The sequence below is a fragment of the Ciconia boyciana genome, chromosome 1 (assembly GCF_034638445.1).
Source record: "Ciconia boyciana chromosome 1, ASM3463844v1, whole genome shotgun sequence".
Classification (NCBI taxonomy): domain Eukaryota; kingdom Metazoa; phylum Chordata; class Aves; order Ciconiiformes; family Ciconiidae; genus Ciconia; species Ciconia boyciana.
The window spans coordinates 190,586,612-190,697,760 of NC_132934.1; the positions used below are offsets into that span (position 1 = coordinate 190,586,612).

The 111,149-nt window shown below is 41.9% G+C and overlaps 4 protein-coding genes across 5 annotated transcripts; 2 read left to right on the top strand and 2 right to left on the bottom strand.

Moving 5' to 3' along the window:
* Positions 1–1,855: 1,855 nt before the first annotated feature.
* Positions 1,856–2,440, top strand: CCDC70 (coiled-coil domain containing 70). The gene is given in 1 exon segment (XM_072854547.1): positions 1,856–2,440. A coding segment is annotated over 1 exon segment (585 nt).
* A 22,727-nt stretch (positions 2,441–25,167) lies between these two features.
* ATP7B (ATPase copper transporting beta) lies at positions 25,168–74,188 on the bottom strand. Of its 2 annotated transcripts, XM_072850277.1 has the most exons (22): positions 73,812–74,188; positions 72,380–72,610; positions 49,004–50,231; positions 47,151–47,387; positions 45,828–45,991; positions 44,759–44,920; positions 43,212–43,288; positions 42,670–42,844; positions 41,859–42,092; positions 41,578–41,669; positions 41,312–41,439; positions 40,031–40,185; positions 39,689–39,823; positions 38,753–38,947; positions 37,043–37,225; positions 35,270–35,471; positions 33,794–33,940; positions 32,313–32,455; positions 29,911–30,114; positions 29,683–29,800; positions 28,801–28,903; positions 25,168–27,347 (listed from the first exon to the last, which is right to left on the bottom strand). In XM_072850277.1, exons 2-22 carry the CDS (start codon positions 72,440–72,442, stop codon positions 27,083–27,085), a joined length of 4,410 nt encoding a protein of 1,469 aa, XP_072706378.1. In that variant the 5' UTR covers positions 72,443–72,610; positions 73,812–74,188; the 3' UTR covers positions 25,168–27,082. The 2 variants fall into 2 exon arrangements, with proteins under 2 accessions (XP_072706378.1, XP_072706379.1); XM_072850278.1 differs by lacking the exons at positions 72,380–72,610; positions 73,812–74,188 and adding an exon at positions 55,125–55,235.
* Positions 74,189–74,400: 212 nt separating this feature from the next.
* On the top strand, positions 74,401–79,961 carry ALG11 (ALG11 alpha-1,2-mannosyltransferase). Its single transcript, XM_072850279.1, has 4 exons — positions 74,401–74,500; positions 75,564–75,797; positions 76,493–77,424; positions 79,567–79,961. The coding sequence occupies exons 1-4, from the start codon at positions 74,463–74,465 to the stop codon at positions 79,836–79,838; spliced, it is 1,476 nt and encodes a 491-aa protein (XP_072706380.1). The 5' UTR covers positions 74,401–74,462; the 3' UTR covers positions 79,839–79,961.
* A 1,454-nt stretch (positions 79,962–81,415) lies between these two features.
* Positions 81,416–109,713, bottom strand: NEK5 (NIMA related kinase 5). The gene is made up of 22 exons (XM_072854560.1): positions 109,597–109,713; positions 107,701–107,797; positions 106,553–106,650; positions 104,490–104,573; positions 104,312–104,382; positions 101,899–101,985; positions 100,726–100,780; positions 98,999–99,199; positions 98,831–98,903; positions 97,093–97,229; positions 92,289–92,488; positions 90,889–90,955; positions 90,428–90,547; positions 89,131–89,214; positions 88,924–89,028; positions 87,146–87,226; positions 86,240–86,308; positions 85,312–85,456; positions 84,985–85,116; positions 83,801–83,938; positions 82,084–82,198; positions 81,416–81,668 (listed from the first exon to the last, which is right to left on the bottom strand). Exons 1-22 carry the CDS (start codon positions 109,711–109,713, stop codon positions 81,416–81,418), a joined length of 2,529 nt encoding a protein of 842 aa, XP_072710661.1.
* Between the last annotated feature and the right edge of the window lie 1,436 nt (positions 109,714–111,149).

Consider the following 111,149-nt stretch of genomic DNA (forward strand, 5'->3'; position numbering starts at 1 on the left):
TATTTGAGGTTGTTAATGGGCTGGGCAGCCGTTGCTGGAGCTTACAGGGATGGCTGGAACTGAACTGCCGTTGCCCTAATTGCTTCTAACTGCAATTCCAGGGAGCAGAAACTCAGCATGTCCTATTTACTGACATTTCTGCTGTGAATGAAGAGGAACTGCCAACCTGGGAGCCCCACAGAAAGTGCAGGGAGAGCAGAGCCCATGCCAGGAACCTCTTTGGTGGAGGAGAAATGGCTGCTGCTTCAGCAGCTGCTCTGAAACACAAGTAATAGCATGCTCCTGGCAATTAGTTTTTGGCACATTTACTCATGTAATTTTTCTGGCCTTCTAGGCACGTGGTGTGGCACCACTAACCCCCGCAGATGAGACAGCCCAGCTGGGAGTGCGCACCACTTGTTGTTGGGATCCTTCTCACACTTGAGCAGGGACAAGCAGCGGCCCAGGAGCTCCATGAGAGTGAAGCTGTAGATGTCTGCCTTCCTCCTTTCACCCCGCTCCGACCTCCCACCTCCCAGGGAAGCCCCAGCTGTGGGAGGAAGGTTCAGGAGTCAGGAAGCAGCATGAGGAGGAAACAGCAGAACCAAAATTCTCCTGTATTCACCCAAAGTCCCCCAGCAGGTTCCCCCCGCACCTTGCCATCCGTGAGAGCTCATCCCAGTTGCTGTGAAGGAGCTATCCACCTTCTGGCCTGTTCAGTGATTGCGGAGTGGCGAGAGGCAGGAGTTGGCCAGATGTCACTAGAAGACTCCTTGGCCATACCCAAAGCACTGGGGAAGAGGACAGGGCCCTGCCAGCACCCGGCTCAGCTTTTGGAGGAGGGAGGAAGCCTGGGACGAGGAGGGTCTATGCCTCCAGCACAGCAAAGGTGTGATGGCGGTGTCACACCACGGTGGGCACAGGGGCTTGAGGGGCGGCGTGTTTGCCAGGGTGCGTGGGAGGCCTTGCGGCTTGGGCTGTCTGTCCATCCTGTCACCGTGCCCTGGAGCCGTCACGCAGGCACAGGGCGCTCTCCGCCTTCTGGTTCCTCAGGCAGAGCAGATGCCTGTTGCCATTAGTTGCATTGCATCCGCAAAGACTCCTGGGGCCTTTCCTGACGACAGCAAGGGATAGGCAGGCTCATAATATATTAATAATCAAGAGTTTTTTATTTATAAGGCAGCCTGCTCCCTGCTATGGAGCTGCAGGCACTGTGCAATAAGTCATGATAAATCTAATGAAACAGTATAAATAAGAAACCAGCTTTAATCCTAGCTGTAGAATTACTAGGTAGATTAGTGAACGGAAAAATTAGATTTTTGTTTTCTCTTCATTGTTCAAGTTTCGTGCGATTCTGGAAGCTGTAAATTTTTGGGGGGAGCCTGTGAAGGGGCAGGAGGCATAGCCAAGGGTCAGAGAGATGAGAGTGCCTCGAGCACCAAGGGAAAGGGCAGAGGTGTCTGTCCTTCAGACCGGGACCCGCTGATCGGGCCGGGGGAGCAGTACAGTGCCAAAGGCTGCTCCTGGCGCAGCCCCTCACCCCTCTCCAAAGCAGCAGCACCCGGAGTCATGGTGGGAAATGGCGTAGAGAAATCCCAGCCTTTGCCCTGCACGGCACACGCTGACTTTCAGGTGCCACTGCAGTTCGTGCTGGCTGAGTCCTGGGCAGGGATTTCTTTTTCGCTTGTGGTAAACATCTTCACTTGTGGTATAACATCGTTTCAAGCCAGCTATGACATAGGTTTGGGTGATGTCATCACTGACAGCCATCACTCCCCTCTCTGTTGGGCCACAGGGCGAGGGGCAGGGGGCTGGGCTGGGTCTCTGCCCAATCCATCGGTGACGAGCAGTGAACCGGAGCTGCCGATGCCAGCGGATGTCCTGCTCTCCCTACTGCACCTCCCGTCAGCAGAAGCTCAGCAAGAAGCTGCAGACTGAGAAAGCCTTTCGGGAGGAGATTCAGAGTTTTCAGGAGACAATGAAGAGCTTTCAGGAGAACATCAAGGCCTTTTGGGAAAAAATCAGAGATTTCAAGATGTCCATCCAAGCCTTATGGGAAGAGGAAAAGCCCATTTGGGAGGAGGAAGCTGCCTTTCGGTAGGAAGAAAACGCTATTCCAGAGGAAGCAGAAGCCTTCTGGAGGGTGTATCATAACTTCTGGAAGGAATATAATGCTTTCTGGAAGAAGGATAATGATTTCTGGAAAGAAGATCAGCTCCTCTGGGAGAAAGGCAGGGTCTTTCTGGATGAGGACAGAGTCCTATGGGCAGAAGAAGCAGCCTTGCAGGCAGATGAAACAGCTCTCCTGGAAGAGGAGAGAGCTCTGTGGGAAGATGAGGAGGCCCTCCAGGAAGATGAAAAAAACCTCAAGGAGTATGAAATGTTGATCTGGGAGGAGGCCTTTGGTCCTGAGAGAGAGTATATCTCCAGGGATGCCACTGTTCACAGGGGAAAAGCGTAAATTATTCTGCTAGGCTCAGAAACATGTGGAAAGCCACATATACATATACTGATGTGCATACTTGATTTAAGCAGTGCTGCGCTTCAACCAGTTCTCTGAAATAACATCTCTAGTTCTTGGAGTAAATCAGTGCAGGGTTTTTTAATGTGATTTGCTTTAAAGCCATTGCGCTTATGTTTTCAGGACATTATTTATTCTTTTGAGGTCTCGTAGCCTGAGGAATGGGGTAAACCTCTGGTTTCCTGGCCTGTCACCAGGAGGCATGTGGGTAGCTAAAGCCACAAGAAGGTGAGGGCTTAATGGCTAAGATCATCTTCTGGAGCCCAGAACAGCTCACCTAACTCAGTGCAGTTTATATCCACTGAGTCAGTGCCAAAATAAGGCACTGATAAATGATAACCTTCGTATCCCCCGTATTTAAGAGTCACAGTTAACACTGCTGAGTCTTAATGAGACAACTCGTGCTGTTCCACCAGGTTTGGGCTTTGACTTCCCATTTAACTTCCTGCTGCTCTCAGGAGCGTGATGGGAACATTTACCCGCCCGGGTGAGCCCCCCGCATCCGCTGTCTGGCTGAGAGCAGCTTTGTCATCAGCCTTGCTGACACGGGCAGAGGACGGGGAGAGAAGCTGGAGGGATTACAGTAGTCAGCAGCATGTGGGAAAAGATGCAAGCTGGAGAGAAAGTTGGCAGCACGTCCCTCAGCAAGGGGGAAATAAATTTAGCAGTGTGAGTATATATGTGGGTGTGTAAGAGCAGGAGGGGGTGCACACAGGGACTGGGATTGTTATTCACCTGCTGAGCTCCTATTGCCAGTGCCCGTACAGGAGCCTCTAACAGAAAATCCTCGATAACTGCAGTGCAACATGTGGTCAATATTTAGCAATATTTCATGTGACGTGAGTACACAGCCAGTGCCTTCTGCTGAGCTGTGGCACAGGAACTGCAGTTTTTCTTTCCTTTTGAGGAACTGAACTCAGATGCTTCACGTTTTCGAAGGCTGAAAGGCTGGTCTAGAGGGAAATCTGCATTTGGCCCTCTGTACATCCGGGACCGTGGGGAACAAGAGCAACAGTGAAAAGTACTCATCTGAGTCAAACCAGGCATTGAATTTTTCTCTGGTATGGTAGCATTAGTAACTCATTCTCCTTCAATACAGGATTTTAACACTGAAAAGGCTCAAGAACACAATGTAAGAAGCCTTTACAATTGCTGTTGAAGAATCTGATGACTTCTGCAACTGTCAGGCATACTTAGGCTGTCACTCAAGCCTGTCACTCAAGTTCAGTCCTTTGTGATCTGCTGTAGGATAAGGCTGCCTGTCCTGTTTAATTTCGCTCAAGACAAATTATGCACTATGTCTTTCCTGAAAAATCCATGAATATTTATTGCTCAATGAATAACCAGTCCATAAAAGAAAGCCAGCTGATTCAGCCTAGGTAGGAATGTTTTGCACCCTTTGTTATTATCATTCTGTTATTACCATGTAAGCCAGACATGAAAATGACCTATTAGACCATTCAGTGCAACTTCCTGCAAATTCAGGACTCTTACGCATTAGAGCTTTATCATTAGATGCTATAGAGAGAAAGAACCTTTCAGAAAATAACAGTATGCAAAAAGCACTTGTCACTTAATATACTTTAATGTCAAAAAGCCAAGAATTTATCTGTTATTCAAATCCACATGTCAAATTAACATCCATTTAAACTAAAATTAGGTATGCTTTCTCTTGCAAAGAACTTGAAGCACATGAAATGCTCTTAGGAGAGCTCCTAGTCACTTCTTCTTTCACAGGAGAGCAGAACGGTGTTTCTCTGGCTGTCAGTATAATACAAGTTGTGAAATTTAAGGCATTACACAATGCAGCACAGAGGAGCCAGAAGTTTAGCTGGAGAAAAGCATGTACCAATATGGTTTTAGACTGCTGGTAGCTCCCCCGAAAATACTCTATCCACCTGGTAGCTTCAGAGTGGCCTTGGCTTGGGTGGCATTGCTGGAGAGGGACCAGACGCAAAAGGCTTACTGGGGCTGGGTATTTGAAGTGGGAAGTTAGAGGGCACCTGCTCTGCGTCCAGCAGCTCTGGGCTGAGGATGAATTTCAGTCACAAAGCCAGTCTCTGCTAACTCTCCGGAGTGGTAAAGTAACAAGGGAACAAATAAAATAACTACTATAAGGAAAAGCTCAGTTACATTTATCACCTCTGCAACATGCACACAGAGGCTTTTGAGACATGAAATTCAGAGTGAAAAAATACATAAATACACCTGTCGTGGAAGAGCAAGTCTGCTGATCTGGCGTAGGTTGGCTGTAGTGGCCAGGAAAGAATTGGACGTGTCTGAAGAACTGAAGATGCGAAGCATGAACTCACCTAAAGTAGAGTGGAAGGACCTAAAGAAGCTGCCAAGCCCACCTGTGCCTCAAAAGCAGCCATACCTGTAATGGTCTGTGCAAACACTTCTCTCAGCTGCTTTGCATGTTTAATTCCCAGCACTAGTGTTGCACAACCATCACTTTCTCTCTAGGGCTTTACTTATATTAATTTTTTCATGATGTCTGAGGTGAATTTCCCTAGTTACAGTTTTTGACTTCTTATCTGTAGTCCTATCCACAGTGGACACGGGGAACAGCCCTTCCATTTGCCTTGTATTTATCTGTCTGAAGCCCAGTGTGGTCTTCTCTAGCCAACTCTCCCTGGACTAACCCACCCCATCTCCTGGCCTCCTTCACTGATCAAGTGCTTTAGGTATCTGGAAGGCTTCTGTCCTCCCTTCTGGCCCTCCCTCCAAAAGACTGAAAAATTGAGATAATTTGCAGCATCCAGATACAATCCCTGACGATGCCGAAAGTCCAGGTTGCAGTGCTTGTTTTGCAGAAGAGATTCAGCCAGGAGTGATGCAGCCGAGCCCTTCAGACACCGAACATCGGTGCCGAGCTGCACTGGTGCTGATGGGTCCTTCTGCAGAGCGATGCCACCACAACGAGCCCTGTCCTGTGCCCCGGGGTGTCTCAGCCCCGTTACTTACACTCAGACTTACTCAGTGGCACAGAGTCAGGCAGAATGGGCGCTGATGTAAATTTAGACCATAATCAAACTTCCTGTGGTTGCTGTTCAAATAAAGAGGCATTAAAGATAAAAGCAGAACAATTAGTGTAATTTCAGAGTAAACACAGGGATAAACCCCAAATACAAAGAAACATCGTGAACCCAAACAAGCATATGTTGGCAGTGCAATTAATTTAAAGTCAATGAGCTGTGTGCACTCAGGAAAGTTTTGACGGCTTAGCAAGTCCTGCACAGAGCGATCTGACAATGGGATGCAGAAATTTGATGGACTGGCTGGGCTGCACGCCCAGAGCTCACCTGCTTTCTGGTGCAGGCGATGCACTTCTTGCTCTCCTTCCCTGGACAAAATACAGAAATACTATGGAAAATATTACAGAAAATATATGTCGGGGCAGAAAGGTCTTACTTTATCCACACTAAAAGGCAGCCCTGGCCTCAGTCAAAAGCCAGTGAAGATGCTGATAAATCTGATATTCGTATTTCTAGGTGATACTCAAGAGTCTTTTCTTTCAAAGTTTCTGCTCAAGCGATTTACAGCAGGTTATTTTCTGCTCAAAGCCACAACAAAGGTGGAAATTATGGACTGCAGCTTTGTACCTCTGAAAACATAGAACATCCCAAAGCCCAAAGTGTCTTACAAAGGGATGACGACAACTCCCGCATAGAGCAATAAAGAGATCGAGTCATTAGTGCCAAATCAGCATAAATATTTGAACAGGAGAAAGAAATAGCTCCTGAGCTCACCTGCACATTTTTAAAATGCAGCATTGTCATCAGAAATCATTCCTGACGCAGCTGTGGAGCTAACTCGTGGGAGAGGCAGAACATGGAAAATGGTAAAGAGTCATTTAAGTCAACTGGCATGTCTACAAGTGGCATAAACTGGAATGGTAAGAGTGACAGAAGAAAATTAAATTTATTCAGTATATGTGTGTGTATATATGTGTGTGTGTATATATAGCTATAATTTCCAACTGTGCGTGTCAGTCGTTGCATAGGAGGAATGTAAAAAAGCTGGAAGGCAGGCCTGTGACTCATGGGAAACTGGAGGTATGGAGAGCATCCAGCCACAAATATAAATCCTGCTGCCGTTCTGCCAGGAAGTCTGGCTGAATTGTTGAAAAGTCACTGCAGAGGATGCCTTGGAAATTGAAGGAGGAGATAGAATACTGTGGCTGAAAATATCAGATGGGGAAAAAAATAATCACACTTTCACCCTTCAGAATTTAACATCTAATGTGGGTTAAAGAAGAGAGGAACCACAAAGAAACTGTATTTTAAAAACAAGTATATGATTCTGAAAATCTCTCTGTTTCTCTTTTTGTCTCTCTGTCTCTCCCCTCTTGTCTTCTTTTTTTTACTCTTCTTTTATACATTGATTGAACTAGGAGCATGATCTGCAGAGAGGGAGGGAATTCCAGATTCTTGGCATTTGGGGATTTTTGGGAAGGTTTTGGTCCTGACCCAGCAAACTGCTCCATCTATGCAGTCCCTCAGAGTACTTGAAATGTTCCAAAGTCCCATCTAAATCCGTATTTAGAATTAAAACTGGGATTCTGCTATCGCTGGATCACAGGCAGTATAAGAAGTGGGCAAGGGGAGCACTCACAAGCGGTGATGGATTAGAGCATAAGCATACCTGCTTTGATAAGGTGGGCTTTTATCAAAATAAAAGACAATTCAGATTTGTACCTGGGATCTTCAGAAACCATGGTGGCAGCCCTGGAGTTGTGAAGATAAACACAGCTTGTATCTTGGAGCTTCAGGTTTGCAATACATGACACAGAACCACCAAGCAAGCAACAAGCTTCCCTTGGCTGCAAATTGTCCTCTTCTTCTTTGTGATTTTTGTGCATGTGCCGGTGCGTTTGTGTACATGTGGACACATACCGAGACAGAAAAAGTCTCCAGGAACCAGTCAGTGTGTGCAGTGCAAGCAAAACAGCATGCCCCTGCCCTCGTCATCCCCCTGCACTGCCTCTGCTATTGGAAGTGTTGCTTCAGTTACTAACAGCAGGAGCTGTGCAGCTACTGACTTACCAAATCTCAGCGTTAAGGCTGTGGAAGCAGGTGACCTCAGCGCGGGGCCGTGACAACATACCTTTCATGCCATCGCCTTCATTAGCATCCTGTGCCTCGCCATGCTGCTCAAGAACAGTATGTAAAAATTAAGGATCGTATTTCTTTGGTCCAAAGGGAAACACAACTGTCCACCCTCCACATTTTTAACGTGAGTTATAGCATCATGATTTTGTTATCCCGCAGCACAGCTTTCTGAGCGTTTTGGCGTGGGAGCCTTTCAAGCAGAATTACTGTTATTATTATTATTATTCTTCATGTGAATGACACATTTCCAGACCTCTGCTTAGCTAGCCTGAGAACACTGAAATAGAAATTGGGTTGAAAAGCTGTTATTTGGCTGCTCACCCTGCCAGTAAATTTCCAATTCATGTACGGGTTTTCTTCCCTGTTCTTCAAGATCGCCCTGCACATTTGTGGCTTGACTGCTGTACTGCAGGCGGGAGGAAAGAAGTGTGAACCAAAGTAAAGTCTCGCTGGGAGCACAGTGGGTGCCTCTTTTGTGAACATTCTCTCTCTCTGCTGACTCACAAAAAAAGCAGCTTTCCCTGCAGACTCCATTGCAATTTCAAGCTGCAGCCCAAACACATGAAGTTCCACTGAAGAGAAAGCTATACATCCCCTGGTTGCTTCATACCTGTCATATATGCACCTAATTTTTAGTGACCTACATTGGCTTTACATAGTACCAAGATACACAGTATTTTCTTCTTCTCTGTTGCACTCAGATTTGCATCTATGCAATTAGCAGCAATGTTTAATTTAAAAAGCCAGCCCAAGCAGCAGCCTGATGGAAAGTCATTAATACTGTGAAATAATTGAGAGATGAAGAAACCATTCTGTGACCTGACCTTTCACGCTGATCGGCTGAGGAGCGGCACTTCCCCGAGAGCAGATGCAATCAAGGGCTGATAGAGGTGGAACTGATTAACGGGGCGGATATTGCTTGAAGCACCCATCCTTCCCAAGGATGGGGAGAGGGAATTTGTGTAAGCTGATCTTCTTTCTAATTAAGGCATAAATAACAAAGCCTGCAAGGATCCCTCCGCAGGGAACCATCAGCCCTGCTCCAGCCTGCTGAAAAGCGGCAGCAGCAGCATACTTTGCACTTACATGGTACTTATATGGTATACTTATATGGTATACTTATATGGTATATGGTACTTCCCATTCAGAGGTCTCAGAGCGTGCCACGCTGTTAGTGCATTTACCCCGCAGCGCTCTCGAGAGCTGTGCAGAGGACGTTATTGCCATTTTAAAGAAGAGGACACAAAGAGGACACAAAGAGGACACAAAGAGGGACACAAAGAGGACACAAAGAGGTTAAGGCTGAAAAAGGATTTTGTGGCAAATCCAGGAAATATAACTCCCTCCTTCCAGATCTCCACCCCATCCGTGACACCAGCCTGCCAGTGGGACTTAAAACACCCATATCTTTCAAAAAGCGTGGTGACAACTGGGCATCCTAATCCATATCACTGTCTCATGGGGCTCCTGGCATACATATCTCTGTGATAGTTAAAAAACTGGTGCTTTTTACTTTTGACCCACCCTGTTAGCAGACATTTATCAATAGGGAGCTTATGGTATATCACAGGTGAATATGTTCCACCTCCTTAGTCCCATCTTTAGACCATTAATTACAGCATATCCTTATTTTCCATTTAAACAGGCCAGTTTCTAGCCACTGATTCAAGCTATAGCTTTTTCACGAGACTGAATCAATTTTTCAACACCTGGAGTTTTCTCTTGCCAGTCCAAGGGTGACAGCTGACTGCAGCCCACATCGGAGTCACAGTCCATGGCTTTCCCTGCGGAGTCCTCTGGAGAGCCCTGCTTTCCAGGGTACGGCTTTCTTGATCCTGAGTGAGTGAAGACTCTCTCTTCCTGCAGCCCCAGCTCTGGAGAGGACCATGGGGTTTTGTGTGCATCCTTGTCTGAGTGGGTTTGGGGCTGGCGGGGAGCAGCTCCTAGTGCTTTGCCTCAGGTCTGCACACCTAACTGGCCCCACAGAACATATAAGGAATTTACTACCCACCTTTTGAGTTCTTTTCCAGGTGATCTTAATTGTCATTTCAAGACCTCAGCCCTTGCATTGAATCTGCCCCCAACTATGTACTGCCTGGAAATGTCCTACATTTGCCTATGCTGAGTACAATCAACTCAGGATCACAAGTCTCTATGCCACCACCAGCTTCCAATCCCGTGATTAATGAAGCTTTATTGCCCCGTGTGAAGCCCAGTGGTGAGTGCAATACGTGTCACCGTGCATGGGAAGTCAGCACCTCTGGCAGGCACAGGTCCACGGCCCTTGTGCACTCATTGGGGACAGTGGAAGGCCCCATCCATAGGCAGCACCACGTTGCCACTGGCACAGGTCCCATGTGGGCAGACGCAAGCTGAGCCAGCCTTATCCAGGAGTCAGGGCATGGCCATGGCTCCATATAAACAGATGGGATGGACCGATCCCAGACTTTTATGCCAGAAATGGGTCTTTATGATCACCTTCTATTTTTAGCATCCAACTCAAGAATCTCACAGAACAGCGTTTATAGTCTACTCCAAACAGAAGATACCTTGTAGAAGGGCAAACAGATTTGGCTGTGGGACTGCAGGCGAGGGGGTACCTACAACACCTCTGCATGCATATTCCCGTAGGCTGCTCTCTTTGCATTGCCTCTCTAAAAAACATTTGTGATTCAGCTCCCATCACCAGCACTTTCTACTAGTGAACATCTGACATCCTCCAGCGGTTTTATCCTACAGCTCTTCTGTGTGGTCAGGACATATACTATGGTATGTATACACATGTCAGTGTAACAGTCTGGAAATGCAGGCACAGGGGCTTGCTACCAACGCGCTTGGCCTGGGTGCATCCTAATGCCATACTGGAAGCCCAGGGCACACCAGTGTCCTTGTCCAGTGCCCTGGTTTACAATGGGAAGGAAACAGAGGCAGACGTGAGAGATACAGATGGGTCTGGATGTCAGGGGTAGGATTGCAATCATACTATAAACCTAAGGTCTGGATTAAGGTCCAGAGCTTTAAAGGTTGATATTCAGGCACCAAATGTGATTAATGTCACTGTGCATGAAAGTACTGCACACCTTCAAAGGTCTGAGCTGGGGTGGCCTGTCTGACAGCAGAAAGATGGCTCTCAGAGGGCTGACCCTGGTTTTTTGGGGGCATTTCACAGCGCACAGACCACAGCCGCCTTCTCCACTCCTTGGCTGCAGCCATGGTGGAGACCCCAGAAACAGCAGTAAGAACAAGACGGTGCTGTACAAAACTCCTAAATACAACACGGTGATTTCCAGGCTCCCTTTTGACCAAGCAATAAGATAACCCTGACTTCAGATGTTTACGGACCATTTACCCATACACTTAACACCTCTGCAGCTTGTTCCCACGTTATGTGCTCACAGTCTAACTGCCAGCAACGGAGGCCAACATCTCTTGTGACAACTGTAACAAGAGGAATGCTATTTTTAACCCAATTACTGTTGATAGCATACTACAGACATTATGGGAAACCTGTGGGCTAGATTTCCTAAAGAACAGCTCAGTCATCAGACAGAGAGCCGTGCTCCCGGTGGCATGTGATGCCACCCTCACCCCTCTGAGACCCACCTTGGCAGTGGGAGCCACCAACTTCACCCTCCAGCACCCGCGGCTGCACTTTGTCTCCTGTCTCTGCCCCATCTCCTCCCTTTGCTGGAGCAGCCCAGCCCAGCTCAACCCCAACCCTTCCTCCTCCACACGGGATTTCTTGATGCATGGCCTTCTGCCTGGAGGCAAGCGGCAGGTTATCATATAACCTATAGCTAGACACTTTGAGAAATAGAGAAAAAGCCCAGAAAAAAAGAGACAGACGTGCTGGCTGGAAAGAGAGGGTATGGCCAGGAAAATCCAAATGGGTGGCAGCTACGGCCAGCACAACCCTCCTCATGATGCGCCTATTTCCCACTGAACAGCAAACAGTGACAAATATATGTAATGCTTCATTGCTAAAATGATTTGTATTATAGGTAGAGATGCTGGACTCCTCAATTTAAGGCTGGCATGTGAAATTATCAGTTTGCAGCCTCAAACACAGAGACAATAAATGGTGCGGCACACATTGTCAGTACTGCATATTTTTAGACTGCTGTAGGCGTTTGCAGTCGTTTCGAAGTGCCTTGATGACTTTTCACACGTTTTTGCAGCAGGAATGAAAATTGCTTCCTGAGCTGGGATATAATGAATGGTGTGCAAAAAAAAAAATGACCAACTGACTGCATTTTGCCCTCAGGTCAGGGCGGATTTTGGGTGGACAAGAGCAATTCTGAGGCTGCGCAGCCATTCCTTCTGCTTTCTCTCTGAAGGGCTTTGCGATGTTGGCCAGAAACATTTTTCATGACTCTGCCCATTTTACCATGCTCTCAAGCAGGGACGTGCTCCTTAGGGGTTGCAGGAAGATTTTGCTCACAGATGTTTAGGCAGGGGCTGGTTTTCTCCCTTGCGCTGCCTGAAGGCAGACTGTCCTTGGGACAATGCCAATTAAACCCAGATGCTTTAATTTCATTATAAAAGAACACTTGTGAAAATTTGATTTTAGTGGGTAGCAGGTTCACAGTTCCTACAAGATCAGTGCCAAGTGGTTCAGGAAATAATGTTGTTTTTCCGCAGGACTCTGGCAGGGCCGAGCCAAGCCCTGCAGGGAGCTGGGACTGAGGGGCAGCGGGAGAGCTGCAGGGCAGCACTCGGCTCCTGGCAACTCACCCATTGCAAGGATGCTCGCATCCAACAGCTTTCTTGGGGCTGGGGACAGGTTTATAAGATGATATTCAGACTATGGTTTATGTCTGATCAAATCCGGGTTTGTCAGGAGAGAGAGGCAGTGAGAGCAAGGGATGACTCCATTATATATGGGGCATTTGCCATTGTGGAGAAGCTCTTCAGCAGCTTCCACCAAAAATCTTAATTTCCAAACTAAACAGTAAGTGCCTCAATGTAATGATTACATGTTGATGGGTTTTAATATCTATAAATGTATGTGCATGTATGTGCATTCATGTGTGCAAATGTGTATGTGCAGACAGGTGTCTCTGGGTGTATAATCACACCCACAATAAGACTCAGACCTGCCTGACGCCACATACACTTTAAAAAGTGCTTTTTGCTCAAAGATTTACTCTAAGGGCTCTAAAAGCTGGATGAAATTTCTAACACCTCCTCCTGCAGTGCTTGGATACTTTTCGTGGCCTGAATTTGGGCTTCTTTGACAAGGGGATTCATGAGATACAGAGGGGAAAAAACCAAACAGTTTTTTAATAGAGTCAACCGATGCTTAAAACAATCGTGCATGCCTGGGTGTGCATCAAAATCACAGGAGCCAACCTTGCTCTCCAGATGGTCCACATTTGGTTTTGGCGAGTGCATAGTGAGCCCTGGACTTTAGGAAAGTGGTGCTGGAAGAGAGGACAGGAAGATTTCAGTCTTTAAAATGGCCTGTACAGAGCAGCTGGCACCACCGAGATGGAAACACAGATGTGCACAGGGTTACAAGCACTGCCTTTTCACTGCATTATAACTCAATGGGTCCAAAAGTCATGGTGGGATCATTAAACTCAAAATTACACCCCACAGCCCGTCGGTCCATCTCATCTTTGGCTGTCCTGGGAGAGAGGGCTGCCAGCAGTATGGTTCTGCTCACTTCTGTCAAGGAGGTTTTACTGATATGAGGGAAATGTGCCCCGTGATGTTTGGAAAGGGCTTGGACTATTGAAAATAATACGTTATCCATGTTGGACCAGTTCCAGGATACGTTGCTGGTTTTGCATTTGAGAGCCATAATAATCATTCACATGCATTTATAATCAGTTTGCTGTGATTTAGTAACAGGGAACATCAAAGGCAGAGTCATGTAATTACACTCCAGGAACAATGGGTCTGTGTGAGCTTAATGTCAAGGTGTTCTGCGCATGAGGTGCTGGCGGTATTTTTGGATGTCTTCCCCTTTTTTTGGAACAGATCCCTGGAAGAGAGGGTGAGGGCAGTGGGCAGTGAACACCAGGGGCAATCAGGACAGGGACAGGGGTTGGGGTGGAAGGTGGGGCTGGGAAGGGGTGGGAAAGTCCCAGCCAGGGTGAGTGGGGGGTCACGGGTGGGCAGAGCAGGAGTGCTCAGACCAGCCAGCTCCACCTGTGCAACTCCTTGCCCGCTCTGCGCTGCTGGGGAAGGGTATCGGTCCTTCCTCCCTCTCCCCTGCCCTGCCCTGGGAGTCTGGACTGAAGTGCAACTGGTGGGCTGTAATACATAGAGCAATTCAAACATCAACACGGTGATCAAAGGGCGCCAAAGAAGCAAAACAAATGTTGGGAATTAACTGGAAAGAAACAGAGTAGAGCAGGAAATGTAAGTATGCCACTGTAGAAGTCAAGGGTGTGTCACCTTTCTAACAGTGTGTGTGGGTCTGGTATCTCCATCGCCCGAAGCGGAAAGGATGCAGTGATGGGAACCCGGGAAATGGGAAATGTGGGATGGGTCCTGTACAGCTCAGCCTGGAAAAGCGGTGAGTGGAGACAGAAATAAAAAAGGTCTGTAAAGTCCTGAGGGGCACAGACAAAGCTACTCCACTACTACAAAATTCAGGAGGCATCGAAAGAAACTAGCTGTGTTGGCATGAACAGTATTCCGTTTTAAATGCTCAACATTTCCTGGTTTCCAGAAATTTAGGTTTAATCGCTAGCCTTTTCCGAGTCTTCAGAGGTTTGAAGTATGTGACCTGAAACATAGCATACCAGAGGCAACCTTAAGTCCCCTTTAACCAAGTTCTGCTGCAGAATTTTGCACTGAATGCCAGCCAACCGGCCATTTCCAAGGGACTAGAAGTCTTTAGCGCCTGAGGTCCTGCATGATTTTTAGGTCACTGTAGTGTGAAAATCCTCCCACACCGAAGGATAAAGTCTGTAACCATGAGGGACGTCAAACACCCCAACCAGCTCCACCGTACGTCCACAAAAAGAAAAGCTAGCACAAAGCAGCTGAGGAAGGGAGCATCCACGCAACGTTACGCTGCTGCTGTGCAGCACCATGTCCCTGCTCCCGAGGGCTCTAACCTTGCCACGTTGCTGCCGGGGCTGGCATGGGACACAGCCGTGCAAGGACAGCGAGCGCAAGAACCACAAGAAACTCGCAGCAGCAGCAGCCTGCGGGTGGCTGTCCTGGGGGCTTCCTGGGCAGCCCGCCTATGCAGCACTCCCAGTTTCTCACCACACCGCTGCTAGACAAGTTTTTATTAGAGCTTGGTAGGAGTTTAGGTAAACCCATTTATTATTTTTATTACTGCCTCAGCAAAAGCATTCCCACTCTCAGCAGTATCAGGAAAGTTTTATGGGTTCATATGGAAAAGACAGACCCTGGCATCAGTAAATTCTCATCATTTGTATTATTATATGTCCTAAACAACCTCTTTGGTGTCAGTGTTTCTTGTATGAGATGTCATTAGTAATTCTGTCTCCCTCAATCATCAATTAATGTTCATAATGAAAATCTACCCGGCCAGTTTATCTCACTAAGCAACTCTGCTGTGTTTGTCATCATGGCATCTGAATGTCCAGTACTGCAATGGCAATCAAAGGGAGAGATCATCCAGGGTACGATTTTTCTCTCATTCCCCAGAGCCAGCCAGAAGAAAACAGCAGTGAGAGGCAAAATAACCCTCTTGCTCCTTTTAAACACCAGCCACAGCCTCGAAGGAGCTGGAGAAACAGACCTCTCTTATTAAACTGTAAATTGCTGGTGCCATATCTAAAGGATTATGTTAGACTGTTTACATTTTACTACATTAGATCAGCATTGTCCTTTTCTTTTTTTTTTTTTACTCAGTTTGACAAAAGAGATCCTGACTGCTTTTATCAGTTAAACTCTTCAGGGCGTGAGAAGCACACCCAACCAGTCGTGCCTACCTGTCTTTCTACGTTAAGGAAGAGCTGCAGAGGTGGGATCCCTTCCCTACCCCAAAACACTTGCAAGGAGCGGGGCTGGAAGCTGGTTATGTACCCTAACTAATACTGGCAGCTTTTGCGGTTGTTAAAGAGCTCGTAGATGTTTTGCCTGAAGTGGGGGGAGAAGGCGAGTACTTACAAGTACTTATTGTGTGGGAAGGTCCAGATGGCAAAATACTACATCAGCAATAAAGCCGCACCAGGAGTCCACTGGCAACATAGCTGCCTGTGTGAACCGGCACAGGCAGGATGCAGGAACAACCACAAAACCATGGATGAAATGCAAAGAGTAAATTTATTTTTGTTACCTCACCAACTGGGGATCCCTGAAGCAGCACCTGGGCAGAGGCACACAGGCAGGAACGCAGGCACCACTGACCTCGGTCCATGCTAGAGCATCACCAAACCTGCTGTTTTCACCTGTATTTCAGGGATTCACGAAGGCATAATTTACCACTGTGCTTTGATCTTTCCCAAAGCAGAGCAGGAACCTCAAGCATGTTCGATAGGGTGCCTCTGAGTCTATCACAGGCCTATGCTATCCAAACACAGATCTTCTACTTGTCCAACACACAAGACTAAACAATTCATATGATTTATGTGTTTTCAACACCCCAGCTGCAAGTCGCTTGAGCGTGTTTACAATCGTCCTCACCAATCTTTTGTTATTTTCCTACACTGACCCATAATGCAGTTAAAATATAGTGGAACTGGGATCTTACTATGTCTTACGGGTTTTCTCAAATATGTGAGAATAGTAACTATGGGCACAGATAGAGAAACATTCTAGCAGAGTTTAGACATGCCTTGAAACACTGTTTTTTTCTCATTAGTATTTTCATTCTTAAAAAGGACTTTTAAAGGATTTCAGGAATACTTAGTGTTTTCAATGCATGCACCGTCTGCCTGGGGAGGATGCCCCGAAGGCCTCCAGCAGGCATCCTCCACGTCTGGCCGTGCCATCTGGAGATGATGCCGTCCCAGAGTTGTGCCAGTGGGAAAGACCAGGGGAGCAGATAATTCAAAAAGGGAATAGCTGTGTAAACACTTTGTAAAGCGAACTGTGCGATCACCTGTAAAAGCATTTCTTCACTATGCTGGTGAGTGTTAAAGAAAACCTGCAGCGCTCATCATGGCAGTGTCACCTCATGCTCCTCTGCACTGTGGTGAGGAAACCCCAAGCCCTTCTGCGCTGCAGCTGGGCTCTGAAACACGGATGCAAACAGGTGATGTGGCAGAGCGCAGGCTGAACTGTGCTGTTTCAAGGCAAACCAGTGGACTCAGGCAAATATCAAATTAAGTAATGCCTGGGAGTTCAAATTACGACTAAGGGGCTGCACGCTCCTCCTGGTGGGAGAAGCACGGCTAAGCTCCAGGATCACCAAGCCTCAGGAAGTGGGTGTCTCCGCTAGAAGTGGGAGGCCTCCAAGTGTGCTGGAAAGAGCAGAAATGACCGAGTCCATGTCACTGAATTGCCTCTGCAAAGCGTCAGTCTGGATTATTGGGCAGAGTGTACTCTCAGCAAGTTTGCTGATGACACCAAACCAGGAGGAGTGACTGATAGACCAAAGGGTCATGCTGCCATCCAGAGGGACCACAACAGGCTGGAGAAATGGGCTGACAGGAAGCTCGTGAAGTTCAACAAGGAGAAATGCAAAGTCCTGCACCTGGGGAAGAACAGCCCCAGGCACCAGTACATGCTGGGGGCTGTCCAGCTGGAAAGCAGCTTGGCAGAAAAGGACCTGGGGGTCCTGGTGGACAACAAGTTGACCATTAGCCAGCAGTGGGCCCTTGCTGCAAAGAAGGTGAATTCTATCCTGGGCTGCATTAGACAAAGTATTGCCAGCAGGTCGAGGGAGGTGATCCTTCCCCTCTGCTCAGCACTGGTGAGGCCACACCTGGAGGGCTGTGTCCAATTCTGAGCTCCCCAGTACAAGAGAGACATGGACATACTGGAGAGAGTCCAACAAAGGGCCACAAAGATGGTTAAGGGGCTGGAGCACTTCTCATATGAGGAAAGGCTGAAAGAGATCGGACTGTTTAGCCTAGAGAAGGCTCAGTGGGATCTTATCAATGTATACAGATACCTGAAGGGAGGGTGCAAAGAGAATGAAGCCAGGCTCTTTCCAGTGGTGCCCAGTGACAGGACCAGAGGCAATGGGCACAAATGGAAACACAGGAGGTTCCCTCTGAACATCAGGAAACACTTTTTCACTGTGGGGGTGACAGAGCACTGGCACAGGTTGCCCAGAGAGGTTGTACAGTCTCCACCCTTGGAGATACTCAAAAGCCATCTGGACACAGTCCTGGGCAGCTGGCTGCAAGTGGCTCTACTTGAGCAGGGAGTTGGACCAGATGAGCTCCAGAGGTCCCCTCCCACCTCAACCATTCTGCAATTCTGTGAATCTAATTGCTCCCACCAGCGTGTGCTCTTAACACATTACTCTTTCGCATTAAAACTTTCTTAGCAGTGAAGTGACATGGAGAAAAACTGGTAGATGTTGGTTGACGTTCGTGACCTCTTTCCAGTTCTCAGCTTCTACAGGCAGGGACAAGCAGCACATTCCCGTACGGCGACAGGAATGGCTCTGGAAAATGCGTGTTCCCAACACAGTGCCATGTGATCCTTGGCACAGGACCAGCGATGATGGGAACAGCCCATCTGACGTGGACAGAGAGACAGGTCGTCCACATGGGCTTTTGTGGCTGAAACACATTCCCCAGCTCCCCAGGGCCATGGGAAATGCTGCTTCCTGGCTCTTCCTGTAGTCAAGCCAATCTTTTTGAGTAGGAAAGACATCTCCCAGCTCCCTGGTCATTGCTTTTGTGGTAAATACAGTTGGGGCTGAATAACACTAACAAGGATAGCTTTTCTGCAATTAATTATTTTCAAAAGGAACTGGGATCCAGCCAAACGCTAATGAAGTCAGAGGGAAACGGGACCTGGGCCATGCATGAAGCAATGAAAAAGCTTTACCAGCAGTTTAAGAGCTGTATCGTTTTCTTCACAAAACCAGATGGATACATCTTTCTGCAGCCCTTTGCAGTCACTTTTCACACTTGAGTTCTCCATTCCTTCTGCAAACGGTATCACTTAAATCCTGCACTAGTATTTTAAAAGAGAAACTAATATAAAATGAAAGACTGGTGTACAGTGGAAAAGCCTGAGCCAGAACTTGAAAATAGTAATAGAGTGAATGACAAATACCTTGTTTAGTCTGAAATAACTTGCTTAGTGTGGAAAATAGGATGGGGAGAAAGGCAAAATGGAAAGAAACCCATGCAAGAGGGACTGCCTAATATTTTTTAAGCACCAGATAGAAAAAGAGATGTAGGGACTCATGGGCTTGCAGGACTGTTAATTGTGCTGTCGTGACTGGTCTTGGGTTAAATAAATGAGAGGGTCTGGCGTTTTTGACCCTGTGCCCACCTCCAAGAGCAGCAATGAGCCAAGGCCATGAGAACCGCTCGCTCACACGGAGCTACTGGGGAACAGACGGCGGGGTAAGCAGTGCATGAAATCCCCGTGCTGACATGCTGCTGGTGGTTGGGATCACTGGCAGTTGGTACCTTCGAAATGAGACCATGCAGCTTGTTGCCTCTTTTTTCCCAAAGGTTTTCAGTCCTATTTTGGATTAACAGCCAAAGAGTATGTCTCATCCAGCACATGGGTATTTACTATCTGGCAGGCCAGATTCTTGGGCTTTTGCTGTATAGAAATATGCCCACCTTGTCTTTATGATCCAGATGATTTTATGTACCTTCTGTTAGGCATGAATAACATCTTCCCTTAAACTTTCACGTTCATATGCAAATAAACAACACAGAGGTCTTGCCAGTGTCTCCTCCATATTTCAAGAAAGCTCAGCCATCCTCCTCTTTCCCAAATCATCCAGCCTCTATTAGAAACACCTTTTATTTTTAAATCAGTTGTGTGGAATCACTGCGTTTCAGAGTGCAGGAGAGGGTGAGGCAAACAAGCTTGCTGTGGACAAACAGAGGAGAGCTGTAAAGATCAGGAAAAGGAAATGTTTAATCACCTCAATAAAAAGCATGCTTACAATCACTACTAAGTTATTGACAACTAAAACTAGTTGTCTTCACGCCCCTTGACAGTGGGCTGCTATTAGCCAGAATGATGTAATTAAAATTACTCAAACCAGCCAGTTTGAAAGTCCTTCCCATTCCCCTACTCCACATCCCCAGCTATCTCTCTGTCTGAGATTTCCATGTCTGAAATATGTTAAAAGATACCTTGCAAATGTGCACAGGGTTTGGTACAGTAAGCATGTGTGGGATTTACTGCACATACCATATCAAGTTGACCTTGCAGATGGGCCATGGACATTTGCCAAGGACACAGTGGTGTCTGGCAGCCGGCTGAGAATTACTTTGGATATCCAGAGGTTCTGGGCAAATGCTCAAAGTCTTCCAATGCCATCCCAAGTTTCTAGGCAGAAAAAGAAACCACCGCATGTAAAAAAGACCCAGGTATATGTCAGCCCCAATTATATGTCTGGGGATAATATACCCGAGTCCCGCTCTTCTAAACAAGGTACACTAATGACAGCACTTCCTCTGAATGTTCTTCTTCTGCTTACTTCTTTATTAATTAAAATGCATGTTTAGGAATGGCAGTAGGTGTAATGAGAATGACTGCACCTATAGCAGTATTAACACTCTCCCCATTTAATTTACTATGCTGTACACACGCACATCTGGTGCTGTGAATGGCCACGGCGTTTTTGCAATGCATACACTGGCTTCAGCAAAAAAGCACTTTTAAGACACAAGCACCAAAAAAACAGAGACAGAAATGGCAAACCACGGCAAATGATATTTTCCTGTAGGAGAGCCAAGGTTTTTCTTGTCTTTTCACAGCAACCAAGTATTTTTGCAGCCCCTGCAGGCATCCAGGAAATTGTCCATGGGCTTTGCCCAGGCAGAGGCACCTCTGGAGGCACAGCAGGACACGCGTGGCAGTGCCGATGCTCTCTGTGCATGGAGCATGCAGCTGGCCCAGGCTGCTCTGCACACCCCGTGCATCCCGGTCAATGGGGAGGTAACACGGGTCGCTCTGGGGATGTGCCGCATCTGAGCCATTTAAAATCCAGCACTCCTCTGCAGAGAAGCCTGTTACATTTCCACACCAGGGACAAAGACAAAGCTTATTATGTCTGTCACTGGGAGCACGTGATGAAGCAATCTCCCTGCCTGGCAGGAAAGCCGGCACCCACCCGCGCACGAAAGCACCTACACCCAACCTTCACTGCCAACTCAGAAGTCCTCTGCCCTCCCCAGCCGAGACCCTTAGCTGTGTCTCCTGCTTCAGCCCCATAAACTGGCCCACTAACACGCAGGGAATGTAAGAGCCAGCTCTAAAAACTGAAAACGAGGGCACACAAGAGGACCACCGCCAACTCTCTGGTGCCTGGTGCCCCCGGCACAGCGGGGAGGCCCCCCAGCCTTTCCCGGCAGCGGGCTTGGCACTAGCTCCTGCTCACACCCCTGCAGCAGGGCTGCGCTGGGTCCCCCAAGGGGCCTGATTAAATCCATGTGTGTGTTGTGCATCTGGCCCATGCCTCCGGCACAGTGCGCTGCCCGCCGGAGAAGGATAAAGCTGTAGACCTACAGGACAGCTGGGAAGTACCAGGTTTGCTGCGCAGCCCATCCATGCCTGGCCAGAGGGAACCGTGCCCTCCTCCTGCCACCCATGGCTGGGGGACAGGGTGCCACCTCCAGCCCTTGCCCTAACGCATCACCCTTGTGCATGGGTAGGAGAAAGGTAGAGAGCTCAGGGGACACCGACACTCAGACATGTGTTCCCAAACAACAGAAATGTCTAAAAAAATAATAGGAGTGGAGAGATAAATGCCACTTTTAAAGCGATTTGCTTTAAGCAAAACTGCCACAAACCATCCCCTAACAAAGTAGGGTGATCCCATTGAACTTGCGTATCCTCAACAGCATCTTTGACATTGCCATGCAACTGCTCCTCTTCCTCTTCAGCAGCCGGTTTCACCTGGGAGCTCCTCACGCTCCTGGGGCCTGAAGGCAAGCAGGGTTACAGAGGTTTAAATAATAATACAGAGCTACAGTGCTTCATGACAGCGGCATTACTGCTTTTCACAGCAGTGACGTGCCATCTGCCAACCACACAGACGTGTCCTGCACCGTGTCCATCTTAAAATCAGGTGACAGAGGAAGAAAACCAGTTTGGTGAACTTCTTTCAAACCCAGTCTATTTATTTACTTTAAAGAAAGTCATTTGAATTTTGGGTAGTTTCCTAAGTGTGTGGAGGCCTCAAATATTCAGATTTATGTCTAAATTTTTTTTTTATATCTATCATGAGACACATGCAGCTGTAGTTCAGAGAGCATTGAACACGTGCCTTATCTTCATTGACTTCAAAAGGATTTACACTTGTGCTTTGGTGCTCTCCTGAACAGAAACACATTCCTGGAGCCTTATGGTGGGGCTACACGGTGACTTCCCCCACAGTAAGAGTCTGCTTAAAAGCCAACCAACCAGTCAGTCTCGTACCTTCAGCTGTCTGGGGAGTTTACACTCACGTCGCAAAGCGCAGGTTTCTTCTGAGGGCGCAGGCACCATGCTTTGCCTTCCTGAAGCACTGCTTTTCTTCTTGAATCTCAACTTGTCAAAGGAAAAAAAAAAAGCTAAAAATAATTTCAGCAGACAGCATATGTGGAGCTTGGGAATTACTTAAGTGTCAAGTCATACAAACAAGATAGCAATTCAGAGCTCAATGCAGATAAACACTTGCCTGAAATCTGTCCCGGGCTATATAATGTCAAGTCAGCCCAAAATTTTAGGCACACTATATTATTTGACTTAAACTGCCCCCTTTGCATTTTTTTCCCTCGCTGCTAACCAGCACTGAATGTATTGGATTTTCAGATGCTTTAGAGATTAAGGGGATTTTCTGGCTTCGGCTGGACCTGCAGTGACATCTCGTGGTCCCCCATCCCGAATCTCACACCGGTGCCCCTGGACCACAGCACTGGCCAGCACTGGCCAGCACTGACCAGCACAAATCTCCAGGGGACTTACTTCCACCGGGGGCAGCTGAACGCCCAAGTGGGGAAACAAGCATACACCTCCTCCTGCGACATCCCTTCCCCTGCAGCACCAGGGGAAACTTCAGAAATCATCCTTTTATGCATGAAGATAAAAAAATCGTGAAAATCAGATCATTGCACAGAGAGGCTGTGGGTGGGCCGTGCTTGCCTGCAAAGCCTGGGTGCTTTTAACTTGAGACAGGGAAAGGAATTAATCTGCCTCCTCCCGCGTTTGTGCCTTTCTGAGACTCCAGTGTGAGCAGGATGCTTTGCCCTTCACCACTTCTTCTTTTGTTGTGACTCTCAAACGATTTCCCACTGAAAACCAACACGCTTGCTGTTGGCATCTTAGTAGAGGAAATTAAATCCGACATTTCGGTGTTATCTGATTTCCTATCCCTGTACACTATTGTATAATTTCACCACCTACTCATTTGTTTTCTTCACATACAAGTGCATTTAGAGAAAATACAATCCTTGGAAAAATATTTAGTCAGAGAAGGGTTGTAATCAGCTTGGATAGAAATCAGACAGTTAATTTGCTTGAAAAAGGAGGAAGGGAGGAGGAAATGAAATGGAATAATTTCTTTTCTGTGAACTTAGGGCACAAAAAAATTTTATGGCAAAACTATAGCATGAGAAGGAAAATAGTTGAAAAACTTCACGGGAAAAACTGTTCCTGAGCTATTGCACTAAAAATAACATGAAAGCCAAAGTAAAAGATCTGATTCATTAGACATCTTCTGTGTTCATAAAAGAAAAAAAAAAGTTACAGGAAAAGGCTCATGAACTTTTCCCAGGGCAAAATAACTAGACGTCCCATGTAAATCATCAGATATATCAACATTTAGGGTCAGATTGGCAGTAACTGACTCATGCCGGGAGAACGTGCAGAATGCAGACACCTAAGACCAAAACTGGGATTTGAAAAGCTCCTCCACACTGTGTAATCCATCAAAATACCCAGTCCTGGGAAAGAGGAGAAGTGTGGTGTACTGGCAAGCAGCCAGGGCACCGAGCTTAGGGACTACCCCAAGAGACCGTCCTCTCGGGCACCTTCCTCCAGCCCTTTTACTGGACCTGGCTCATAGCACAGAGGAGCACCAGTCACAGGCCAGCACCTCGCTCTGCTGGGGGCTCTGCAGGCAGATGGTCCCGGTGAAGGCAAGGAAAGCACGTAAGTACGTTATGCAGAAATGCAGATGCTGTCCTCCATCTCGTACGCCCCTCCAGTGAGTCACCTCAGGTTTAACAAGAGCACATGATTACAAGTGTCAGGACTAGCACTTACATTTCTTTTTCTTGACTATGTGTATCTATTCTAACTTCTTTATAGGCATTTATGCAAGTTTCACAGCAGTTTACAGTCTAAGACATTATGCAAATATAGTTAGGAAACCTTAACATATTTTCCAGTTCATTTCAAGTTATTAAATAAAGTCAAAGCCGATCTTTCTTCCAGTCCTTTGGCACCTCTTGAGAGCAGGATAGTGTGATCAGTCCTCTACTTCAATAATTTTCCAGTTCGTATTACATTCACAGAAATAAGAGAAAGGCCAGCTGGAGAGAAGGTCAGGAGATTGTCCAGGGCAGTCGCCTGCCCCAAGGCAGGATTCACCTCTGGTTAACACATTTTCATCAGATATGTGCCTGATTGCCATGCACATCCAAAGAGCCCCCCTTGGCGATCTCTTCCAGTGCTCCATAATCTTTCCTGTTATACAGTTCCTCCCTAGTGACTAATCTAAATCTTCTTTGATTCAATAAGCCTATTATTTCTTGTTCTAGCCACCATGAACATAAAAGACACTGAAAAGATGAAGAGAATAAATTGTTCTCTTTGTGTTTGGAGACTTGTATTTCCTTTGAGTATTCTGTAGGCAAACCTACTCAAACTCCTTCGATCTTCTTATATTTCTCATTCTCATGTACTTATGTTCTCATGTTTTCTAGATTTCTGTTAAACCTCATTGCTCTTCTCTGAACTGTCACATTTTTTCCTTATATGTTATAAGGATGACATATAAAACTAGACCTGATATTTCAACTGATGCCTCTCCAGAGCTGAACAGAAAGAGGTATTTTATGGCATACAGATGATACAGTCTTTATACATCTCAATGATTCTGTTCATTTTGCAGCATCACTATGTTGTTAGAATGGGTCACAAAATGAATGCCAGCCAACTACCTGACCTTTTTCTGCCAAGCTGACCTTTAATTCCCCTTTTCTGTTTGCAAAGTTTGTCAGTTCTGTCCAATTTCTCAAGATGATTTTGAATCCTAATTCCACCCTTCAATATGTTTGCAACCTCACCTGCCTCAACATACAATACAAAACTGTCTCTTTTTTCCCTGTTATATATCCTGCCTGAAATAGATCACAAAGCAGTCACAAAATCTCTCTTGTGCATATGTATCCTGCAATCTAACAATCACTGCTTATGCTCTTTATTTTTGCTGTACCCCTCCAAAAAAAGAAAAACAAAGACACAGTTATTTGTTTGTTTGTTTGTTTGCTTGTTTTAAAAAACACAATATTTTTACTGTAAGCACTGGTAAGAAAACATAAAACAGTAGACCATCTTCCCCACAGGGACATGTATAGGAACCTACGGCATGTTTAAAAAGTGTGTGTGCTGTGAAAGTAATCTCTACACATGTAAAGAGATTTTTACAGTTTTAAAACTGATTTGTAATTATATTTAAGACAGTGCTGTCGATGTTTGATAAGGAAAGCTGAAATATAATATTAAGAGGAAGAGAGAATAGGAAGACCTGCTCAATGCTTTAAGCACAGTTCTTTTCCTCTCTGACTTGTTTTTCATTTTTACATTAGGAGGAGCAGGGTTTGAACCTGTATTGGAAACAATTCTGTATTTAAGTCAGTGAAGTTCAGTGGTTATTTCACATTGCTTAGCACAGTAATTCCTGGTCTTTCACTTTTTAGATTTGACTATAAAACTCCAGTCTGCTTGCTTCAGAGTCCCACAGCTGAGCAACGCAGCACCCCAGGACCGGATTCAGTGCACCAAAGCCATTGATTCCTACTGTCCTGACTGAAAAGTGTTAAGGGATGAATTTGACATTCACAGTGATAAAGTTACTGCAAGCTTTGGTAAAGACGTTAAAAGTGAAAAAAAGGGTTGTTCAGCACCTTGATTTCTCATGAAACTAGAGCAAAGAGGGAAATTAAAACCTATTCAAAACATGAACACAAATTTACATTAAAATTCAAGCCATTACAAATCTTAGTTCAAGTCCTTCTGTCATCAGAAAAGGTTATTTATATGATAGCAAATAGAAGCCCCACATTTTAAGGCCATTTTTCCACCTTTACCATTTAAACTTTTGGCTCCATTTTAAGCAAGCTGGGGTTAACTTATGCAATAAACTCACTTCTTTCAGCCATGCTGGAGTCACAGCAGTGCTAGTTCTGCTCTCAGTCACACCATGTAAATACCACCTTCACTCACACTGGCATAAATTCTTCACTCTGTCAGAGGGACGAGACAGACAACTACCCAGTTGTCAGGAGCTTCACGGGGTCCTGCAAGGTATCCACAGGAAAATGATATGCTAACTTGGACCAGGAATTGCTCTGCCTTTGAGGACTTCAATAGGAATGGAAAAGTTCCTGGTGACTTAAAGGAGTTTGTCCCAAACAGGAATATCTGTAAACATAACAATAACTCATAGAAGATATCTTGTGCAAAGAAAAGGGAAAAAAGAGCTCATACGGAGCAAAAGAGAAAATCTAGGAGAGCAGTGTGAATGACAGAACAAGTTTAGCAATGGAAATGTGCATCAAAAGGATGCAATACCTGAAAGCAAGTGAAAATCTTTGAGAGACCTTTCAGAGAGTTCTAGTCAGTGAAACACCAAAGCATTTTTGGTCCAAGGAGACACATATGAATCCTAAATACAAAGTGCTCTCACAGTGACATGACTAGTTAGGATTCTGTGTAAAAATACAACTTCCAACCACAGAGCTCCTTATGCCATGGCTATTTTCACTTGGACACAGAAATTAATATTTGGCAGCTCTGAACATATTTTTGCTTCATGTGCTCTTCAAAGAATAAAGTTAGAAAGAGCTAAAAGTATGAAATTTGGTGCCCAGCAAACAGTCTAGAAGAGAGAAGCTCTTTTAGACTCTGAAAATTACAATTCTACATTATTTCACTAATTGCTGTGTGCAAAGGAGCCAGTTCATTAGAGAGCCACAGATTCTTTCCATGACTAGAAGTAACTGGTGACCTGAAAAAAATCCACCATCCATACAGCCCAACATTGAGCTGAGTTGCAATCATTTTGTGAGCTGAAGGAATGACTTCGCTACAACCTTGAAGCTCTTGATGACATAAATTGGTCACTCCTGTCACTGATGAGGAGGAACATTTCCTCCTGTACTAAGAATACAGTGCTTCAGATATACTGTTCTTCATCTCCTCCATTCATAAGCAATGACCACTTGTCCCCTTCCTCCTCAACAAAAGCATTACGTCTCGGCAGCTTGTCTGAAGTCAAGGAAGAGAGAGACACTTGGCTAATCTGATCCCAAGGAGCCGGTCTGGATGAATCCCTCCTCCTATCATCCATTCCAATATGAACACTGATTTGGGAAGGAGTAAGTGGCTTCATGCGGCCTTGAGCTTGTGCTTCATAACTTTCAGTGTCTGGCTTCTTATAACTAAGAAGAGAAAGAGAAAAGATGTTTAGTACCAAGAGGTCAATGTGTAGAAGAGTCTTCAGCATTAGAACAAATCAGAAACTTCTGACAACCTAAATGCTACCTGCACTTCAGACAGAATGTTAACAGCTAAGAGTACTGGTCACATGGCATTAAGACATTTCAATAGTAAAAGAGAGGGACTCTCAAAGTGAGGTTCTTTAAGAAAAATTAGGAGTTTGCTGGATTATGAAAGGGTTCGTAGTAGACAATTGCAGGGGAATGGATTTGATAACCCAAAAATCACTTTCTGATTCAATGTATTCTAGGTTAAAAAAAGCCCAGCAATGGCAAGTATGCATGGTCTTCTTCACATATATGTATTGTCACGTTCTTTGGAATCTGAAGTCCTGTTCAGCTGATGTGAAGCTTCAAGAAATATTATTGTCCTACAATGTATACTGTAATACAGCTTTCATAAGTCTGAAGCCAAATATGTTTTGGGGGGGTTGTCAATATCTAACCACAACAGTGTGCGATACTTAATGTAATCAGCACAAGATCAAAAAAATTGGAGAATAAAGGAATCCCTTTATAGAAATTTTTCATCCTGTAGTGGTAGGGCTGATTCTGCAAACAAGCATGAGCACGTTTGTAGTTTTTATTCTAGATTGTGGTCTCATTGAGCATTTGCAGCATCAGAATAATGATGCAGCAACAGATTCCCTATATTAGTTTACACTATACTGCACTATACTATACTATACTATACACTACAGAAAACTCCAGCTACAGTAGAAATATTTGAAGGTTTGGACTAATTTCAGACACTGTAAAAAGTCTTATTTTTGAAAGATATTTGCTCACAATGCTGTTAAAAGCAGGTGCACTGTAACTGCACCCAAAAAGGGCACCCCAAAAATGTAGCATTAAAAAATCAATAAAATTTGAAAAATCTTGTTATAGTTCAGAAATTGGTTCACTTCCAAAAAAATAGAGCAACATACTTTATCTGTAGCAAGGTGCAAAAGAATAAATACCCTGCTTCTCTGTTTCTCTCTGGCTAAATTAAATAGACAAAAAAATAAAAACAAGTACAAATATTTTAAAAAACATCTACTGCTACATTATGGAGAACTGTCTTTTGACTGATTTGTTCACTTGATATTCACAGCAAAACCAGTTCTGATCATTACCTCACTTGGTATTGAATTAGATCTCCAACACAGGTGCCTAGGTGGCATCCAGTCACACTTTTAGCTGCTAGTTAAAGAATGCTCAGTACAGTCTTAGTCCAGGTGTGTTCATAATAGTGATATCTGTCTCTTTTGGAGCCAACGATTAGACAGAACAACCCCAAGCTAAAGGATTGTCAGGTACTTTTAGGTATACAAAGCCCAAAGTAACGTCTCACTTAAGTCCCAGCAGCAGTGCTGCCTGCGGTTCCCCAACTGATTAGTGTAAGACAACTTACCATTTCAGCTGCAGGGAAGACAGCACAACAGACACAGAAGAAGCTGCCATTGCAGCTGATCCCATCCAAGGCTGAAGCACGAGGCCAACAGGCATGAACACACCTAGCAAAACCACATATGGACATCAGCCAGAGACGCCTGTCAGAATACAGACATTTCTGTTCCTGCATATCATAGAACAGATCAGCAGTTCTACAACATGACTTGCTGAGACCTCCATAAACACAACTAGATTGATATATATTTACTCACTTATTTTTAAATATGTCCCTTCCATTGCAAGGGATGACCTTTGCACCAATTCAGCTACAAGACTGCAGCCACGAGGTAAGACTATTTGTCCCTTCCAGCTATTCTGCACATATGAAACAAAGCAAAAGCAACAGAAAGACAAGGCAATAGTCCAGGCAAAGGAGGGAGAAGTTACTCATAAAGAAAAAGAGGAATGCTTGAAGTAAGTTTTAAGGAGGAATTTGGAGCATGAGAAGATATCTGACAGAAGCAGAGAGAATGCAAGTAGTAGGAGAGAAAATGCGTGATTCAGGGTGAATAAAAGAAGGAGCACCCAGAAGTAAGATGGTATCTCTGATTAGAGCTGGGTTTCAATACACAGAAACTAATCTCAAAGTACTGCTATGTGAAATAAGAGCATGGTTTTAATTTCATCATATAAGAATTTATTCCTAAGAGTTTAAAATTTGGGGAACAAAGATTTTTTTCTACAACATGAAAAAAAAATATATTTATTTTGTCCTCCTTCTGCCAAGTTTTAAATACTCTAGGAACCTCTCTGGTTCCTTGAGCAGGAAATCCTGAGAAAGGCACCACAGAGCTCAACTGTGTTGCTCTCTTCAACAAGCTGAGCTCTGGCAGTCACATACCTGCTGCTATGGGTATTCCAAGCAGATTATAAATTAAGGCAAGAATCAGATTTATTCGTATTCTTCGAACTGTTCTCTTTGATAAGTGAATACTGGCAACTACATCCAGCAAGTCGTTCTGCAAGACAGAAAAGCACTGAAAGTTTTCCACATGCAGTCTTCAGAATACCAAACCAAAAAGAGGAATGTCAGTGATAAAAGAAGACAGGTCAAAACTGTAGTGCTCACTCGGATGAGAACAACATCTGCTGCTTCAATGGCAACATCGGTGCCCGTTCCAATTGCAATTCCGATGTCGGCCCTGGCTAGCGCAGGGGAATCATTGACTCCATCACCAACCATCGCAACCTTCCTCCTCCCATTTTGGAGCTCCTGGACCTTTGCAACCTTGTGAGAAGGAAGAACCTCAGCAAAGACTTTTTTGATCCCAACCTGCATAGAAAGAAAGAAACATTCCCAGTTGGTGATATGCTTCATGCTAAAAGCAAGAGCCATTTGCTGTTCTGGGTGAAGGGGAAACAAAGGAAGATCAACCAAACTGATTCTGGTGGAGGCAACACTTGCGAGCTACACAGAAAGCTGAAGAGCAACATGCCTTTGGCATAAGAAAGGGACTGATTACAGCCCCCTCCATCTTTACTGCAGAGATGCTGGCAAACCATGCTCTGCCCTCAGTGTCATGCCCTGCAGGGCTTCTGAAGTTCTACTGCCCTGGCAATAAAGGTTTGATGGTTAAAAGAGCCCGTTTTCAGCTAATCACACTGCTTGATGCACCAATAAAGGTTTCAGTGAAATGCAACACAGGAACCATGTATAATCAGGCATTTACAGTAGGGGAAACACAGAAACGCCAAGTATGTGCAAGTCTCAGGGAAACTATGAAAATAAAGCAGATGGCTGGCTAAACGCTTGTACCCATCCACATCTCAACTAATATGGAGTTGCTACCAACGGCGTTAGTACTGTAGTTGAAAAACAGGTGGGTGTACTAAAGAGGGCTGGGATAATGCCCATGGTTTGGCTGCCTCACCAGGCAGAGATCAGCTTTTCACTACACAAGGTAGAAGCTCTCTTTTAACCTTTCAAAAAGTAACATTTTAAAAAGTTTTTAGGACTGGCTTACCATTTTCCCATTGGAAAGGAAGTAAGTGCCAAAAATTCAATGAAAATGTAGGTTGGCACAGACTAGGCTCGTTTGAAAACTTCACTTGAGTGCCTGGAACCATAAATCAAAGCTTGTTTCTGAAAGACTTCTTCTCTTAACAAACAAAGGTGGTGTGGGTGTCCTGGTTTCGGCTGGGATAGAGTTAATTTTCTTCCTAGTAGCTGGTATAGTGCTGTGTTTTGGATTTTAGTATGAGAATAATATTGATAACACGCTGATGTTTTGGTTGTTGCTAAGTGGTGCTTACACTGGTCAAGGACTTTTCAGCTCTGCCCATGCTCTGCCAGGTGCACAAGAAACTGGGAGGGGGCACAGCCAGGATAGTTGACCCAAACTGGCCAAAGGGCTGTTCCATACCATATGATGTCATGCTCAGTATATAAACTGGGGGAGTTGGCCAGGGAGTAGCCATCGCTGCTCGGGGACTGGCTGGGTGTCAGTCGGCGGGTGGTGAGTGGTGGTATCACGTTTTTTTTTTTCCCCTGGGTTTTGTTTCTCTCTCACTCTCTTGTTGTTTTCCTTCTCATTACAATTTGTTATTATTATTATTCTTTTGTTCCAATTATTAAACTGTTCTTATCTCAACCCACAAGTTTTCTTACTTTTGCTGTTCCGATTCTCTCCCCCATCCCACCGGGGGGGAGGGTGAGTGAGTGGCTGTGCGGTACTTAATTGCTGACTGGGGTTAAACCACAACAGTGGGAAAGTGCTTTACCACAATTGAACACAAAAGCGAAAGCGTGAATCAAAATAGGAGAAAGGTTAAAGCATCACACTGAGAAACAAAACAGACCTCACAACATATGAGAACATGCACACCACAGTGCTGGCTGAGTTAGCTGTGTGGTGGGATACCTTAGGAAAGCAAGGTGGCACACGGTAGATTATAAGTAGACCGATGCAAAGGGAAAGAGAGAAATGAAGATGGAGAGGGTGGAAATGTAGCAAGCTAGAGTGAGAATTTGGCTTTGCCTTTGGAGCAACATTTATAGTTTGAGATCAAGGAAGTCTCATATAAACCCAACCTCTTTTAGACTGCTATGCTTCTTAATAATAATTCTTATTGTTATTACTATGTTACCCTTAAAGATAATGACAAATCCCCACTTCCCTTTTTGGGAACAGGACTGGACCTTAAAGGAACTTTCCTTCGTCACTAACCAAACACAACTGCCCTTCAGTGAAGGGAAGCAGGAGGCTTCAGTTCAGCAACGGACTAATTACTGCAAGAAACTCTGTACCTCTGGAGAAGCACTGACTGCTTGTCTTCAGTGGGATCTTAATGCAGCCACTGGCCTTTACTATGCCATTGTACCTGACCCAATTTTCAGTCCAATTCAAGAAAAGTTAGTCTTCATTTAACGTATCCACGGAAACTCTGAGTTCCTGCTCCAAATTCACTGGGGTAAGCAGCGTTTTAGAACCCCATCATGTATTTTTTTTTGAAACACAAAGAAGCAGATACCTGAGTAGCAATGGCTTTTGCAGTTTTTCTGTTGTCCCCCGTTATCAGCACCACATCTATTCCCATGTTTTTCAGCGTGTGCACAGCAAGGGCTGCCTCCTGCTTGACAGTGTCTGCTATTGCAATCATTCCACACAACACGCCTGCACAAAGAAACGTCCTTTGTTAGAGAGAGCTGTGGGAGGCAAAGTGGCAGCAAGAGAACAGGACTTCCCCTCCATCACACCATGGTGGCTTGTGAAATAATACATTCTGGGCAATATTGACACTCATAAGCCTGAACAACTGTCAACAGTTTTCTAAGTTATGGTCCCTTTCTTACACATACACACACACACACACTTTTCTCATTTATCTGTTTCATATTGAACAACAAACACCTTTGATATTTAGGGACAAGGAGGAAGGGAAGAAGAGGAGGGTGGCTTTTAAATATGCCTGACTTTTAGGTTTTATGGTATGGACAAATACAATAGTGGGCCAGAGAAAGTTCTGGTATTTGTGCCCAGGTCAGATATAGAAGCCACTCCTCCAGGAGGAAGCATACAGAGTATCTGTTTTTATGTCCCCTAATCTTTCCGGGTTGGATCTCTATTATAATTAACAACTTTCATACAGAAGTGTTGCACCTGCCTTCCAACACATTGACTCAAAGTTGCATCCACATTTCCTTCACGTGACTTTCAAAAATCTCACATTGGTTTATCATTGCGTGTTACCTTTCAAAAGCAAGGACTTAAGTAGGTTTTGCACCCCTGTATCTCTATTTGCTATCACTAGCAGTGATAGCAACATCAGCCGTACATCAGAGCCCTTATTTTGATGTTAAGAGCACTCGATTTTGCTGGACTGCCGCTGGAGCCCAGGCTGAGGCATGCAAATGCCTCTCAAAATTGTTCTGGAGGAGCACCAAGAATATTTATTCAGTAATTGAATCAGAGGCCCCATTTCAAGATCACAGATGCACTGGCAATCTATCACCGTTATAGCATTTCCCATATTAAGGTATTGTCTGGGATCTCTTTCTGCGTAGTACAGAACAGGACCCCTCTGGCAAAACTCATTTAGTCTAATCTATTATATTTGAATGATCTAACGAATCATCATGTTTATTCATGAAATGTTTTGAAATCAGAGATGCAATAGGTTGGCATGTGATCCTTAAGTGATGTAAAGTCAGGATGGGACATGGCACTGCACTGGCACTGCTTTTTTGAACAACAGTCCTCAACAACAGGAGGTTCAGAAATTAATACTTAAATTAAAAACTACCCAACAAAATCTTATAAACACTGTTCTGAGGTGAAAGCTTCTTTTGAGAACACCTTGATACTGTGCAGTTCACAAGCAGTTCTGCACTAAAACATTACTAGTTTCTTGACACTAAGCCACTGATCACAATTGCTCCAGAGTTTGTTTTTATCCATTCCATGGTATGATCAATTGATATTTATTAAGCCACTCCAAAGAACAGCAGTTACCATCTATAGCCACTAGTATGGCAGTCTGTCCTTTTGTTTCATGGTCTGTCATTGCATCATTTATGTCATTTGCAATATGCAAGCCATTGCGTCGCATCCACTCACGATTTCCAATCAACACCGAGTATGTATGAGAAGCTGATGGACCTTTATGCACAGACAAAAAGAAAAATGAGCAACTCAAAAATAGTGAACGCAAGCCAGAGATGTTTGAGGATGACAATGTCAGGCTGCATTAGCTATAGAAAGATAATCTGAAAAGGTTTTCCTAATTTTTTTTTTGTATGTTCCGGACTGGCAATAGTCACACCCAAGACACAAACAGAATTAGTCTTGTTGAAGTGCTGCTGTCATGGCCAAACACAAATGCATAGGCACTACCTGAAGACAGCCTCATAAAACTTTTCTCCTTCCAGACTCAGTCTGTGCCTGTTTATACACAGGACTGTGTCATGAGCTTAATGAAAGTATTTGCCTGTATTTGCCTTTGCCAGTTGGCATTGTTTTTCTGGATAAGTGCAGTATGCACATTTCATAAATGCCATACTGCTTTATTCTCACAACTAATGACTTCTTTCAAATATAAAGGCTATTTCTGGTAAGAAAAAAGTAGTTTTGTTCTCACAAACAATGAAACAGTATGTAGAGCACCTCATTATGAGTTCAATCCAACTTCACAAGAGCCATATGAAGCAGGTGAGAAAATACTACATTAACATCATTCACAAATGTCACAGTTCTGATGATTAAAGTTCTTATTCTATTTAAATCTTCTAATAGCTTTCTCAAAAAGGTCAAGAGAGCCACAGTCTTCTGAAGAGAACTGATGAGCTTCTTAAGGAAGGCTTTAAATACTTTTTATTTCTCTCCTACACTACAAAAGAGCAAAGTGGCTTCCACAGAGCCTGAAACAAAACCAAATGTATTGGCCTAATCAAGAACATCAGGCACTGAAACTCGATTTGCAGATATAACACACTTTATTGTGCATCTGCTGAATAGATTTTTTTTTAAAAGTAAGTGCCTTGAGAGATATATGAACAGAAAACAAAAGGTCCACGTTAATATGGAACTAAAGGGTAGGATAGTAGCAGTAAGATAACGTATGTTAAAGGTAACTGCTCTAAATGGGAAGATAATGCTAATTGGCAAACTTTGCTCTCTGCTGGACCAAAAAGGGACATTGCTGGGTATGCCTTATTGCCTGTGTATTCTATGGACTTTTCAAGTACCCATCGCTGTAGCATCTAAATTCTTATTTAGGTTTCTGAATTGCAGAGAGATCAAGAGTAGGGGAAAGAGACAGCTTCAAGTTTTGTTAAGGCATATTTTTGTCCCTCGTGTTCTTTGGCTCCTTCTGCCATAAATCCACCTTTCTGTTGTTCCTAGCCCGATAGGATTATTTTACAGTGGTCAGCACTGATGATTCATTAGCCCTCCCATTGCCACTGGTGGTCACTTTGGGGGCAGACATACCATGTGATTCGGAGAGGGTGATCAGCATGTTATCATCTCCCAGAGGAGCGCTGCTGTCCCTGTTCCTGTTAGTGTCCAGATTATCAAGACCCTCCTCGTCCGTGCCCAGGATGGCCTCAATACCTCTGACTTTGCAGCTGATGCCACAGCCCGGGACTGCCTGGAAGTCGGTGCAGTATCCTAGGCTCTGAGTGCCAAGCTCCTGCGGACGTAACCAGAGTTCATCATCAGTCTGTGCTGCCCACGTGGGGTACAAATATTAGATAACTCCTGCCGAAAAGAGGCCTCATTCCCCCTCTTGACAATGACTGACTGGCAGAAAAGCGGCATGGAGTATCCGTAGCGCAGAACTAAAAATAAGGATGTTCTGGACATGCTGTGGTTTAGACTCCTAGAAAGGGGCAGCCATATAGATCACATCCAGGTCTCAGCCCTAGCAGCAGCAAACCATAAAGGACAGCTTTTCCTGGTAGTTCAAGGACGAAGCAGTTACATTGGTGGTTCATGACCTCAGCCAAGACTAGGAACTAAAGAGAAATACTATAACAATAAGCCATACAGCTTCTGAAAAGATGCAACTTCTAATTAACCTCACAGACAACTGGCTGTGGGGGATCAGGCCTTTTATATATACGTAAAAGTACAGTGAAAAACTGTATCTAATTCCTGGAGCGATCTGGCTGGATGACAAGGAAACTGGGTCTTTCCATTGAATTAGAGAGAGAAGCCAGTGAGTACCTTCAAGATGAGAAAAGGGATTACCAGGACCCTATGAGTTACTAAAAGAATGGAGAAAATATGCATTTATAAACAAGTTATTCTGGGTTGTCGCTGGAAGTGGAATTACATGTACCTTTCAGTGACCTTCTTACAACACAGGGATGATAAGGCAGGTGGTAAGAATATTAGCAAACAGTATAGCTTTGCAATTTATATAAGCCATGATCCAGTAATAACTGGTGCATGGGATAACTACAGAAGTGTCAGGGAACTAAGACAAATTTGAAAACAGAAAATGTAAAACATGAGAGAGGCAACTAAATCATTACCCATAATCTCTTTTTCCTTCTAAGTTTATATGTTAACTTCCAAATTTTACCACTGAAAGATCTATCACTAATAAGTTTCATATATTCTTGCCAATTAATTTTTCCATAAATCAATTAATGACTTGTCTTAGCAGAAAGAAATTATTTATTTAAACCAGGCTTCCTATTCTGGTTACTATTTGTGCTTTCATTCTTCCTGAAACATTTGAGGAACACATGCAATATATAAATGACCTTTGAGGATTTGCAAAATTTGCAAAGACTTGAGTAATCTATTAATTCATTTGTGAAATTCACAAATATCACAATTTAATATTCAGGTTTTAAAGCTTTTTGCCTAATATATTCAGATAAGCAAGTGACTAATAGAAGTGACTACAGTCAGGTAACATATGAAATGTCACCACACACATTTGCTTTACAATGCTATTTTAAGCGTAAGTATTCCTCCTGCACATATTCGACAATCCTTATTTTCCCACTAGTTCAGGAAAAACTTTGTAAGATCTTGCTTGAGAACTCCACAGCATTACCAGAAAAGCAAAGCTTTGAATATGCCTTCTGGTATTGTCCAGATTAAGATGCACAATCATGAAATCTGCCAGTTTTCCAGCCTGTTACTTTTCAGGCAGGCCTGTCCCTCTGGGACTTGCTCATTTTATACAACATTGCTGCATTTGCACAGATCCCTTCAGGCCTTAGATGAAAGAGGAAGGCTAAGTACCTCTTTGCAATATTTAGTGACTGCCACTCCTAAAGGATGTTCGCTGCTGGCTTCTGCAGTGCCAACCACCGCCAGTACCTTCTTCAGAGAGAGCACAGCCGTGTCTCCCAGCAAAAGCACCCTCATGACTTTAGGAACTCCACAGGTGATGGTCCCAGTTTTATCAAACATCACAGTCTTGATCTGCAAGAAATAAGCCAGAGTTACTGCCTAAGCCCTGCGAGTACAGGGAGGGTCATATGCTTTAGGCATATAAATACAGGCAAGACCTTAATAATAAATTCACTATATCCACACCAGATAGAATAAACCTACAAAAGTAGGGATTCCTGTATGTACCTTGAACTATCTGTACAGTAGGTCTCCTTATGATTTCTTATTCGTTCCCCATACAGTGATTTCACTGAAGCTACAACATCATCCTGCATCTATATCAGGATCTCAGACAACAGTCATTGCAGGACTTGTACTGTGCTTTGTGTGTGTGTGTATGTATTCACATGCAGGATTCATGTAATGGCACCTTAATCACTTTTACCACAAGCTATATGATGCAAGGAGGGCTTTTACGAATGCTGTTCTAAACAATTAACAATAGCACTGAGGAAAGAGGACTCAGGAAGTTATCTGGTGATAAAAGCAGGTGGGAAGAGCGCAAGAAGTTGCAACAAGCTCCAGAAACAACCTAATCAAACCCAGCCTCATGCTATTCACCAAATTCAGCAATCACTTGTTAGCCAGCCCAATGGGTCTTGAGGAATCAGGAATGAACCAAAAAACACAGCCACACATACAGTGAAACCCAAAGCTAAAGTCAATTCTAATCCTGAAAATAAACACAGCACAGAGAAACACATGAACCAAAAAATCCAACAAAGTAGGCACTATTTCCATTCCCAGCTATTCCAACCCACCCACCCTGCAGAATCCAAGAGGCCACCAAGCCCTGACCCTAGCTCACTTAGATTCAAAACGTAAAAAGTCCTGACACTAATTAGCAGTCATTTTGGGGGTTTTTGCAGAGCCTTGGAAAAGCTTCTGGTCTATGCTTTACAATGTCCAGTAAGAACAAGACTTATCAGTCTGATTAACTTATTCTTACCATCCTTTTCACTTAAAATGTTCTGCCTATGTCTAATCCAGTCTACCATAGCATGGTTTAAACTCATATGCTTTTCACTGGCTGTGGACATGTCAATCCTCCTCCTCCTTCAATCTCCTCCTCTTTTCATCAGTTTTCTGTCTTTGAAGTGCTTTTTCTGCCTCCCTTCCATCTTTTTTCTATACACTAAAAGAACTTCAAATTATTCTGCTTTTCTCTTACATCCTAGATTTTAAACTACTGATCATGAACAATATGCATTTCACAACAGCCCTCTGAGGAAAGAAGGAAAACAATGGATTATTGGGCTCTTTTGCAGAAGAGGTAAAGAGAGTGCAAAAGTCAGAAACCTCTGAGGTCATGCAGAAGATTAGCAGCCTCACTGGCATAAGATTGCAGGAACTGTTGGCGCTCAACACTTTGCTGTGACTACTTTGAAGAAAGAAGGTCAGATCTGTCTTCTTTACCTTAATGAGCAGCAAGCAATAGAAAAAGAAACCCAAACAACATTCTGCAGTCTTTCTCTGGACCAGCAGGATTTCCTGGGAAATTATATTTCATGTAGCAACAGCTGGGTAAGCTACAAAAGTACAGAATGAACTATTAACCTTGTGTGCCATTTCCAGAGGTTTTCCACCTTTGATGAGAATACCATTCTGCGCAGCAACTCCTGTGCCCACCATCACAGCTGTGGGGGTAGCCAAGCCTAAAGAACAGGGGCATGCAATGCTCAGCACAGTGATTGAGGTTTGAAATGCAAACCTCAGTATTAGTTCAGCTTTTGAAACGTGTTTGTTCTGATTCTGCAAGAAGAGGGAAGAGAGGGGGGAAAAAAAAAGAGATGTATGATTGCTGATAGAAGATAACATAGATGTACAATCAATCACAGCCATTTCAAAAAACACATTTACCTGGAAACCTCCAGTATAGGAAAGCAATCTATTATTGTTACTATAATGGTAGAGAAAGGTCAATGTTATGAATTGTTTATGGCAGTATTTTCTGGCTTTTTTTCTGCTCAAGCACACACATGCTTGACTTTGCTCTCAGGCTCCTGGATGACAATATAGCTTGCTGGCATTTCCTTTATAGCTTAGCAAAGGAGAACCCCATTTCCAGGTACACAGATGCCCACAGTTGCTGAGTGTAGCAAATAGACATACTAAAGATAACAGAAGCTCATCTTCTTTCTAAAGCCAAACCCAGTATCTGCCATCAGGAACAAGGATGTCCAAAAAAATTTCAGGCAGTATAGGAATGACTCAGATCCTTGCAATGCAGCTGTAGATCATGTTTAGTCCAGAAAGACTGACAATAATTTCAGTTTGTAGGAACCCCATGCAGAACTAAGGGGTAAATGCAAAGGTATATTTATACCTGCAGATAGATTTTAATTAGTGTAAATATCTGCTCTGTGTAGAAAACACCACATTGTACAAAAGTATTTGCCAGGTTGCAACATCAAACCTTGCACACAGAAGGTACGTTAATTACACTGGAAGATAGCCTAATACCAAAATCCAGCTCTTAGTGAAATTACTTACAGGAAAATATTTTTGAATAACATCAAAATTTATAAAACCAATTGTGATCCATACTATCAATGTCACTGTTGAAATGATGATGATAAATGGAACAAAATATCCACTAAACTTATCTGCCAGTTGCTGGATGGGTGCCTATAAAAAAGAAAAACATGTATTTGTATGTTCATGATCAAAACACATAAGTATGTAGAGTTCATGAAAATATCTAATATTCTTCATCTGATTCTTTTTTGACGTCTGGAAAACACAGTTTGTTGAAAAAGTAAATATATAAAAATATAGAAATTTTTTTATATAATCAAAATCTGTAAATAAGGTTTTCCTTTCTATTATTTTTACCTTTGACATTTGAGCTTCTTCCACCAATTTCACGATTTGTGCCAGAGTGGTATCATTACCAACATGAGTTGCATTAACAAGAACTGAGCCATGTGCGTTTATAGAACCAGCAATCACTGTGCTCCCAGGCTTTTTAGTGACTGGCATAGCTTCCCCTAGAAAGAAAAGGTAAGAATAAATGAGGCAATACCCCTACTAATAGTGAACATAGTTCATTAGCACACAGCTCATTGTATGCTGGCAAAATTAGCATGCTAAGCAATAATGACATCATGTATTGTGTATCTCTGTCTAGTGAAGACATGTATAAGTGCTGTCATACTTCCATAAACCTTTTTCTAGGTTTAGTTTCAAAGAAAATGCAGTTTCCTTGGTCCTAACCCTCCAGTATCCCATCCCTCAAAGGGCCAGGAGCAAATTGATTGTAAAAGGAACTGATAAGAATTTCTCCGATTAATACTTTGCATAGCCATGGGAGTTTGAGCAATCTGTCTTTATTTCCACCACCCTCAGCTTTCAAAGACTAGAAAAGCTGTCTCTGTGGCAAAGCTCCTGTTCTCACGCTGCCTCTCCAAGAATACTACCTCTACAAAATCTTTATTTTCTCTGTTTTTAAGGTTAGTGATAATGACTGGTTCTCTTAAACTAGGGGTGTCCCTGTTCCCCAAGCAAAGTAAATACATAACTAAAACAAGTAAGCCAATGCCAATGTAAAGTATTTATATCCTTTACCTTACTTGTAACAATTGCATGATGCAGTAAATCCTTATTATATTTACAAAATGAAATAAAAATTTCAGAAGCTGTGAAAAAGTCCCATGACCCTTAATGAGCATCAAGTCGTGAGGCTTTCTTTCCCTCTTCTTGCTCACTGGGAGACCCCTGTCAGAAGCCCTGTTCAGTGCCCATGCATACACAACCCAACATCTCAGCAGTATTTCCCTATCGCCCTTTAGAAGTTATTTCTGAGAAGGTACCATCTCTACAAATACATTCCAGGGGAAACTCCCACCAGATCTCTGGAATAATGACAATAATGTTTAGAGTCTATGCATCCCATCAGTACGTTAGTAAAAGTGACCAAACTGAGCGGAAATTCTTCAGCTTTTTAGGGTGTGTGCAGACGCAGGATTTGGATTCGAGCTCACAAAGGCCAGGCACAGCGTCCATTAAGGTAGGAGGTTATTCAGACAGCAGCTTTTGGGTTGGGTCTGCTCTCTTTTCTTGTAAGAAAGTGCTCTGGAAGATTTCACTTCTTTGTGTAAGTGTAAGGGAAGTTACCAGTAATGAGAGACTCATCTGCCATAGAACTGCCTTCAATGACCTTTCCATCCACCGGGAACTTTCCACCAGGAACAACCTTTACAATATCACCCCTTTGAACCAGTTCAACAGCTACCTGCTCCTCCCTGCAAAACACACAAGTAGAACAGACAGATTACTTACATCATCAGCTTCAAAAGAATAATAATGCTTTCACATTAACTGCATCAAGCCTAGTCTGTGCACCCAGGCAGGCTGAAGGGGTTTTGGTTCATAATATCTACCTGACGATAGAGTGGTCAGGTCCAAGAGTCACCACAGTGGCTTCTGTGGCTTGAAGAGATATAAGTTTAGCAAGAGCTTCTGAGGTCTTACTCTAAGAAACAGAGATAAATGTTTAAGACATATTGAGATATATAAATGCTCATGTCTACTTAACACCATGAACTCTAAATGACCTTGTATAATACAGGCTACATCAGAAACATCTGACTCAAAATCCCTCTGAATAGTTTTATTCTACTCTCATCATAAATACACAATAATTAGTGTGAAGATGAGTTACCTTTGCTATGTGTTCCAGCCATCTCCCAAGGGCAATGAACACGAACAGCATCGGAGGAGTGTCAAAGAAAGTGACAGGGCTTTTCTCTGCCTTTTCAATTATCGCTACCATTAGGATCACACACGAATACACATAAGCAATCGTCGTGGCCAATACAATGAGCACATCCATATTGGCTGTCTTGTGCTTCAGTGATTTGTAAGCTTGTACGTAAAAATACCATCCACCAAGAAACTGTTGGTGTAAGCATGAACAGACTCGTATTAAGATCACAGCAGTGAAAGCAGAGAGTATAGAATACTGCCTACAGCAGAATTATAAACTCGTAGTAGATAAGGGAAGGCGTTGCTGTCACATGCAAATTTTATAATGATATAACTTCAGTAGAGTGGTCTGCTAGGAAGCTGACTCCATTGTCATGCTCTCACTTGCCCTTCTTTGTTCTCAAAACAACTCTGCCAGCTAAATATAATCCTTTTCCTCAGCAATACAAAGTAAATAAGGCACAGAAGTTGAAGGGATTTACCTATAGCTACCCAATTAGTTTGCAGCTGATCACATATTTCTTCATTTTAACATTACCTTCCCCACTTGGAAAACTATCTGACGCAACTTTGGCAGGAGTAAATGCTGTGAGCAATTACAGAATGGATAACTTGCAGAAAAGTGCCACTTCATTCTGCCTAGGTGGTACGGACAAGAGGGCAGGGCTAATCCCCTAAACCTTTCCAGTCTCCTGTCTTTATCACATCAGATTGCATAAATGGGAGATTAATAGAAAGCAAACCCCTAGGAGGTACTGTGGACATACCTGAACAAAAGTGCACAGGACAAAGAAGAGAAGATTTAAAACAGATAATCCAGGAATGAGATTCTGTTCCAGCACCATAGACCCATGGTGCTCGCCGTCGGGTATTAGCATATAAATCATTAGGATTAAGACAGGGATACCAAACAGTAGGCTGCACAAGAAAGACTTCCTCCACCTGAAAAGTAGAAGCTGTAAATCCCTGGTTGTCGTACACACCACAGTACCCAGGCCAAACAGTGTGCTCACAGTGTAGATCTTGGGGTATTAGTACTGTATTAAGACACAGCTTCAGGATATTTGGGAAAGATCTAACATTTTGGGACAGTTTCAGTGTCTCCTACATGTTTAACTGTATAGACTTCTATCAGTTAAAAACTGAAAATAATGAAAGTAATAAAAGTACTTGAACCAAATGGCAAATTGTAAAAGTAAATATGCTTTACACAAGGATAAGCTACATTAACTGGGAAGAGCGGGGGGAGGTGAGTTACAAGAGATTATCTATACATGTTCATTACTGAGACGGAAAGAGAAATACTTACTGCTGTATTTCCTTTTTATGATCTAGGTTATGTGCATTTGGAACTCTTCTAGCCACAGAAGCATGAAAGCCAATTTCCTTTTTATTGAAAGGGGAGGAAAGATTACTTAGTTTTGATTAAACTAACCATATTACTTATAACATATTTAAATGACACTACTTTTAGAAGAAATGTCAGAAAAGGACACTGTTCCATATTTAATAAATGCCGACTTCTTATTTATTTTTAGATCCTTCCAACGTGAGAGGATATTTCAGACAGTACTCAAAGTATGGACTGCAAAGGATTTCTGCTACCTATATATGGACACAGTGTATAGATGCAGTGTCCCAGGTTTCTTAGGCACAGGAAGCTCCCACTGACAGCTGGAGTTCTGCTGCCCTCCTCCTCAAGGGAAATTTATGCCCTTTCATCTCCACTGGAATAAGTACGAGAGATGGGAAATACCACAAAGGAAGGTAAAAATGTACAAGCCACTGGGCTAGTCAACCTTGCAAGCATCTCCTTAACACTGAGTTACTTGAGTGGATACACCTGAAGTTGAAAATCAAAGTGGCTAGAGTCAGTTTAAACCTGTGAAACAACCAACTGCAGGGCCAAGCATCCCAGAAACAAATATATGCAAAAAGCCAGTTTTGCCTGACACTTCAGTGAGTTACTGCAGTAGAACCACCCCACCGACAAAAAAACACAAAAAACCCAAACCACACTTGCAAGCACAATACATTTAAACTTCCTATCTGCATCATGAGATGCTCCTGTGGCAAGATGCACTTTACAGAACTACTCTGCCAGCCTGAAGAGTCTACTAGGTCTACTAGTCAACATGTTCATCACTGTTGCCGCATCAATTCTGCGGTCTAGGAGCTTTTTTCTGAGTAAATACTCTAGAACATGAAAAGCAAACTTTCTCTGCTGTCCTCCTGACTACTCACTGTGTGTGCCTCATACAGTAAGTTCTCTTCCCTTCTGGTGGGGCAGAGAAGCAAAAATTTTGTCCGCACCTGGGCCACGATAACAGCAGATTTTATGATTTGTGTGGTTAGTGGTAAGCCAGGATTTTTTTCCTTTAGTGGCTGTATCACAAGCTCTTTTGGTTTAAAAAGTTATTCTCTGAACTGATGCGGGAATAAATGCCAATGTATACAGAGATGTGTAATACTTGTGGTATGAGTTGTTGCAAAACTTTTACAGCCTCTTTCACTGGCAAGAGAAAGTAGTATTTTTTTCTGAAGTATCAACACTGAAATGACTGGAAATCAGAGACACATGATTCTACACACAGAACTACGAATATATGATGCTTTTTCCAGATATAGATAAAAAAGGCTTATTTTTGTAGTTCTTAGGGTGTGTTTTTAGACTAACAACCTGGGAGACTATGCACTACTGTGGAGCACAGCAGCTTCACCACAAGAGCATAAAAACATACGGCAATTACCATGTCATCTGCAAAAGTCAGTGAAACCTCTCAAATATCAGCTGCTTTATTTCCTCTTTAACTTCACGTTATAATTGTTCATACATAAAAAATTTCTAAAGCCTACCTCAATTATTTTTATAATATCTCGAGGTCCAGTAATTTCAGGATCAAACTGGATGTGAGCTTTGCAAGTAGCAAGTGCAACTGAGGCGTAGAATATGCCATTTGTTCTCATGAGTTTGGATTCAATATTGTGAACACAAGAAGCACAAGTCATCCCTGTAATCTAAATAAAAGACAAATTTAGGTACCATTAGCAGTCCCCCACATTTACCCAATATTTGTGGATGAATTTGAGACAAGGCATCCCCATGTCACAAAGGCACTAATAACTATTCAAGCTCTGCTGGTACTGACCCAAGGCCTCAGCATGAAGATTTTATAGAGCTGTCTTAAACGAAACAAAACTGAGAACATAACTCTCCACTTTTATTATAAAATTCTGCAACGAGCAGTTATAGTCACAGCTATATATTTGTATAGTAGCACTTGTACATTGTGTTAACTATAATAGTATAGCTAATATATTTCTATCAGCAGCTATAGTAACCTTGTCAAAGTCAAACTCTGCATATGTAACTTATTCGTTACTAAACCTCGCTTACTTAAATTTTCCTGTGGCTTCAGTAAGGCATGTTCCCACTTTCTGATCTATTAGCACAACTGCAGACTGTTGTTATCTGTCTTCTAGTAGGTATATGTCAGAGAATAAAAGTAGACTTTTGAAGAACCTGTCCTTCATATAAACAATTTACTAATTTTACCCAAAGTTCTCAGATCTCTGTTGATAAAGCCCCAGGCATTATCAACACGTATTTGGTGATATATTCGCCGTTGCTCAGTCTGTACTGTTGACTGAAGTGCCTTCACAGAAAAGTTCTGTTTCATTTCTCCTTGCTAAGAAAAGTCTATTCTGTGCATACAACTATCACTTTTTATTTCAGCACCTTTGGACAGGTTCTTCTAAGACAAATTGATTTTGTTTTTTCTGCAATTAAGAAAAAACAGTGTCACCAGCCAGAACTGACCTGCTGAAGCCACAACTCCTTAAACAAAAGCATTTGCAAGAAAATGATTCTTCCAGACCTGACTTTTCCAAAACCAACATATAATTTAAAATACACATGACTTACAAGAAGCTCCACATTTCCTTCTATTTCTGCATGATCTTCTATGACGGTAGCTTCAAAACCCAAATTCTGGATCAGCTGTGCTATTTCAAGAGGCTGTATGAATTCTGGCTTGTATTTTATCTCTGCTTTACCTGCCATCAGTGCTACCAACACTGAAACAATTCCTGTAGTGGCAATAATAAAAAATATTAGATAATGTAGCTCCTTTGAGGGAAAGAAAAATAAAATATTACAAGTGATCGTCAATGAGAGCTGTAACAACTTAGAGATGTTATAAGCCTAATGATTTCTCTCTGCCTCCTTCTAGTGTTGTTCTCTAGTCACAACAGCAAAGTTTTTATTGAGATCCAGCCACACTGCAGCTCCCTTTAGCAACGAGAGGAACCTCAAAAATTACACAGGGAAGGAGGTAAGTTTTGCTATGATCTAATGAGACAAAAAGGATGTTCAGAAGCAATCTTTGCAATCATTGATGCAAGCTCTACCCTGGACTCTCTAAGTTTGGAAAGCCCTAAACAAACCCCACAGCACAATGCTAGGCCTTTTTCTTTGCTTTTTCCCTTTGGTGTTTTTTTCTTCTTCTTTTTTTAAATAAATAAAACCACAGAAATCTACATTTAGAATTGAAAAGCAAAACATAAAAATCACAGGCAAAAAATTGTTCTGAAGTGCTAATGGTTTCTTGCATTTTAAAATCAAGGCAGTGAGACCATCACTGGGAGACTGGGGGCGCAGGAATCAATAAGCAAAACCCTCCAAAGGCATGCCTATACAAATTAAAGCAGACAATGCTGTGGTTCACCTGTTCATATTTTTATATGGCCAGAGGAAAGGCAGCTCCAGTCTGCAGACTTCTAACTTAATAAGCTTTGCTGTACCTAAGGTAATATAATTACCCAGGCACTGGAGCCACACATTTGTTTGTACCTGCTTGTGCAAATGTGCCCTGAAAGGTAAGTTTCACATCACAAACGTGTCAGAGCTCTCAACATCTCTGGAAGAGAAAGAGATGGATTGCTCTGTAAAGCAATAAGGCCCTGAAAACTAAATGAGAACCATTTCTCTGTTCTTGTTTTGAGCCTTATTTGAAATTTTGATCACATTACAACAACTTACTGTTACAATACAAGTATGTCCATCGGGTTTGTCCACCAGTGCAGTAGGACAGTTAAACAGTGATGTAGTTACATTAGCACTAAGAAAGAGCATTAAGTCTATTTAACCTCAACATGTTGTACCACAGCCTCTTCATTAACTGCATAGAATACCTTCTCCAACCCATAGTCCCTTATAGACTCATTATAGGAATCTTAAATTTATTACCGTCTTCTTTCTGCAAATTTCTTTCAATGGTAGACACACACGATGCACAGGTCATGCCTGTGATTTGTAAAAAACACTTTTCAGCTGTCACTCCGCTGGGCTGGTTTGGTCCATCAAGGTGAGGACTGTCTGGAAAAGCATCCGAAGCACAGCCTTGGTGAGGAGGCTCTGGAACTTGAGGCTGCACGGCAGCATTGCTGGTGTCAGGTCGGTGCCCACGTTCTCCAGCGGTGGTATCTTGAATAAATGCACAATAAACTGAACAAACACTATCTACAGTGCGGTCAGATAATGTAAAACTACAAGCAGGTCACATTTATCAATCTCTTGATAAAAGTCTCTTAGTTGTTTGAAAGGTGACATAGTAATCTTGCTCTCTTCATGGAAATAATATAGATATGCGTGTAACAATATACACTCACCATTACCACTTGTGTGACCATTTAACTCTACAGAACTGGTTTTCCACTTTCAGATGGCAAATGATTCCCTCCAATTTCAGTGCCTAGACCTGACAGCTACCTCCACTCAATAAAGATATATTGGTATCTAGAGGGTCCTTATCCAGCAGAGAATGCAGTCCAGCCTCACATCCATTCTGTCCTTGTCATCTATGCAGGAATCAGAGTACTTCACCTCAAACAAGGAAAAGGACAAGTTTCTCAACAGGTTTCTCCTTATGGCACAATACTTACACTGCGAGTACTGCAAAACGACTGCTGGAAGGATTTGCAGCACCCGGAAGACCTCCGCACATACAGGCCTGTTGCAATCATTTTTGTTCTTTACCAGATACTGAACAGACACCCAACAGCTCCAGCTGCGTTCACAAACTGCCTCCCTTGGGCAGAGGTCTGTGTAAAGGAGCAAGAGTTGCTTCTGAACATGTTAAAACACAGGGGCTCCCCTCCTTTTCCACAGATGGATCAGGAAGTCTCCCACCAACAAATTATAAACCAAACAAATCATAATTAAACACCACATACAGGCTCCTCCTCATCTGTAGCAGTTTCTCAGATTCCGAGGGATTAGACCCATGAGAAAAGCTAATAGGATGTGGTTTATTGATCAAACTAATTAATCCCAGGTAAACTACATCAGTATCTCAAAGCAAATCTGTTGAGTTGAAGCAGATAAATATTGCCGCATTTGAAATTCACTAGTGACAAGATTGTGCACCATAGCAACTTCTTAAACATTGAGCTCATGTACAAAATGTACAAACTGTGCTGCAGCTGACATGTAAAAGCACCTGCTCCCACCAAAGAGTAACTGCATCTTGCCACTTACCTCGCAAGCAGGGTAAGTAGGGCCTGCTTAGTAGCTTTACTAGCCCTACTTTACTAAGCCTTGCTTTAGTAAAGTAGGGCTAGTAAAAATACTAAAGAAATAAAGGTCAAAGGATTAGGACACTAAAAAGAGATTTTAGCTAGGTAAAAAGTGGTTTTAAATGAAAGATTTCATTTAGTTTGTGGGTTTTAGTATTTTGGAACATAAACGAAAGCATTTGGTTTGATAGGTCTACTTACAGCAGCCTGTAGACATAGGAGGAAAACTACTTCAGTGGGTAAGGGGATCAGCTATTTGAAAGACCTTGTACCAACTTCCAAACCTTTTGGCTTCATAATGTAACTCAACTCTTCCACTCACTAGTGCCATTATTAAGGGCTGAAATAAAGTGCTTCACAGCTGAACTCTCTCTCCCTTGCTAAGCGACGTCAGAGCAGGCCAGTCCCTTAGAAAAGACAATGCCAACGTGATGTTCTAAGAGTTTCTCTCCAGAAGAGACTCTCAATGCAGGTGTCGCATGGCCCAGCTTGGCACACTACCCATGGAAGAAAAAACACTGTTACCTGTCAGCACAGAAGCATCAAACCCCATGTCTTCTATGGCAGCTCTTAACTCTTCTCCATTAGTGACAGCTGGATCATAATGTATGGTCCCAGTTCTGTCAGCTAGAGAAACTGCTATACATTGCACTCCTTGCCTCTGTGATACGGTCCCTTCTATGGACTGTACACAGGAATTGCAGGTCATGCCATCAATCCTAATAACAGCTGTGCGTGTCGTGTCTTGCAGCGGCTCTCTGAAGAGATCACATAGCAAAGCAGGTGAAGGAGATGCTCCCTTATTAACTTCCGAACCATTAGGGAGACATACTTTAAAGTTTCCAGGTGGAAGGGATTCAATAGCTTGCTGCAAAGCTGACAGGGTAATTAAATTTGGGCTATACTGTACCACAGCACGTTTATGCTCCAAAGACACTTTAATACTTTGTATGCCAGGAAGATCTGATATATTTCCTTCAATGTTTCTGACACAGGATTTGCAGTGCATGCCTTCTATCCGTACAGCCACTGTAGCTGTGCCACTCATCTTGGCGACCGGTGGATCCATCCCATCACTCTTGAGACTTGCTGGTGTCTCCTTGGGGTTTGCATTCTGCATGTGCCTGAGATCGAGGACACCAAGCTTCAAAGGGGCTGCTTTACTTTTAATGGTGCATTCATATCCCAGGTTACTGATATGGCTCTTAAGGTCATCAGGCTGAATGATGTAGGGATAGTAGGCAATAATTGCTTCCTGGTTACCAAGTGACACCTTGATTTTCGCCACACCATGCAGTTTCCTAATCTTTCCTTCAATGTTGGTGACACAGGACTGGCATGTCATGCCTTCTACCTGAAGCTTAACTACTGCTTCTCTCAAGCACGACAAATTTATGGTCGCTGTCGTCAACCTCTCTTCTGTTACGTTGGCGTCAAAGCCCATATCCTGAATTTCCTGGCAAATCTGTTCAGGACTTATATCCGACTGCAGATACTTTATTACAGCATTGTTCTTCTCAAGGGAGACTTTAATACTCACAATGCCCTTCACCTTGGAAATTCGGCCTTCTATTGACTGCACACAAGATTGGCAAGTCATTCCCACAACATTGACTGCCAAAGTGTGTTCTTGGGAAGATGGAGAGGGCGCAGTTTCAAAGCTCTCCTCGTAACCCATGTTGTCAAAAGCAAAATTGTGTTTCATTGTAGGCTCCAGCTCACAGTCAGGAGGAGAATCAGTGTTGGACAAAGCCTAAAGAGCAAGAGGAAAAGTAAAAATAAAATGCATGTATCTTTAGCACTGTAAAAGCAGCAATATTCTGCATGTGTTCTCAAGCACATATGAGAAGTGCTCTCAAGTCAGTCTATACCACCAAAACACTTCACAATGTTAACTTACACTCTCAATATATTACCATTTAGCTATGCCTACAATGATGAATCAGGCCTCTGACACTTCTCTTGAGCAGCAATTTAAAAAATATTCACTAGGGATATAAAAGCAAAATTGTCTCAATATTTCCAATCCGATCATTTAAAACTTGAGCTCTCTGCAGCCACGGGGCACTTTCACCATGCAGCCAGAGCCCTGCTCTTCAGAGCACACTGTCACCTGCACAAAGGGTCACAGCACAGTGTGCTGAATGTCTCTCCACAAATGTCAGAAGCCAGTTCAGTTTATCCAACCTGCTATTGCTCAGTAGGAGTTCAAACCAAACCAAACCAATCAAACAAAATCAAATAACAGAAAACAAAATCAAGAATTTCCCGAGAGCCTGAAACCAGCTGGTGGAGAGAGGACCAGTTGCATGACATCTGAAGATCTGTATGTGTGCACACAAGGGCCTGGGCTGTCTGCATATATACAGATCTTTAAGTTAAAATCTATATCTTACAAAGATTTGAAAAGACACAGACCTATACGCTGTTACTTCCACTATGATTTAGTTTCATCTACCTCTTTGTGAGGCACCTAAGAAAGATGATATATTGAGCTGCAAGAACTCACTGGTTCAATCCAACACTGATTTTTAGGATGTAATGGCCAGTATTGAAGTAGATCAGCCAGAATTGGACTGTCCGTCAGCCAGATCAAGGGCTCCATAGTACTAGGACTCTACAGTTTAGTGCACTCAACTCAACTGAAAATTAAATCTTAAAAAAAAAAAGTGATAACGGCAATGCTTCTCGCAGAACAGGTAATCGGAGCACAGACTCTGTCATCAAAGGAAATTGCTGGCGCCAAGTGATTGCTGGCACCAATTGCTGGCGCCAAAAGGAAGATTGAGAAGTGAGGGACAAGTCCCATATTGTCAGGTTTCATGGAAAGAACATCAAAATTCATGTCTGTGACTTAAGGCAGCTTTAACTACTAAATATCTAGATGCAAGCTACTGTGACAAATCTATTCACTCATGTGTAAAGCTGCTGGCTCTCCACCATTCAGTAAAGCACCTAACGCTGGGCATTACTGCAGGGAGGGGGTCACTGGAGCAGGCCCAGTACCACAAATCTTGTTCCTACCACTGAGAAGAAAACTCCCTCCTTGGTACCGCAGCGTGGATGAGAAGCATTTAGGCCGCTTATTAACACTAGACTGCATCCAGTTCATTTGACGCAGTATTCAAAATTCATTAACTTGATTTTGTTTCACGCTTAGACAGCTTGGGAATAATGAGGTCTGGGGTCATGACCAAAATGGGAAAAATTTAACACGAGAAATGTGCTTTCAGCTTTCTCCATACTGTATTTATTAGAACAGGAGGAGGAATGAGCAACTTCAACTCTTCAGCATTACGGTGCAGCTCCTCACTATCCCGACTGTCAGCTCTCCCCCCATGCCCACTCCCTCTCCGCTTGGCCTCAAGGCTATGCTCCGGGGATGCTGGGGAAGAAGAGTCATGGGAATATTTTAGCCTCGACATCCCCTTTTACCTCTCCCTCCTACAGGCCTGGCAGCACCCGGGGCACGTACGCCTCTCCTTACACTTTCCTTCCCAGAAGTTACTGAAATCCCCAATGTACGGGGAAACACACAGCCAGACCTTTCTTTCAAAACAAAAGATAAACAGTTAATTGGACCTCCCTGTAGAGGTTGTTCCACGTTTAAGTGCACACAAAGACGACTGCATGTTTATTTCCTCCTGTTTGTGCTCTCCCACACTTTAAAATAATAATATGGCCTCGTATATGGAAAAGAAGCCAGTCTGCAAATGAAAACAGTCTCTCACCCACCGCATTTCAAATGCTGCTGAAACTCAGATTTGCATTTATTCTAATGCCTACCTCAAGAAACATTATTTGAATATTGTCCCTTATCTCCTCTTCACATCCCCTGTCCCCAGCCCCCCAAGGACACTTTGATTGCAGCGGCCTTTCTTATCACAAACACCCGATAAAGCGAGAATCCGTGTGTGAGTTACAGGAGCTCACCCTGTACGTTTACTTTGGCTCGTACGACAAAGGCATTTGCCTTCTGCATCCTTTGGTGAAACAGAGCATGAGAGACGGGCTCTGCTCTCCTTCACCGTGTTTCTGGCAGCCGCTTGTAGAAGAAAACCAGGAACCATCACAGGCTTTATGTCCTCCACTGCGTTCCCTCCACCCCCACGCTCACCAACCATCTCATTTTTCCTAGGTACCCAGTGATATAAAAGCAATTCAAATTAAATGTATAAAAAGATTAAAGGGTATTTCTCGTCCTCCAGTCTTTTGAAAAACATAAAAGCAAGGACTGATTCTACTATTTCAATGCATTGTAAGCCATAGAAATATCAAAACTTGGCCATCACTTTATAGTTTGGATAAAAAGCTATCCCAATGTTCAGAAGAATTGGCAAAAATATTTTGTTTGTTATTTGACAAAACTAGATGTTTATGCTCTGTAGAAGAAAAATCCTTGCACACAAATTTTTAAATGACAAGGATAAAATTAGAGAGGGGATGTGGTTATAAAAGAAAAAAAAGGTTTATTTCCCTAAAAAAAAAACCAAAACAACCACACATACACAAATGCCAAATCATTGAAGAATCTCTCCCCAAAAAACAGAAATGTGCACAGGTTCAAACACAGTATTTACAAAGCCTTTAGTATTGTTTAACAGCTACAAAAAAACCCAAAGGGCACAAATACATCTATGTGTGTACTTGCGAGAAGGGGTGTTTCTACACTAGATCAGAGGAAAACAGCAGGTTCACGTAAGGACACAAACATGAGGCATGCAGAAATGCATGTAGAAATGCCCGTAGGTTTCCTCAGGCACACACTAGGTCTCAGAAGAGGGTTTCCTGATATCAGCTAACACCCATACATAAAATGGCATCTATGAGGCTGTATAGTAATGCAGAGACACCATCTGCAAGAGGATCAGAGAAGCAGCCACCTCCAAAAATGGCAAAAAAGGTGCCTGGGATTCCCAGGTGTTGCCCCTCCTGCTTGCTTCTGCCTAGAGAGAAATCCCAATGAAATAATGAAAATGCATCTGACTCCACATCCATACAGGAGTGTGAAAGAACCGGCTGCAGTTACTATTTTTTCTCTCACACCAAAGGAGACCTGCTTACTTTTAAGGGCAGGTGTACACCAAGTCTGTTTGCTCCACCAGTCTCACACATATTTTACAATGACTATGTAAAAAATATGTTAAGAATGAAAACATGAAATTATGACAGTTCTTTCCCTCCCTTGTTCTGCACGTAAAAGTTGCAACTCAAAATGCACAGCAGAGCGAGGCTCTACTCTGAAAGCTAAGAATCCCTACAGAAAGCAGTATTATGAAGCTCATTTAAACAATATAGAAAAAAAAATAGAAGAAAATTAAGAAGAGACCCATTGACACAGAAGCAGCAGTAGCTGGGAAGCTTTAAAGCAAGCACCAGAGCTAGATGGAAAACAATCCCATCTACAGGAGACAGCTCTGAACCGGACCCAAGACAAGTAGCAACTGAAACGGTTGATGTGCATGAGCATGGGATCTGAAGCCCAGCTCCCAGTACAAGGATTTCAGAGCAAACTCACTGGCATGAAGAACAACCCTTGCTGCCCCAGACAGGAGCTGGAGCACTCATGCCTGCCCTAGGGCAAAGCAGGGCTTGGGGACAGCAGGAAGAAATGGAGGCTCCTGCTCCCCATCCTGACTGCCTCCAGCCAGCAGGAAGGAGATCATCTGACAGGAATATGCCCTGGGGCTGGACTAACCTTTTGGGAAAGCATGGAGGTGGAGCAGGGCAGGGAGACACTGCTGGATTGGGAGCACCAAGTCTTGAGCCCTGGCTTGGCACGCAGCTCTTGGCGCTACAGCATCCAGAGCTCAGCAGCTGGTACAGGGGTAAAGGCGGTCATTGTCCATGGCCTGTGTGACTGGTGGGGTAAAACCACTCCATCAAGGGCTGCCCTCAGAGACCTGGCATCAGGCTGCCCCACTGTCCCCCAAAATGGGTTATTTCTTTTGGATACTCCCATTCAGATGTGCAAAGGCCAAGGGTTTAACACAGCAGCGAGGGGATACAGAATAAATGTAAGAAAATCAACTGAACTGGGAAAAAACAACCCCAAGAATAAGAAACCACAGCACGGGGTGAGACCCTCCCATACAGCACATGGTGACCGGTGTCCTGACAATGGATGCAACCCCATGGCTGTAAATTCAACAAGGTTTGTGCCCTCCTCAGCTTTGCACACCGGCCGCTAGCCACCCCTGGCTGGGTCCCCGTCCTCCCTCCACCTCTGTGCTCCATGGTCACCTCGTGGGGTGGCTTGTCACCGCAAAAGCCATCCCTCACCCCCCCACCTCCCCTTCCCAAGAGGTGCAGCCACCATCAAAACGCCAGTGTAAAGCTCTTGGCCTCTGCAGCATGAGGCTGAGGCCGTGCCAGGCGCACCCCGCAGCTCCCTGAGCATCACCCACACCGAGATCCCACACAGCCGCTGCTCCTCTCTGGTGCTCCAGCAAGGCTCTCCCCCCAGCGCTGACACTGCCCTCCCACCCTGCCCTCCTTCACCTGGCCTGCAGGGATGCTAATTTTCACATCCTGAAGTTCAAGCGATGGACTCCTCACCGAGATGCCAGGCAGTCAGCCGGCCCGGCAAGGAAACGGGGCTGGGCCCATTCAGCACCTTCCCCTCTGCCTCTCCCCATCTGCTCACCCACGAATGCCGGATCTCACTGAACCTCTCGCCCAGTATCTTCAGAGGTTTTGGGCTGCTCTTCTCCCTGTACCTCCACAGGCTGAAACTAGCTGTCACCCTCTTGCCTTTGAGCACACAACTGCCAAAGAATTATCTTATCTGTGTTGCTGTTTTACCTTTCCTGCTTCGTTCTTTCACAACCCGCTGATTCATGGCTTTGGATTCAGGCAGGCGGTAACACAACTGAAAAGCCACATACCATTAATTAAATGCTTCAGATGCTTTCCCAGTTCCTTATAGGCAGCCAGTGAACAACAAAATGAGGGCAGAGCAGCCTCAGGAACATCAAAGGTTCCAAGTCTTCAATTTCATGCCTATAACAGCAGCACTTCTGAGTGGGCAGAAATTCAACGCTCATCCTCCTTAACAAATTTCAGTGCAACTTGTCCATCCATCTTGTTAGCACATGTTGTTTAAATGTATTAGATCTTAACTGGTTGTTCTTCCTTCCCTCTTCCCCCAAGCTTAGCAAAGATTAGCAAATGTCAGTAGCTACTCTTTTCAGTAACTACTTGTAACACAACGTGTTATTTTCCAAACAGTTCCTGAATCTTAAACGAGGGAAAACACATCCTTTCCACCTGTAAATCAAGATTCAATGAAAATATTGCTTTAAAGCAACCTTTATGGTGCTTTTGTTTTCAAAATACTGAGTTAGTTGCCTTAATGCTTCTGCCAAGGGCCTGCTGTTCCCCATCTGGCAACAAGTTTCTCCAACAGTACAGACGATGGGGAAAGATTTAGGCAGTTGCAGCTAGTGTAACTGAAATGATACCACCGCAGTTAACAAATCTTAGAGACCTTAACAGGTACTTTTAAATTAAAGGGAGCTATGTAAACCACACTTGGTTTACTGGGAAAGGGGAAAGCCTTATGGTAAAGGGATTGTTTCTAATTTAGAATTTAAAGCAAAACACTTTGTGATATTCTTCACAGCTCCAGTACAAGCAATGTGTATATCCCAGTGAACTGAATACAGAAAAGAGATCCTTTGGTAGAACAAAGTCATTTATGTCATGATTGTTTTCTAGCAAACATTTATAATATAAGAAGTAACTTGAGGCAGAAAAAGCCTTCAGGTATATTTGGTCTGTCCTGACTGTTATTTCATTGCAGTCTGACACTAATTATTTAAGCCATTCTAAGCATACACAGTTTCAAAGGCCACAAAATTGGTTATGAGAGTTTCTTTTCCTTAAATATTCACGATATCCAAACTATATTACTGTAATTTACATACCTTTTAAACAGCAAAAACTGTTTTTAAAATAATAAACCTCATCATGTTTTTATCAGCATTGATCTTTCTAAGCCTCTTCTCCACAACAGTTAATCTCCAAAAATACCATATATACAACACTGAATAAAAAAAAATAAGTAATGTTGCCACAGATGTATTATCAAGAACTTTCACTAGCATCCACTTAGTAGTTATAAATAAAATACTTACCTACAATTAGGACCTTTTAATGTTTCTGCATTTTCTATTTTTCCAGAGAATAACCTGGTATGAGTTGCTGTCAAACTACTCAAGCAATTGCAGTTTAAAAGGAGAAATACTAATATGTTTCCTTACTAAGAATCCCCACTCTATATTATTAGAGGTGGAGCTGAAAAAATGCTCATTAGTTACTACAGCATAACTCATCATTAACAACCGCTTTCAAAGATTACTTTCAGAGGATCTCCAGAGGACTTTGCATTTGTGTACTGCTTGTTATGGGGCAGGCATACATAGGGGACTGAGACAATTTAGATAAAGAAGGTTTAACCTCCTTTAATATACAACCCGCATCCAACCCGCTGCTTTGTTTTAAATTCTCCAGTTCAGAAATACCTCTTCCCTCCCAACCCACACACCAGCTCACTGACCTGTCTTTCAACTGTATTGACTTCTGGTATTCCCATGGAGTAACTCTGCAAAAGTTTCTCTTCTTTCTGCAAGTTACTGCTTGCTTTTACTGGAGATCCTGTGTTGGACTTTTCACCAAAAATCAGTAGTTCAGGCACATCATGTGCTGCCTGCCGCTTACGAATAGACACGAGGGTTATGTTGTTGTTGTTTAAAGTAGCTAAGCAGGACAGTTCCCTTTTCATTTTATTGTCCAATTTTCTCTCCATTATCTTTCCAGGCTTTAAATATTGCAACGCCAAGGGAAACCTTTACGAGAGCAGTTATTTGGTGTCTTATCGGACACACTTCTTTCAGCTACCTTTACAATGGCTTGAAGAGTTCCGCCTGTCTAATCAACATGCTCATTAGGCATTCATCACGAAATCCTAGATGTAACCTGTGATCCTTGTGTACACTTGCTCACTGCACTCAGCTACCTGCTCTTCTTGCCAGTTTAAATGCTTCCCACCAACTGGCATCCCTTGTGCTTACCGAACTGTGTTCAGCACTGCTAATCTTTGCACACGGCGTTGCAGCAGGCTCAGCCAAGGCTGCCTTTCACAAGCTAGTCAAACATGACCTGTGTGCAGCAAGCCAGTGCATAATTAACTCAGCCAAGCCAGGCATTAGCTCCTTGTGGCCATGTGCGTAATCACAGCTCCTACAAAGGGCAATGCTATTCCATTTCTTTCTTCTATGAAATTACTTCTATCGCTTCTTTCTTCTATGAAATTACAGGGATTTCTTGGGTAAAATGTGGTCCTTTCTAACACTGAAAACGTGCCTGTGATTGTATCATTAGATAAGGTTCCTAGACCAAAGGTCTTTCACTCATTTAAGGCACGAGAACATTCATTCTTTGTTTCAAGAAGGGGAAAAAAAGAGTGAGTACAATATTTATACTTTTTAAAATGTGGCTCTTCACCATCAGCAAGCTTTACTAAAAAACAAACAAACAAAATTAAACCAGCAATTAGTGCCAGAAAGTAAAGAAAAAAAAAGAAGATATTCCCCTTGGCAAACTCAGTTCCCCTTAAATCCCCTGGCAACTACAGGGACATCTAATTTAGACAGCCATACACATGATAGGTACCATCACTAGAAGTGCCTTGAGCCAAGTCTGGATACATTTCTCTGGGATTGCCTGCAGCAAATTCACAGCACTGTGCTAACTTGGTGAGTGGGATCTCAAGTTCCCTAAGCCCACAGTAGTGCAGTCCACTTCTGAAGACACCCCTGAACAGGGACACCTAAAGAATGGCCATGTAGGGAATTTATATAATATAGTTGATGCGTCGTCAGTTCACATCCTCCCTGGCTATGCACTGTCCTCACTGCACAGGCAAGCCTTAAAATAATTGTTTTAAGTTTAATCAGAATCTCTTGCACTTGTTGGAAAAAGTCACCAAATGTACTCCTATGCAGAGGTTAGCACACTGGGTCAAAATCTCAGCACATCTATGTCACGTCATGAAAACCTGAGGGAATGGATGACACTCCACCTGTCTGGCAGGACAAATTCAGATTCTTTTTACTTCCAAAAGCAGAGGTACATCCCTCTCACCCTTGCCACAAAGGCAGTGGTCCAGAAAGCCACCATGCAGGACATTAGCATCCTGGCTTGTCTTCCTGTCATAACTTCCCCACAAAGATGAATCCTTCACTCTGCTCGTACCATCCAGTTCTTGACTCCAGAGTTAAGAACCATCTTTGGAAAAATAAGGTCTTCTGCCAATGAAGCGAAACTCAAAATACTGTTGTAGCACTATTTTGTATCATTGTCTTAGTATACAAGATCGGTGATAATACTAAACTTTTAAAAAGGGTTATTTTGAAAACATTTTGAGAAATGGCCCTTCTAAAGAGTATTACTACAAAGACTAAAGCATCTGTGTTTGTTCTGTATTTATCAATGAAACCATTTTAAAACACACCTGAATTCAGATGGAACACTTTTCTGAAAAAGAAAACTGTGAAGGTGAAAACTGAAAAGGTGAAATCCTTTCAGGAATTAACTGATTTTAACTGGTTTTGAAACAATCAATTGAAAATCACACAATTTGACTTATGGGAAAACTTTTCATTACAATGTCTTTAAAAGCTAACGCTACATCTACATACTAAAGATACATACATATTTAAAATCTGGTTTTTGTCCTTCTAAAACAAAACAATTCTCTAATCTCAAATGAAAGATATTCAGAAATTCAGCTCTGCGTCCTAATTCCAAATAATGGAAATTTCAAATTCTAGAATGTCTTAGGGAACAGAAATTCCAGTTTCTGGCCAGCTCTAAAGTATGTACTTGGTCCACTCATCTCAGACAGTATCTTTGCTATTAAAAATATCCCAAACCCTACCTAGCATGTTTCTACAAGTAACTAATATTGATGAAATTATTATATGGTGAAACACACTGTAAAAACAAGGGGGTTTTTTTCTTCTTCTTCATGTCAGGTTCACCAGCAAAGCCCAACTTAGGCTGACAGAATAAAGACATGTTTAGTAAGTACCTTCTCTCTGATTCCCCTCACTTGTCCTTTTTTTTTCCCAACTTCTGAGCAACTCTAAGGTAAAAATCTGTTTCTAAAAGCAGCAGAGACAAGTTCTTACTTAGTGCCCCATAGTCCTTTGCCTTTGGCAGAGTCCTGAACACTGATTTGGAAGTAGAGAAGAAACACATGAGGTTGTGCTTTGAACACCTTCAGTTTCCAATATATTTACCCACATTAAAAAGAATTATTTGGCTGGGAAAAAAGTTTGCTATAGTTCTTCAGATGAAAGGGGCATAAGATATATTTCAACCAGCCTAGCTGATTTAAAATATGTAGTTTAGCTGCAGACTGAAGCAGAACTGTATGGCAATGGCAAATGAAACCTGTGCAGCTGACTGAGTTACGAGCAGCTCTTGGAGAAGAGGTAGCATTCACAAAGCAGAAACTGCTGAGCATCTTGTAAAATCAAACAATTTCTATTTACCTTAATACACCAGACTGAAAGCTCAGAGGTCCTGCCCTATCCCAACCGCTCTACAAGTCTCTTATGGTTCAGGAAGGGATCCAATGTTGGCACCTCAAGGGTGGCAATGTCTGCCAGAGAAGCAAGGCAGCTGCTTGGAGTTAACCGCTGCGATTGCCTGCTGCTGAACTCTGACAGACTCCTACTTTTTTAGCATTTTAGTGAAGGTTGAAATAAGAAAGGCAATGTTGCCCGTCTCATCTGATAACAGTAACATGTCATGGTTCAAGGCTAGATTTTGCACAGCTTAGGAGTTTCACCAGGAAGAGTCACTCAGGTTTGGTAGCGTGAGGTTTAGATGGCAAACAGAAAATATGCCCACTGCCTTTGCAGCTCTCTGCTAGTGTCGGACAGAGGTGTTTGCATTTTCATGTCAGAAAACGCAGAACATCCCAAGAAAATGAAATCCTTTTGACTTAAAGCCTCAAGAGCTGATAAAACATCAGTTTTCCCCTTTACATTACCTGCTACAGTCGGAGAATATGATAAACACACAAAGAACTATGTGTCTTCACATAAATTGTGCTTCCTGGGTGCATTCATCCCTGGCTTTATAGGATGATCTGGCCTTGCCCAAAGAAAGCAACTTAAAATAGTCTTAACAATGCCTTGAAAGATGAGAAGCTTGGGTTCAAGGAAAAAAATGGGAGCCTGGAGGTAAGGGGGTCATATTGCTTTAATCTGACAGACAGACAAGAGGAACCGGTTCAGATACATGCACACCACGTCAGGGCGAAGAGGGATGTATTAGTACTAATACATCACTCTAGAAATCCAGTCTGCCTTTGAATGTTAATTGTTTTCCTATTCTCCTCCTCAGACATCATTTTAAACCACTGAAATACAATCCATTCTGAGGCATGCAAACAATGATATGAGGCTAAAACCCCAGCAATTGCACATTTGACAGTATTTTGAGTTCTTTTTAATTTTTCTTCAGGATGCAGTCAGCTAAAATTTTTGAATTTTTTCCCCATCATAACAGAGTTGGATTGACTTTGGTTTTTACACATATAATGCAACTGCAGGAACTGGAGCTTTAAGAAAAAAAAAAAGGGAAAAATGTATTACAAAGCTCCTAGTAACATCACAAACAATAGTGCTGGTAACTCACGGTTATCAACAAGTTGTTAACAACGTTGCTTGGGGGGGAACCCACGAAATACCCTGCCCTTGTGTGAAACAACTATTTCTCCTCTGTCAGTGTCCTCCTTAAGCCAAAAAACAAGTAGTTAGTAAAGGTATGCACTTTTTCTTCAAGCAAATCCTTGTGCTTTCTCAGCAGTCATTTTTCAGTCCTACTAAGCAGCACAAGCCTCACATTTCCCCTATGAAGTCAATCCACTGCAGCTGAAAGTTCAGTGGAAGCTTGGTCAGATTCACGGTACATAACTACGTCCTTGACTTCTCCAAACTAACTGATATACTTATATACAGAAAATGAAAAAAAGGGCATACCTTTTTAGCACTGAAGAGGCAACAAAACTCCCTCTTTACCTACATTTTCTCCTAGTTTTGAGCCATGAAATCAGAAAGATAACTCTTCAGCTACAGTCCTAAGAAAACTGGCAGCCATCAGATACACAAGCGTTTCTATAGCATGAATGGTGTACATATTTCTTTCAACAGATGAAGAAGCATGATCATAAGTAATGTTATTTCGTACACTATAAGAAAAGAGGAAACCATACATAACTCTGAAATACAAGGAACTGAATTCCTACCTGCCATGAATAAAATTGCTTAAGAGTTGATGGCCTCATTTCAAATCAAATCAGCTCAGACTTTGGCTTCAGTTTTTCAGGAAGCAGACTCAATCTTCTCTAAATATTTAAAAAAAGTTTTGTTTGCTCTAAACCAGCAAAACTCAACGGAGTATCTCTTTTGTAACAGGGCCCCAAAACGCGTACTAATTTTTTTCATTCCATGGCTTCTAATATGATTGCAAATTTTGTGGACTTGGTACTTTGTCTGCTTTTAGCAGTGTTGATTTCATTATGATAATTTGTGTTATCTGTCTATTTATACTGCAGGAATTTGTTTTCATGTGCCTGGAAACTACCAGGCTGATCGTATTACCACAGCAAAAGGCACACCTTTTGGGTCAGGGTTTAAGTGCAAAGAACAATTGCAATCTGCATGAATTAATTCAAGTCCAGATTTCCAGTAACGTTCATTCACCTAGCAGGTGAAGAAGGCTGGCAGAACTTGTTGGGCAGTGCCACAACGAAACCAGTATTTTCACTTCTGTGTTTCCAACTTAATTTTCTGATGTTGTCCATGATTTGCTCTTGCTCAGAGCTGGTTTTGGCTTGTGAAGTTTAAGCAAAAGCTTTTTTGAATTCCATACAGAGAAAAAGGACCCACATTTTATCCATCTTAACTGCAATATTTCAAATATAACTTGAGAATGAGTAATAGTACAAAAGTAACTATTTTTAAGGCTAATTTGAGAAGACAGAAAAACCTATTACTTGTGAACTATATCAGTCATTGCTGAAGATCATAGCTTTTGTCACCTACATTTGCTATCCACATTTAGAAATAAGACTCAAGTTCTTAATTCCAGTTTTATTTGTAAATACCTCAGTATTTGTTGTGGGGTTTTAAAAATACCTTTTACCTTTGTTTTGAATAAATAAAGTGGTAAGTGTCTGAATTGTGATTTAAGTAAATGGGAAGACTTTTTTTTTTCTCCAAAGCAAGCAGCCGTTTACCCTGTAGCAGGCAAACTAATAGCAGACCCTAAGATGCCCTACCAAATCTGCAATTAAATTTTCCCCTCTACAGATCAGGAATGTAAGCCTATGTCTTAAGTGACCTCCATATATAACAGATATCCTCTAAACTGTCCCCAACTGTAGCATCCCCACCATTTAGATTTACTATTAGTTCCTTGCCAGCACTTGTTTCAAATCATTCTTGTGGTCATGTTTCAGAGCCAGAGACAGAGATTTCACTTTGATGAGACACCTGACACTATGTAAATAACATAAAGTATACCATATTTGTAAAGCATGCAAAAAAAAAGAAAAATGGCCAAAAAAAAAATAAAAAATAAAAGTAACTCTGGTTTAAGCCTGTATTTCTGGTTCTATGGCTGGTGTTTAATCCCAAGTCAAACTGCCTGGCCTCTGAATAAAAGGTCATTTCATCCCATTTCATTTATATGCACCACAATCACCTCCATTTCAAGAAAAAAAGACAAAACAGCATCTTGTGTTTGCATTACAGATGCCATGTCTAAAATACAAACATACTGCCTTTGTTAGGACAGCCTAAATATGTAAAGGCAAGCCCAAATTCAGTTTCTCTTAACAATTGTTTCTGGCTATCTTATCCTGGCAGAAACCACTTCTATACAGAAAGACAGGAATTTCCAGCAATTCCCAAATCCCTAAGAAAGCCTGAAAGCAGCACTCCTCACCAGAGGACCTGGGCTCCTCCAACACAGAGTCCTGAGCAAAGTCCTATCTGCTTTCTTGGTGTTCCAGGCAAAACTCTGCCTGGGAAGAAGGGTTTCCGCTTTCTACATCATCCATTTGGTTCTTCAACTCCTTTTTTCCCTCCTCTCCCTGTGGACTGGTTGCAGTTACTGAGTAGAAAAAGGCATGAAGGTGTTAGGGCCCTCTCTGTGATTTCACCCTTGCAGAGACGGTAATCTCTTGGGTGACCCTATGGCCACAGGGGCTCAGACACAGCCCGGCCAGGCTGGCACAAAGGCCCTTCTCACCTGTCCTCCACTACTTGCCCTTTTGGACTCTGCCACATGCTGCCAAGACAAGGCTACTGCCCTCCCGTGAGCGAACAAACCGGGGCACTGCTCACATGCCACTGACCTCAGCATCACCGTACTCATGGTGGGACTGAAGGGACAGGAGGGGCAGCGGCAGGGGCCCCCCTAACTACAGTGCTGCCCTTCGGTGGGTTTTTCTTACCAATCTGGAGATAGATGAAGATCTGCCAGCTCTCTGGCTGACTCCTGCTGCCACAGCAGGCAAGAAGTGAGGAGGGAAACCTCTGATGAGAATGCTACAGGCACGAGGGGTAGAGGCTTTGCTGTTCCCAGTTGTCAGAGATCCAAACTGTAATGTATGTGAGCTGCTGTTTAGCTAACCTATTTTTCTACAAAAATCCTGTTAATTATTTGCTCTTCAGGGCTAGGAACTATTACAGCACTGCCCTGTCCAGGTCTAATATCTTACATGAACTTACAGTCAACTCTCAGGCAAGAGCCACAGGCAGGGAGGTGCCAGTTTCTATCAGTGGACAAAACATACTTCCAAGTGACCATGAAAATATGTGGAGCTTGCCTGGATAGAGCCATACTGATTCACTGCAGAGGCTTATAGAAACTAAGTGGAGAAATAAAAAATAAAGATGAAAACATATTTGCTGTTATTTTTTTCTGCTGGAATACCTGATAATAATTCCCTACTACATCAAATAACACTGGCAGCCTACAACAAGTAGTGGGGAAGAATTCAGGTGGAAATGTCAGAACTAAAGTGACAGTCAGGGATGAAAGTATCAACACAGGAAACTCTGCTACTAATTTTATGCAATGCCTTCCATACAAACAGATGCTTTGAAAAACACCTAAGGGAAATGGCAATACAGAGTAAACCTCTTTCTGTTTATAAGTATTTTTATCTGAAATATTTAACACCTGGATTGAAATATGCAGTTAAAATCCTGCTTTCAAATGCAGACAGATTTTCTCAGGTTGCTTTCTGTGGCATGCATACTGGCTCATCACAACTCAAACTCACTGGAAAAACAGTGTTTGTTTGTTGCATGAGCACACAGAGGAAACTGGAGACATTTGACTCCTAAAGAAAGAGTTCCTGGAAGCCTGCAGTTGTGAGAAAAGGAAAATACAAAAAAGCTTTCTGACATCAAAATGGAGGGTTTTTTCAGCTCTCAGCAATCCTGTCATTTCCAGAGTTTTTTCAGCTCTCAGCAATCCTGTCATTTCCAGAGTTCACCTCAGTCTGTTCTCCAGACAAAAAATGTTTCTTCTAGGGACATGTTTAGTCAAAACCGATGCATTCTGCAGCTCAGTATAAAAGAAGGTAACCATCCTGAGAGCTGCTGAGCAACCTTCTGAGGTTTATTAACTGCCCCCAGTTCCTGGGAAGCAGAGATGTTAATCTATGGAAATTCAGGCTCAGTTCATTTATCATTCCCTCCTGGTACCTCTGCTTTTTGAAAGAAAAGATAGTGCGGCAGAGAACTACTTTTAAGCAGCCCTAGTTCACCCCCCCAGAAGAGAATCTTTCATTGAATCTACCCCATGGGAAAATCACCGACCTTTCAAGCTTTCTTCATCCCCAGAATAGAAATAAGTCAGAGGAGGTGACGAGGCACAGTGTCTGCATCTCTCATGTCTGGACTAGCCAAACAGTCTCCTCCAATAATTGTAACTCACTTCTGTCCTGCTCCGCAGCCAGTTTCTGGCTCCTTTCTCTTTCTTCATCAGTGCCAAGGAGTCAGACATGAGCACAGAATGCAAATCCTGCCTCGTCCTGGCTTCATGTGAAACAATTTGGATTTTCATCTCTCCCTTGCTTCCTGAATCAGGCAAAGAGAAGCACACACAAACACATGTGCACAAATGCACCTTGAACAAATTAGTGCAGCGTGTTTCTTTTTCAGTATGTGACCCCTTTAAAGTTTGATGACGGAGGTGCCTAACTCAGTAAAAATTTCACACTGTGAAGTTTTGCAGCTTCCTGAGCAGTTTCATAGTTGATTTAAACAGAAGTTAAGATACGACTGTGAAAGACGTGGTCCTTCATCATCCCCTTCATGTTGTGATTAGGTGCAGATGGCCACACAGACATTATTATCTGCATAAGGGAGAAAGAAAACCAAGGAGGGTTTGGGTCTGCTATCACAGACACTCAAAAATAGTCCCCAGCCCCTCAAGAATCCCAAACTTCCAGCTGAAAAAGCTGGGACTTAAGGTGAGTCTACATGTTATTTTGCAAGCTCAGTGATGTTATCAGTAGGGCTACATCATTCCCCAGCTCATTTCTGCCTGTGCTCTGGGTTGCTTGAATACATTTCCTTCACCCACCCTAAAAAATGGCAGACATTTTGATTTTTCCTGCTAATGACTGTTTAGGACAACTGACAGAAGAGTCCATGGGAGGTTAAAACACTACCACAATCTACAGGATTAAACTCCAGCAGTGGAACTGATTTGTTTTCCTACATGTATCTTTGCCCAACTGGGACAATTTGTGTGAAAATAATCTTCTGTTAATCAAAAGCTATGGGTTCAACCTGCTTAAATTGCCTGGTGATACCAATAAACATGGTTTATAGGAGCTCTTGCAAAAATTTTGTGTAGATCCAAGCTGCTTAATTCTTCATTGCTTCTGCCAAAAAAAAGGAAGCTCTTGGTCACAGATACATGGTGCAAGCACCCATGCCCTGGAATATCTAGCTCAAAAGTAAACATGGCAGTTAAATTTTTTTTTTACTAGAATTGCTTATATTTAGCAACTTTAATATTACAACACATCAGTAAAAACCTGATATATGGGCAAACCATTGGTGTTTTGCTCTAGATATATTAGTGCCACAATTTATTTCCAATACTTGTTTTTTGCTTCGCAAATATTTAGCACATGACTTGTGCAACTTTATTTCTGCCTCCTGTTACTATGCGATGAAGAACAAATGCACTGTAACATTTAACAGCCTATCACAAGACACGTGCAAAAAGGAAAAACTTACTGTGCATAAGAATGATCTAAGATTCCTTCTGCTAAAAACAGTCCCAGGCATTTTGGTAGCTAAGACAGCAGCCCTGAATGAGAGACTCAGCGCTACACAATGCATGTTTCTGAAAGAAAGTAACCAACTGTACAAGAAGGTATAAAAGACCACATGACTGTCATATGAATATCCTTACACAATATTAATCCAGTTTCTTTGTGTTATTCCTTGCCAGTGGTTTTATCTTACCAAGTTACTTGTATGTGGAGTACTCAGCAAGAATCAAAGTTACAAAAATATACTTTAAAACTGTCTCAAATGCCTTGCAGGCTTGCAGAGAACACACTGTCAGTGGATTCTACTATTTGTTCTGAATACCACTCACTTCAGAAGGCCTATTTTCATGGATTTTCCTTCAGAGTAAGGACCTTAATTAGGAAAACAATTAAAACAGGACAAAAATGCTTACAGAGGCAGCAAAAGATTAAAAACTTGGTACATCTCTGGGAAGGTGAAAACAAAGCCGACTTCATGACAAGACTAGTTTAATTTCGTTGGCATGTCCGCCACGGAATTTCTACAGACAAGGTTTTTAATAGCGTTCTCACTGCTGGAGTGGGAACACCACAGAGAGCTCAGCACTGCTCTTGCTGAAGTTATTGCCAATACCCTAAATGCATGCATACAATATCGTCTGCTACATATGCATTAAGGTGGGGAAGTTGTTAAGTGGTGACAACTCAATCAGTCTGTGTTGGACGTTCAGACATGAAAGGTATCCCTTGCAGTCTGTAAGGCTGTCAGCAACACAGTTTTCATATTGCTCACGTCAGAAGCTGAATACACTGCGATTAAAGAAAAGTTAACAGAAGAACTTTGAAAGTACTAATACGTCTGTTTTTTAATTAGCACTAGAGAGACTAAGAAAAAATAAAACAACTGAGATGATCAAGGTACTGGAGCATCTCTCCTACAAGGAAAGGCTGAGACAGCTGGGACTGTTCAGCCTAGAGAAGGCTCAGGGAGGATCTCATGAATGTATATAAATACCTGAAGGGAGGGTGCAAAGAGGACAGACCCAGGCTCTATCAGTGGTGCCCAGTGACAGGACCAGAGGCAATGGGTACAAATGGAAACACAGAAGGTTCCCTCTGACCATCAGGAAACACTTTTTCACCGTGAGGGTGACCGAGCACTGGCACAGGTTGCTCAGGGAGGTTGTGGAGTCTCCATCCTTGGAGATATTCAAAACTCATCTGGACATGGTCCTGGGCAACTGGCTCTAGATGACCCAGCTTGGGCAGGGGGGTTGGACAAGATGACCTCCAGAGGTCCCTGCCAACCTCAACCATTCTGTGATTCTGTGAACTGTAAATTATTAGAACTGAGAAAACTATTTGATCTCCCACCATCATGCAGATTTCTCCCTACAACAAGCAAGTGAACATTGCTTCCAAAATAAAAATAGCCTTCCATGAAAAGGAAGACAGTCTAAGGTGACTACAAAACACATAGGAAGAACTGCAGAAGAAACAGGGGCCATCAAACGAAACATCTGACTGCAAAGTCAGGTCTGATGAATTTATGCCAGGACTGGCAGAGGTTTCAAAATTATCATTTGAACTTGTGTGACAGTTTATGTCTGTAGCAACTCATGTAGTTTTTTGGGGAAAAAAAAAAAAAAAAAAAAGACACAACTAAACGAGGCAGAGAGTACAAGCAGATGCACTGCAGCTTTCCTTCACATCCTTTTCTATCTAGTCTGGTTGTCTTGTGAAGAACTCTTCTTTTCCCCTGTTTAGCATTGGTAAGGATCTGGAAAAGTTATCCAGATCCAGAATATCTATTTGTTTATGCAGATGCTTTATTACAATGTGCCTGAGCTACAACTGATAGGTCATATGCAGCCTGCAAGGACATCATGTTTCTTGGCTTACTCCACTCAAGAAATGAGTGCATATGGTAAGGAAGGGGCCATGAAGCTTAAAAAAAAAAGGAATATAAATCAGAGAGGGCTGCTCCTACCAAAACAATTCCTCTGGTCTATCTGTTGTTTGCCATGGGACTAAAAGAAAGACAAGAACAGTATATATGAATTGTTCTCCCAAAAACAACTCCCCCAGTTTGCTGTCACCAGGAAGATTATAGAATCATAGAATCATAGAACTGTTTAGGTTGGGAAAGACCTTTAAGATCATCAAGTCCAACCACTAACCTAGCACTGCCAAGTCCACCACTAAACCATGTCCCTAAGCACCACATCTACAGGTCTTTTAAATACCTCCAGGGATGGTGACTCAACCACTTCCCTGGGCAGCCTGTTCCAATGCTTGACAACACTTTTGGTGAAGAAATTGTTCCTAATACCCAGTCTAAACCTCCCCTCACACAACTTGAGACCACTTCCTCTCGTCCTATGGCTTGTTACTTGGGAGAAGAGACCAACACCCACCTCGCTACAACCTCCTTTCAGGTAGTTGTAGAGAGCGATAAGGTCTCCCCTCAGCCTCCTTTTCTCCAGACTAAACAACCCCAGTTCCCTCAGCCGCTCCTCATCAGACTTGTGCTCCACACCCTTCACCAGCTTTGTTGCCCTTCTCTGGACACGCTCCAGCACCTCAATGTCCTTCTAGTGAGGGGCCCAAAACTGAACACAGTATTTGAGGTGCAGCCTCACCAGTGCCGAGTACAGGGGCACGATCACTTCCCTAGTCCTGCTGGCCACGCTATTTCTGATACAGGCCAGGATGCTGTTGGCCTTCTTGGCCACCTGGGCACACTTCTGGCTCATATTCAGCTGGCTGTTGACCAACACCCCCAGGTCCTTTTCCACCGGGCAGCTTTCCAGCCACTCTTCCCCAAGCCTGTAGTGTTGCATGGGGTTGTTGTGGCCCAAGTGCAGGACCCGGCACTTAGCCTTGTTAAACTGCATACAGTTGGCCTTGGCCCATCAATCCAGCCTGTCCAGATCCCTCTGCAGAGCCTTCCTCCCCTCAAGCAGATCAACACTCCCGAACAAGTTGGTGTGGTCTGCAAGCTTACTGAGGGTGCACTCGATCCCCTCATCCAGATCATTGATAAAGATATTAAACAGGACTGGCCCCAACACAGAGCCCTGGGGAACACCACTTGTGACCGGCTGCCAACTGGATTGAACTCCATTCACCACAACTCTTTGGGCCTGGCCATCCAGCCAGTTTTTTACCCAGCAAAGCGTATGCCCGTCCAAGCCACGAGCAGCCAGTTTCTCCAGGAGAATGCTGTGGGAAACAGTGTCAAAGGCTTTACTAAAGTCTAGGTAGACAACATCCACAGCCTTTCCCTCATCCACTAAGAGGGTCACCTTGTCATAGAAGGAGATCAAGTTAGTCAAGCAGGACCTGCCTTTCATAAACCCATGTTGACTGGGCCTGGTCACCTGGTTGTCCTGTACATGCCATGTGATGGCACTCCACATGATTTGCTCCATAACCTTGCCCAGCACTGAGGTCAGACTGACAGGCCTGTAGTTCCCCAGATCCTCCTTCTGGCCCTTCTTGTAGGTGGGCATCACATTTGCTAACCTCCAGTCAACCGGGACCTGCCCGGTTAGCCTGGACTGCTGATAAAGGATTGAAAGTAGCTTGGTGAGCACTTCTGCCAGCTCCCTCAGTACCCTTGGGTGGATCCCATCTGGCCCCATAGACTTGTGTGTGTCTAAGTGGGGTAGCAGGTCACTAACCATTTCTCCTTGGATTACAGGGGCTTCATTCTGCTCCCCATCCCTGTTTTCCAGCTCAGGGGGCTGGGTACCCAGAGAACAACTAGTCTTACTGTTAAAGACTGAGGCAAAGAAGGCATTAAGTACCTCAGCCTTTTCCTCATCCTTTGTCACTATGTTTCCCCCCACACCCAATAAAGGATAGAGATTCTCCTTAGCCCTCCTTTGTTGCTAATGTATTGATAGAAATATTTTTTATTGTCTTTTACAGCAGTAGCCAGATTAAGTTCTATCTGGGCTCTGGCCCTTCTAATTTTCTCCCTGCATAACCTCACGACATCCTTGTAGTCCTCCTGAGTTGCCTCACCCTTCTTCCAAAGGTCGTAAACTCTCCTTTTTTTTCCTGAGTTCCAGCCAAAGCTCTCTGTTCAGCCAGGCCAGTCTTCTTCCCCGCCAGCTCGTCTTTCGGCATATGGGGACAGCCTGCTCCTGCACCTTTAAGTCTTCCTTCTTGAAGAATGTCCAGCCTTCCTGAACTCCTTTACCCTTCAGCACTGCTTCCCAAGGGATTCTGTCAACCAGTCTCCTAAACAGGCCAAAGTCTGCCCTCCGGAAATCCAACGTAGCAGTTCTGCTGACCCCCCTCCTTACTTCTCCAAGAATCAAAAACTATAATTTTGTGATCGCTCAACCCTATTGCCACCATCATTAAGCTCTAGACAGTGAAAACACTCCCTAATATACAGGGCTACCTCATGGCCTCTCCTTCCTTGCCTATCCCTTCTGAAGAGTTTATAGCCATCCATTGCAGCACTCCAGTTGTGCGAGTCATGGCACCATGTTTCTGTGATGGCAACTATATCATAGTTTTCCTGCTGCACAATGGCTTCCAAGTCCTCCCGTTTGTTGCCCATGCTGTGTGCGTTGGTGTAGATGCACTTCAGTTGGGCAATTGATCCTGCTACCTTTCTGGGAGGAGAAGCCCTAATTCCTACATGACCATTCTCAGGCGCTTCCGTGGTTTCTAACACATTCATAACCCTTGCATCTTTGCTGCCGCATGGATCTCCATCTCCCACCTCCACTGAAACAGCAGATCAAAGGACTTCTTTATGTGACTGTATATGCTGTGTAACACCAACGCTGGACAGTCAATCTGCATTCATGAAAAATTTCAACACTTCAGGGAAGTGCCAGACTTACGTCTTACACTGGCTATGCTGTGCACGCAGAGCATGTCTGGCTGTACAGCTAGTTGAATCAAGTCTGAGGCTCACCCTGCCGGAAAGTTCATGCACTGCAAGTACAGTACGCTGCCACAAGGCAGCTGTTTCCACTGTGACTGTGCAAATCAGTCTTTTGTTCCAGCTGCCAAATGCACAGACATACGTATTTGTTAATAGGAGATTTGGGGAACTTCCAAGAAATTGATTAGGTGTTTTCAGGAAAAGCAAGATATTTTGCTGGGCTCGAGCTAAAACATACTTCTGACACTTAGGACTAAAACCCTGAAGCAAGTGTAGGACTTGTGCTGGAAGCTTCATGGGTTAAATCCTGATTTCAGTACAGCTAACCTTGCAATGAGCCTTGACTGGAAAGAACAAGTTGTACTGTCCTAGCCACATGAAGCCAAAGGCTTTTCCAAGTACTTTTGCTATATGATTTACCGAACAGAGAGATGAATCTAAACCCAAAACACTGCATCTGCCGTTTATGGCCCAGGCAACTCAAAAGCCAGGTATGTAGGTGTCTCAGTAATTATTCTTCTTGCTTCATGGAACTCTTCAGCATTATTTAAGTCTCATCTTAATTAAGCCATGGCTAACGTGTGATCCTTCAGCTTCATAAAGACACTCAATCTAAGATTCATACCTTCCAAGGGAGTAGCCATAACCTCCTTTTCAAGTCAGTGGGGAGACACACAAATTTCATCATCTAAAATAGACCGGACTTCTTGTTCCCTGGAAGAACTGTGCCTCTTCTCTGAACCCAGGCAATTATGTTCAAACATTGACATTACAAGAGAGGTGTTTTGAGTTGAGAGATGTCAATCCAGTAAAGGTCTCTTCTGCAAACATCCCACATGCTTCTCAGGCAACTGCTCTGTCAGGGAAAAGGAATAAGATTAAGGGAGAGAAACCAGTGCCTGTGGAACTCTACTTATGAGAGCTGCTTGTTCAGAAATGAAATGTTAGGTCATGCTTGCTGGACCTCCCAACAGAACTCTTCCAATTTACCTGCTTACATAAAGGCAGAGATGCCCTGATAAAACCTATGGTCAGTGGTATTTAGGACAGTGAAGATATTTAAATAAAAACACCAGTAAAATAACCAATAAAACTCTAACTTTGAGGACCTGACACATTTCCAATTCCATTCCCACATAGTGAGTTCTCGTAAGAGGAAAACTCAATCCAGGCAGGTCAGAATCAAATAACCATTCCTTAAGCTGAACTCTTCTCGCTCCCACTGCAGTAGAGACTTCACCTGTCTACTTCGGGCTATAACAATGGCCAAATAAACAAACAATTCAGCATTTTCCAACCAGCACTCTTCTGACAAAGAAGACACAGGATGGGCTTCATAAACATCCCTAACAGCTTCAAGACTTCAAAATGCACAGGCGACTATGACATGAAAGAAATCACATGGACCTCAAAGAGGCTGAAAGATCGCAGGTTCTGGAAAGGTCCTATTCAAAGAAACAGGGCTTGAAATGCCCTCAAATTTTGGACAACCTCAGCTCTGCAAGAGACTGGACACTATCTGGATCAAATTTGCCACATAAAGTATTTTACTATTTTTAAATGGAGAATGTGGTGGGGGAAAAAGCACCTAGTGATGTGACAGGAGATCAGAAATGTTTTGGCCTGTTCTGCCTAAGCCCCTCCTCACCTACAGTCTGGCAGTTTCACTCAACATTTCCCAGCACCTGGGAGAGCAGGATGAGTTTCTTACATTGTTCCAAGGGAAGCCATTTTAGAAATAGTCTTGCTGTTTACTGACACATCATTAGTAGCATTTTAAAAAACGGCACCGTTTAGCCTTATATCTACACTAGTTCTCTGGTCTGTGCATATACTCCCCAATCAAGACAAAAGAGGAGACGAAGTATATTAGCCAGAGACAGCCTGGACATCCTCCAGTGGAAATTGTCCCCCGTGAGCATGTTCAGGGGGATCCTTTTAGAGATGGCACCAGGCACAGGGTATTTTGGACATCCTGTCCTCGGCCTCACAGAGTTAGCTTGCCCACATTCGCAGAGAGCAGACAGGTACCTCTCTATAAAGAGGGATTCACTTACAAGCAGGAGATTAAGGCAGGGCTGGAAGACAGGACATCGAATGCCATCTTCTTCTGGCCAAAGAGAGGGGCCAGTATTTACAGAGACAAAATATGGTGGATGCAGGAGAAGAAACCCCCTGTCCCAGGGAGGTCTCTGCCTTCCTCACACACCACACCGTATACCCCCCGCGGCAGGGGCCGCGGTGCCCCGGGCCTGGGCTCTGCCCGGAGGGACGGGAGGGAGGCGCTGTCCCCTGAGGAGACCCGCCGCCGCGGAGGAGTAGAAGGAGGCGGAGGAGTAGAAGGAGGAGGAGGAAGAGAAGGACGAGGAGGAGGAGGAGGAGGAGGAGGAGGAAGAGTAGGAGGACGACGAGGAGGACGAAGACGAGGACGAGGAGGGGGCGGCGGCAATGGCTACAGGGACTGTACCGCCGCTCCCGCCCCTCAGGGGGCGCTGCCAGCCCGTCCCCCCGCCCCGGGCACGGCCATGCCCCACCCGCCGCTCCCTCCCACTCGACAGGGCCGCCCTGCTACTAGCCCCGCCCCTTTCCCCTCCCCTCCCGCTATCTCCCGCGGGAACCAATGAGAGGGAGCCAATGAGGGGTGGTCCCGCCCCCGCCCAGCCAGGAGCCACCCCTTCCGGCGGAAAGACGTCGCGACGTTGTCCAAGATGGTGGCGGGAGGGTTGTGTCTGTGTGGGCTGATCAGGTACCGGGGCTGCGAGGGCCGTGTGTGGGGGCGGCGCGTCCTCGCAGCGGAGAGGGAGGGAAGAAGGAGACCCCGCGCCTCCATGGCCCCCTGCCAAGCCGCGGCCGCGCTCCGCCATCCCCCCCCGAGCCTCCCCGGGCGTCACGCACCCGCCCCCTCTCCGTGCCCCCCCCTGAGGAGAGGGGCCGCCGGGCCGGGCGAGGTGGGATGGGTCTCTGCCCGGCTCCTCGCTTTGCCGCCCGCCTCGGATGGGTTAATGTGCTTTTCCGCTTCTTCATTCCGAAAATGAATGTGTTTTCTTACCCGACGTGTCGGTCGTGACGCGTGGCTCGCCGTGGGCAACCCCTTTAATGTCGAGTAAATGGTGTTTATCATAACGCGTAGCACAGCATCAGAAGCTCTGTAGGCCAAGAAGAGACTCTTGTGAGAAACCTCCCGTTCCTGGGTTAGGAGAGCTGTGCAGGGAGGCGGTGGTGAGCAGAGGGAATGCCCCTGTCAGAGTGCTTCAGAGGCCTGAGGAAACAGGTCTCTCTAAACAGAGAAACTGCTCGGAGCTTTTCTGGGCAATTGACGTAGCTCTTCAAATCTCAGGGGAATGGAAAATGCAGGTTCTGGGTCATGCACTGCAGGCTGGCCCAGGTAGCTCTGCACTAAAGGAGTTCACACTAAGGCAGGCCACGCAGGAGCTCTGACTGAAGAAAACTTACAAATCTATTTAGAAATCACTGCACTAGTTGTGTTTTGCCAGATTGCTATGGGTATGCAACCTTTATAGTGTATGTAGCATGTGGAGATAGATATAGACATGTGGCATGAATAAACATAAATGATTGAGAGGTAACAGTAGGAAAAATATCTTTGGCTAAACAATGTAGAATAGTGATTTTTTTTTTCTGTAATTGTTGAAATGATACACAGATATTGATGATTTCTGAGATGAGAACTCCTCAACAAGAAATTGTCGAAGTTCCTGTAGCTCTACCTGTAAGCCCTTCTCTCTCAATATCATACATAGTATTTCTTTAAAGCAATTTTTTATTTTAAAATTTCCGGCTTGTTTCAGATTGCTGTGCTCGTTGTTAATCCCTGCGTTATTTCTAAGTGGAATCTTGTGTGTCTGCTTGGTGGTACTACTGTGGGGAATACGGCTTTGGATACAACAAAGGAAAAAACAGTTGACTTCAGCAGGAGAAGATGGGAAGCGGCCATTGCTGGTTGCATTTTTTCACCCATATTGCAATGCAGGTGGTGGAGGGGAGAGAGTCTTGTGGTGTGCCATAAGAACGCTCCAGAAAAAGTAAGCATATATGTTTATCAAATCAGCTACTGATGGTACTATTTCTGCACATTTTGGCATTTTACATACTTAAATAGGTATCATTAATCTTCTGGTCCTACGTTTTTTTTACGTCTGAGTTTCACCTGGTCGCACCATTCTACTTCATCCCTGTACCCAAATTTTGATCTGTCCTGCTGTGGCATCATTCATGTCTTCTTTCTCTCCTTGGGAGAACCCCTCCTCCCTCATCAGTTTTCCAGTACTGGTATGGAACTTTCTATAGGCGTAACCCATCAGTAGATAACTGACAATCTTGATACTTGCCTCTTGGTGCAGGAGGCAAAACAAGTTAATATCTAAAGTGGATTTAACATTGGCACATCCACTGGCTTGCACAGTCTTCTGCATTATACTCATGCTATGCACTAGACAGACATCTCCTAATGTAGCATAAGGCATTCTTAAGTCTGTAGAATAACACTGAGCTCCTTTTATGTTTTACTCAAAAAAAGTATTCCCCAAATCCTCAGCCATATGTTTTTCTGCAGATCAGAAAAAACTGTGGAAGTATAGTTTCGTTAAAATCATTTCAGAGCTAGGCCAGACATTTGTTCTCACATACTTTGAGTAATTTTGCATGGATAATATTTTAGTTTCATGTTACAAAATTTGAAGAGAAGAATATATGAAATTCTTTTTCTTTACTCTTGCAGGTACAGAAATGTAACGTGTGTTGTTTACACTGGCGATAGAGATGCCACTGCAGAAGAAATAGTGGAAGGAGCTTTCAGAAGATTCAATATTAAATTAACTCATCCTGTGAAGTTTGTATTTCTAGAAAAACGCTACCTTGTGAAAGCTTCTCTTTACCCTCACTTCACTTTGCTGGGACAAAGTTTAGGATCAGTGTTTCTTGGCTGGGAAGCTCTTCTCAAGTGTGTTCCTGATATTTATATTGACTCAATGGGTTATGCCTTCACGCTTCCCCTCTTTAAATATTTAGGAGGTTGTCGCGTTGGATGCTATGTCCATTATCCCACTATCAGCACCGATATGCTTTCTGTCGTTAGGAATCAGGACACCAGGTTTAACAATGCAGCCTTCATTACAAACAATCCTCTTCTCAGCAAATTTAAACTTGTCTATTACTACTTCTTTGCTTTCATGTACGGATTGGTTGGTTCCTGCAGTGATGTGATTATGGTTAATTCTTCTTGGACGCTAAATCACATCCTTTCCCTCTGGAGAGCTGGGGCTTGCACTAGTGTTGTGTATCCACCGTGCGATGTTCAGACCTTCCTAGACGTTCCACTGGAAGAGGAAAAGAGCACCACTGAATATTCCATTGTTTCCGTCAGCCAGTTCAGGCCTGAAAAAGATCATCCTTTGCAAATCAGAGCTTTTGCTAAATTGCTGAAAGAGAAGAGACTGGGGCAGCAGCCATCATTGAAGCTTATCTTAATTGGAGGCTGTCGTAACCAGCAAGATGAAGAGCGTGTAAATAGCCTTAAACATCTTTGTGAAGAGCTGGGAGTTAGTAACAATGTGATGTTCAGAATAAACATTCCCTTTGAGGAGCTAAAGAGACACCTGGCCGAGGCCACCATTGGTCTGCATACGATGTGGAACGAGCACTTTGGGATCGGTCAGTATCTTTCCTCAGTGTTCAGCCATTTGTCCCAGCTGGGGACACAGTGGGGGAAGGCTTCAGTTCATGATGAAGGCTCCTCAGTGTAGATGTCTAAGCATAGAGGGCTGCATGCCAAGCAGGTGTCCAACTCCCATTCTCGTCAGAGGTGATCTAGCTGAGGTAGAGCCTACAGGACCAATTCGGATGACTAACTCTAGGTGCTACTGTAGTGCAAGCTGAAGCACTGTAGACATTGTAGACTATCAATTATGGGCATACTCTAGTCACCTAAACAGGCAGCTAGTCCCATCTGTGCTGCCCCAGATGTTCTCCCTGACCTCCAGCTGTCGCTCTGCAAGTTCATGGGTCGCCTTAAGGTCCTGTGTTAGGTTTGCAAGCCTTACACAGATGCCTTCTGTACCCAACGGAGCCTCAAAAGGCACCAGGTACTTCTGTTGAAGCACCTTAGATTGTGCCCTGTTGGCTCCACTGACTGCAGGGGGAGCTTAGACACAGTTCACATGTGGACATCCTTGTGTAGAGATTTTGAGTGTGTTTAACCTGCCTCAACTGCCGTTTGAGATGTCTGGTATGCGTCATGGGGCTCTAGCTGCTGTTTCAGAGGTGAGTCTCCTACAGATCCGGTGTCTTATTTGTAAGCCCCATGTGGATGCCACCAGGTACCCTTGGTCATCTCATTGCACTAGGCACCTGTGGTAAGGTAATTAAATCAAGTCCTTAAATCCATCGCCATAGCGTGGAGCAGAATGCCAAAGAGGAGCTCGGATCTGGTTTGCAATGTGCTATCATACAGAATTAAGGTATTGGGCTCCGTTTATTGGGATTAGTTGAGTCTTGACTTTGACAGGGAATCTAAGATTGCCCATCTTCCATAAATCTACAACAGAGTAAGTCAGCAGCCAAACAGATGGGTGCTGTACTTGGCTATAGCGTGACTAAACTGCAGTTAATGTCATCAGACTTTATTAGAATACAAGTTAACTAAGTATCAGGAGTAGTAGCTTGTAGTCTGTAGGAACTTGGTACAAAAAAATTTACTCTGACCTGTCTCCCAGAAGCAACTGCCACAAAATGGAAATAACGCTTTCTCCTATTTTTTCCCCCATAAAACAGTTTAATTAAGTAAATTAAAAAATATTTTTAAAAGTGATGCAATCACACTGTGATTTTTAATTTCAGCGTGATTTCACCTTCATCTCCAATGGCTTTTTACCTGTAAAAAACATGTTCCAAAACTTTGGAGTATTATTATAGTCGGCAATTTTTGAGCTAGGGGCACTTTTAAAAAATCGAATCAGAACTGAGAAAAATCAGCAACTAAAGTGATTTCTGAGGTCTGTTCTGGAACCATGGAGGAGAGTTGAAGTTGATGCATACATTCTATGCTATTCCTATCCCACTGTTTTTGGCTGAGGAAAGCTTACTGTCAGATTCCCATTTAATTAAAATTTCTTTCATCAAAAATACAGATGCAGCAATAACAATTTTTACTAGTTTGTCTCGCTGAATTGTCAAAACCTATAAAGATTAGTTAATCTGCAAAATACTGAACCTCTGAATATCATCAGATTGAAATCTGCATAGTCAGCTTTCCTCTCAGAGTCTCTTTCTAAATGTTAAAAATCTTCAGTGTGAATGAGAAAATTAATAGTTACGTTCAGCTGTAATTTTTCATTATTTTTTGCAGCTGCCGCCATACCATAAAACCACTGTTGTAGCATTCTATCACAGAGCAGAACAGAACTATGCAGAATTCTGTCACAGAGCTACTTTCTATGTTTATCTTTACGTTTGTTTCAATATCTAGCTTTTTTTCCCACCATATATACTGGTGATATAATCTATCTCAGGTAAATCAAATATGTTATAAGAACCACAACTTAACCAATTATATCTGATTTCAATTTTATGTGTTTAAGAGAAACTATCATTTCAGTCCTTAGAACTGAAAAACTTAATTTGTTTTTCTTATGAGACCGTTTACCCTGTATTTTTTCAAACTGATCCAGAATGGCAGTCTATAGTAATTTACAATTCTGGGTGAATTTTACTGTGGTTTTAACTTTCCAGTGCCTTATAGAAAGCCAAAGTATGTGATGTGCACATTCATATCAGCATGTTTTGTATCTTTTACAGGAGTAGTTGAATGTATGGCAGCTGGCACAGTTATCCTGGCTCACAATTCTGGAGGCCCCAAACTGGATATTGTGGTACCCTATGAAGGACATATTACAGGCTTCCTAGCAGAAAACGAGGACAATTACGCTGAGGTGATGGCTTATATCCTCTCTTTGTCCCCTGAAAAAAGGTTAGAGATCAGAGAAAACGCTCGTCGGTCTGTGCACAGGTTTTCTGACCAGCATTTTGAAGAGACATTCCTGTTATCTGTGGAGCCATTATTTAAATAAATGTATGTTAATAACAATGTATATGCATAAAATTAACCTTTTATATTTGACTATGTGTCATCTGTAAATATATGTAATCTATGAGCCCTTGGTCCCATTCAATAAAGAGATTTTTTTTCTTTCTGTCAGGGTATCTGCTTTATGTAATAGAGATCTTTTTACTGGGAGAGAAATGCTCCTGAAAATTTTCTGTGTTGACTTCATGACAGTACAGTGCACTGCAAAACCCTCTGGATTCACATACTTCCATCATAATTCCTTGGTAGCAGAACTACATCTGGAAGTTCTTTTATTTATTGACTACTTTCAGTCTCCACCCATTTCATGACTCTTCACCCACAGTGACACTTTTTAAAGTCAACACTTTTGTTTGATAGCTTTTGTACCTAGAAGTTTTTTTTCCAGAATCTGTAGCACATTTTCAATTTGGTGCCCTCCATTGTGTGGCAAAATTCTATTATGTGGGATTTTAATTGTGGTTCTGGAGATTTCATTACCTACAGTGATTCCTTTAGGTTAATCATAGGGTGATTTTGCTAGCTTGCTTTGTAATAAGCGTAATAATTGCACTTGTCTATGATCCTCATATTAGGTATTTCCTCATGCCCTTTCACAGTATGACAACTTAATGGTATTTTTCCAACCCTATTCTATTGAAAGGTTTTCTGTTCCTAGGGAATAGAAGGGTCTAGATTAGAGAGCATAATTAAATGCTATACAAACATGAACGTTAAAGCCCTAAACTACTGCTTATTATAAAACTGAGAACACAGTGAACAAGATGTTCAAAAATTGGACATGTGCTTTTGTATCAAAAATGGAAAAACATACAGTCCTTTTTTGAGCCATCAAAGCAGTATTTTATATTTTAGCAAACTAAGAGAAGTGCAAAAAGCTACTGAAATCAGACTTTAGAATGTGGTTTTTCCTCTATTTAGGCTTCACCTGGATTATATGAAATTTTGTATATGAAAAAATACAGTTGGAAGAACCTACTGTTCCATGTTTTGTTACGAATTCAGGAATACACAATTCTCATGGTGCTAATAAACCCTTTTACTGCTACTATATAAAACTGCTTGGCAGTTGGTGATACTATGTAGGGCCAGTACTGTGTAAGTGAAATGATTATAAAGCTGTATTGGCAGTACATCAAGATTATGAAAAGCTGGAAGAGCTTCTTAAGACAAGGGAGTTGATTGAGCTAGGGAAATACACACACTGACTAGGAGACTTTCTTACATGATACAGAAATGGTTAAGGAGTGTATGCAATCAGAAATTTCCTCAAGCAAGTGTTGTCAGAGATGTCCCAGGTAGTTCAGAATAATAGAGATGAAAGTGCATTTCAGTCTGGATCAGGATTTTTCAACATTTAGACACCTGAAAAGTAGCCTGATTTTTTTCCTTTTAAGCAAAATAGCAACAACCTTCTATTAATTTTAGCTGAGTGTTTAGTACTGTTGAAAAGCAGCCGATTTACTTGGCATTTAATGTCAGCTATCCTTAAATTTTGTTACTGATGTGGCTGAAATTTCAAGCAAGTTAAAGTTTTGGAACAGTAACTGTGGTGGTGTTCTAGGTAGCTCTTGCTTCCTGCTTGCCTTTTTCACTATGTGTGTCAACACTAAATGACCCATGGTTATTTTCTAAATCATCATCAGATTTTCCAAGTAGTTTGTCAGGTGAACTCATCTTTTCTTCATCTGTTTGACCTTTATTAATTGAAAGAATGGGAGACTCCATGATTCTGTCTGCTGGAGAAGTTGCCACTTTTTCCAGAGATTCCTCCAGGTCATGTCTCAGTTCATCTTCAGAATCTTCAAAATTTCTGTAAAGTAAAACAAGATAATTATATTAATTAAATGTATCTTCGTTACAAGCCTTTCTCCTTTCAAGGCCTTTGAGATTTTTTTAAAACAACTTATAAAGAATATACAAGCTACACACATAATGTGAGCTGTTTCTTCTTTCTCCAAGAGATTGTTTACCTGTATTTATAAGGTAAGGGAACAGGAGTTGCAAAGCCGTGTTAATGCTCCTGCATAACATTTTTAATGGCAGCGTTGGCATGTGACATACTAAATTACAGAATTAAAAGTTAAATTAGCAGACTCTGTAAAACAAGTAAGTTTTCTTCATTTATGAATTTAAGAGAACAGAAGAAGAGCTTTAGGCAACACAACCTGCCATTTCATGAAAACTGTTCAGTTGTATGGATTTTTCTTCTGATGTGCTTGACTTACGTGTCTTCGTCATCTGATCTTGGCTCAAGTCTGCCTTCATCAACAGCAGCAGCAGAGTATGTTTCTGAATCATCTTCCTTGTTTTCTTTTGGAAGCAACATAGTTAATCTCCCTTCTAGAAAGGAAGAGAAACATGCCTTTATTTGTATATTAGCTAACTATAAAAGTGTAAGTAAAATAATAGCAAGTAAGTAAATGCTTGAATTTTGGTTTTGTTCAAATTACAACAATGTAAATACCATGCTTCTGTTACTCTTGGTCAGATGTGTTTTAGTCAGTGGTTTATAATTTCTGCTCAGTGGAACCTAGTGTGTTTGTAGACCATAACCAAAGGACTATAAAAGTTAAGTAAGAAAGGCGATCTGTTGTTAGTAGGTTTATGTTCCCAATACAGGGATCTACATTTTCAGTGGAAAACTTAGGGGAGTACTGTTTGGGAAAGACTGAAAATTGCTGCTTGGATGTAGCTTTGGCTCCCTGAAAATGCTCGCTTTCAAGACTGAAGGGCAACCCTAACCTGAAGGCAGGATAACAATGCTAAGAGTTGTTTTAGTATAAAGACTAAATTCTGTATGTGATCCAAAAGAAATCTGTCAGTTTGGGTAACACTGTGCTCCACAATGTCAGCTTGAGTAGCAAGACAGAACTGGGTATTGAGAGAGTGCCGTATTTTAATAAATGTAATGGATAAAACCAGCAGCAGTTAGAATACCTGTGTGACCTTATTCTTGCTTTAGCCCTATGAACTGCTGACATTAGTGAAAAGTGGTTTGAATTTCATTTTCTTTTTTCCTTTTTTTTTTTTTTTTTTTTTTTTAATGCATAAGCTATAAAGCTAATCTTAAGAGGGGAATTTAGCTGGTACATTTACCTGGTTTAGCCTTCAGGATGGGGCAGTTTTAAAAGAGCTTGTTATACTATGAGAAAACATGTATGTGAGGCATAATTAGCAGGAGAGTGCTGACTGCACAGTTGCAAAGGAAAGATATTTCTCACAATCCATTAAAAATGTTGAAACTTGGCATGTACAATTTAGCTGGCTTAAAAGTCCTGTCATCCAATTATATGTTCAGTAGATTGTCAATTGTGCATAAAAACACAATGTCCGGTTACATTTACTGCATCTTTCTATGGAAAATATTCTGGCTTTTTTGCTAACAACTTTGATGCAAAGTAAATGTCATTTTTAAAACAGTCTGTTAGTTGAGGAAAGTGTGCTGCAGTATAAGTGAGTCTGAATCAATTTCAGTGTCAGCTGTATCAGCATGGACCATGCTGTAAAGTAAGTCACCACTGTAGTTTAAGCCACCATGTACTACTGTTTACAGCTGTTCTACAGAAATACATGTATTTGTATAAATGTTTTTTACAGGGTTCTTCAACAATTGCAGGGGTTAGATCCAGGTTTGTGGTATCTGCCAACTTGCTGGCAGATAGCTCACCTCTGTCTACCCAAGAAATGAAAGAATTATACATGAAGTAATAGTCAGTAAGTAGGGCTTGCCCTTTTCCCTGCTATTGAAAACAGCCATGTCCTGAAAGAGGCCTTTCACTGCTCCAGGACAGAGAGCAGTGGCTGCTGGGACAGGCTTCCCATGTTTTTCTAGTTTGCCAAGTGCTTCAAAATGTTGGTTCCCATCACAGATCCTCTGCCAATGGTAGAAAAAGTAATACACTAAAGAAAAACTTCTAGAATTTACAGTAATAAACATCCTACCTATTTCCTCTTCAAGCTGGATGAACGACTCATTAGACAGCTCTGCTTTTGCTAACATGTTCAGGAGTGTCCCTGGTGGTGTTTGTTTCCACTGCTTCCTGTCTTCTGGGATGTCTTCAGGCAGAATAGCATGGTCAGCTGAAGAACAGGAAGGTTCTCAGGTCACGAAAGCATGACTGTGGCTTGGCACTGTCTTTTGTCAGAGTCAGACTTATTTCTTAATTTTGTGTAATGCTGGAATCCTGTTTGGTTTTTTTTCCCTTGTGGAATACTGAATATTTAATAAGTACTTGGTCTGATTGATACCATAGATAAAAAAATAGTTTGGGTTATTTGTCACTAAAAATTTTTTACACCAGTTTAAATAAAGTAAAAGATCAAGGAACTGCTTATTAGGCCTGGAATAGGCTGGTGCAGCTTCATTGAGGAGTCCTTGGTCAAACCTGTTAGCTTCTTGGGGCTGAAAAAGCTTCAAAGAAGTTCCTGTTTCCTTTGTGCCCTATGCTCTTTCATCTAAGGCAGAATGAACAAGAAGTAGCATATTAACAATATTCTGCTTTGTCTTCACTGTCCATGCAAACTCTTCAGGTTGTTTCTGTGTACCTAGGGTGTTGGGAGCATGTCGGAATGCTGGAAGAGCCCCTCGTTTGCAGCAACCAGTCACTGGAGATACCTGGCTGCCTGGGAATATATGCACTGGTACTATAAGAAACATAGCAATTAGCTGCTTCTGAAAAGGAGCATCACCACAGCCACACCTGTGTGAGGATGCACTTGAAACCAGAACTCCACCACGCTCTGGGATAGTGTTGGCAACTGACTGCCTCAGTTCTTGTGTTTCATCAACTCAAGGCCCAAGAAAGTGGTGTGGATTAGTTGCATAGACTGGCATTTTTAGCCCTTGTTACTCAGGCCACAGAGTGATTCATAAAATGCAGCCCTCTTTCTTAATATGTATGAGCAGCACAATGTGATTGCAATATTAGACAGAGGGGAAAATGATGACTGCATTCTATCATTTAACACATACAACAACCTCAGTTATTATGAAGTCCTGCAATTAAAAGCCTGCCAGATCACATGAACGCTCTGGTATGGAATTGTTTTGGCAAAGGTCTGTAAGTAGTCTGGCCAAATTTTAGCAGCTCTCTACTTTCACTCACCAAAAAACAAAACTTTCTTACCAAGTTCATTTTCAGCCATAGTAGGACAGACAGAAGTGACATCAGCATCAGCTAAAAAATTCAGTAGTGTCTGAGGGGCTCCAGCTTGCCAATGCTTCCTGTTTTCTTTGGTATCACCAATATCATTGGACTCTAAGGGGAAGAAAAAGAGGAGGCAAAGTTATTTAATTTTTTTAAAGTAGATTTCAGTGTGATTATAATGCTATGTGGTATGATAAAGAGAGAGCTCATCAGATAAACTTGCTATAGTCTGGAGTTACTGAAATTACCTAACTCCTGAGTAATTTTCAGGATTAACACTCAGTGTTGCATTTCCCCAAGAAATACCTGTTTGGTATCCAGATAGTTCTTCCAAAGCTCTGTCCGTATGATCTTCATAAACTTCCACCAATTTCTCCTTAAGATTCTCACCACCCAGAAAAGTTAGTGTCTCACTGAGTTTATCTAGTACCTGAAAAAACAATAGGTTACTCTGGAAAGATAAAACAAATATGACACAATAACTAATCATTTCTCATTTTACTGTGTTTGCCAGCCATTCTCGTGTATGCACAGGCAAACTGTGTAACAAAAAGTGAAGCAGCAGAACTCAAAAGTCACACTGTGATTTGTGTCATCAGAGGGCTGCATGGGGCTCTGCAGAGAAGTGAAACAACAGAATGACAAAAGAGTGCTTTATAAATTAAGAATATGTATACTAGAAAGAAATTATATTTTCGATGTTGCTGTTACAAATATTTTTAAAAATCTTTATAGGTAGTTATTACATGTCGATCAACTAGAAGTGTCATTTTAAAAAATGAAATCACATAATGTTGTCTGTAGTCTCACTTCCACTTTTTCTAAATAGCAGCTGGTTCATCACAATATTATTCTTGCTTTGTGATACAACACTAGTGAAAAGAAACAGAAATGTACTAAAACAATTTAAAACTCAAATTTGGCATTTGCAGACTAACTCAATTTTGAGAAGAGTTCTTCCCCTCAGCCCAATTTACAAAATTTAAATATCTGCACTCCTTCATCTTTTACCATGTGAAAGATTGACCCAGATATGAGCCAATTTTCTTCTAAGCAATTATCCTCTTGAAGAAGGTCAGATATATGCAATATGTCAACAAATCCTCAATAGGAAGCTTCATTGTAACAAAGGTAGAGCGTGATGGTAGTGGAAACAATTAAACCTTAGATCATGGGGGTACTGTCATGGTTTCAGATTACTAATGTAAATGCTTTGAATATAACTACAACATACCTGTGCTTCTTGAATGCTGTCTTCCTCAGGAACACATACATCTAAATTAATTTCAAACTTTACTCCTCCCTAAAGAAAATTCACACACTTCATTCATTTATTTTATTAAATAAAAACATTTAATTAAATGTACACATTTTATATGGAACTACAAACTTCAAAATTATTCTTCTATTGAAAATAACTTGTATTTAACAATATTTTTCTTCTATTTAACAAGATCAAAGTTGAACAAATTGGACAAAAAGAGACTTCTCTAAATATAGTTTATGGATATTTTCAAATGATTGCATCCACTTTTGATTTTAAGGAACGGTGTCTTTGATAATCATTTAATTCAAATCCTTGCAATACACAGAGTTGGTTCATACAGCTGGTTCTCAAACAGTATTAAAATTTGAATACTGTACTGCTTCTGTGCAATACTTCACAAAAGCCCTTTAGTACACTTCACAATGATCTTACGGTCAGAACCTTCCTGATACCTTATGTGCATTTCTGTTCAATTCCCATCCCCTCCTACAATTTAAAAAGCACTGTAGAGAATAATGTTTTAAAACAAAATCTTAAGAAATTAGCAGCCTGACTTGACTTCACTTAAACTTTGAGTAAACATGAGTTTCCATACACTACTAATGCAGTTCGATACAATGATGAGTAGGTAGGGATTGATTACTGTCTGGGACTATCTAAAGGAAGTGTCCCTCAAATTATCAGAAAAGCTCTGTTATAAATGTATTTTCTTAGTGATTCCATCTTCCCATATAAACTTTTAAAAAACAGTAGACCAGCACTCAATTGACTCTCAAATAACTTGGTTTCCAGAGCTACTGTGGTAACACAATAATTTGAAATGTACAGATGTAAGAAGAAAATGGAAAAAAATACAACAATAAAGATGGATACCTTTGTGTCATGTTTCTTTTCTAAGATTTTTTGGTCTTGCCTATCCTGGAGTCTGACTTGTTTAAAGTTTTCTTCCATGTCCTGGAAAGAGAAAAAAACCCCAACTTTAAAATACACTCTTTGGAACCAGAATATGTGTATACCCTGTAAAAAAAGACTTCTTTAAGTAGTAAACGTAGTCACTGATTTCCTTGTGTATATATATCTGTAAGAATATTCCATTTGTTGCCTTATTTAGACTTTAATACTAAAAGACTTTATAATTCTGGCTTATCTGGCAAAAAGAAAAATAGGAAACCTTGCACAAAATGCAAACCTCTGATTTTTCAAAAATCTATGTTTGGAGGATACAGTACTGTATCAAGAAATTAATAATACATCTTCTATTTTTTATGATCATATGCAAGATGACTCAGGCTGATTTCATTCTGGAAAACTTTGAAAGTGATGAAAATCAAGATTATAATGGAAACCTACGCCTGTAGAAAGTATAGCCATTTTTCATAGTATCTTGTTTTCTGGTAACACCTAAAAATATTTAATTATCCCTTTTCATATTCCTATGTCCTATGTTAGAACCTGTCAGACAAAAGCAAAGTAAATAATTCTATGCTGCTCCTTCAGTGATCTGCTGCAATTAGGGCACGTCCCCAACCTCAGGTGAAACCACAATTCACAGATTTTACTTTTTTAAAATAGCTGTGCAGTTTCTCCAGCAGATGGAGTACCCATGAACTAAGGTGACGTCAAGCAGGTACAAAATCTAGTGTTTCTTTTTCATTATCATGCATTTCCCATTAAATCACTGGGAATATAATTTCTGTCCTATCATGGCTCTGGCTGCCTATAACCTACTTTATCCCATCAAGTCATGTGTGAATTCATTTTAGTAAAAGCCAGATCCAGGATCCATGAAAATCATTTAAGAGAATCCTACTAATATTGGCAGGTTTGTCCCAAGTTCCAGCTGCAGTAAGGTAGCAGTGTCTGTCACTGGTTTATGTGGAAGTCTGCCCCTTGCTACTGAACAAGTGCAGGAAGTCCTACACCACGAGGCAGATCCTGATTGAAGAATCCTAGTAACTAGATCAGGGCTGTTTTCCCTTCAGAATAGACTAGGAATTTGCACACCGAGATTAATTTTCATAAATTGAGGTTTTCATTCATTTCACTTGAGGAAAAGTGGACTTGTTGCTGCAGAACTCCATGGGGTCTGGAAGCCATCTGGTGTTCACAATGCCAATACTGCAAAGGAGAGGTGGAACAATTCTGAAACTCCATTCCAATAGCTGCTTTGGTAGTATTTGACGAGAAAGAAGCGAAGGAGCCCTGCAGCTGGAAAGCTTTGGCTCTGCCTCTTCCTTCCCCTTCTCCCAAATTTTTGTTTAACTAAGGAGTCCACATAAAACTGGATTCTAACTTCCCACACAGTGCTACTCTGGGTTCTCAGGAATTGCTATATCTTCTGCACAGAATTCTCATGAAGATTTGCCCTGTGAGTGGCTTCTTCTTTACTTCACTCAGAAAGCAAGAAAAAGAAACATACGACAAAAAGAAATTAAGTAAAAGTACACCCTAATATTTACAGATGAAAAAGAATTACCAGAACAAGTCAGGACTCAGCCAAAGAAACTTTCCAGGCTATTCATGAAGGGAATGTAGGGAGACTTTCACATACAGTGCAAGCATCAGGTGAGATTTGTCACAGAGAGTGAATGAAAAGACCATGCAGGACTTGCATTAAAAGTTCTGTTTAGACTAGGAGATGGTACTGATACCTGAAGTGATTCTTCTCCTGTTCCAGCTGTATCCTTGGTTTCAGACTGGTCCTCAGCTTTCCCTTGCCTCACAAGATAGGTTTTATCTTGTATCTTTTGATTCTCCTAGTGAACATTTTTGTAAAATGTTCATTTCAATTTCTAATTAAGTGTGTTAGCTTAAAAAAGAAAAAGGAAATATGACTGTGTGTATGTTTGAGCTGTTACCTGGAGTACTCCTGCTCTGAATCTGAATTTTTTTATATCGCTGTGGTATTCGTCCCGAATTTTCCGCAATTGTTTCAGGTACTCCTATTAAAGAACAGTAAGTTAGAATACAGAAATAACACTAGCTAAACAAAATATTCTATGGATATCAAATTGTGTATATATGAGAAAAAGGGATCAGTGTCCTTTACTGACAATTCTAAAGAATCCTTGCTACTTCCTATTACAGGACATTTTGGAGTTACAACTCTTCCAGACTTTATCCTTTTTGAAGTTTTCTAGACTGTTTCATGATAGATTTTGCATAGAATTATATCTAAAACAGCTAATTCCATTCCATTGAGTAATGACTTTAAGGTTGCAATCCAAAAATAGAGGACTGGAAATTAGGAGGACAAAAATGTATGTATTATTTATTGTATTGCAACCTGCTCCCCAAAATGAAACAAAACCTGGTCATCTTTTCTTGGAGAAGCTTCAACATTCCTATGCTTTGAAGCAAAAACTTTAAATTTGGCCAAAAGATAATTTTTGTGTTAAGCATACCTCTCTTACTGTTTATATGAGAGTCTATCCCAATAGACAAATGGACAAATCTGTAAAATTTAATTTTTTTGCATATTTAGTACAGACTTTGTGGAACTAAACAGCAACAGTCTCTGAAGAATGTGTACATGATGAGTATGTTCTTATTCCAAAGTCTGACCATTATGTAAGAGTTAATATATTCATATTTATTCTGGCATTTTTTTCTAAATCAAAGATAGAAAGATTAAATGTATTTATGTATGTTCATGTAAGAAAGAAGTATCAGTTTGTTTTCTCTGTCACCTGAAAGCAAAATCAGAAAAGTATATTGTTTCTGTATAAAATAATCTCCAAAAGTTATAACATACCAGGGAAGTAGTATGCATCACATACTATTACCTCACATTCTAAATGTCATAGTAGGACTTATGAACAACGAATATACATACATGAATAATGCATGTATGACTATTTTCTTGGATTTGTAAATGTGAGGATCTATCATCCTCCAACATTAGTTTGTTCAGTGATGCAAATCCTCAAATCTCAGTAAAAGTTAAATCAAAATAAAGGCCATGGTTTATGAAATGATTATAGACATCAGCTTTTGTGCAAGTCTTTGCCAGTTTATGTGAGATGGAACCAGATGAAAACAGCTTATATTTTCCTAGTGGTCAGATGGAAAAGAATCAATACTTATGTAAAGAATACTACTGTCAAGGAGTGTAAGAAGACAGCTTTAAGCAGCTAAGGAAAATATTTCATTTACCTGTTCTTTCATTTCATTCTTTCTAGACATGTCCTGCTGATGATTTTTGAGATGCTCTTCCTTTATTTTCTGCTGCTGTATTTGGTCATGATATGCATCAGCAGAGGATGGTCGCAGTCCCTATGGATGTACAAATAAATCCCAGAGCAAAAGAATTTTCATTTAGAATCCTTTCCTTCAGTGCTCACTCAATTCACTCTCCCTGTGCCACTGAAGAGTGCAGTAAGGCAAGTGTATATTTTTGGGGGAAAAAGTTATAGTAGAATTTTACATTGCTACAGTTTTTTATTAGAAAATAAAACCTCAAGATGAGCATTGCGAAGCAGATCAATGAATTCGCTAGAGCAGAACTTTCTACCTGTCAGTGTTACAGTTTGCTGTTAGAAAGACATCAGCTCATCTTCTGGATTTTCATTCAGTTTCTTTTACAGATTTTATTCTATGATTCAGTATTTACTTACCAGCTGTTTTTCCACTTTAATCTTGTACTGTTGGGCTTCAAAATGCCTTTGAAGATATTCTGCAGGCCTGAGAGAAGAAAGTGATGTTCATGTACTACATTTTATTTCACAGACTGCTATCTTCTGCACAAATAATTCTCTATAGGTTCTATCACATTTGATAAACAGAGCTCTCTTTGTACTACATGAATATATAAATATGGATAAAATATGTATAAATATGGAACAAGAGTAAAATAACAAAAAGAAAACATATCCACTTCAGGCATTCCCCTTCCTATTATTTCAGTTACATTAGCCTTCTGAAGAGTGCAGCAAAGTCCTTCTCCACCTTTTATTTGATAAATGGTATGTGAAAGTGTTAATGAAAATAAAGTTGTTTTTCCTGATCCTCAAAATGAGTGAAAATTGTCAGAATGGAGGTTGTATATTGAACAAGTTTTCTATTTCCTTTCTCCTCTGTGCCTAATTCTATCAGCCTAACCTTGTATTTATGTAGTTTTGTGGTTTCTACATATTTACCTCTTTTGTGGTATAAAATAACCAGCAGTCACTTGTAAGCTCCCTGACTTCTATTTATTTAATTTCCTACCATCAGAATCCACTTGTGCCCCAGGGAGCCAAACTGAATTGACTTTGTCCTTAAATAAGGCACTAGAAACTCAGCTCAGACAAGACATTCTGAAGCTGATGATCCTTCACTGAAACGTTCTAAACACTGTCGTCATTGAATGAAAATTAATGATTCAGTCAACCTTAAAGGAAGGATCTGAAAGTAGGCAGTATTAAATATTCCTTACCTTCCTTTCTCAAGGTTTTCAAAGCTCATCCACACCTAAAATGGCCAATCGTGGAATGGACAGGCAATCTCTAACGTAATAAAAAGGTTGTACCTCTACTTTGTAAGAGAAAGGCTTTGAAATAAACAAACTGCTGGAGAAAGGGTCTTTATATCTGAAACCAAAATATAAGCTCTGCAGGAAAAAAAAATGTTTTCATGGCCTGCCTGCCACTCTGTTCCCTCAAGTGGAGAACTGCTTTTAGTCTTTACATCGTTCTGATCCTGGTGGGAAGGAAAGACAGTGTTTATCCTTGATATAATCAGAAAGTCTATAAAAAGCCCATGTTTTACTTCTCACCCGACAAAATGCTGACATTTGGGAGACATTCTGACAATGAAATTTCAAACATCAGGACAATACCTTCAGAGGGAACTTCTGGATAGACGGGAACAGGAGTTATGTTGTTGTGCAATAAACTTATGCAAAAAAATTATCAAAGACCAAGCAGAGAAGGAATTATACTGAATGAGCCATGTCCAGTGTTACCTAATCAGAAAGGCTGATAACTCAAAACACGCATGACAGTTCATTACTAATAAATAGAATGAGAAGGTTTACCAATTGGGTGGTGGGGGTGGAGGTGCAACTTGTCCTTTTAGTTTATAGTATTCCTCAACTCTTTGGCTGATATGAGAAAGGTCATAATGTGCATTAGCTTTCCTCTGCAAGTTGTCAAGCTTATCATAGTAATGACCATAATGGCCATGTACTCTAATACTTTCTGGCCTTTCTGCCATCTTAAATCTGGAGTTCTGTGGCTGAAAATATAATAAAGGATGTTAATTTACCTGTTCTCATTTGTATCAGTACAAGTTTGAATTAACTTCCTGTCCTTCTCCCCAGTCTGAGTTGCATGGTAATACAGTCTACAGTATAGTTAGTGTAAGTTTTCCAAATCCTTTCACATATAACCCAGAAACTTCCTAACTTCTCAGGGCATATATCATCTTACCATTGTCTTTTCCTTTTCCTCTGTTCCATCAGCTCCTGTCATTAAGCAGCATCCCATATTGTTGTGTGAGTCAATCAGCATGGGGCTTTGTACTCTGTAGTGTCATTGCCCTAGAGTCACTTCATTGTTCTGAAGCCTAAAGCACTGAATTAATTCCAGGATAATCTTATTTTGACATGCGAGAGCAAGGGGAATCTGGGATGTAGTTTTGGACCGTATACACATTGAATGCTGCTTTCAGGGGAGCACTGTGCTACTTCATTTCACCATCTCTTTGATTATGTGCCTGTGGGAGCTTGCCTTTCATTTCTCAAAGTCCTTACTGTGATGAAAACATCCCTGTATTTCTACTTTGTGACAAGACTGTCTTTTCCATTTCTCATAAGAACAATGGAGAGAAGGTGATCATCTACCTGCCACTGCATGATATAAGTGTGGTAAGACATTCACAAACTTTTCCATGGTGGGAGACTATATGGTGTATGAGAAGAATGCTGAATTTTGCTTATTTTCTTACATAAATTAAAAAGCATCTAAGTATCCCTTCCATAGATGATAAATACATTAACTATTCCTCCCTGTTTTCCTTCTTAGAAACGTTGAAAATAGGCTCATCTACCTATGGTATAGGCCAGATTACAGTAGAATATAAATTCATATCTATATAAGAAGAAAATTTTCCACTGCCAATAATGTTCCCAAGGAAGAGGTAACCTCAAAAAGTGTTTATCTTGTCCCTCATGGAAGTAAGTTTTACAGTACGGTATCCGGAAGTATGGCAATCCCAAGCAATAGGGAGAACAAACCAGGCCATCTAAATAAATGTAAGAGGATTGAGAACTGTGACCAGTGAAGCAGGCGCCCTGGTGACACAAGCCATGGAAAAAGCTGAGGTACTGAATGCCTTCTTTGCCTCAGTCTTTACGAGCAAGACCAGCCTTCAGGAATCTCAGGCCCCTGTGACCAGCAGGGAAGTTTGGAGCAAGGAAGACGTACCTTTGGTGGAAAAGGATCAGGTTAGAGAATACATAAGCAGACTGGACTGATGGGATGCACGAGTACTCAGGGAGCTGGCAGATGTCATTGCAAAGCCACTCTCTATTATCTTTGACTGATCATAGCAGTGACTGGGAGGACTGGAGGAAAGCAAATGTCACTCATCTTCTAAAAGGGCAGGAAGGAGGACCCAATGAACTACAGGCTGGTCAGCCTCACCTTAATGCCTAGCAAGGTGATGGAACACCTTGGAAATGTGTTGAAATGGAAATGGAAACCATTTCCAAGCACATGAAGGACAAGGAAATCATCAGGAGTAGTCAGCATGGATTCACCAAGGGGAAGTCATGTTTGACCAACCGAATAACCTTCTACAATGAAATGACTGGCTTGGTAGACAAGGGGAGAGCAGTGGATATTGCCTACCAGGCAATTGCCTTCAGGGAGGCTTTTGACACTGACTGCCATAAAATCCTCATAGAGAAGCTGATAAAGTATGGGCTGGATGAGCAGACAGTGAAGTGGAGTGAAAACTGGATGAATGGCTGGACCCAGAGGGTGGTGATCATAATACGAAGTCTAGTTGGAGGACAGTAACTAGCAGTGCACCCCAGGGGTCAGTACTGGGTCCAATCCCATTCATCATCTTCACTAATGATCTGGATGATGGGTGAGAGTGGGGCAGAGTGCACCCTCAGCAAGTTTGCTGATGTGAGAGACTGAAAGAGTTAATGTCTCAAACATTGTGGAGAGATGAGGCACGATTTGCATGGCAACGGCAAGTCATGGGATGGGGAGAGCTTTTCGGAGGAGAGACTAAAAGAGGTATTGTCTTGTGAGACACTGAAAGAGGTACTGTCTCAAACATTGTATCGAGATACGGTGCAGCAAGTCTGCTAGCACAGGATGAGAAGAGCGTGTTGGAGGATGCACAGTTGCCATCTATAGCCAGAGGTCACACAGTTTATCTAAGGAATGGGCCTACAACCACCCGAAACTTGGAATGAAACTCCTCGCAAACCACCCCCCCCCTCCCCCCAGCGCCTTCAACCCTTTGAGGACCAGAACAACATAAGTCCTCCAGGGGTGTGACCTGAGGCAGGGATTAGAGTATAAAGAGACACCTTCCCCAGGGAACATCGCGCGCCCATCACCGGAGGATTGCCACGTCTGTCACCGTCATTGTGGGATCCAAGGGTGGTGATACCTTTCCTTTTCTTTATCTTCCTCTCTTCTCTTTTCCTTTTCTCACTTCTCTTTTCCTCTACTCTTCCACTATACATATATCTGGGCATATGAGTTTTGGATGAATTGTGATGGGTTGCCCAGAAAATAGCTCCATTGCCAAATTGCCTCTGTTCGTTCGCTGAGCTTGCTAGTTCGTTAAGTTTGTAGTTTGCTAGTTAATAAAGTTGCTAGTCTGACTGTTCCTCTGAGTCATTGTCGTGACTCTACCGGCCTGCGGCTCTGCCGAGCAGAGATCGGCCTTTGTCGGTACACAAATCCCCAGGGAATCAAAAAGATTCACCCATCTCACAACCCACCGAGTGGGACGAGACAGCTGATAACACCAAACTAGGGGGAGTGGCTGACAGACCAGAGGGTTGTGCTGCCATCCAGAGGGACCACAACAGGCTGGAGAAATGGGCTGACAGGAACTTCATGGAGTTCAACAACGGGAAGTACAAAGTCCTACACTGTGCACCGGTACATGCTGGGGCCACCCAGCTGGAAAGCAGCTTAGCAGAAAAGGACCTGGGAATCCTGGTGGACAACAAGTTGACCATTAGCCAACAATGTGTCCTTGCTGCAAAGAAGGTGAATTATATTCTGGGCTGCATTAGACAAAGTATTGCCAGCAGGTTGAGGGAGGTGATCCTTCCCCTCTGCTCAGCACTGGTGAGGCCACACCTGGAGGGCTGTGTCCAATTCTGAGCTCCCCAGTACAAGAGAGACATGGACATACTGGAGAGAGTCCAACAAAGGGCCACAAAGATGGTTAAGGGACTGGAGCACTTCTCATATGAGGAAAGGCTGAAAGAGATCGGACTGTTTAGCCTAGAGAAGGTTCAGGTGGGATCTTATCAATGTATACAGATACCTGAAGGGAGGGTGCAAAGAGAACGAAGCCAGGCTCTTTCCAGTGGTGCCCAGTGACAGGACAAGAAGCAATGGGCACAAATGGAAATATTTTTTCACTGTGGAGGTGACTGAGCACTGGCACAGGTTGCCCAGAGAGGTTGTACAGTCTCAATCTTTGGAGATACTCAAAAGCTGCCCGGACATGGTCCTGGGCAACAAGCTCTAGATGACCGTGCTTGAGCAGGGGCATGGACAAGGTGACATCCAGAGGTCCCTTCCAACCTCAACCATTCTGAGATTCTGTGAATCCTGAAGCAGCACATTCAAAGTATGACACTATGCAAGTATCCCTGCAACCCTGCAAACTGTTTGCTTAATTTGGATGCTGAAAGAATATGGGAACTTTCCCAGTGTTAATATTAAAGCATGTCTCGTAGATCAAAACACTGTAGATTAAATTCTGCCTTTGATTACAGCAGTGCACAGTGAAAGGAAACTTAACCTTCCTAACTTAATCCATCTCTGGATTTGCATTGGATATGCACAAATGTAACTATGAGGAAAACTAATTCCTATATTCTGCACAGGGACAGTATTATCCATAGGCAGTGTAAGTGACTGCTTGGTGGAAGCATTTCTGGGAAGTCCACATTCCCTACCATCAGTTAATCTACCGTAACTGCAGTGCGCAATTACTGCTGGGAGCTCCCAGATCCTAAATGTACTTTGCTCTCTGTTCACCAGCACCCAAGGCAGTACTATATGCTCTTCAATATAAACGTAAAGGTATGAAGTGATGCCACGTAAAAGGCTGGACACAGCATACAGCCGATATCCAGCCTGAGGAAAGAAGGAGGTGGAAAATGAGTGAGGGACACAAGTGGTTGTGAAGAACTGGGGCTTTCTGCTGTAGGGTTTGATCCCAGTTTGTTGTAATAAGTATCTGAGGCAAGGGCAGTGGGTGCTAGTGGTTTTGCCCATGAATGGGCTCTCAGAAGGGTTGAGGTAAGAGGATCCGTCTATTTGCTTCTATAGCAAAAACGCAAACACAGAGTTTATTTGCCTTTGTGCAAATGTAAATGCAAAGCATGCCTGACTCCTTTTGTTACAAAGGACCATACTGAAGCAGCCTAAATTCACTGTTTCACACTTAGGCTTTCTAAAACACCTCTTCTGAGGCTTCAGGAGTGTTTAACTGTCTCTACTGACTTAGTGTAGGCATTAAGTTAAATTTAATAAATCTTAATGAGGCCTTTTAAAGTGTCTTTTCTAAGAGCAGGAATTTGTCTTCTGAAGATGATTAAATATTACAAGAATGCAGATACACAGTACCTGAAAAATAGGCTGTTGCCCTCTTGAAGGAGGTTTACATTCATTTCTTTGACATAATTCCTGTTTCATGACAGGCACCACCATTCCAGATTCTGGAGAAACTTGGTCCTGGACTCTCATTTTTTGAAGTTTATATGCTTTTTAACAATAAAAGATTAAAAGGTTACATTCTCTCTACATGATTAATGATCATGTAGTTGCAAACCATAGTAGGGTGCATACACCTAACACTGACAGGTTGGGCTAACAAACACTCCTTATGTTCTTTCATCATCATCACCATACTACACACTTCCTAGGCATTCTGCCTTTCATTCTTAGAATGACATGCTTTTGAAAACATTATGATTTGTTACACTCATGTACAGTGGATCTTATTGATTAGTTTTGCAAAGCACACTGAATAAAAGGGAGAGCTCTATAAACTAGAATGCTGATTTCAAGCTAGTACCAAGAACAGAAGACAGGAGGTCTGATTTTTAGGCTCAGATTTCATTGGAGGCTAGGTGTCTACCTCCTTAGGCATTCCCTTTCTAAACCTAGCCCTCTGTATTCTACAAATCGCTAGACAATGTTGTAGTATTTGTGAAATTTGGAAAGAAGGGCTGAAAAGTGAAAACTTTACCTTATCAGTTCCCCATGTAGAAGAATAAAAGTACACAACATTCCAGTTTGGTTAGTCAGTATTTTGCAAATATCTTAGCTGCAATAATGAAAAGTAGTGTCCTTGCTAGGATTAAGTAGTTTCTAAGTGAGTTTTAAATCTTTCCTGAGTAATGACTGTGAGAGTATCATGTCTGGGAGAGAAAACATATGAAAATTATGAGTATACGACCATAGATATTTTTTAAAATGCCTAAGCGATTTAGGTGTTCAGGTGCCTCTGTCCAAATTGCATTAATCCTGAAGGCAGATAAATCTCATTGAAAGTCATTTCCAAAATAACATGGGTTCCTACGCTACTGAAGAACTTTTATTTTGGGGAAAAAAAAAAAAAGTCCATAGTGTAGTTAAGTAACTACATAGGTTTATTTTCAGAAATCTGTTTAAGCTACTTTAATACTTCCAAAGATAAATTTAAGGAATAATGATGATATATCGAAGAATATAGAATTAGGAAAAGGTTATGCTGCCAGAAACATGCCAGATGTTCAGCAGTTCATACGGAGATACTATTTAGTCTCATTCACATTTTCTAAGAATGTGCATACATAATCTGATCTATCAATGAGCACTAAATCCAAATAGAGTTCATTGTCTCTCACAATTTAATCTAATTTATAATATTTTGTAAAATATATTTTTATTATTTTGTAAAATACCATGGAGCACGTTTTGCAAGATTTCTGCATTTTTGCACGTAGCTTGGCAAAATTAAGTAAGAATGTTTTTCATGTGACAGACCTAAACTGCATCTAGACCAAAGCCTCTCAGTTTCGTAAATTCTGTTCTTAAAAGAATTAAGATTAATGTTTCAGCACTTTCCTATGGCAGCTTTTCTAGCTGAATGTTGCTAATGAGCTGGTCTTAAAGTTGTCTTTTCCTGAACAGGACAGCGATGCAATGTCTGGGGTGAACGTTTCTGCTGTTGCAGTTCTCTTTTTATTTTTAACTTTGTGCGAAACTCTTGTATCCAAATGTGCAATAAAGACTGCTGGAGAAAGTTATAGCCATCATGTATATCATAACTAACAAATGTTAGTGTAGAACTAATGTTAAACAATATTATTATCATTACCTTGTATCCGCTTGGCTCCAGACTGTGATGCTGAAGGCCTTTTTCTATGTATCACAGTGTGACTGAGTTCTTCCTGTGTTATCTGTAAGAAAAAAGGTAGCTGATAGAACTCTTTATACTACTTTGATACATATTTTTCTCTCAGCAAGCAGCAGTACAGGTGCTTACCTCAGGGGGTAAATACCTGAGAACGAGCTCCTGCAAGAAGGGCTTCCTTAGAATAGAATTGATAGATGGTCGATCTCTTGGAGATATTTTAAACAACTGGGAAATTAATATCCTCAGATCATATGAATAGTTGGGAGACACTGGGTGAAAACGTCCTCTGCAGATCTTCAGCACTAGCTGGTGCAAACTATTGCCTTCAAACTTAATCAATGAAAACAGTAAAAGGAGGACAGTAAGTACTACTGGTTGGAAACGACGGACTAGACACCCCAACTTGAAAAAAGGTACTTGCTGACAGAAGCCCTGTGCTATGCAATCTCTTCACAAATCCCTTCTTGCTAACCATAGTTTGCTGTGGAAAATCAATATAACCACTCTCTGATTGTATTTTGTGGTTACATTCTCCTCATTTCAGTTGCATGACTTCAGAGGTCCTATAGCTTTTGTACCTGGAAGAGTTTTATTCATACTCTGCTGTCATACAGTTAACACAGAAGCAATTTTTCCAGAATGAAACATGATTTATTTTGCCAAAAGCTGTTCAACAGAGACCTGCATACATACTGTCTTCACAGTGTTCACGTTCAAAACCTCAATCCATGCAACTTAGCCTCTGTGTTCTGTGTTCTCTCAGCAACCAAGGTACAATCCTGATTTTTAACAACTGACACCACTCAAATAAATCAGCCCTGTCAGTTCAGCAGATCTCTTAACAGGTCAGCATCAATGCAGTTTTTAGGGCCTTAGCCAGGCAAAAATAATTTTGAAAGCAAGTTCTTTCTAAAATTACCATTTTATTTACGTGGCTATTTTGAAGGTGGTGTAACCAAATTTTGCCTTAGCTTCACTTGCATTTCCTGTCTACATCAGCATCTAGTCCCTGCCTTCAAATTAAAAAAATGGGCAGCAATACAGAATAAAATACCTAATATTCATAAGAAGTAATATTAATGTTTTCTCACTTTGTGAAATCTGAAATTTTCCTCAGAAGTATCCCCTTCCTCTCAGCTCAACACAACTGTTTTCTCTATCAGTGCTGCTCTGCCTTCTCCCACATTCAAGCTCAGCAAAAGGTCAACTTCTGCTGGGCCCAGGAATCTGATCCTTTGCCTGTTGTCCGGATTAGTCTCTGCTGTGTTCCCTTCTCCACATAATACTCACAGGCTGATGATTATCTGAGGCTCAGATCAGGCTGATGACAACACAGCTTCCTGAAGATGCTATCTATCTCAGTTATTTTCTGACATGAATATGCTTCCAAACAAAACAAAACCTTTAGGAAAATGCTTCTGGGGACTCAAACTGCTTTCTGGGTAAATGTGGGTTTCAAACTCTTTAGTAAGTATAGATGGTATTTTCAAATAGAAATGAGTAAAATTATATGCCTAAAGCCTAACCTTGAAGTTTGGCTTTAATTCTTTCCATTGTTCATCTGCCTTTTGAAAAAGTTTAGTACTTTTTAAAGAGTAAATATATGTTCAATCTGTGCATACACACACACACATATATGTATGTTGTAGGAATACAACATAATGCCTTGTATTTTAGTATGCACAAAACAGACACAATACAAAAAATTAAACACTAGCAGTCATTCTCTAATATCAGTAAACAAGCTGAAAACAATTCTAGCAACTGACTATGAATACTATTATGACTACAGTTTTTCCAGGCTGTCCACTATCTTTTTTAATAATATTATAATGATCTGATTCTATGGTACTTACAGGATGCTTCAGTGCACATAGCTCATAAAGCACACAGCCAAGAGACCAAATATCTCTGTGAATAAAAAGTAATTAAAGTTTCAGGGAAAAGACTATAATATATTCATACATGTAATCAGTACCTCTTCTCAGCTCTCAAATTTATTAACATTGTTCCATCACAGATTAATATTGGTGCAACTTTTAATTTTTCTTAAGATGCACTGAAAAGAACAACTAGAAATTTCTTTTTAGTTGTGGTACCAATGTTCCTATGATACCTAACTAGGTACTATCATTATCATTGGAAAAACCACATGACATAAAGAATGCCTGCTTAATACTCCTAGCAGGATGAAGAGCAAAGCTATCTCTGGCTGACTTGATAGTTAAGGAGACAATAAAGGAGTAAACTGGTGTGAATAGATTAGCCCTTAGGGCTGAGATGCTAGTCTGGGCTCCAGAACATTTGGTGTTGACCACATCCACCACACAGAGAAAGGGGTCTAGCCCACTCAGCTCCTAACTTTTCAGTGCTTCTCAACTGGTTTTGTGTTAAGCCTGAGTGAGCCTTTATAATTCTCAGACCTATTTGTCTTTCCTGCAGGTGGCTACTGCAAAGTTCCAGAATTGCCCATCTAGCAGCTTTCATTTTAGTGTAATTTTATAAATCACAAATAAGTGTATCAAAAATTCATAAACTTGGAACTGAAAAGACCCATACTTGCATTGGTTATTACATGTTGGAAACACAGAGAGAAATTTAGTATTTGATGGAGGACCAGATAAAGCAAAGGAAAAAAAAAATCTATTTTACATTTCATGCCACTACTAACAAGGAGTATTAAAAGAAAATTAGATTAAACTTTAAGTTTAAAGTACAAGTAATTTTATAATTAAAAAAAATATAATTATGTTAAGCCTGTATATGAATCACAACAAATTCATGATTGCTATACTCTGGACACTGTGAGTCAAAATACAACTGACAGTGTTGTATAGTATAACATAGTTGTTGTATATGATTGATGCACCTAATTATTGTACACAATAATACAAAACTTCACAAAGGGTGACGTGAAATTCCTGGTGCCCTGCAGAAATACTGATTTAAACCATGATATTACTAAAATAAGTTCTCTCATGCCTGCATGCCCTCATGCACAAGCATATGAAGCAAAGACAGAGACTTACGTTTTATTGTTATATGGCCGATTTTCACAGATCTCAGGTGACAGATAATAGGGGGTCCCTACACAGGTATGGGCAAACTCCATAGTGCTAATGAAACACAATGAACAAAAAGGCTTACACACTGAAAAAGTTTACAAGCAATTGAACTAGAGGTTTCTCTGCCCCAGGTGAAAAGCCCATGAGGGACATTATTTCTGCTCTCCAAATAGTTGAATAGTGGAACACTCCAAGAAAAACTAAAGTATTTCCCAGTTCTGTGTAAAAATTACCAACAATTTTAATGGTCAAGAGTGTTTGCACTTCAACAGAAGGCACAAGAATTCTCTTTTCCCCACTTTTCACCAGCATTGTAATCAACATTTTCAAGGAATGTTTATCATTAACACAGAATTCTGAAAGCTGTCAAAGACACTACAAAATATTAGAAGTCTCCAACATACTCACTGAAGTAAGAATATGGGAGGTGGTAGTCAGTCACGCAAGCCAGAAACAGTGGAAGGAGGAAGTGCTGTGCAGAAACTAAAGGACGAGTAAATGAATTCCAGTTCTATCTGGTGCTGACTTGTGAAGGTGTAGCCAAATAGCACCAGTTGGATTAATTTAACTTGCTTTTAGATATCTTCTCTGTGGATGTCATCAAGAGTCACTGGGAAGTCAGTGGAGAGGAACAGGTACTCACAGAGTATGATTCCTCTATACTCACTCACTCTATACTAGATGTCAATAAAGTTGTAAGTTACGCTCTTTATAGAGTATATGAAGTCTGAGTGCCAGAGGTGCCACAGACACCTAACTGCAAGTAAAAGTATTGGACACAATCTTGCATTTTGGAGAACAGAGATGAAAATGCCTTTGTATACCCCAAGAGAGGAGGAAAAGAGAGCCTGAGAAACTTAACTCACTTGTTACGTGAGGAAAAGTACTATCAAGCTCCAATTATTTTGTTGTATAAGCCTATTAAATACTTTTTAAAATGCCTGTACTTGGACATTCGAATTCTGAGGTTTACTTCCTATCTGCTATGTACTATTCTGCTGTGTAGGAGCAATCCTTAAAGCAATTATCCCCAGGACACTTCTGAAGGTAGGCACTTTCTGCATAAGTAGTTTACATGTGGAGCGTTGAGGCACTGACAGTAGGTCTATGCTCCGCAAAGGAACACACCCCAAAGGTACGAGAGCTAGCAGAGACTGCAGCTAGAACAGTGACATGGCATATCCCTGGACATGAGCAGGCTTGGATCAAGATACTATCCAAACATGCTAATCCAATATACTCCAACTCTCAGCAAGACTTCCTAGCTCTGATGCACCACTGAACTGGCAAGGTTATGGAGGCCTAAATCCAAAGCCAGTCTGATGAGGCCTTGACAGAAATTACATGGGCTGTATGTCCATGTGAAGAATGCATAAAGGTACCTAATGCATGTACACAGTTTAAATACATCTGAAGGGAATGAGCAAATTGTCTATGTTGGTTAAAGTTATCTGTTCACTTTACTGTTGCTGCGTAGACAGAAATGTGGTTAAACTTCCACTGACTTAATTTAGGGATAAGAGAAGTTTTAACAAGTGAGTTGCAGCAGGTGTAGTACAAAGCAACTGAGAAGGACTGATACTAGAGGGACAATCTTCAAAATTATGAACAGAGGAAATTACCTTTCCACACAATACCTAATTAAATTGTGGAACTTCTTTGCCACAATATCCTGCCACGGTCAAAGATAATCAAGCGGCTCAAAAAGAGATCAAATTCAAGCATTGTCCTGTTGTTAGCATGCTCCCTGGCATGTTTTGGCCACACCAAAAAGCACTCTCCTAGATGATACCTGGCCACTATACAGGATAGGCCAACCTTGTCCCCAAAGTCAGTAAAGATAAGGCCACCCTCTCTGGGAGAACAGAGTTTAGCCATACGGATGCAAGCCATGCCATGCCATGCCATTTACTCTCAGGCCCAGAGAGTGGGTTCTGGCCCTTTTTTAAAAATATAGGCACAGCCTTGGAGGACATAAAAAGAAGATCTGTACAAACTCTTTTCTTATACTCTTTCCTAAGTTTTTAATGGTCTTCACTTTCTTTTTTATGATTTGTGATTATCAACAGCTGCAAGAGCAGGAGCTGTGCCTCCAGAATCTCTTTATGTCAGTACAGAACAGGGAAAGATTGAGGCTTCCCCACCCTATGTCCTAGACATAACAGAAGTCCAGTTACTAGGCTAGATATATCTGTGGTTTCATGCAGGATGGCATGTTCTAGGATAACAGAAAAAAATGTAGTGTCAGACCTTTTGTATCCCAGACCTCTTGAACAAGCACAATCCACAAACAATTTGTGCATTAAAGTTGCATTCTGAACATTCAGAAACAGTCCTGTTTGGTGTAGGTCACAGACTAACTAAAAAAGGTGCTTACCTGTTCAACTGTCTTGCTATGCCAAAGTCCCCAAGCTTTGCTACCTTTCCATTATTGCTAAGAAAAATGTTCTGCAAAGAAAAACAAAACTGGTATGCGAAAATGAAACATGGCAGAGCTTCTTAAGCATATTTTTTAAAAGACAAAATCACCCCCTCTCCAGTACCAGTTTTACTACCTGTGCTTTTACGTCTCTGTGTAAAATCATCTTGTCGTGAATATGCTTCAAGCCCAAGGAGATCTGCACAAACCAACTCAGAATCTGCAGTGAAAGTTAAAGGGAACAGATATCTATAAATGTGTGTGACTCTAATGTCTAATGGGGCATCTTACTGAAGTATATAAGATAAAGACAACAACTAAATCTAGTATAGGTAGAGCATATACAATATAAAATAGTAAGAAATAATATTTTTAAAATTAATGCTATAGACTTTTCCTTTCCTTTTTTAGTGCTATCACAAAACTAAATGGAAATAGATACCTACTCCACTTTCCTTATCCCCATCAAGTTTTTACTGACTCTGACAGGATGAGTACTTGAACATGGACTGAAGAATCACATCAAAAGACAGTAAGAATACTAGACCTTTATTTAGAAATGAGTGAGTTCAAATAACAACTAAGACAGATTTGGGAAGTGTCTTCTTAATCCTCAGTGGTGGAAGTCATAGCACCCAGTTATAATATTTGTAGTCTTCCTGAATGTGGTCCAGAAAAAAACAGAAACAAAGGATGAAGGACTGAAATGTGGTGAAAGAAGGGAGCTAGGAAGAAACTTGCGTAATAAGCAAGCACAGGTTTATCCTTTATCCTTGACCCAGTACAGCTCTTAAACATATATTTAACTTCAAATATACATGTGTTTTATTGAATAAGGACCTTTGGACTTAATTCAGAAACAAAAGTACAATGTGCTTATATGCTTCTCTATTTAGGAAAATTGATAGTCATGAAAGACTTTGATTCAAATAATAATCTTCTATTTAGTGATGCTTCACATTAAGCAGATGATTTCCTGAATAGGGCTGATGCCACAAATGAGACTTTCTTAGGCATACATTTGAAAATACAAAGGTATTTTAACAACGTTATGTTAAATTGGGCAATCTGCTTTCCTTTCATGATTGGCAGATGTATCTTTAGTTTCTATAATCCATTCTTCTCTCTGTACTTCCTCTGCCTTTCTTTGGATATGTATTACTCTGTCTCATTGTCAAGGGGTTTGTGTGTGTTGGTTCTCTCTTTTGTGTTTCCATGATCTGTGGTTTTGTCCTCTCTTTATGTCCTCTCATGTTGTCTCTACTGCTAGCATGACTCCCAATAGGATCTTAAAATTCATTATTACTGAACCAGTAATTCACTTTCAACTGACTTCTACACTAAGGAGTTCCGCCTGTACCACTAAAGCAAAAAAAAAAAAAGAAAAAAGTCAGAATACTTCTTTTTTTTCCACTTTTATGCTTTAGAGTGTATTTCCACTAACAGGTTGGACCTGTTAATCTACCTGTTAATCTACCTAGTTTCTAGGTAAATTTTGATTGTACCTGCAAAAGTGGAAGACTATGCATGATTAAATAACCTCAGAGTTCAGTACACTAAGTCCAATATGTAAGAGAAAATTTCCTTCAGAAAGTTAAGGTCAGTAAAAAAATAAAGGGGTAAAGTACGAAATAGTGGGAAATTCTGTTTCTGTGAATTGCAATACCTATCATACTCACCTATTTACAAATTAAAATATATGTGAACACACTCCAAAAGCAGTCAGAATTCTGGGCATATTTCTCTGTGCTGGTTTAACAATTTAAATGGCATCAGAGAAGTCTTGACCCAAATGAAATGAATGAGAGATTTATCACTGACTTCAGGATAAAGCAGGATACAAATAGCATAAATGAATGAAGAACTCATATATAACATATCCCCCCATAATTCTAAAACACAATTTAAAAGAAAGTCTTTATGGCTTAGTAGGTATACTACTAATACAAGGAAAAAGTGCATCCACAATGGAAGGTGCAATGGGAGGGAGGAGGGATAAAAATGGCATAAAAACACTGCTAATGAATTAATTTAAGATCTTAAACCAGTGTAAAAAGCAAACTCTAAACTCTCACTAAAATTACCAAAGTTTCTTTAAAACGTTTAATTATTGTAACACGTCAGAAAAGAAACAGTACTGGATAATTCAAACCACACGTTTTACATAATGTCATTTCCTCTAAAGATAACTTCTTTCACCTGGGCCTCGTCAAACAGCACTCCATGCTGCATATTTATCCGCTTCATTAAATCTCCACCATCGCAGTATTCCATCACAATATATAGCTTGTTCTTTTCTGAAAGGAAAAGTATAATTTTTCCTTTATTCCTTTATTCCTCATTATTACAGCAATAAATTATTTTTATTTTATATGATCCTTCTTTTAAAAAGGAGTAGTTAATCCTCTATCTACTCCTCCATTTCAAAGAGTAACTTAGAAAAAATTGCTACTTCCAGTGAAACCTGATGCAAAACTAAGACATGAAAATATATTTAAATGGAGATTCACCAAAATATTAAATACATGAGAAAACCCCCAAGAAACCACACTAATAGAAAGAAGACAGATGTTCTTACAGGCAACGCTTAGCAGAATGCTTCATAATTGGGATTGTTCCCCAATAATAACTAAGTATACAGTTAGGCTTAGGGAAAAGGTTAAAAGTAGACAGTGTCCAACAGTAGAAATAAACAGCATGGGCTACTTAATATGGAAACTCACCCTATTCTGACCTCTCTGGGGTCAGAAGACTACCACATTTACATGTCCCTTAAAACATTTACAGTCTCGATCACAGAAAACAATTTGAACACAAGCTGTAACTATAGCATCCATTACATAAGGCATTCCTTATGACAGATGTTAGCAGGAAAAATAAATATAGGGAATTAGCTTTTATGGAGAACACACTTCCTTCTGTCTCTTTCGATCCTGAGGAATCCTGTATCCTTGAGTGATACTTCAAAATATGGCTCAAGACAAAAGGGCAACAGGACCTGTTTCCTGCTATACTCAAAAGTTCTCTTCTTCTATTGAAACTCCTGGAAAAGTCTCATAAAACACTGGACTCCTATTGAAAGTCAAGACTGAAGTTCAACTTAAGCAATGCAGACACCCCAGGATGTAGCATTCATGCCACAATACCTTAGATCCCCCACACACACACAAAGAGGGCAAGTGATGACTGAATCTTATACCTTGTGTTCATTTTTAGGAGTTGGGATGTGTCCCCACTGGTAAGTAAGGGGTTGGAGACAGGCTTAAGGTTGGGCAATATTAACAAGCTAGGTTTTGCCGACTTCCCCTCCTATAATCACAAATAAACCAAAACCATTAAGAGTAAACCTTGCAAAGAGGCATAGAAGGTTACGATATTTGCATGCTTCATTTTGGCCAGAAGAATTACTTCTTTCTGAGAGGCTTCTTTTTCTTTCTCAGGCACCTACGAAGAATTAAGAAACTATATGCTAGCAATGATGTATTTAACTCTTTTCAAAAATAGTTACATTGTTATCAAACTATTCCCACAAACACAAAAAGACTGTGTACCAAGGTGATGCAGAAATATTAGAAAATATGATGTATATATAATATAAAATATCAATTTCCAGTGTATGCTTGGAAATATATTGGAACGTTACCGAAGTAAAACCAAATTATGACATTTTACAAACAGATGAATGTATACCTCTAAACCTTTTAAACAAATGCTATTGCTAAGCTAGCTGATGAATAGAGTTAAACTCTGAAGTTAAACTTCCCTTAAGTATTTGAAGAGTAAGGGTCTAGATGACTCTGTATTCTTAATATGGGTGATCTCAAAAGAAAAAAGAAAGAAGAAAAAAAGTCCTTCTATTTTACTGGTGTTATGAGTTCTTGCAACATTTCAGGCAAACTCTTTGCGCTGTTACATTAAATGGAAAACTTCTATTTGCTTCATTGTGATCACACTTTCATAAATATTACTTCTTAAAAACTCATGTCTCTGAATATCCCTCCATCAAAATATCCTCTTGTATTTATAAAAAGTTTCTTACCCTCATACTTAAGAAATAATTTTGAAATGTAATCCTCAAAGATTCAAAAATCAGAAAGTGAATGAAACACACTCTACCATATAAAAAAGTCTTACGACTTCAAAGTAATAATTTTCTGTATCCAGCTCCTGATTTTTGAATGAGTAGGATCCACAATAATATTTTATTAACTCCCATTTTTCTGTTTTGCATACATCAAAATCTAAGATTAGAAATGCATTTTTTAATTGGTCGTGAGCAGAGAAAGAAACTTTTTTATTTACCTGCCATTATTATCATATCAATTTTTCTGGGTTTGAATCTGGAAGTTATACAGCTTTTTTCTAGAACTGATATATAAAAATTCATTCTTCCATTATAATGCTCTAATACATTAGAAATTCACTAGTGTGGCCCAAAATAGCAAAAGGCCTGTCAAAAGCATGCAGGCACTCATTGAAATTGACTATTGAAACCCCTGGATTGAAATCAGGGGGAGTTTAATTGCCTGTCTTTCTGGAACTAGATGTAGGAGTGGTATTGCTCTGATACCTGAGCTAGTCACGCTAACCTGCCTCTGCAGTCAACAGAAAGAAAGAGAGCACTTTTATGGCCTGATTCAGCTCATTCTAAAACATAATTCTAAAATACGCACAATCAACAGCGTCCTAAAAATACATATTTCTCTTGTTCTCCTAGAAAGGGAGTCTAGTCAAGCAGCTCAGATGCTGACAGCTACAGAATGGACATTTAAAATTAGATGAGTTGAATCAAACTGCCATAAACATAAATGAGAATTGGAAAGACTCCGTTGTGAATTACTCACATCTGAAAACATGGGGAAAAAAAAGGAAATTAAAAAGTTTAGAGAAATGTATCACAAAATTGTGATTTGTTATTTCAGTGGCAATAGTTTCATTGTAGTTGAATCATCTCTTATAAAATTTGAATTAGGTAGTGTCACACATTGTAAGTAGAGAGAAGTTTTGAAAAGAACAAAAATGCAGTAAAAGGTAAACACTGTTAATATCAAAATACGTATTTCGTCTACACTTGTAAAATCACTAAATTAGCAAAGAGTACAGTCTTCGGAAAGTTTGACTCTGTATAATCGAGACAGAACTACAAAGGAGATAAAACATAACCCAAGTTCATACCCTAGCTAAATACAATTAGCACAATCAGGTAAATAACTACCGTTATCATCCAGGTTTTGTTGTTTTACCTTAGTTAAATTGATCTCTTTGATAACACACTGCTCATTATCCGCTTTTCCTTTTGCCAAGAATATTTTGCCAAAAGATCCTTCTCCAATTTTCTTAATGATTTCATATTTATCCATGATGTCGTCTTAACGCAGTGTCTAAAATAAAAAAGTCCTCAAATTAGTATTGCATGTAGTCAGTGCTGTAACATCTAAGTTTGTACTACAAACCCAATACAACACTACCTTTTAAGACTGTCATTTTTATCACATTTTTATCACATTTTATCACACTTTTATTACTGCTGATGATTCTTCCTCAAAATGTTGTCTCCTGGAAGTCTGCAAATTATTGCAGATCTGAACTTTCAATAAGCAGCAAGTTTATGAGCATCTCATAAAGAAAAGCTTGAAGCTTAGTCCTAGTACAGCCTAAAGTTAAAACATGAGAAGGCAGTAGAAAGTACTATGTAAGATTATAGTATGATTTTGGAAAGTTTGACTCATTATTTCCTGAAGTTAACAATATTGCAGACTTGCTCTTTTAATGGAAAAAATGAAATTATAATCTATTTCATGTTGGTTTAGTTTAAACTAATGTGATCTAACGTTGGCAGCAGAAAGAAAAGCCACTGCATTTTGCAGCAGACCACAGCCAAGTGCAGTCAGGCATTAGCAGTCATCTGGAAACTTCTGGCAGAAACAGTAATGTCACTGGGTACTTGCAACATATCCATAAGCACTCTTACACAGCTAAATACGAGCAAACACTATAAAACTGTGCTTATCAGTTGGCCTGCGTTTTAGCAAGGGAGATTTGGCAAGATACTACCCTTTCCCTGTCAGGAGGGACAAACAAGCTCTGTAACAGGCTACCTCGGGAGCCGTGTGGGCTCCATGACAGGCAGTTTCTGAGGACCACTCGCACAGCGCAGGCAGGGTGACCTTCGGGCATTTACAATTTAGGTATTTGGGTCAAAGCCAGCTCCTGTTCGCAGTCACTGGTGAGAAGCAGCCGCTCTCACCAGACAGGTGGGCCTCTCACACAGGTGTGACGAGCCGCCCCGGGCCCGGTGCGCTGCCCGCCAGAGCCCGGCGCCCTCACCCTGGTACCAGGCTGCTCTCGGCCTGCGGTACCCCCAGGCCTCTCACCCCCCAGGGCCTTGCCTCTGCGGGCAGCTTAACGGAAGCGGGGCGCTGGGGAGATGGGGGCGGCAGGGCCAGACCTCGGGCAGGGCGGTGGGGCTCGACCGCCACCACCCGCCGGGGGTGACGGGGGAGGCGGCCGCCGCCTCCCTCGCAGCAGGACCTACAGAAAATCACAGGTGGCGGTTTCCAACCTCCTGCTCGGGGGCTGGCGAGAGGCACCTCAGGTGGCACGGGGAGGGGAAGCCGGCGGGGGTGCCGCTCTGCCCGCCGCGCTGGAGGATCGTTCTCCGCCGCGCTTCCCGCCCTGGCTGTGGTGCCGTCGCCACGGCGACGGGGCGCGCCAGCCGGGGCCTCCCTCCCCTGCGTCCCGGCCCGGCCCGGCTCGGCCAGACCCGGCCCGCCCCGGCCCGTCGCCGGGGGACGCG

What these genes read in the sequence shown, in the direction of transcription:
- NEK5 (XM_072854560.1), bottom strand. Translation starts at nt 109,713, where the DNA reads ATGGATAAATATGAAATCATTAAGAAAATTGGAGAAGGATCTTTTGGC. An exon ending in ATAGCAAGACAGTTGAACAG is followed by an intron (nt 101,986 to 104,311) that starts GTAAGCACCTTT and finishes GTGTTTCATTAG; the next exon opens with CACTATGGAGTTTGCCCATA. An exon ending in CAGGAGAAGAATCACTTCAG is followed by an intron (nt 87,227 to 88,923) that starts GTATCAGTACCA and finishes TTCTCTTTCCAG; the next exon opens with GACATGGAAGAAAACTTTAA.
- ATP7B (XM_072850277.1), bottom strand. Translation starts at nt 72,442, where the DNA reads ATGATGAAATTTGTGTGTCTCCCCACTGACTTGAAAAGGAGGTTATGG. An exon ending in AAGGAAATGTGGAGCTTCTT is followed by an intron (nt 44,921 to 45,827) that starts GTAAGTCATGTG and finishes TCTTTTATTTAG; the next exon opens with ATTACAGGGATGACTTGTGC. An exon ending in AGATGAGTCTCTCATTACTG is followed by an intron (nt 40,186 to 41,311) that starts GTAACTTCCCTT and finishes TTTTCTTTCTAG; the next exon opens with GGGAAGCTATGCCAGTCACT.
- ALG11 (XM_072850279.1), top strand. Translation starts at nt 74,463, where the DNA reads ATGGTGGCGGGAGGGTTGTGTCTGTGTGGGCTGATCAG. An exon ending in ATAAGAACGCTCCAGAAAAA is followed by an intron (nt 75,798 to 76,492) that starts GTAAGCATATAT and finishes TTACTCTTGCAG; the next exon opens with GTACAGAAATGTAACGTGTG. An exon ending in GAACGAGCACTTTGGGATCG is followed by an intron (nt 77,425 to 79,566) that starts GTCAGTATCTTT and finishes TATCTTTTACAG; the next exon opens with GAGTAGTTGAATGTATGGCA.